General features: G+C 36.6%; 4 protein-coding genes across 14 annotated transcripts in view; 1 reads left to right on the plus strand and 3 right to left on the minus strand.

The window, feature by feature from the left end:
* The window catches only part of Arhgef33 (Rho guanine nucleotide exchange factor 33), a 57,425-nt gene extending 36,880 nt beyond the window's left edge, over positions 1–20,545 (minus strand). For both annotated transcript variants that reach the window (XM_005324542.4, XM_078029325.1), the window contains exons 1-7: positions 20,436–20,545; positions 18,408–18,457; positions 10,838–11,002; positions 10,197–10,318; positions 8,706–8,851; positions 5,479–5,538; positions 3,934–4,158 (exon numbers count right to left, since the gene is read on the minus strand). In XM_005324542.4, the coding sequence (XP_005324599.2) occupies positions 3,934–4,158; positions 5,479–5,538; positions 8,706–8,851; positions 10,197–10,318; positions 10,838–11,002; positions 18,408–18,457; positions 20,436–20,460 (793 nt within the window). In that variant the 5' untranslated portion in view covers positions 20,461–20,545. The remainder of the gene's footprint in view (positions 1–3,933; positions 4,159–5,478; positions 5,539–8,705; positions 8,852–10,196; positions 10,319–10,837; positions 11,003–18,407; positions 18,458–20,435) is intronic.
* Positions 20,546–53,130: 32,585 nt separating this feature from the next.
* On the minus strand, positions 53,131–61,756 carry Morn2 (MORN repeat containing 2). 4 transcript variants are annotated; one of them, XM_078029331.1, is made up of 4 exons: positions 61,619–61,756; positions 57,610–57,663; positions 54,883–55,019; positions 53,131–53,362 (listed from the first exon to the last, which is right to left on the minus strand). In XM_078029331.1, the coding sequence occupies exons 2-4, from the start codon at positions 57,622–57,624 to the stop codon at positions 53,260–53,262; spliced, it is 255 nt and encodes an 84-aa protein (XP_077885457.1). In that variant the 5' UTR covers positions 57,625–57,663; positions 61,619–61,756; the 3' UTR covers positions 53,131–53,259. The 4 variants fall into 4 exon arrangements, with proteins under 4 accessions (XP_077885457.1, XP_013213704.1, XP_077885458.1 ...); XM_013358250.4 differs by lacking the exon at positions 57,610–57,663 and adding an exon at positions 57,030–57,136 and having other exon boundaries at positions 61,619–61,750; XM_078029332.1 differs by lacking the exon at positions 61,619–61,756 and adding an exon at positions 57,030–57,136 and having other exon boundaries at positions 57,610–57,628.
* Positions 61,709–108,241, plus strand: Dhx57 (DExH-box helicase 57). Of its 5 annotated transcripts, none has more exons than XM_040271117.2 (25): positions 61,724–61,841; positions 65,405–65,473; positions 69,142–69,371; positions 69,924–70,082; positions 71,569–71,757; positions 72,030–72,865; positions 74,192–74,370; positions 76,291–76,412; positions 77,760–77,955; positions 78,478–78,602; positions 81,232–81,365; positions 82,463–82,517; positions 87,762–87,967; positions 90,490–90,606; positions 93,374–93,470; positions 94,269–94,442; positions 94,853–95,053; positions 96,427–96,703; positions 98,030–98,125; positions 98,211–98,294; positions 99,678–99,812; positions 100,629–100,703; positions 104,858–104,992; positions 106,160–106,360; positions 107,566–108,241. In XM_040271117.2, the coding sequence occupies exons 3-25, from the start codon at positions 69,148–69,150 to the stop codon at positions 107,707–107,709; spliced, it is 4,161 nt and encodes a 1,386-aa protein (XP_040127051.1). In that variant the 5' UTR covers positions 61,724–61,841; positions 65,405–65,473; positions 69,142–69,147; the 3' UTR covers positions 107,710–108,241. The 5 variants fall into 5 exon arrangements, with proteins under 5 accessions (XP_077885453.1, XP_040127051.1, XP_077885452.1 ...); XM_078029328.1 differs by lacking the exon at positions 61,724–61,841 and adding an exon at positions 61,853–62,121; XM_078029327.1 differs by lacking the exon at positions 65,405–65,473 and having other exon boundaries at positions 61,709–61,841.
* Positions 108,242–114,109: 5,868 nt separating this feature from the next.
* Positions 114,110–119,974, minus strand: Gemin6 (gem nuclear organelle associated protein 6). 3 transcript variants are annotated; one of them, XM_005324545.4, is made up of 4 exons: positions 119,822–119,974; positions 119,347–119,374; positions 118,610–118,755; positions 114,110–117,373 (listed from the first exon to the last, which is right to left on the minus strand). In XM_005324545.4, the coding sequence occupies exons 3-4, from the start codon at positions 118,735–118,737 to the stop codon at positions 116,998–117,000; spliced, it is 504 nt and encodes a 167-aa protein (XP_005324602.1). In that variant the 5' UTR covers positions 118,738–118,755; positions 119,347–119,374; positions 119,822–119,974; the 3' UTR covers positions 114,110–116,997. The 3 variants fall into 3 exon arrangements, with proteins under 3 accessions (XP_005324602.1, XP_040127053.1, XP_077885456.1); XM_040271119.2 differs by having other exon boundaries at positions 119,761–119,970; XM_078029330.1 differs by having other exon boundaries at positions 119,347–119,970.
* Between the last annotated feature and the right edge of the window lie 1,922 nt (positions 119,975–121,896).

Raw genomic sequence — 121,896 nt, forward strand, 5'->3', positions numbered from 1 at the left:
CTGGGCTAACAACTCCAGAGGGCAGGGTTGAGATGCTAATATGAAAACAAGGGCACTCACGGAAGGCCACCTGCATTCTGAACAGTGAGATTCCCCTGGGTCCCTTCCCCTGCAGGACCCAGAATGCCACTAGCCAGGCTTTATCACTCTAGGCAAGGGAAAGAGTCTTCCACTTGATAAGCTGAACTTTCCAAGGAAAAAAGGCCTTCAGAAATTGACATGAAGAGGTCACCTGCCAAAAAAGTTCATTTGCTATCTGATTCACCATCTGTAATGAAGCCCATTTATTAAAAGCTTAGACAACACAAAATTTCCAGGTTTTTTTTTTTTTTTTTAGAATCTCTTGAAGATACTCAGGAATTTGAATAAGTGTATACCATAAAAGAGGGAAAATGTATATGTGCATTTATTTAAGGTGGGGGAGACTGAAGAAGCAGAGACAATGTAAGATATAATGAAAACTTTTAAAAATTATATAGATAATATTATCAAAGAGATATGAGAAAAATATTCCAGCCACTTAACAATTATAAGATACTATTTTTAAAAAGACAGAACGCTTTTAAAAAGAAACTTTTGGGCATTTGTTTTAAAACAGCATAAATAAAAAGGGTAGAAGATAAAGTCAATGAAATCTCCCCCAGATAAAAATAAGAAGAAAGAGGATATTGAAGAAAAATAGGAGAGAAAATATGGCAGTTGAACAATTCGGTCCAAGAGATTCAAATTCAAATTATTAAAAGCTTCAAAGAAAATGAAAAAAAAATGGTGAAAGGATATTACCAAAGTAATAGTAGAAAAAAAAAATCCAGGCCGTGTATTCCCAAAGGAAAGGGACCATTGTATTCTTCATAATTAAACAAAAAGACTCTCAAATCATTGGAAGGCACAGCACATCACCATGGAAACTTAAGCACACCAAGGATAAAGAGAAAGAGACTCAACGAAACCAGGTAGAAAAACAGGGTAACATTCAAGGGACTAGGGTTCACTATGGTATTGAACTTTCCAATAGCAACATTAGAAACTAGAAGACAATAGAACAATTGCTTCAAACTGATGAGGGAAAATGGTTTTATATTAAGCCAAAGTATCAGTCATATATGTGAAAACTACTAGATGATGTGTTTCATCAAAATAAGGAGTAAACCAAGATACCAAGAATATTCAAGATGAAAACCCATAATAAGTGACAATAATTTATGGTTTGGATCTGGGATGTCGCCCAAATCTCATGTTTTGAAGACATGATCCCCAATGCAATAAGGTTCAGAAATGGGGCTTTTAGGCAATGATTAGGGTTCTGATCTCATCAGTGAATTAATCCAGCAAATAGATTAATTCATTGATAGCTGAATAGACTACTGGATGGTATTTGTTGACTGGTCAGTGTGGCTGGAAAAAGTAGATCACTCTGGGAGTGGCCTTGGGGACTCTATATCTGTCCCCAACTCCTTGCGCTTGACCTCTCTCCCCACCCCACCCCTTTTTTTTTCTCTCTCTCTCTCCTGCCTGGCTGCCATGTGCTGAGCAACTTTCATTTTCACCACAATTTCCACCAAGACCTTCTGCCTCCCTTTGGGCCAAAAGCAACAGAGTTGGCTAACCACGGACTGAACCTCTGAAACTTTGAGCAAAATAAACTTTTCTCCACTAAGTTGTTTTTGTCAGGTATTTTGGTCACAGCAACAAAAAGCTGGCTAACACAATAACCAAGCAGGAATCTAGCATGGGAGAAATATGAAGGAAATTCCTAGGAAGACTGAAGTCCCAGGATAATAGCAGTGTAATGGGCAAGAGTAGACTAGGATGACAGAGGTCCCTTGGGCAAATGCTTTAAAGAAAAAAAAATAAATAAAGGGTAGAGTTTCTCTTAATAGTGCTAAGAAAAATTAAAGAAGATCTTTATAAATTGAAAAATATAAGAAGATAGGAAGAACATTAATACCTTGTTATTCAAATAGAAGACTTTATACCACCAACGTATCCATTCTCTGATAATTTGAATAAAAATATAAATTCTAGAATTAAACTCACCCATATAAGATCACTTGACTTTCCCTTGTGTAAATTAATGGGGGTATTTTCAGTAACTAGCACTGCAGTAACTATATAATCATCTGGGGGAAAAAATGAATTTGGACCCCTTTCTCACACCATATGTCAAAATTTATTCTAAATAAGTGATAGGCCTAAATGTGAAAGCTAAAATTATAAATATTTTAGAAGAAACACATGAGAATAACTTTGCAACCTTGGGATAGGCAGAGACTTCTTGGAAGCACAAAAAAGTCACAAGCTATTAAAAGAATTTAAAATTGGCAAATAGGATTTCATCAAAATTTAAAACTTTTATTTATCCAAAAAATGACTAAAAGTGAAAAGGCAGACCATAGACTGGAATAAAGTATTCTCATCACATACATCTGATAAAGACCTCATAGCCAGATATATTTTAAATTCCTAGACAAAAAAAATAATCCATTTAAAAAGGACTTAAACAGGCACTTTGTAAAAGAAGATCTATGGAGAACCAATAAGCATATGAGGAAAAGATGTTCAATATCAATATCATCAGAGACGTACAAATTTAAAGTATAGTATGGTACTACAAGTACCAACTCATGAGAATGGCTAAAATTAAAAAGACTGTTCATGCTGATAATGGCAAGGATGTGAAGCAACTGGAGTTCTCATTAATTGGTGGTGGGAGTATAAAATTATCCAACCACTTCAGAAAACTGTTTGACATTTCTTTTAAATATATTCTTAGCCTCTACAACAAAGATTCCACTTGTATGTGTAAACTCAAGATAAATAGGGTATATACTTAAAACATTTGTACAAGAATATTCATAGCAGTTTAATTAGTAATAGTCCCAAACTGGTAGCAGTATAAATGCTCATCATCGAAGAATGAATTTTTTAAAAATGTAGTATATTCATTTAGTGTGATTAATAAAATGGAATTAATACCTCCATAATATAAGTGAATCTCAAGAAAACATTATATTGAGAGAAAGAAGCCAGACACAAAAAAAGCACATACCATACAATTCCATTCATGTGAAGTTTGAAAATTGACAAACATGATTTATGGTAGTAGAAGACATGTAGAAGTTTTTTGGTTAGATATTGATTGGAAGGTGTATGAGAACTTTCTGGGGTAGTAAAAATATTGTATATGTTAATCTGAGTGATGATCACTGTGGATATACATATGTAAAAAGTCAAGAAGTTAAATATACACTCTGTGAATTTTACTCTCTAGCTAGAAATTAACCTTTAATAAAGTACTGTTTGCAAAATAGTAGCACAGACATTTTATAAAAAGCTGGAAGCAAGTACCAGAAGAAACTGCCAAAAGAGCTCAAAGTGGTTGCTGCTGTTTTTTTTATAACAAACCTTTTAGTACTATTTAATTTTTAATGTATTTGATAATAAAAATAAAATTTAGTTTAAAAAATTACCCTCCATCGTAGGAAATGCCATTGTTTAAACATAGTTAAGTGTTCAGTAATGATTATGGCAGGAAGGAAAGAGGGATGGAGGAGAGAACCTGTTCCAGTGATTGGTATTTCGGTAGAGAACTATTAATAAAAGATTTATATTTTGAAGATTCCACATCACTAAATAGTTCATGAAGTTTTGCCTTCTTCTCCACCAACTTTATGTTGGTTTTTATCTCCAAAGCACTATATTGCTAAATGTCCTGAACATGCAAAATCTAGGTTAATACCCAACAGGCCATGTGACCTCTGGTGAGTCCCTTTATCTCTGTGGCCTTTGATTGCTTCATCTGAAAAAGAATCCAGAGACTAGGTGTCACATTTGTCCACTGGATCTACATTGCCAGGATTCTAGCCCTTTGGTTCCAAGCCCTGGTATACCTTATACTTTAAAATTTTAACCTGCATTCCCCGTGAAACTTACCAGCTAAAGAGGTTTCACATAAAACATTCTCCAGGGAACTGTGTCTACCCTGGCCAGCTTCCTTGAGTTTATCTGGGTGGTCTTTTGTGACATATTCTTCGCCCCATTCTTTGCCATCCTTTGGCTGCCTCCATACACCAGATGAGAGGTGGCCTTTGGGCTGGATATCAGCTGAGAGACAAGACTTGAGGTTTTCATCTGCTTCTGGAGTTGTTGGGTTCACTCCTGAAAAATAACACCTGCTGTCAAGATCTTTCTTTCTTTTTTTTTTTTTAATATTTATTTTTCAGCGGACACAACATCTTTGTTGTTATGTGGTGCTGAGAATCAAACTCGGGCCGCACGCATGCCAGGTGAGCGCGCTACCGCTTGAGCCACATCCCCAGCCCCAAGATCTTTCTTTAAAAAAAAAAAAATAGTATCTGGAGCCTATCATGCTAAGTGAAATAAGCTAATTCCCCAAAACCAAAGATCAAATGTTTTCTCTGATATGTGGAAGCTAACCCACAATAAAGGAGAAAGGAGAATAGAAGCTCAGAGGATTAGACAAAGGGGAATGAAGGGAAGGAAAAGGAAAGACAGAAAAATGAATCTGACATAACTTTCCATGCTTGCATATTTATATTTAAATGAACTCTACTGTCAGGCATAACTAAAAACAACCAATAAAATGTCCTAACAAAAGAAATGAAAAAAAAGTAGTGTTCATTACTAACTCTCAACTAATATGCCCTTGTATGTGTACAACTATCATTCAAGGATTAAATATGTCAATTAAGGATCAAAAGTTTTACCATCTGCAAGGTGTTACCTCTGTCTGCCTCTAGACAAATCCTCTACTCTTTTTACATAGGCTCCACTAAATAGAGTTTTTAAAATAAAGGTATGGGGCTAGGAGTATTGCTCAGTGGTAGAATATGCAAAGTTACAGGTTCAATATCCAGCACCACACACATAATAATAATAATAAATAAACTTGAGGCTAATTTAGAGTAGCATGTACTGACTCCTCATGTTAGCTTCCTCTCAGGTGAGCACACCAGGTGCCAGCAATATTGTGGGGAAGGAAGAACAGAATGAGGAGGAAGAAGGATGCCAAAGACAATGTCTTCTTTTGCTATCCCCTTCACCCTGATGATGTACATTAGAAAAAGGAAGGGAAAGGGAAAATGCAATAATATATGAAATTCTGGTAAATTGTCAGTAAATAACTTGAATTAAACCATACAGATGTGTGGTTCATGGGAAACTTACATCATAAAACACTCACCTGTGAGATTTCAGCAAATGTTAATTCATTAGTAATTGAAAGGAGCCAGGAAAAAAAAAAGAAGATTATTCCCCAGGCCTTCACCCATCCCTGGGATTAAACAAGTCACTGACCCACTCTAGCACACATCCTAGGATCTTAGTAACAGCAATGCTTTACCTTGCCTGAGTTCTTTCATGGCTGTTTTGGGACTGAGGGAGTAGAGGCAGGAAAGATGTAAGAGGGAAAGAGTGGAATGGATGGAAGAAAAAAGAACCAACAGAAGAGCCACTTACCAGGACCCATCATTCCCTTCACATTACTCTCTCCTACATGAACAGATCTGGACTCTTGGGCTGCAGAGGAAGAAAAGTTCTTACTCAGCATTCATTCCGCCAATGCACTAAGAACCTTCTATGAACCAGGCACTGAAAGACTCATAGACTTTATACTTTGTTGGGAAAGACACAGCAGCCAAAAGGAAGAAAATTATAGTATGATGTGGCAAGTGCTGTTTCTCAGCTGCAAAATATATGTGGCAGTGGTACTTACCTCAAATGATTGCCATAAGAATTAAGTAGGTTAATGTATGTAAACTACTTAAAGTAGTACCTGGAATACTGCAAGAGCAAAATTATTGTTTAACCATGATGATAATAAAAATGAGAGGTGAATGGTTCTGTTAAAATGTAAGTCAGACTCCTCTACTTAGCCTTTCAATGGCTTCCCATTTCAGTGTAAGAAGACAAAGTCCTCATAATCATCATACAGCCCTAGAATATTTGCTCTCTGCTGCTTGTCTGATTTCTTTTCTCCCTCCCTCCCTCCTTTCTCCCTCCCTCCCCCTTCCCTTTCTTTTTTTCTTCTTTCTCCCTCCCTCCCTCCCTCCCTTCCTTCCTTCCTTCCTTCCTTTCTTTCTTTCTTTCTTTCTTCCTTCCTTCCTTCTTATCATATTTCCCATTCTCTCCCTCATCCACTCTGCTTTAGCCTCAATACTCTTCTTGCTATTCTTTCAGCACGTCAGTTCTGTTCCCACCAAGACCTTGGCACTAGCTGTGCCCTTTCTTCCCCTCCAGATTCATAGGTTAATTTTCTTCCTTCCTTCAGATCTTTACCAAGCACCCTATCTAAAATTGCAATCCTACTCTACTTATTTTCTCCTTAACTTACCATCATTTAATACAAAACATATTTTACTTTGTATTGCTATTATTATTATTTGGTACTGAGAATTTAACACATGGGCACTCTATCGCTGAGCTGCATTCCCAGCCTTTTAAATTTTTTATTTTGAGATAGGGTCTTGCAAAAAGCAAACAACAACAACAAAAAAATAAGTTCTCTTTCAATTGTCCTGAACAAGAATAGGTGGAAGGTGAGGATATGAGGAGACTAATTGCATATATACACACACACACACACCACACACACACACACATGTGTATATTTGTATATGTACATATTTTTTTTCTTGAAGCCTTCTTGGGCAGGAGAGGGAAAGAAAGAAAAGGTATAATTAGTCCTGTAAAATGACATTTTCAGACTATCAGTTATATATTTATAAAGTATATGAATGAAGCTTTCACATCAGAGGACCCACATAAAAAGAGGCTGCCTTTTCAAACAGAGGGCTAGTCATTGTGGTAAGCAACCTTTAAGATGGCTCCCAATTATCTTCATCCCTGGGCATTCATGTCCTTATGTAATCCTTTAAGTAGAAGCTGAATTTAGTAATTTGCTTCTAAAAAATAGAATATGGCAGAAAGGATGGAATCCTACCTCCAAGATTAGGTTATAAAATGATTGTGGCTTTTGTCCTGAGCATTCTCTCAGATCATTTGCCATGGGGGAAGCTGGTTGCCTTATTGTAAGGCAGCAACTTGGAGAGGCCAATATCACAGAACCAGAGCCTGCCAACAACCATGTGAATAAGTTTGGAAACAGACGCTTCCTGAGTAGAGAAATCACATGAGGTTACAGCTCTGGCCAACATCTTGATTGTAGCCTTGTGACAGACCTGGAGCCAGTGGCACCCAACTAAACTGCACCAACTCCGGACTCGGTGAATTTTAGGACAATAGTTAACAGTCATATCATTTTATCGTTAGGAATGGGTAAACCAACACATTGAGAAAATTTGGTTCTTTAACCCTAAGTTTTAACATAAGCCACCACCAATTGTATCCAGAATATTTTGTTATAGCACATTAGCCCCAAATTTCTGCAGTAACTTGGTAGAATAAACTATGACCCTGTCTACCTAGCAGGGAAGGAAGGAGTTGCCATTAAACAGTTAATTTAAATCTGTGTCAACTCTGAAATCATTTATATCAGCTGTTTTCAATGGATTAAACAAGCCCTATGATTATTTCTTTCCCTGGGGGCTGGTACATATTCTCTAAAGATGTGTTTTGCAAATAAAACCTTTAATATTTTATCTTGAGAACATGTTCAGCTGCCCCAGACCTGGCATTGATCTGACTTCTACTTTCTAAGACAATCCTGAACTGTTTCTCAGTAAGGATCATCCCTTCATGTCTTGCAGTCCACGTCATGGAACAAAGAAAACAGAACGGCTTGTGGACCCTCTCCCAGATGGATCAAGTGAGTTTTCCCAGGCTGTACCTATCAGCCTCTAAAGTAAACACTCACCTGAGTAAGAAAAATAAAAGTAATGAAGTAATTATTTTCTTAGAAGTACATCAGGTAAAAAGCACTTGATTCATATTTTTTAGATTCAGTTATTTAAACCACACATATTGTCTATGAATACATAAACCAAACTGTTCCATAAGCTGTAGGGATAGAAAACCACCAAATCCTACCTTTGAGGAACTTATACTTTTTAGGACTTTCTACATGAGACCAAAAAAAAAGGGGAGGGGTCATCAAATCAATGTTAATTTCTGCACTCATTTTTCTGTATAGATGTTTTGCTAGATTTTGTCAAGGATACAAAAATGTAGCAAATGTTTTTTTGTTTTATGTATTTTTTTTTCCTGAATTGAACACAGGTCAGTAACCACATCCCTTGGAAAGCTGGTATTGCCAGAGTACCATTTTGTAACATCTGTTCTCACATCCCTAAGAGCAGGTATGTAGTTGGTGACCATTTCAGTCTACAGACAGCACTAGCTCTCATTTTCCAGACAAAGATGGATACGGAGTTACACCACCAACAAAATGATTTTTTAGAGTGAATTTTTTAAAAGCATTTCTCTCATATGGTTGGATACGGTATTGATTGTGCAATAAATTATTCTTAATCCAATTGGAATTTAGAAGAATCCAGATTAGTATTTTTTCAAAAAAAATAAGATCTTTAAAGTTGGGCAGACTCTCAGGATCTCTTTGGTTCTCTAGACTCTTCTAAATTCCAGAAAAGAAGAAAAATTCTGAGCAATGCATGATTTCCATCTAATAAAGAAGGAGAACTTGTGAGCCCACTTTTGCTATTATTTAAGACCTAGAAATAAGGAGGGAAATACTTGTTTAGTTCACCGTGGTGGTCTGCAAACTATACCTTTCTCATAGGCCTGAGATGGCAAAATATTTGTGAATTCTTCACTTGGCAGAACAGGTTCAGGGATGTTGATGGAGCGGAAAGGGCTTCCTTGGGCTTGTTGAGCAGGCCCAGCCTGTGTGCCATGTTCTTCTTTTTGAGTTTTTCTAGGAAAGGGAAACAACCCCAAGGTCACTTTGGTTCTTAGTACTTGATAGAGTAGGAGGAAATCCAGTTCAGGACAGCTTAAGAAAATGTCCAGATTATTAAGTTGAATTGTATAAATTGCTATTTTTGAAAATTAAAAAGTCCAACACTAGCAATTTGTACAGTTCAACTTAATTCATCACCTAAAACCAAGAAAGACTTCAGATATCTACAAATCACTTCTAAATGTAATTCCTTCATTCTGATTTTTCTGTTACTGGTTCCCTGTCACCAGGATCTGTAAAGTTAGCAGTAGTGACTATTTGCTTGGGATGATTCACGTTTGCTTAACCAAGCAATTCAAAGGTACCTGAAAGCTGTAGATCTTCAACTGAACACCATAATCTATTCTACCTGGTCACACAAATATTATCCCCATATTTCTGTCTTAAATTCAATAACATCAAAAACTTAACAAATGAAGATTATGTATGCATAATGGTGAAACTTTACTTGATTCCATTTAGTTGAGACAGTGTTGAATGTCAATTTGCTTTCAATCATATGAGTCAAATAATAGCAGCATTAGAGAAACTTTAGAAAATTATTTAAAAAAAAAAGAAAAAAGAAAATCACTGGTGGCCCCACAGTCTTAGCACAACAATTATTATTTTAAAAAAATATCTTTCTGGTTATTTCACATATTTTTACAGTTGTAATCATCATATACATGCCATTTCATATCATTTTCATTTCATATCATATTATATTAAATGAATTTTTATATTTAATAGTTATCATTCATTTTTATATTAACCAACTTTTCTGGCTGTATACCTGCCATCATATGCTGACTGGTGAAGCTCAGTGGCCAGCTAGCTATATTATTAATAAGGGCAAGGTATTCTCAGTGCCTTTCTATAAGCTCTTGCTATGAGTTTGCCTTTAGTAAATATTTTTTTACTATCTTTATTTTATTTTTATGTGGTGCTGAGGATTGAACCCAGTGCCTCATGCATGGTAGGTGAGCGTTTCTACCTCTGAGCCACAACACCAGCTCCTGGTAAATATTTTTTAAGAAGAATTTAATTTCCTTTATTTACAAATATTTATTATAGTAATATTCTTTGTATAGTAAATTTCTTAAAAATTTTATTATCTTTAAATAAATTAAAGAAACCTTCAGAAATTTGGAAATTGTTTTCCAAAAATGATTGTACTACTTCCTACCATCAGTGTGTGAGTTCCAGTTGTTCCACATGCTCACCAGCACATTATATGATCACTTTAAGAAACTGACTATGGTTTTAATAGGCATTTTCTTTCTTAAAGTTCTTTTTAGTAAATAGCTTAAAAAACACTCACTTGGCTTTAACTTTTCGAGATTCTCTTCTCTTCTCCTGTTGAAGCTGTTCAATTTTCTGTTGCATTTCTTCTTGTTTGGAAGTGATAGCCTGGATCATTGACATGGCATTGCTTAGCTCTTCCTAAAAAATAAGCATTGCTATATTTCAAACTGGTACGTAGGGTAAAAGCCTAGAACATAATATGCAGCACTCCATAAGTTTTTAGTACATACTTATTGAATGAATGAATGAATAAATCTATTGTGGCCCCTGATTTTGACACAGAGCTCCAAAAAGAAAAACAGGAAATAAATATATTTTTCATGATAACTAGTGGCTCAGAAAGAAAATCTTTTTTGTTTGTTTGTTTTGGTTTGGATTTTTTTTTTTTGGTACCAAGGATTGAACCCATATGTGCTTAACAATTGAGCCACATCACCAAATCTTTTTATTTTGAAACAGGGTCTTGTCAAGTAGCTTAGGGCCTCATTGAGTTGCTGAGGCTGGCTTTGAATTCATAATCCTCCTGCCTCAGTCTCCTCGGTTGATGGGATCACAGGTGTGCGCCACCATGCATCGGGAGGAAAATTTTTATATCTGGCTGCTATGGGAAAAGCCCCAACATACTCTTTTCAGCAGGAAAACAAAAGATGCACCTACCTTGAAATAGTTTAATGAATTCTTCATCTCAGTAACTTTTTCTTCCATGGAACACCTACAGCTCTTAACCTTTTCTTCCAAAGCATATTCTCCATGTTGGATTCTTGACAGTTCCTGCATTGCTTCTGTGAATCCAGTTTTCAGTTCAGAGGCTAAGGCCTGCAACTAAATAATGCATGAAAAATAAACTCAATTTGCTGTAAATTATTATAAATGGCACCACTGCTCCTTGAATTCTTCCTCTATTTTCTTCTTCTTTTTTTTTTTCTTTTTTCAAGAAACCAGGCTCTTGGGCTAAGGATATAGCTCAGTTGGTAGTGTGCTTGCCTTGGTTCAATCCCAAGCACCACAAAAAAAAAAAAAAAAAAAAAAAAAAGGTAAAAAGACAGAGAAAAACCAGGATCTTGACAATCTACAGACTTCATTTACTAAATTTGGACAACTTAAGGGAAACTTGGCCCCGTTTGTCTTCTTTATACAGAATATGTTGAAGCTTGGCAATAAAACAATCAACTAAGTTTATGCATGCCCCTGCAAACTACTTTCATTTCACAGCTTTTGATTAAAATGCAGTCTACTTAAAAAGCCATGTAAGTATGTGAAAAAGACAATCTTAATACAGCAACTCTGAATTCTGTGAAGGAACGGATAGGTCACATTCCTCTTGGTTATTAAGAGAGGATAAAGAAATTCAGGGGGTTTTTTTCCTTAAAAAATTAAAGAATAAGAACAATAATACCTAGAAATAATGACAATTTCTTTGAAAGAGAAAAGAAGTGTCTTTCTCTCTTTCTCTCTTTCTCTCTTTCTTTCTTTCTTTCTTTTCTTCTTTCTTTCTTTTTCTTTCTTTCTTTCTTTCTTTCTATTCTTGGGCATTTTCCATGACAACAGGCTTTAATCCATAAGGAAGGCACAGAAGTATCTGTAATGGCAGAAGTGTGGCATGTTGATGGTGATGTGAATCATCTTCAGCAGTCCAGTCTGTCGAAGGACTGCCCACATTGGACTTCTATTGTCAAGTTCCCCACCGTGGTGAGGTAATAATTTCAGAATTAAATTGGGTACATATCCTAGCTCTCTCCTAGAGAGCTCTTTTGCAGCAGTTTCCTTATCTTTAAGACAATTATAATAATGTTTATTTCACAGGGATGTTTTGAAAACTAAATGAGTAAATGTGGGTAAGGCACTTACTATGTCATATGCTTAGTACACAGGTATTTTTAAAAATTAACTATTTCCTCTTTATGTGACAAATCAAAAAGTTAAATACAAACAGAAAAGTGGAGAAAATGGAGCACTTCTAAAGGTCCAGTTTTATTTTCTGAACAATAAAAAATGAATTTTCAACAAACAATAAATTAAGATAATATAGGATAGCCAGACAACGACATTACTTTCTTGACACATATGACCTTATACCCAGCTAGGTAGAGAAATTCTTAACTTCCCATCTTTCTTCAAGACATAATGGTCTCGAAGGTTTTTTCTATAATTTAAAATATTCACCAAGAAAGTGTCTTCATATGTGTATTTCTATACATTTTCAGAATCAAGTCATCCAAATGGTTTCAATTTGAAGCAACACGTTCTACTATAAAATGAATCAGTATCCTACCCTGTGTTTTAAAAGCCAGGATTATTTGTTGTTGTTGTTTAAGTGTGTTTCACAAATGGTTTCTTTCTAGGACTGGAAATAGGGAAAAATAAGAGGAAAAGAAATAAATTTTAGGAAAAAAAATCAGAACGTATTAAGTGTTTGGGGCTCAAAGACTTAGAAACAACATGAGCAATTTAGTTAAATTTTTAGTTAAAACTAATCTTTATGATTGATCTTAGCATGTGTACTAAACCATTATGATGGATTAAATCACCAGATCAATTACTTTCTGATATGCTAATTTTTATCATATAAACTCATCTTCTGGGAGTAAAATAAAATTGATTGCTATATAAACGTCAGAGCAAAAAGTATGCAAGTTTTAAAACTGAAAGAAGGAAATCTTAGGTTTCCTTACTTGAATCAAACAAGAGGGAACCACTATCCCAACAGAAACAGGTTTCATTATCACTGCTCCTATAAATGGATATATGGAGTTTTTCTAGAAGCCAAAAGGCAACAGCAGAGTCTTAGGGAAAAATATTTTTCTCACTTGTAGAAACTCAGCTCTAAAGTAATTTAAAACCATTGGAAGGTTCCTAACAACCAGGTCATAAAGGGACTCTGGGCATGCTAAAACTGTCAGTCTACTTCCTCCCTTTATTTCTTCCAGAAAAGTAACACTACTACTTTATAAGCTTCACAGCCAGTGACAAGCCAGGAAGGGGATGCCATTATGGGCATAATCACACACCTGAGACAACACAGAACTCTTACTGTCTTTAGCTCGGAAGATTGGTTGTTCATACCAACCTGACCATTCACAGCCTTGGGAATAAAAAGGAGCCAGAAGATGAGTGTCTTAACATCTTTTCTCTGCTCTCTCTTCAACATTCTCATCTGACAGCCCACTGCCCACCCCAAGGATTAGAAACAGGTGTCTACCTTGTTCTCCAGCGAGTTGAACACGTTCCTCATCCCGTTGATTTTTTCATGAAGCTGCTCTAGAGAGGTTATGATCCCTCCATTCTGCCGCTGGGGGCGGGCTCCCACTGGAGGTAGGTTCAGGGAAGACTTGAACTTCAAAGCCTAGGGTTCCACAGAGGGCAGCTTAGGCTCAAAGAAATGGGGGAGAGCAGTCGGAATTCCTCCTATTTCCTGCTGTTAATTTCTGCTTCTCAATTTTCTTTCCCTTCTTGGCTTCTGAACTCTTCTGAAGATGATTTTTAATCAGTGTCTTCCAATTTGGTTTCCACCAAAGATCTGTCAAGCCTCAAACTAAATTTCTCATGAATTCCAGCTTGTTTTGTTTTGCTTTTACATAAACTTCCCATTCCTTTCTGCCACATGACCAAGGTCAGGAGGCTACCAAGAGGTAAATTCAAGAGACTGGGCCTATACCTTGGGAACTCTGCAAAGTCCTAATGTCAAGGTTTAGGAAGACTCCACAAGGCATGTCAAATTCCTACCACTCTGGACTTCACAAGGGCAAAAGGTCAAGTGTTTTGGAGTAGCACATAATGGCAAGGATGCTGGGGTGGTTGCTTGTTCTCTCTGCCAACTTCCATCTTCCAACTTTATTTAGGCCTCTTTATTGATTCCCCCAGAAATGCAATGATTTAAAGCACTAAGTGGATAGTAAGTAATTTGGACATCAACAGCAATTTCCTAATCTACGGCTCTACTCTCCTGCAGAAATCATCCTTTCAAGACGATGTTGATGCTGAGGCGAAGGCTCCTGTGTTAGAAAGTTGTCTTATTCATCCCTGGATACACTACAGGCCTAGAAGAGTTTAACTTCTCTGGGGTTAGAACATTCCTCAATGGCAAAAAAAAACCACCCTGAAGCTCAGCCAAGACTTACAAATCCTAGAAGAAATTCAATGGCAGTTTGGATGATGAAACTTATTACTGTAGGACTGGTTCCCATAATTTTTCAGTTAGAGGTCCTTTTGGCACCTAAGTTATTTTCTTCAATTATTTTAATTATAGAGAAAAAGAAGAAAAATAAGAATCACCCTAAATCTCATCATTTCAATTTATTCATTTTTTTCCATTTCATTATATGTATAGAAATACAGACATTTATATGGTTGAGATCACACTAGAGATATCTTCCCCTCTTTTTTCGCCCTTTGATTCTTATAAGCCCTCTCCCATAGCCTTCAAAATGTTTTCTATATGTCTAGTTTTTAATGGCTACATACTATTTTATTATATAAAACATGCCAGAGTTTACCTATTCATTTACTCTTGGTGAAAATTTATTTGTTATTTTTTAAGATTATAAATAATGCTGTCATATCCTGCTTTTTATTTAAAGCTTTGCATATATTTTGTTTATATTGTCAATAGAATAAATTCTGAAATATGAAATTACTATGAGTCAAAGATATTAGACAAGATCTGACCCAAAGGGAAAAATCTACTACATTATAGGGAGGCAAATATTCAATTAATTAATAGTTCTATAAAATATATTTGGCCAGTGGGTTTGAAAATTATAATATTATGGTTGCATATTCTTGGAAGCATTCTGTATGGGACATAAGGTCCTAAATTTGTGGATTTAGGAAACTGTGTCTTGTATAATAAGATATATGAAGTGTAAACAATAGAATTGGAGGAAGCCACAATGTTTACATTCCTAAAACTACAAGAGAGCCAAAAAAAAAAAAAAAAACAACTACCCCTGGAGTACCAGTCATTGGTGTAAGGGTTGGCTGGAATTAAGTTTTGCAGTTACCACACCAACCCCCTTTTTGTTTTAATGGACTATAATTTGAAAAAATCCATCTGCAAACTGAAGTCATCAGGGATGAAACACCATCACCTGACTCTGGAAAAGAGATCTCATTCAATGACTTTGAAAGGTATATGTGCCAGGAATTCAGGATGAGAGAAAAAATACACTTGGGATGGAATAAAGAAGAATATCCTGAGCCTAAAAACCCAACGGGTAATTGTATATTCACACTGATTGATGTTCTGGAGGTAATTCTACCTGGAATGCACTGGGAGATAGTACTACTCATTCTCCTTTTGACTTCTGGGACCTGATGTGGATTACTGTATCTTACTGTCACCAAGGAGGTCAAATCTATCCAATAGTTATAGGACAGGGAGCCAGTGATGGATTGAACATTTGAACACATTTCCTGCATTTTAACTAATACTTTTTCTTAAAGTTTCTACCAAAAAAAAGTTTCTACCAATTTATACACGAGAACTAAATATTATTTTATTATTTGCTAATGTAGATAATCAAAAAATAATGCTTCTTATTTTAATCATTACTTTTTTGAGCGTGAACTTTTTCTTGCTTATTAACTAAGCTATCTATAACTTTGAAAAATTGTTTGTTTTCTTCACCCATTTTCTATTTGGGTCTTGGAATAATCCATTTTCATGAGCTATTTCTATATCATTAAGCTTTTGCAATAGTGGTTGAAAGCATTTAGTTATTTGTTTAAGATGTTTTTATGTTGACAAAGTTGTAAATTGAGATGTGAATAAACTCTCAAACCCTTTTCTTTGTGATTTCTGTCAACTTTTTTTTTAACATAAAAAGACACTTTACATACAGAAACAAAATACTTATTTTAAAACTTTTGATTTGGTTTTTATACTTAACCTTTTTGACAAACCTTTTGGAGACTGTTTTGATTAGAGTATGAAGTGAGGATCTCTTCTTTTTTTCCCCAAAGAATCAGTTTTCCCAACACTGACACCAGACAATGACTACATCAGACCTTTTGTCTCAAAGCAATATACACATCTTGCATATATTCATTAATTCATTCATTCAACTAATATTTATCGAATATGCATTATATCCCAAACACTGTGCTTTATGCTGAGAATACAACAAAGAGCAAAATGGACTAAATCCCTGCCCTTAGAGCTTACATTCTAGATGAGGAGACAGACAATTTTTAAAAAGAAAGTTACCACATCTGATAATGTCAAGAAGGGAAGAAATCTATCAAGAAAATAAAATATGGAGATACAGAATTGCTGAAATTTCTACATTTTGCTTCAGATAGTTTCCCTTGTAATAGGTATTCTCTTATAGATAACTCCTTCCTACATCCCTCTTTCCTCTTCTTCTTTACTTCTTCTTCTCTTGGTTAAAAGTTGCTTGTAGTAAACAGACTTAGGAAAAGTTCTTTTAAAACAAGGATGGGATTATAATAGTGTCACAGGGGTCACCTAGACCAACTTCACTTTTACTGCTTTGTATATTCCACTGTGAACAGATGTATTTGGGTTTGTGATATGATAAGCTAATGAGGCCACCCCCATGGCAGCTATATTTAGCCAACACCCAGGGAATGACCTACATAAAATCTATAATAGACTTTAAATCATACCTGAGTTTAAAGAGGTACTCACACTGATTCAAATGCCATACACAGGTCAGATGAGAACAGATGAGAAGTGGACAAGGAAAGCATTTAGAGAGAGGCCTTGGATCAGTGAGGCACCAAATCAACACCAAGTGAAGACCAACTCTGCTTCTTTGGCCTTTGTTTGAGCTGGTCTCACTGCCTACTTAGCCTTCTCGTATCCACTTGTCAAATGACCAACTTGTCCTTAAATGCCTACCTCAAATCATTTAGTCTACACTAATTCATCTCTCCCTGTAGATTTAATCAGTGCCTCCACTGTAATCTTTTCAAAAACTTTCCTTGCAAGAACTATCTAGCATATGTGTTTTCTAGGTTGTAGACACTTAAAAATCAATGAGAATGTTTGTTTTATCTGTTTAACCTCCCATTAAACTAAATAGTAGACTTTGCACATAATAACTACTCAGTAAATATAAATTAAATTAAAGGCTGCTTTCTCTACAATTTCCCAGGACTGATTTAAGTCTAGAAACAATATGTTTAAAAATATTTTCATAATCCTGTTCTGGTTTGCCCTCAGTGGTCCCATACCATTTGAACTCTTGCATGATATTTCTGGGCACTAGTTGCTATTTTCACTCTTGCTGTCACTTAAACTCAACCAATTTAAAAATATTTCTCCTAAACTATCTGTTCCTCTGGACTCCAATTCTTCATCTTGAAAGACAACTCCTTTTCCTGGTTACCAGGGCTTAAAACCAGCTTAAAAAGGACTTTTCTCTCAACCTCTGCTAAGATCTGTCAATACCTCCGTCTTTCTCATGTATTCCAGATAATACTGTCTTAAGCCTAGAGAGGAACATGGATTTCCCTAGCCTTATATATTCCAAATTATGTCAGAATAAATTTCCATGATTTTTAAAGATAAAAATTTTCTTCAATTTTACAATTTGAAAGATAGAAGACAAATTTCGTTGACAGAGCCAAAGCACCTGATGTCACTCTTGCTGCAAAGATGTTTTGCAGACTTTTTTTTCTAGTTGTTAATGGACTTTATTTTATATACAGTGCTGAGAATCAAACCCAGTGCCTCACACCTACTAGGCAAGCACTCTACCACTGAGTTACAACCCCAGTTCTCTTTTGCAGATTTTTTATCTTCTTTGTAAATCAAATTGTTCCCATTGTTTTAAAAAAAAAAGCTTAAAATTTTTCTATCACCATATTTGAACACTTGCAATGATAGCTCCTTTCAATTCTCAGTTCTTTCTGCTAAAATAGGGAACTATTTAGCAGAAAGAAACTTAGGGAACTTGCTTGTTCCTCTTCTCTGATGAAACTGTTATATTGTATGATGTAAGGGCCAATGTGACTGTAGCACCAGGTGAGAAAAGCAGAGCTGAGATGGGATAGTAGTGCTACATTTTATAAACTGAATAATTTGTCCTACAATAATTGCTTCTCTCAGACCTACAATGTGAGAGGCCCTCTGCCCTGTCTCAATCTTGTGAAGAGAACAAATGTACGTGGAAGCACTTGTGAGTGCCAAAAATCTCTGCACACAACTGACAGTCGCCACTGTCACATGTGGGAGCATTTAAAACAATCTATTTGTCTTTACCTGGTAAATCTGCGTGGAAGGACTATTCACCGGCATATGTTCATTCTCTCCTGTAGAAAGAAAGAGCTTTGTTTAATCAAAACAACTTGTTTTGTCCTTATCTTACGTCATAAATATATACAGGGAATAGAGATCCTACAGAATTCTCTATATATAACTGCAAAACATTGATTCGAGAACAAAAAATAAGCTGGATATATAACTGGTTTTTCTGTTTACATCCTAACAAACAGACTAAATCTATCTAATAGAACTCTTGTAGAAGAAAACCATATTCTACCACAGTGAGGAAGTTTTTGGCCAAACTGAGTATTTAGTGATCTTTAAATAGAAAAGAAGGAATGCACAAGAAGTGTCTCCCTCATAGTCTTGAGCGGACTGAAGTTTACTTGAGGGGATGGTTCTAATGCCAAGAAGGCTGTTCTTCCTGTCCAGGAAGGTACCAGTCCAGTTGTCATTTACTAGTTTCAAGAGAACTATATAAATGTCCCTTGCTTCTCCTACCTCTGATCCTTGCCATACTTCTGAATTCTGCCCTCCTATCATTGCCAAAATTAGCAAAGAGAATCTCACTCTCTTGCATGGTAAGAGGGCTAATAGAAGGAAATTGTCAATGAAAAGGTCTGTGAAGAATATAGATGGAAATAGAACAGTATTGTCAATAATGGAGACTGGGAAATACAGGGCAAAAAAAAAAAAGAGGAGGGAAGGCATGAGTTGCAAAAATAATTTTCAACCTACAGAGGATAAACATTGGCCTGCATTGAACCTTCCAGAACCACATGGGTTCTCCCTGAAGACAAGGCAAGACAACCCATGTGACACATTTAGCTCCTTGAATCATCTGTTTGGCTACTGATCTGTTGTGTTAAATATATATATATATGAATTGAGCAGTTGATAGATGAAACCTCTGGTTGCAGACATTTGGTTGCCTGAATATGCATATTGTTCTTCTGAGATATGCAAAACATTAAGTTCATAAATAATATGTAACTCAATACACAGAACAGTTCATGTGAAATCCAGATATTTTAAGATTACTAAAAACTCCCAATATAATCTTGAGTAAGAATTTTTTAGTCCATTTTATACTATGACCCAACAGCCTGGCATAACAGCAAGAATCAAGACTTAGGAACACAGACCAGAATCCCAGACCTAGCCTCGACATTTTGTAGTTGCAGCCTGACTTCTCCATGACTGTTTCCTCATCCCTAAATTGGAGATTGTAACAGAAACTTCTGTGTGGTTGCTCCTAAATGGTAAAGATGAAGAGGGAAAACTCAAGCTGGACACCACGCGTGTCTGTAATCCTAGCGACTCAGGAGGCTGAGGCAAGAAGATCACAAGTTTGAGGCCAGCCTCAGCAATTTAGCTACACCCTGTCTCAAAATAAAAAAATTTGAAAAGGGGCTGGGATGAAGCTCGGTGATAGAGTGCTCTTGGGTTCAATCATCAGTACTGATAAAAAGAAAAAGAAAAGAGAAAGTTCTTGTGCTTCCAGGCTAACTAAGAAGGGGTTGGATTATCTGTATGTTGGCCTCAATGAGCATGTTGTTCTGAGGCAGTCCTAAGGGTACTACTGAAAATAATAATAATAATAAGATAACAAATTAAGCCAAATTTTATATAGATGACATTTCCTATTTGCCAGCAAGTCTACAATATTCATGGTCATTATATGATGACAGGGAAATCATGTTTGTTTTTTAGGGTTTTTTTTTTTTTTTCAGTTCTGGGGATTGAACTCAGGGATGCTTTAAACTCTGAGTCACATCCGCAGACCTTTTGATTATTCTTACATTTTGAGACAGGGTGTTTCTTAGTGGCTAAAAGTCTTGATAAATCACTGAGATTGCTCTTGAACTTGAAATTCTCCTGCCTCAGGCTTCTAAATCCCTGAGATTACAGGTGTGTACCACCATGCCCGACTGGGAAACAAGGTTTTGAGACAGTAGCAAGACAAGACTAAAACCTACATTTATTGAATCCTGAGCTCTAAAGCAAGACATGGGGAAATCTGACCTTGCTTTGTTTTGGTTTTTTCCATGGTGCCTGTTACTTCTCTCCTCCAGCTTATTCTTCAACATTGCATCATCATTGTCCTGATCAGGCCACCTCCCCTTCCCTGCACCTGTGGATCGAAATAAAGAATAGGGATAGCAGGGAGAACGAAGGAAGAAACCGAACTAGCTTTATGTGTTAACATGGGAAAAAAATTGAACACATCTTGAGGTTTACATAATTTTAGAAGAATAAAAATATTAAATTGAATAAATATGTAGTTTAAAACTTAAAGGGAGATAATCATTTTTAAGTATGAAATTCATTGCTCCAAAATTATGGTGGTTTTTAATTTGCTACATTCTTTTTTGGATCAAATAAACTAATGTTTAAACTGATTCTATTAACAAGGTATAGTTCAGAGAAATTATCTTAAGAAGAAAAGCCTTTGGCAAGCGTGAAGACCGGTGCACGTATTTCTATTTCTTTACATAGTTCAGTTTTCTTATCCCTATTTCCAGTATCTGGTAGGTTCCCTTGAATCCAGTGTGAACCTGGGACCTCTTTTTAGCCCTCCAGCATTTTAACCCTTTCCTATGTTTGAAGAATCCTCCCCTACTTATGTACCTATTAAGGCTGAAAGTGCCAGGTTCTCCTATTCTCCTATTCTCCCTTGCAGCTAAGAAATGAGGGACACATGACATAGGACCTGCCACTCAGATGTCCCTACCCCAACGGACACTGACAGATTTCCTAAGGCAGATTGACTGGAAATACTGTTTACTTTCTAAGAAAAAGGAAGAGTTGTAAAGACAGCAATGGCAGCAAGGTACAGAAAGCAATAACCATTCTCTGGTACAGACAGCTTAGGAATCCCGAGCCACCTCTTGTGTTGTTTTCCTCACCAAAATGGCTTTATCATATGATGTGGGGCACTGTTGCTGGCCACTTGATCCCAGACTTGGTTCTCCAGTCTCCCAGAGATTCTATTCTTTCAACAGATTCTTTCACTGTTTAAATCAGTCAGTTCTTTTCTGTTGCTTGCTACTTGGAACACTGATGGAAATAATCAAAATATGTGAATACTACCCAAGATTGAGAAAACACCAATTTAAACTTTGTTCATCACTCAAGAAAGACAACTCCATAGTGACAAGATACAGATCAATAGTCACCTACATCAGGAGGTCAAAAGATGGCTGAGAAGAGATTCAGGAAAATTTTGAGGGTGATGGAAATGTTCTATTGCTGAATCATGGTAGTGGTATAATAGGTTCAGAAATTTGACAAAATTCATGGAATGTTTATTTTAATTAGATGCATTTTATTCTGTATAAATCACACCTCATGAAAGTTGATTTAATTTTTTTTTGTTCACATACTGAGGCCTGTAAAACAAAATAATAAGTTGGCAAGAGGGTACACATAGGTGAAAAAGCACTATTAACACTTACATATAAGAAGTAGCTCCAAATCAAGGCCCTGCTCTTTAGAATCCTGTACATTTTTCTTGTGGGCATGAAAGTTATGTCAAAGTAGAGCATCTTCCCTAGCTCTCCTGAACTTCTTTTCATAGTCAATACAGCATTACTATGAAAAAAAACTTTATTCTCTTTAGCAATTATTCATTTATCATATATTAAATCGTTCCATGATGAATATATTTAAAATTAAAGAATATTAGAGCAACAAAGGCCCTGAGAAAATTATTTCATCCAATTTCTTCATTTATTTATTATGTGTAATATATATGTGTATATATATGCATATATGTATAAACAAATATATATATTAGTTGCTAATGGACCTTTATTTTATTTATTTATATGTGGTGCCGAGAATCGAACCCTGTACCTCCCACATGCTATGCAAGTGCTCTACCACTGAGCTACAACCCCAGTCCCAACCTCTTCATTCATAAGAGAAGCAACTGATGCCAGGAAAGGGAAGAGGAGCTATCTGCCAAAAGCCACGGAGCTTCGAAAATCATTGTTAGAAGTAATTTCTGTTCATATTTGGGAAAAAACTTGAAATATATAAAGTCCTATTCTTGTTAGATATTTCAGAATAATTTATTTCTAGTGATTTAGTTGTCCAATCTATAAGTAACTGAAAACAAGCAAGCCAGAAAATCATATATCCTGGATAGAATGAAAAATGTAAAAAAAAAAAATTAAAGAAAAAACAATGTCCACATTTTCAGAGCTAGACATCATCCAGCTCACATATGGACATATGGCTGCTGGTTTCAAGACATAATAAAAGTTGTGTGACCGATAGCAGTTAAGTTAGAAATCTTATTTTATTTAGTTAATTACAAAAGCAAAAACCTATATTAGAGAAAACTTGGAAAGTGTGGAGGGGGAAAGCTTGTATGATGCCTCTCCTGAAGCAACTACCATGATCATTGTTTGTACTGCCTCACAATCTTCTTTCTCTGAAATGTTTTGCAACATTGTTAATGGAGCAAACCTGTTAATGAAGCCTACCTAATTTTCCATTTATGTTGTAGCATGTACATTTTACTTTTCTTAAAAAAAACTGTTTTATTATTATTCATGCTGTTTTTATTGTGCCCATTTGTTCCTCCCCAATTTCAACTGATGTTAATCTTTGCTATTCTTTTCCATTCTTCATCCTTATATAATTACATACAAAAATAAATGCAGAAGATGTATGTATGGGTGAGACTGTCATTGTAGGTTCATACTATACCCTTTTGCATCTTACCTTTCTCATTTAATACATCATGGCAGTCTCTCCAAATTAATTAACATCTTATCTAAGAAAATATTTTTCCATATTATTATTGGTGGTATTATAATTATGTGTAACTGTGGGATTCAACAATACATACTAAGAAATTATTCTTAATGGCTACATAATACTTCTTGTTTTGAATGAAATGTGTTAATCATTCCTGTACTGATAGGCATTCCCTTTATTTCCATTATTTTGGAAATGTTACAACAAATATCTTGGTACCTATTTACCTTACATCATATCAACCTTATATATTCCATTTTATTTATGTGGGGTTTGAAGAGGCATGGTTAGCATTGAATGAACACCTTTTCTCCTGCACCCCAGACAAGAGTGTAAATTAACATTTTTTAGTTCTTGTTCATCACTCAGGTGACAAGTGACATTTCATATTTACTTTTGCTGATTGCTAGTGCCACTGAGTATCTCTACATATACTTACTAAACATGAAGATTTGTTCTTCTGTAAATTATCTATTCCCCTAACTTATCCATTTTTATATTTGTTGTTCACCTTTTCCTTATCAATTAGTAAGAGATATTAATGCTTTGCCACATATTATATTGTACCCATCTTTTTTTTTCTTTTGACTTTGTGATCACTTTTGCTATTGAACATTTTTAAATATATGAAGTCAAATAAAATATTTTTCCTTAATTGCTGCTAGATTTCTTGGATTGATTTTAAAGCTATCTGCAATACCAAGATTATATATATTTTTCTCCCTAAATTCTCTTCCAAGCTTTTTCTAATTCTTAAAAGTGTTTAATTCATTTAAAATTTTTTTATATGGGAAAAGGTAATGTTCCCCTTCTGTACTATCCAGAGAGATAGCCACTTGGCTCTGCACAGGTTATTAAGTAAATTATGCTTTTCCTTAATGAAACAGCAGTATTTATTTTTGAAACATACTAAATTCTTCGATACACTAAAATATATTATGGGCTCTTTGTTCCATTCTTATCTATCTACCCCTATTCCAAGATTAGAATATATTATATATAGATGGTCTTAAATATATTTGGTAGGGCTGGGGTTGTGGCTCAGTGATAGAGCGCACACCTAGCACATGCAAGGCCCTGGATTCTATCCTCAGCACCACATAAAAATAAATAAATAAAATAAAGATATTGTGTCCAACTACAACTAAAAAATAAATATTAAAAAAATTGGTGATACAAGCCAACTATTATTTGTTTTTATACTTTCCTTTTCCTGACATTTATTTTTCCATATGAACAAATGAACTCCAAAAATATTTTTACCTAATACAAAAAAATTGAAATGCTCATTGTAATTGCATTAGATTTACAATTAATTTGGGAAAAGCAATTTTTTTCATACATTAAATCTTATCTAAGAGCAATATAGTTTTTTCCGTTGTTTGAATCTTTTTAGTGCTTTTCTTCTTTCTTTGTTTCTCTTTTCTTTTCTTCTCTGGGTGTGTGTGCTGCTGGGAATTAAACCCACTCCCTTGTTCATGCTAGGCAATAGACAAGCACTCCACCACTGAGCTACATCCCCAGCCTAGTTTAGGTCTTTTAATCAGATTTTCAGGGAGGATGGAGATCCTGCACTTTTAAATGAAATATATTAAGTATTTATTTTTTTTTTTAGATTTTATTGCTATTGTGAATAGCACTTTTCCCCATTTCCTTTTCTAGCTGGTTTTTGGATTCTCCATTTTGTATTCACCGCCATACTAAATTACTGTATTACGGAAATTTTTAGATGAATATTTTTGTATTTCCTAGGTGATTTTATCTTTATTTTATGTGTGTGTGTGTTGCTGGGGATCAAACCCAGTGTCTCACACATGCTAGGCAAGTGCTCTACCACTGAGCCACACTCTTGCCTCATCCTTATTTTCACACCTTTCACACCTTTATATGAGTTTCAGAATAATTTTTACTTATAATGGGAACGATAGACAACATTATCAATGTTCTTTCTTTCTTTCTTTTTTTTTTTTTTTTTTTTGTGGTTCTGGGGATTGAACCCAGGACCTTGTGCATGCGATACAAGCACTCTACCAACGGAGCTATTTCCCCAGCCCCATTTTCTGATTTTAATGTAAATGGCTTTAGTGTCATTTATACTATTTGCTATTCTTGATTAATAATCTATATCACACTTCAGTAGTTTCCTTCTAGTTCTATCTTACTAACACTTGTTAGAAATGGATATTGGATTTTATCAGAGCTTTCAGTAGCTATGGATAAGAACTGTTTTTCTCTCACTGGGCACAGTGGTACACTCAGGAGGCTGAGGCAGGAGAATCACAAGTTGGAGGCCAGCCTGGACAACTTAGTGAGACCCGTCTCAAAATAAAATTTTTAAAAGGGCTGGGGTGTATCTCAGTGGTAGAACACCTCAGGGTTCAATCCCCAATGCTGGGGGAAAAAAATGCTTTTCTCTCTTTTACTGTTGTAATGAGTTATGCTGACCCTGTGGTGCTGAATCACTCATCCAGGCCTGGAATGGGCGCTTGTTCGTGGATTATAGTTCATTTAATACGCTACTGGATTCTATTTTTTAATATTTAGATATTTTTGCTTCTATATTCATAAGTGATTTTGATCTGTAATTTTTGGTTTTCTATTTTATTTTGTCATTAAGGGTATGCTAGCTTCAATAAATTAGAGTGTTCCATACTTTTCTATAATCTAGAAAAATTTCAATTACATGGGAATTATTTGTTCTTTAAATGATAATATCACATAGCTTTGAAACCATTGGTCCGGATTCCTTTTTTAAAAAGAAGATAGATCTTTAAAGCCATTTCAATTTCTTCAAAAGCAATTGGTCTACTTGACTTTTTCAGTTAATTTTGTCATTTATATTTTCCTAGGAAACCATGTATTTCCTTAAGTTTGTCAAATCTGTTGACACGGCATAAGCATTTTTCCATGTGCTATAAAATAAATGGTGGAGAGACAATTTAACACTCATTGAACTTCTGCCATGTGCCAAATGCTGTGCTTCATGTTTTATTTTATTTTCATTTAACCGAATCACGTTGAGTCCTATTTAGCATCTGTCATTCCCATTTTATAGATTAGAGTATCAAGACTTGGGAAAACCAAGTAATAATATGCCCAGGATCACGGACTCAGAAATGGCAGAGGGAGCCAAAATTGTTACCTCAAGTCAGTGTAATTTCAGAACTGGTACTTTTATTACTCTTGGGTTTTTCCAAATAGTTTCACAATAATTATATTTAATTACTGAAAAATAGTTGCTTGAGGAAGTATGTCATTGTTTTCTTTTCCTCCCCCAGTTAGTCTTAGGATAGTTTCTGGTTTTCATTGTAACAAATGAATATTAAGAGAAATACAGCCCTCTTTTTTTTATATTTAGGACATTTTTCCTTAGGCTTGGTTTCTAAAGGAAATTTCTAGATTGAAGAGTATGACCATCTTAATGAATGACATATATCTAAAAGTACATTTTTAAAGGGGAGAATAATAACAAGGTGATGTAGAAAAGTAATATGACTTTTTCTAGAAAAGCCTTGCTACAATTGTGAAACTTCAACATCTTATTTATAGTCTGCTTTTCATTCTGAACTGGGAATCTCTCATTCTGAGCCCAGGAATTTTTTACTCTGCCCTTGATAGCCCTCAAATCACTGCCTACCTTTGAAAAAATACCATTAAATGCTGCCAGATGCCTCTCCTCAAGTCAGAATGGCTCCAGCTCCTACATAAGCTTCCTGCTTTCTTTCCATCTCTGTAGCTACAAGTGCTGGCCTCTAAGAACATCCACCTGGACCATGGCAGATACTGGGGAAAATGGTTTTTAGAAAGAGCCAGTTGGTCTCTAAATCAAGCCTGATCATTATATAGAGCAATGATTTTCAATTTGTACTCTTTAAAGCCTCCAGGCTTTCTTGAATCTGCCTTGGGGGTTGTTGGGCCCCCTACTCATCCCGTTCAATCAGAATCTCTCTGTGCTTATCTGATTCACATACTGTAGTATTGGAGAAGAATTTTCTTTTGAAACCCATTTCTGCTGTTTAAAAACAAGGGCTCTAAATATATATACATATATACACATATAGTTCACACACATATATACAATGGGGATTGAACTCAGAGGTGCTTTACCACCGAATTATACCCACAGTCCTTTAAAAAGTTATTGTTGTTGTTATTGTTGTTGTTGTTGTTGTTATTTTAAGACAGGATGTCTAGCTAAGTCGCTGAATCTGGCCTCAAACTTGTGATCCTCCTGCCTCAGGCTCCCAAGTTGCTAAAAATAATAATATAGATAAATAGAAATATTGAGACACCTAAATGTTAGATTTTTATGAAACTACATTAAAATTTGAAATAATAAAGTTAATAGAAACCTAAAAAACACTGAAAAAAAAAATCTCCTGGCCTCCCCCAGAATGACCTAGAATGTGTACCCTCCTCCCTGCATGCACACATAAGATCACAAAACTTAGAGTTGTCTATTACTTTCCAATTACTGCTATGTTAAAAAAGGAAAGTTTGGCACTTCAGGGAATTGAAATTAATTGAAAGCAGACTTGAGTTAATTTCCATTCCAGTGGCCTTTATTGAATGGGTCTTTAGTGCCTATTTCTAATTTAACAGAATGAGAACTTTTTATGTTGGGGGAAGGTTGATGAGGAAATATTTTCCCCTGAAACTGAAGTAATTCAGCAAGACAAATTTTGCAAACATTTTCAGAGAGAATATATAATATTTGTAGGAAAAAAATGTTTTAAACAACCACGAAAGGAGCTATATGCTTGTTTTCTTTTTCCTATATAGTCTAAAAGGAACATTATTTTGTGACAGTAATACCTACTTTACACATTCTTCATAGTTTCTAAAGTACTCTTGTAGACATTCTCTTACTTAATAATTGCAGCCATGCTGGGAAGTGGGCAGATTATATGTTCCATTTATTTTATTCAGAAGGAAACCATAGCTCAGAACAATTAAGTATTTGCCTAAAGTTGCACAGGAAGTAGTTCCAAGCAAAACCATTGATCTTTCTGTTAGTCTGCATCTTTAAATAAACTGCTTCATGCCACAATATTTCAAAACAGTGTAATATAAACTGATATATAAAAATATATCAGTTCCTGACAACTATCTAAATAAATACTGTATAGACCAATAAAATGTAAAAAGTTCTGGCAAGTGTGATGAGAGAGATTGAGAGAAAGAGAAAGAATATAGAGTACGATCAAAAAGAGAAACATAACCACCAATTCAGAAGGTATAAAATATTATTTATAAAATTCTATGTGTAACTTAATGCAGTAATTTTAAAAGTTAGATGAGATGAGCAATTATATAGGAAAATAGATTGCTGAAATTTATTTTAAGAACTGTAGAAAAGTCAACTTGAACAGCTAACTATAGAAGATATTGAAAGGAAGCTTCAAATAGCTACCCTCCCCAATAAGTTATGACTCAGGATAATATCCCAGGAAGATTTTACAAATAACAATGACTCCTTTGTTGCAAGAAAATATGTTTCTATGCAAGAAAATAGGATATATGTAAATCACAAAGTTCATTTTATGAGGTTCTGATACAAAATCTACTTCAAGATGGATAAATAAATATACACAAATTCTAAAAAAAAAAATCAGAAAGCAAATCTACAACACTATGTCCAGTAGAGTTTGTTCTAGAATATTAAAATGGTTTCATACCCGGGCATGGTGGTGCACGCCTGTAATCCAGCAGTTTGGGAGGCTGAGATAGGAGGATCACGAGTTCAAAGCCAGCCTCAGCAACAGCAAGGCACTAAGCAACTCAGAGACCCTGTCTCTAAATAAAATACAAAGATTAGGGCTGGGGATGTGGCTCAGTGGTTAAGTGCTCCTGAGTTTAATTCCTGGTACCAGAAAAAAATAAAAAGAATGGCTTCATGCTTATAAATCTATTAACTCATTGATCAACAATGAATACAAAAAGACAGAATATCATGTGACTCACAGAAGCCAAATGATCTGGAGATGAGACAAATTTCACCATACATAGGTGCACAAGTGTTAAAAATGAGGTTATCTTTTTTAAAAAATGATGTAACTTTTTATGCCCATTTCCAAAAAATTATCCTTGAATACTTTGCAATTTAAAGTGGCAGAAGAAAAATGGAAGAATTAAAATAGGACTCTGCCATCAGGCTATGATAAATAGCCTCATTTTTAAAATGGACTTTGGTCTCCAAGTCAGCTTCTTACTTGACCTTTTCTCAAATATGGGTGTTGCTAGAAACTGATGGACTTATGACCTGCCACTGAGCCAGGTCATAAATCCATCAGTACACTCTTAGTTAACTACCTGGTTCCCTCACAATCTGTAAGCAAACCAGGAACAGAGAGGATGTCATCCATCTATCCCAGATTGTTTTCAACAAATGCTCTCAACAAATGTTTGTAGAAGTGACCTGAATTCTCCTCCAATACACTAATATAGAAATATGGTACTTTGACTAGCTTTAAATTAACAACAAAGAATTAGTAGGTAAATATAGAAAAAGTTTGACCTTGAGATGATACTTGTTAGAGGAAAAAAGAACCCTTACTTTATCCTATCAGGCAAAGTTCTTTTGGCAGAAATCCATATGCTATGCCCACCACTGGTCTTGAAGAATTTCCCAATAACTGCTCTCACTCCAAAACTAATCTAATGATGCTCCATCACAGCCAGCAACCAATGGACTCATAGTCAGTGAGAAAAGGGGCCAAACACATAGAACATGCAGTTCAAAAGAACACAGAAGGTTCTTTACAACAGCAGATGAAAAAAACACTGAATCTCTTACCCTCACTCCATTGGCATGTTTATTTTTGTTGTTCCAGTTAATATCAGTCAGGATAATTTGGCTGAGTTAATATGTGTCAACATCAATCAGAAAAAAAAATGTCAGTATACTATCACATGCAAGAGACAACTGGCTTGAAATAATTATTTTGAGTGTAAGAATGCCTTATTTTACATATCAAAACTTATCAAAAGCTGTATGCAGTGGCCCACGCCACTAGTCATCCCAGCTACTCTAAAGGCTGAGACAGGAGGATTGCAAGTTCAAGGGCAGCCTCAGCAACTTAGTGTGACCCTCAATAGCATTAGCAAGACCCTGTCTCAAAAAATTTTTAAAAATTAAAGAAATGACTTGGGATGTAGCTCAGTAAGTGTCCCTGGGTTCAATCTCTTGTACCCTCCACAACAAAAACAGTGTATCATAAATTTCAGACTACATTTCTTCCAGGGGCTCCTCTGCCTCATTTTATTGGTTGGCAGGGATAAATGTATCAGAACCAGATTTTGTGAGCCTGAGTGTTTTATGGACTATGGGTCTGGACAGGAAAAAATGTGTTCATCTTTTTTCCTATCTTGGTTTGACTTTTCTCTAATCCTTATCTTTTAAGCATGTTATCTTCCTAGAGTCATCTGAGAAGAGAGACATTCTGTAAGAGGCAGAGCACCCCAGTACAAGTTTAAGTACCCACTTACAAAGAAAATAAAGTAGATTTCACTATGCTATCACTAGGTAAGTCCCAATTAGAAAAGAGGGACAGTGAAGGACAAGACAGAACCCAGGAGATTTTGTTGGGGGAAGAGTCCTGGGCTCCACAGAAAGTACTCTGTAGCCTGAGGGATGGCCCTAACTTACAGAGGGGGGTTTCAGTGTGGAAACACCTAACTAGTCCTGGGGAAATATTCCTTCTCTGAAGCAGAGGCAGTTGCAAGACTCACAAGATCTGAACCAGGCAGCTGAGTTAGTAGTACTTTGTGAAATAGCTCATCAGTCACTAAAGCCTATTTTAGGTGAGAAGGGAAATCAGGTTACTGATGTCTCTCCTGGGAGAATTTTTTTCACAGTTCAGATAAAATGACATCCAATTTGGATCTGCCTTTGGCGCTTTTAGAACTGCTAGAAAGGAAAATAGAGTAAAATCCAATTTTCAGAATGTCTACAATTTTCCACTACTTCTCAGTGAACAAAGACTCCAGAAGTTAGAAATTACAAACTTTGAGAATCTATGACCTCAGTTGGAAAAGTAGCCCTCAGCCTGTGCACCCTTACAGTGGTCAGTGATTTCTCTTGACACTAGCACTACAGCATTCTCCCTTTGAACCAATAGACCCATGAATCCTGGGCATCCCTCCTGGAGGAGCTCAGTTCTTATAGGTCTCAAGCCTTCTGCTCTCTGGCAGGCCAAGTCCTGCTTAACCTTCAAAGTGCAGTTCATGCCTCATGTCCTTCAGGAAGCCCATCTTGCTGTTCTCTTCAACTGTCATCTATCCTCACTAGGGCAATCATCATGTTCCAACCCATTATTATTATTTTTTAAATTTTTTAATATTTATTTTTTAGTTTTAGGTAGACACAATATCTTTATTTTTTATTTTTATGTGGTGCTGAGACTTGAACCCAGTGCCTCACGCATACTAGGCGAGCGCACTACCACCTGAGCCACATCCCCAGCCCCCCAACCCATTATTACTATAGAGTCCAGCAGCATAAACCTAAATATAGGAGTTACTCAATGTTTTTATGGATCAATTAAAAGTATAAATTCATCATTAGTTGGTGTCTTTTATAATTTCAGCTAATTTCACACATGCCCTCCTTAGAGGTAAGGCATACTGAATTCAACCAATCAGTAAAATTTAACCACATCTGATGAATTTTAACAAGGAGAAAGGGAAGAGACACTCCATTAAGAATCTAGAACACACTGGGACTAGATTTTATTCTATTCAGACAGGAATAAGTTAATTTAAAAATAGAATAGCCAGGCATGGTGCCATATATCTATAGCCCCAGTTACTTGGGAGACTGAGGCAGGGGAATCACTTGGGCCCAGGAGTTTGAGGCCAGTCTGGGCAACACAGCAAGACACCCTTCTCACAAACAACAACAAACAAAATAAAACAACAACAACAATAACAAAAACCTCCATCCTTTTATCTCCAAACTGAATTACACACTTCTCCCATCCCAGATAGTTGGATAAAGATTCTATTCTTTAGAACTCTTAAAGGTCCATATGGAAAGACACTCAACAACTTCACTTGAAATCTATTCTAGGGCTTTTAAAGCATGCTGTAAGAAAATCATTCCCTGTGTAGATTGTGCTCATTTTATCTTGTTCTGATGTCTTGGAAAATGGCTTCTCTATCTGAAGGCAAGTCAATCTAACAGGGCACATAAAGGCTACACTTTCCATTTTGCTTTTTTTTTTTTTCCTGGTACTGAGGACTAAGCCCAGGAGCACTCTACCATTGTGCTATATATACTCAGCCCTTTTTATTTTATTTTTGATACAGGGTTCCATCAAATTGCCAAGGTTGGCCTCTAACTTGGGATCCTCCTGCTTCAGCCTACTGAGTCACCAGGATTGCAGATATTTGCCACCACATCCAATCCATTTTGCTTTTTGATAATGTGATCTATACACATTTTCATGAGAATTCTAAAACTAAATAAAAATGTTCCCTAAAGAGTCAAGAAGGTAGCATACCTGCTGACCCTGGTGTTAAGGAAAGGGAAGTAGACTAGACTGAGATCTGACCTGTACTTTGCGTTCACTGTGGGGCCATGGCAAAGCCAAGCACTCTGTCTGGCCTTTTATTTCCTTATCTACAGAATGAGACTCTCAAAGTCCTTGCAGCTCTAAAATGCTGAGGCTAACATTTAACAAGTATCTTCAAATATTACTCAGCAACATGGTAACAGGTAACATAATAACCACTGCCTCCCTTCCCAGCCCTCCAGTCTCCAGAACCTTCATCAACTGTTCTTTTAATTCTTATAAAAAATAATCCAACACTGGGCCCCAAACTGAAATTAGGCTAAATAGTTTACAATTTCCTTAGTACTTTCCCTATGCACTTTAGCTGTTTCTTAGTATATAAGGCTTTAAGAGTAAGAAACGGAACTGGTTTCTCTAATGACCCTTTTTTCCCTGCTAACTGAACGTCCCTTGTTGCACTTATGTTTCTTTCCAATGAATATTTTCACTTGACTATCCCATGGTCACCTCAAACTCAACCTATTTAAATTACATTGATCATCTTTAGCCTATTTGGTCTTCCCTAGCTCTGTCACTAACGCCACCATCGACAGGTTCAGCATCTCAGAATGATCTTCCATTCACCCCACAATCCATCCGTCATGAAATATCTGTGAACCTTTCTTTATAAGGTTTCTGTAGTTTTTTTCCTTCCCTTTTTATTGTCACCTCTTTGCTGCCCTGTGCCTAAGTGTAGGTTGGAGCATCCTAATTGGTTTATCAACACTTTTTGAAGCTACTAGATGAGTTTTATTTAAATATCACTTTGATAATCTCTTGTCCTGCTCAAAAACTTCAATAGGTCTTTTCTTCCTTATAAACTAAGGTAAAACTTCAAGGTCCTCCACAATACCCCTGATCTTCCTTCCCCACCTTATTTCCAGCACATAATAGATCTTCCAGCCTCCCCATTCACCATGTGCCCTCCTGCTTTGTATTGCCCTTTGCCTGCTGCGGGATCTGCCTGCCTCACTCTTCTACAATTTTCAAATCCTTACTCATTCCCCAAAGTCTATTCCCTCTCTACAATTTTCTGCCTTCAATTCAATAGAAAATCTTTTCTTTCCTGGAATAAAATTCAATTGCGGGCTAGGTTTGTGACTCAGTGGTAGAGCACTTGCCCAGCACATATGAGGCCCTGAGTTTGATCCTTAGCACCATAAATAAAAAAATAAATAATAAAGGTATTGTGTAAATAAATAAATAAAAATAAATAAATAGGGCTGGGGATGTGGCTCAAGCAGTAGCTCGCCTGCCTGGCACGCGTGTGGCCCAGGTTCGATCCTCAGCACCACATACAAAGAAAGATGTTGTGTCCACTGAAAACTAAAAAATAAACATTAAAAAATTCTCTCTCTCTCTCTCAAAATAAATAAATAAATAATAAAGGTATTGTGTTAATCTACAACTAAAAATGTATTTTAAAAACTCAATTTCAACCCAAACCACAACTTTCTACCATTACTTATCTGATATGCATAATCTCATTTTCTAAATTGATCATGAATTTTTTGAGGGGAAAAAAAAGCAATTTTTCCCACCATCTAGTATCTCTGGTACCCATTCTATGTTCTTACATAGAATAGAAGCTCCATGAAAGTTTATTGACAAAGACAATAAACCTGCCCAAACATATAATCCTTCCATTTTAATAAGCTATTAGTAATTAATTGATTAGGTATTCTCACATCATGGACAAGAGACTAAGGGAGGAAGAACTGGCCAAAGGAAATCCAGACTGGGAAAGTAGAACAAAAGGATTTAATATTCTATCAAGGTTTTTGAGGTCATTTTTAGTTACAAAATCATAAAATGGGATGATGTGCAATAGCTTAGCCCTTGCAGATACTAAAATTTTGTACTCAGAGGAAAAGTCAGTCTTCTTCTTCCTTCACCCATGTGGAATGCACCCTAGAAACCTCACTACCTGATGCTTGCTCATTTCTTTCCTCTTAACACCTAGATGACTTGCCTTAGGACCCCCAGTTTTGGCCATTCATCTGTGTGGGGTCCATGCTCCTGGCCTGCTCCTGGTCTTCAAAACAAATTATGTGATAAGCAGTGAAGAAGCCGGTAGATGCAGAATGGATCTAAGAAAATAAAAAATACAAAATTCCCATCCTTTTGAAAGCAGTATTTCCACCCTAGTCCTTGAATTTTTTTAACTACTTTCTATACATGGTACAGATATGTCTTTCCTCTTGCCTGTGGTGTAGAGAGAGAATTACTATAAATGTGGATGTGATGTTCATATAAAAAAAACAGATACCTCTGTTTAGAGAATTTTAAAATCCTCTAAATTAAGTTATCATGGCTTTTGAATTTACTATTAATAGCCATAATTCCAACTAGTGAAAATTAAATAAATATATAGATGCAATACATTTGGAAAGTCACTAAAATGTTAAAACAGAACGTTTAGAATCATAGAAGAAGAGAGAATCTCACTTATGAGAATCCTGTGACATAAAGCATGTGGGGAGGAAGAGTCAGGTTGAAGTTCAAGCTGTTATTCATCTCCACCAGGACCCATTTCTTTCATCTCTCAGCAACTTCAAAATATTCTCAAATTTATGGTTTCCTACTACCACACATTTAGGGTAAAAATATTAAGGGCTCTGCTTAAATATCACTTCATTAGGAAAGTTTTCCCTGACCCCCACATATAAAATAGGGGTTCCAACCTTTACTCCATGTCTCTCTTTCATTGTTTTGTTTTTCTCTATAGCATTTACTATCAAATGATAATGCTATCGTCAAGAGCTTTGTAATGTTTTTAACAACTAATAATAATTTTAAAAATGATAATGCTATCTATTTATTTGCTCATTGGCCATCTTTGCCCACCAGCTTTATCTCTTGATGCCTTGGACATTTTTGTTTATTATGCATTCTGCAAAGTCTAAACCAGAGTCTAGCACATAGTCTGAATAAATAGGTGTGGAACAAATGAATGAACCAATCTTACAGTTTGGAAAGACCAAAGGAAACAAAATGGCACCTACCAGAACTATTTGAAATATAAACTAAGAACTCAGCATAGAGTGGTAAAGAACGTCAAACTGAAAGAGTACACAGAGATCAGACAGCCAAACCCCGTCACTCTACAAATAAAGACAATGAGAGGTTAAGTGACTTGACTAAATCATAAGTTCTTGTTTTGACAGAAAAAAACACAATGGTTCACCAGCGTGCCAAATTCTCCTATAAATATGGTCATTAGAGAACCTGCAAACCCAGTGAGGTGGGCCTCATAAATAAGCAAAATAAAAGGGCTGTGAGGTCAGGCCACTTGCCCAGTTACATCAACCTCACTGCTTGTCATTAACTCTGTAAGTTTATTCCTTTGGATCTTGAAGGTTTTGTTTGTTTGTTTTGTGGTGCTGAACCCAGGGCCTTGTATGGGCTAGACAAGTGCTCTGCAAACTGAGCTACATCCCCAACCCCTTGACTGTGTGAGTATGTGTGTGTGTGTGTGTGTGTGTGTGTGTGTGTGTGTGTGGGTGGGTGGGTGTTTGTGTGTCTTAACACATTACTCTGTTCTCAGCTAACACTTAGCCAGTTATAAGGAACACTGAAGGTCACAGCAGGTGTTAATAGGGGATGCTGTTGGAGAGTCTGAAGGGATGCTTTACAACCAAGCTACATCCTCAGTCCTTTTTATTTTTTATTTTGAGACAGGGTCTCTCTAAGTTGCTGAAATTCCACTAAATTGCTGAGGCTGGCCTCAAACTTGTAATCCTCCTGTCTCAGCATCCCTAATTGTTGGGATTACAGATGTACACTATAATACCCAGTGAGAATCTAAGTTGTGAAATATGGAAAATCTGGATTCAAATCCCAGGTCCATGATTTAAATAACTGTTTAAGGAATGGGAATGTAGCTCAATGGTAGAACACTTGCCTAGTATATACGAGGCCCTGTGTTCCACCCCCAGCACCACAAAAATAAATAAACAAACAAATAAATAACTGGGAAAATTACTTAACCTAAAAATCTTATTAGCTAGGTTTTTACTAAGATTATAAGATTCTAATAGTGATTATCATTTCTGTTTGCAGTTTTTTTCTAGAACAAAGCTGGAAATTCAACCCTAGCCTGAGATCAATAATGATAAAAGAAAAAGCAAACATTGGATTCCCCTGAGGTTCTAGCAGTAAATATCTTCAAGGGTAGGAACTACATGGTAAACTTCTTCTGTGGTTCAAAGCATCTAGCTTAGAAGTGATCCCTGCTCGGGAGACAGCCACCATTGCAGGAGGAAGATTAGGGAGGCTTGGCCTCATCATCCCAGCTGAGCTAGGAAGGGAATCTACCAGTAACCGGGCACTTGGCAATGGTGGACCTAAACATGAGGTTAGAGCTGGATTAAAGAGCTGCCTGGCACCAATCTATCAGAGGTATTAAAACATCCCTGAAGATGTGATAGGGAGGAAACTGTATTATCAGGATTTCTCTCAAAGAACAATGCTGCATGAGATTAAAAAGGATGTTTCAATAAGCTTCTGAGGGTGTGTGTGTGTGTGTGTGTTTGGGGTAGGTTTGGGGTCTCCTAGATACAGATTTGAGCAGCAACATATAGTCACTGAAAAATCTTCTATGAGGACTGAGTCTGATTTTATCGTGGAATTCTTGTGATGCTGAGTGATGGAGCCTGTGCAAGGCCAGAACTGAACTGCTATTGATTCTGGACAGAAACAGTACTGCCCTTGACAGGATGGTTCTTTTCCATCCCTCTTCCATGGAAGGATCAGTCCCTCTTCATTCAAATGTTGAATATTGAAAGAAATTCTGTTTGAATAGGTGTCAGGGGTTTAGCCTTTGTTGGTTATTTTGATCCAGCTCTGTCTTTGGGACCTTAATTTTAAATCTCAGGAGCTCCATTTCACTAACCCCGGTTCATCAGCTCTTCAAATTACTCTCTCACCATGTCATCTGGGGCTGCTCTTCTAGTCAGAACCTTGGAGAGGCTACCTGGACGGGGCTCCCCAAGTGTCCCTGTAGCCAAATAGACCTTAGTTGATTTGTGATTTGCTGCCTGTAACAGCTAGTAAAAGGACTACCTGAACTTAATTGATTTCATTGTTTCATAGCATTTCAAATGAAATTTATAGTAGTTAACGTGTGTGATGCTAACACAGTAGTTAGGCTGTGTGGATGATCACAGTGCCTTTCACCAAACATGCGCATGCCTATGTATCTTTGTTCCTCCATCCTCTATCCCTCAAACGTTTTTCCTTACAGAATAAAAATGTTTCTCATCCTTCAAGACTCAATTTGAACACCCCCTTGTTTATGAAAACTGCCCTGATCCTCCAAGTCAAAATTAGTCAATCTCTCCTGCATTCTCAGACCATATTATTAGTATCTCTTCCTGCTGGGAATTATAGACAATGGTCTCTATGTCTTTTCTCACACCACAGTATAAGGTCTACTGGTGGGGACCATTTCTTATTCATGTCTGTTGTAATTGGCAGGCAACTTGTTCCTTTTTTAAAATTCTTTTTTATTTTTGACAAATTATAATTCGTTATGATGTATGTGTAACAAGTTGGAAAGGTCAAATCAAGTTAAATAATATATCCTTCATTCATATACTTGTCACTTTTGTGGTGAAAACATTTGAAATATATTCCCTTAACAATTAAGGAATATATAATAGATTATTAACTACAGTCATCTGCTTGCAACAGATCTCAAAAAACCTACTCCTTCTATTGGAAGCTTATACCTTCTAACCATGACTCCACTCCACCCAACCTTGGGTAACCAGCACTCTACTCTCTATGTCTATGAGTCTGACTTTTTTAGATTCATACAAGAGAGAGATCTTACGGTATTGTCCTTCTTTCTGGCTTATTTCACTTAGCAGAATGTCTTGCTATTACAGAGTGCTAAGCTTGAAGCCACAGAATAAACATAGCACATCTCTTTATAGTAGCAATTTCATTCAATTTTTTAAAAGTCATTTATCTCAATTGCTCTGATACTTTTTAGAGATAAGTTCAGAATTAGCTTGAATTTTAAACATAATGACATTATATCATTTGTTCTCTCTGATGTGAATAGTTTAAGAGGTTTTTATATTGGCCCTTAACACATATTTTCATTTAGTTCTAGGGATTGTTTGTGGCTAATGATTTCTTTCCCTAAAGAAAACAACAAAGAACTTTATTTGTTCACATTGATAGCAAAGAAATCCATTCTACTATTTAATGAGTTAGAGAAAAGCAAACTGGAAAAATCAATGATATTTCACTTAAATTGTAAATTTTGCATTAACAAAAGTTTACTATCCAAACATGAAGATTGAAAAATCTTTTAGAGCATTACCTTTTGACTAAATAGCAAATGCTTCTTTGTATTAAAAAAAATGTGTGTGTGTGTGTGGAGAGTAGGGTGGGTATGTGTGTCTGGAGATTTAACTCAGGGGTGCTCTACCACTGAGCTACACTCCTAGCCCTTTTTTATTTTTATTTTTTTGAGACAAGGTTTCACTAAGTTGCCCAGGCTGACTTCAAACTTAGGCTCTTCCTGCCTCAGTCTCCCAAGTCACTGGGATTATAGGCATGTACCACTATACCTAGCTCTTTAAAAAAAAAGTTTATTAAGATGCCTCATAAAATAATGCAACAGAGGCAACATATGCATAATTTACTCTTTACAGCCTTTATAACATATAAGTAAAAATATAAATGAGTAATGATTAATGAATACTTACCAAGTGAAATATCCCTGAGACTTCATTAAGCCTTTGTCAAGAACTAAGAAGTGAGACTAATATTGCAGTCTTGGCTAAGTATATGAGGCTAAGTAAAGCCGAATACATATGAAATAGTGAGGCTATTATTTGTAAGTCTTGCTTTGAATCCTTAATTACAAAAATGATTATAAAAATAGCACAAGCTCAGTATAGAAATGTTGAGAACCTGACCCATTGTACTCTCCCTTCTTGCTCATTATAGGTAGAAGTGTCAATGAAAAACCAAATGACCCATTTGGAGCTGCTGGAAGAGGGGTGGGGCAGGGGACAGAATCAGGGGTGAGTGATTCACCCTGAGGCACTGACACTAACTGGAATTGGCACAGGTCTCACCACCGCAAAGGGGCTAATGTGCCACCTGAATTTTGAGTTTTACCTATAGCTCTTTTAACTTGTAAATACTTTCAGAAATTTATTATCCAAAAAACCATTATGGACACTCAGGGTATCCATAAATGCTTTGATTTATAGGTAAAAATTTATGTATATTCATTGTTATCTGGCAAAAGGGCTCAGAGATCACATCAGTCTCTCAAAGGAGTTCATAATTACACTCTCAAAAATAAAGACTCACTGCATTTCTTTGAGACTCTACAATAAGATGCCTAATATTCCCTGAGTGAGCATTTCAGTTACTGGGGAGTTTTTTTGCTCTTGTTTTTGGGACAAGGTTAAACCTTGTTGCCTAGGTCAGGAATTCCTGGGTTTACCCAATCCTCTTACCTCAGCCTCCATAGTAACTGGGACTACAGATACATACCACCATGCCCAGCTTCAGTTGTTATTTAAAGGTAGATAATTATTCTAGTAAAGACATACAATAAATTCAACCTCCTCTATACATTGTTTTTTTTTTTAAAGTAGACAGGAAATGTTACAGTGACAAACACACTGGACAACAGAAAAGATATGGAAGGATTGATACCAAAATACTAATGGGGATCATTTAGAAAGAGAGATGTGGTTAAGGATGGGATGGGTTTTCAAATTTTACTACACTATTCTACCTTAATCAAGTTTGTTTATTTTACAGTGAGCACTTTTTAGTTTTGAAATGTGAAAATGATGTTTTAAATTATGGGATGTTTTTTCTTAAGTATGTCAAACATCTAAGTTCTAATCCCAGCTCAGGAACCTGGTTAGTTGCGAGGTCCTGAGAAAGTGCAACTTTATCATCTTTACGGTTTCCTCAATTGTAAAATGGGCATGAATTACCTACTCCATAAAGTTATGTAATAAAGCCCATCTTAAAGTAGGACCTGTTAATTCAATGCAAAGTAAATGTCGTCTCTCCTAAGACTTTTTTGCAATCCCCAAAGACAGCCAAAATAGAAATCAACTAAAACATAGTTCATTCATGTCCAATGTTGTAAGCACTCATACGTGCAGTAAAAGTCTGACGTAACATGGCTGGTTTGTAAGATGGCTATCAGCCCTTGCTGTTAACTAAGGAAATTCCTAATTTGTTTATTTGATGGTTTTTAAACAAAGAAGTTTGCAAAATTCTTCAAAGCAATTCAATAGTTGTGCTTCAAGAATGATCACTGGTGGAAACTAAGATCTCAGTTCTTCTGTGTTGCTACTAGAAACAAGTTCTCTGAGATTTCCACTCACCTCATGTCCTGCCTCCAGCAAGACATATCACATCATGTTTTTTGAAGTCTTCTTCCAGATTTCTCTAGAGGTTCTGTAAAAAACAAAATGTCATTGGCGTGACAACTACCTTACGTTTTATATCATCCTTTTGCCAAACAAAATTTCTGATTGTTGAAAACTATATAAAGTAAAAAAGCAAAAATCCTTGTTTCTCTTAGCTTTTTAATGTTTATTCGGTATTGAGTAGGCACAACTACCTCAATATTGGTATCTTTGGAGTGACTAGTGAAAATAAATTTATATGCATTTAAAAACAGAATTCATCAACGTGGCTTATGGTGCTTTCCTCAATCAGAAGAGTTCAAAGCAGTTGACCTGATCCTAAAATATTGAAAACCTCAAATCTAGAGGGTTTTTTTCTCTTAAGTACCCCACACTAAATTCAATCACCTACTTCAAGTGTCAAGTGAAATATGTTTATAATAGGTTTTTCTGTAGGGGCTAATTGAGGTGATCTACAATCAAAATTCCCTACAAATCTGTTTGGAAAACATTCTCTAGTGTGTGTGTGTGTGTGTGTGTGTGTGTGTGTGTGTGAGAGAGAGAGAGAGAGAGAGAGAGAGAGAGAGAGAGAGAGAGAGAGAGAGAGAGTGCATTATAGCAAATCCCAAACCAGCTGTAATTTTATTTTGTTGCATTCTTGGAAGCATATGGGGACAATCTTGCCAACTCCCTGAATCTTTCTGGACTTTGCTTTTATAGGCAGTCTGATTGGCATAGTAATAATATACTCACCTCAGTGCAAATGTAAGGGTTAAGGGAGAAGAGGGTGGGAGGACAGGGATAGGAAGAGTAAAGGCTGATTTAGTCACCTTTGTCATTTTGTCAAGTGAATCTATGCTTATTTCCAGCTTGGCTTGTTCTTTTTTGTTTGTTTTGTTTTGTTTTCTTTAACAACTGAAATTTTTTTTCTTAAAAGATTGCTTTTGGGCATAATGCTATGCTTTGTCCTAAAGGAATATAAGAAGCAACGGAAAGCATGATATTTGGGTCTGTCTGAACCCTGCTAGCTGACACCCAGTATTGAATCTCCTTTTTTCTTTAGAACCCCTGTTAAAGGAGTATATTTCCTCTTTGTTCCTCATAGTTAGGTGTAACTGCGAGACTAGATTTTTACCCATGTGATGTTAAGAAGAAATAATGTGGGTGGCCTCTTGAGAAATTTCCTTAAAAGTGAGAACACATCTTTACTTCCCATTCCATCTTCCTGGTGGCTGAACACCAGGGAGGCAGGTGGAACCCTAGAAATGCTATTTGGCTAGAAGTGATGGCCGAAGAGCCAGACACAGGAACCTGAGCCCACACACCAAGGAACTGCAGACCTGGACTGCTTGCCTCTAAACTTTAATTTTTGTTTTGCTTTTCTTTTTAGTGTAAGGAAAAAAAAAGTAAACTTCTAGCTTGTTTAATATTATTTTGTGGGTTTTTTTCCCATCATACAGATGAACTCAGTTCTTACTGATACGCTGACCCTTTAAGAAGTGATCCAGAAACAAGAACCATTCTATATTCTGAAAAGTTTTCTTACATTTCCTTTCAGCCCACATGTGCCCTCTACTTACTAACAAGTGCCCCACTCTTCAAAAGCCTACAATGTGTCACATCAGCCCCTTTTTCCTCCCTTTCCTCCTTTCATTGCCCATATTTTATTATTCACTCATATGAGTTCTTTATCTGGGAACTTGGAAAATGGGGCCACTTTACTTGGGTGGGAGGATAAAAGGAAAGTTTAGCTTAAATTAAGTTTTTAGTTTTTTTGTGGGTTATAGGAAAAACAGTTCATTTGAATTCAATGAGTAGTCAATGAGTATTATGCACACACCAAGTGAAGGGTGTTGTGCTAGGTGCTGAGAGAAATATAAAGATGACATTGTTCCTGCTACAAGAAGCTTCCAGTCCAGCAGGAAAGATGAGTCACCACAAATAATTATAATACACAATTGGTTGTGAGAAAGGAAATAAGAAAAGTATAAAGTGCATAAAACATTCAGAGGAGAAAAAGATGAGTTCCAGCTGTAGAGAGTCGGAAAGGATTGGAGCTGGGCTTCACAGGAAATGGTAAAAACAGAATCGGCAACAGAACATAATACAACGCATAGTGGATTTAGGGACCCTAGGGATCCTGGAGGGTTGGGGAGAAGGTAAGTAGAGACAAGCAGATTGGGGACAGATGGAGAGCCATAAATATCTTCTTTGGAACTTGCTCTGTAAGTGGAAAGGATAAAGAGTCACTGAAAGTTTCTAAGCAGTGGAGTAACAAGAAGATAACTCTTGTGGCGCTGTGGAGAAAAGACAAGCAGTAGAGGCCAGCAAGTAGGCCCCATAATAAACCAAGTACAAGGTAATTAGGGCCTGAATTAGAAAACTACTCATTAGAAAGGAAAGGAGGACACAAGCAGAAGCAACATTTCAAAGGTTACTGTGTGAACTAAATGGATGCTCTGCCTAAGAAAAAGATTTGGATTGTAATTCTCAGATTCAGAAGTGAAAAATATGTCCATAAAAGAATTTTCAGTTGGGTGCTGTGGTGCACACCTCTAATCCCAGAGATGTGAGAGGTTGAATCAGAGGGATTGTGAGTTTCAGGTCAGCTTTGGTAACTTAGTGAGTCCCAGCCTCAATTTTTTAAAAATTTAAAAAGGGACTGGGGAGGTAATTTCATGGTAGAATGTCCCTGAGTTTAATCCACAGTACCATCAAAAAAAAAAAAATCAAAATTCCTCTAAACTTAGGCTGAATATACCCTCATAATAAACTTGTTGGTCTATAATAGTAACAGAACCTTAACTTTATTTCCCCTAGATGTCAACTGGAGATGCACTAACCCCCCTAGGAGATGGGGAAAGAGTATTGAAATGAATTTCAGTAAAGCCGGGCCATGGTGGCACTCCCAATGTCTTGGGAGGCTGAGACAGGAGGAGCCTGTGTTCAAAGCCAGCCTCAGCAAATTAGTGAGGCTCTAAGCAACTCAGTGAGATGCCGTCTCTAAATAAAATACAAAAAAAAGGGGGGGGGCGCTGGGATGTAGCTTAGTGATTGAGTACCCCAGGGTTTCATACCCGGTTCCAAAAAAAGAATTTCAGTAAAGAAATATGTAGGTCGGTGGTAGAGCACTTGCCAAGAATGTTCAATTCTGGGTTATACAAAAAAGAAACATAAAAAGGGGATCCAAATAAATACAACCTTCCCTTCTTTCTCAACCTTTGCCCAGATGTGGGCACCTCACATAATAAGGTTCCTTACGCTTTTTACAAATCATTTCTTTAACCCATTTCTATATACTATCTCTAACCACCCCACCCACCCACATATTTTATAAGAAATCCAATGAAAATGTAAGAAGAAGAGACTTTTTAGAGAACGTAAGATTTTCTAATATTTGCCTCTTCGAGTTACTTACTAAACCCAGGCCAGCATAGCCTGAAGAAAATGAAAAGGTCTGGTGTAGACCCACATATAGGCACTGTATCCTCAAATAGCTCTGAGATAAGTAGGTCCCAAAGACAGATCCCAGTCAGCTATTCCCTCATAGTTGTCTTGAGAATGAATTCCGGAGATTTCCTCAAATGGATAAATTTGACCATCTGACCAGCTGCTGCTTTCTTTATTTTTCTGATTATTTTAAAAATATATAAAAATATAAACAGGTGTTGATACCTACTAACCTCTTTTTATCAATAAGGCAGGAACAAACAAAATCTAAATCATATACCTACTGATCAGAAGAGCATCCTGTGTAATATTTAGCAGTTTATGATTTGTTTAGTTCATCTTATCTGGGGCACTGAAAGTGCCTTACAAATAATCAGCAAGGAATTTTTTTTTTTCCTTTGGTGACATCCAAGGTGGTTCCTGGCACTGTCTTCAGAGGCACAAGTGATTAATCAAGTCCTTGGAGACTAACAGCAGTAATGTGAAGAATGCTGGTTAAACTGTGTTTCTCTCTTATGCAGATTAAAGGGGATCAGCATTTCAACTCTGTTTCTGAGAGATTATTAACTTAAAGATTCTTTCATTTTATAAAAATTCAGAAACTAAGAAAAATTTTGAAGAACTCATACTGCAGTCCTAAAGTCAAAATCAAAATAAAATGTTCTTTACCTGGAGAGAAGGGGGGGTTCATAAATTGAGTTTCAGGTCACCTGTAAATCTCCTGAAAATATATGGAAATCTTTGTAAGATTTTACCTTATTTTTTTTTTTTACCCAAAGGGTTGACTGATTTCTGAAGATTCTCAAAACAAACCTTGACATTCCCAAATGAACTACTGTAATTAAAAGGAAAGAAGGAAAGAAGTGAAGGAGAAGGAGGGAAGTCTCTGACTATGCTTAAAGTTTACTAGTGGCTTTCTTTGGTGAGGTACACTCTTATATATGGAGAGGAGGAAAGGACAGAGAGGAAACAAAGAGAATCCAGGCATCTCATCAATTCTGGCCCAAATTGAATTGATCTATGCATGGCAGTTCACTTCTCCATTAACTTTAGCTTCAAAACATATCATTTATATTTGAATTAAAAGTTCACAATAGTGTGATGTTCCTTTCAAAAGCCTCTGTGTTTTCAAACAGGTTTATATTATGTCTTCAGAGTCCATAGTATTAATAAAAATATAGATTTTTATTAAATTTGTGGAAACTGCTTAGAATAAATAAATATGTGGCAGAACATTTTTCTCTCTTGCATAAATTTCTGATCATTTATGTTGAATCCTTCAGAAATGGCATTTAACGAAATAGGTTTAGTTTATGACTATTTGATTTTGTATTGAAAAAAGCTAATAAAAAGATAAAAGGATGGTACAAAGACATTTCTATTCATTCAGAACACTGCTATTTCAGCATACAAAAACTCATATTAATTTTAACAGAACCCTCTTCTCACTTAAGAATAGAAAGCCCTTAAGTGAAACCCAATTCTTCTCATCATGTCCCCAAAACCCAATGAAGTGTTTCACAAATAAATGCCCCTGTGTAATTAATCTGCACACATTTTCAATCACCATACTTTTTTTTCTGAACATAGAGGAATGAATTCTAACAGAATCCAGTATCCTATTTCTTTGTTACAAAAGTATAAACCAATCTCCCACCATCCTTCATCTTTTTCACTCTTTAATTATTTTTATTCCCAAAGAGGCATGTACATGTTGGAATTATGCTGCCTTGTAAGTCATTCTTTCTTTAAGGTTGCTCTGAAATTGTAACTCAACTTTTACTAAATTTGTAAATATACAGAACAACTTCAATCCCCAAAATATATTATTAGTTGATAACATGCAAAGGTAGATTAAGACATAATATAAAAATTAGGCGAGGAAATGAATGAATGTTTTACAAATAATTATAACTGTTGAATAAAAAGTTTAATTTAGTTTTTCATTTGCTAAAGTGCCTTAAATAAATGTTAGTCTATTTTGAAATTAAATTACAACACCATATGGTAGGGATGGATAGGTTTTTCTTATAAAAATAATTTCCCTTCCAATGCCTCTTAAAGTACATAAAAGCATCCACTTACCCCATGTTGCTTGCTGTGGTTATAGCATCCTCAGATCAAGGCTGATCTGAATTCTGAATTAACTTAAAGGTTATAAAAAGAAGCAGTAGAGAGATTTGACTTCCCCTGAAACGAGACTGTCATAAGCTAACAGGCTTTTAATGAGGAAAACTAGTGTCTCTTCTAATTATATAAGCTCCAGGTCAAGTTCTAGCATCAACTAATCAAATAACTGAACTACCTTTAGTTTCACGGAGTAAAAGGAAAAAAACCATTTAACAGGAATGACTTTGGTATCTTATAAAACAGAAAACTTGTACACTGAAAAATTAGTAATATAGCAATACAAATTAAAGATATTAAGAGTAAAAAATATATCTTGCTCCTTCAAATAATTTGAAGAAAAATATAAGGGAAAATTCAGTTTGTATCAAAGTAGATGCTTTTCTGAAAACTATTTTCCAGAAGTTTTGAATTTGTATTATATGTCCTGAATCTGGAAAACATCCTCTCACGTTATTTTAACTTGTCTAGTATTTATCTCCTTGTAAATTCTTGTACAATAATAATATTTCATCTAAAACCATACTGACTAATGATAAACAGTACATCCAAAAATGTCCAACTTTTAAAAATGTATCTTTGAACACTTATAGTCTTTTGAAATTAAAAACTAAGCTTTTATGAGAAACCAATAAAATGATTTTTATTCCAACATTGTAAAAGACACTTAACCCAAATTTACATTAGTACAGTAAAAAATAAAAATATCATTTTTGTCAATGATATATTAAGAAATGTAAATATTTGCAAGATTTTGAATGAAGAAATATGACACAGAAGCTATCTATTGCATGCAAACACTATTTTTTTATTAAGTTTGGAATAAAGTTTAAATGCCAACAGATCTTCAGTGTAATTTTTCAAATTATAATTTTTTCATTCAAAATTATTTTTCAAAATTGTACATATTTATGGAGTACAGTATAACTTTGTGATACTTTTAAAATTATTTTTAAGTGTTTTTTTTTAGTTGTAGATGGACACAATACCTTTATTTTATTATTATGTGGTGCTGAGGATCCAACCCAGTGCCTCACACATGCTTGGTGAGTGATCTACCTCTGACCCACAACCCCAGGCCTAAAATTATTTTTTATCTAAAAGATAAAGAAGTTTTCTGGTCATAGAATATGTGATGACACACAGTCCTACTTTTTTAAGAAATATAGTTCACATACCATACATAAAATTCACCCCTTGAAGTAAACAATTCAGCAATTTTTAGTATATTTACAAGATTTTCACCACTAATTCTAGAACATTTCCATCATCCCACAAAGGAACCCCATGACTCTTTATGCCTCCGTCCAGTTTTGAGCTATTATGAATGTCTTAGTCTGTTCAGCTGCTACAACAAAATGCCTTACAATAATTTATAAACAACAGAAATTTATTGCTCACAGTTCTGGAAGCTGAGATGTCCCACATCAAGATGCCAGCGTATAAAGTATCTGGTGAGGGACTGCTCTCTTCTTCAAAGATGGCATCTTCTTGCTACATCTTTGAAGAAGGTGCAAGAAGGAGCAGAAGGAGCAAGTAAGTTCCCTTATATCTTGTATGTAAGGTCATTAGTCTGCCCTCATGATCTAATCACCACCTAAAGGCCTCAACTCTTAATACCCTGGGAATTAGGCTATTAGGTTTCAATGTGAATTTTGAAGGAACAAAAACATTCAGACCACAGCAATGAATAATGTTGCTATGAACATTCACATAGAAACCAATTCTCTTAGGTATATACCCAGGAATTGCTGAGTCATACAGTAACTTTTTGAGGAAGTAAAAAAGAACTGTCCACCGTAGCTGCGCCATTTTACATTCTCGAAGATATACTTGAGGGTTCCAATTGCCATAGTCAGTTTTGTTTTGCTTTTAAAATGTAGCCATCTGATTTTATTTGAATTTCTCTAAAGAGTGATGATAATGAGCATTGTTTTGTTTACTTATTGGTCATTTATATATCTTTGAAGAAATGTATATTCAAATCCTTTGCCCATTTTTTAACTGGGTTGACTTGTATGTGTGTGTAGTGAAGGTGGGGATAATGATGGGTGTGAGGATGGTCTTAGGCCTGAGCCTAAGAAACTCCATTTTAAAAACTCCACTTTGAAACCTGCAATCTCACCAGGCACACCCACAGAGCCCTCCAGTATGGCCGCAAACAAGTTACTGCCCCTCACCCTGATAAACAGAGTGAAGCCCCTGGCAGGCTGTCCTCACCTAGTAAGAGGGAAAGACAAGAAGATCAGGGTGGAGACCACCAGACCAGCTGTTTCTGACCCCAGGGTAAATGATGTCACTGAGAAATTCAGTGGGCTGATAAGGATTGAAAGGGGGGGGGTCAAAAAGCCCCCAAATTGAGTATAAATAATAGAGCAAATGAATAAGGATTCAGCCAGCCAAAACAAGGATGCACTTGACCAGGAGAGCCTGATGAGGACCTGACATCCCATCTTTGTTTCCTGAGCCTCTGCGTGATCCTTACCACTCTCAAACTCTACCGCCTCATCTGGACCTTGGTGAGAGCCACAACTCCTCCCTACCACCCTCTCCTCAATCGGTCATCCACTCCACGCCAGGTTCCAGACCTGGTCACCACTGTCTGAGTGAGTGTGCATCTGCTGGACATAAAGCCTAAGGCTTAAGACTTTTGAACTTAGCATGCAGAGGGAATGTCTGTCATTAGCCTGTCATGATTAAGTGTGTTTTGCGGTGCTTAGAATTCATCTGGAATTGTTTGCTATAAATTAATTAATAATCTAGAATTGTTTGCTGTGAATTGATTATGTCTATTGCAGTGCCTAGCATTAAGGATTGTTGTTTTCTTGATTAAGAACCTATAGAGTGGAATTGTATTGAGTAATTTGAGTGAATAAAGCATTGAAAGGGGCAGAAGCATGGGACATTCTTTATTTCTCCCCTCGACTGCATACGTCGTGATTTTGCCCCCTTGTGACAATGGGAAATCAAACTCAAGACTTTAAGTACTCTTCCACTGAGTGACATCCCCAACTCTGGGTTGTCTTTTTATTATGGAGTTTTAAGAGTTCTTATTATATCCTGGAGACTAGAATATTATCAGTGTTATGATTTTATTGTAATGATTTTTTTCTAATTTGGTTCTGACATCTGTTAAGAGGGGCCATAAGCCAAAATGGACAACGTCAAGGAGAACACTGAAAGAGTGAAATTCAGATTTATGTGTGTCAGTCAGGTGAAACACAATGAGGAGGCAAAATGAAAATAAGAAACTTATCTAACAGGTCCCAGAGAGTTTAGGGAAACCCAGGGGTGACAGGGAACCCGGCTAGCAGGTGGGGAGTGGGAGGAAAAAGGACCTGTGGGACTATGCCTTTGTTAAGGTGCATGTTACCACTTAGGCTTTACCTTGGTGGTTGTTGACTGGCTCATTTAAAGAGAACGTGGGAAGTAGGAAAACTTAAGTGATTCATGTTGATGATCAGATTTTATTGGGTCCACCAGCTGTGGGATGTGTTGGATTTGGGGTCAGTAGGATGAGGAGCAAGTAAGCTACAAATAACAAATCACAAAGAGAGAGAAAAGGATGTGATATGGCTGTGTTTCAACCAACCCATGTCAGGACTAAAAATGAATGCTGAGGCAGAAACTGATTTTTTTTTTTTTTTGTATCAGACATTGAACCCAGTGGTGTTTAGCCACTGAGCCACACCCTCAGCCTTTTTTATTTTTTTATTTTGAGACAGGATCTTACTAGGTTGCTTAGTGTCTCATTAAATTGCTGAGTCTGGCTTTGAAGTTGTGATGCTCCTGCCTCAGCCTCCTGAGCCACTGGGATTATGGGTATATGTCACAGCGCCTAGACTATGTCAAATTTATGACAATCATATATATGATTTACAAACATGTTCTACCATTCTGTGGTATTTTCACTTTATTGATAGTGTCCTTTAACAAATAGATACACTTTTTAAAGATAGAAGTGGCAAGATCTTAGAGTAGATGTTTCCAGTTTTTAGTTGTTGAATATCATGTTAGCTGTGGGTTTTTTATATAAAACCTATATTATATTGAGATAGTTTTCCAGTTTGTTGAGAATTTATATCATGAAAGGGTATAGAACTCCATAAAATGCTTTTTCTGCATTTATTGAGATAATCATGTGATTTTTTTATCCAATGTATTGTAATATGGTTTATCATATTGATTGATTTTCACATGTTGAATCATCCTTGGTTACCAGAGAATTGCATTAGCATTCTTGTCTCTTGTGTTCTTGAAAGAGGTTTCAAGCAAGACACAAAACATAATGAAAGTATAGCAACGTTTATTAAGATAAAAGCCATCCCCAAGGAAGACAGTGGGTTGTCTCAAAGAGATCTACAATTCACTTCTTTGTGATTTAGTTTTATTGGAGTAGAGAAGTTGTTAGAAGATTTTGCTTAAGTATCACCTCTTGGCTCTGGATTGACAGATTACATTCCTAAACCTCTACTGCATATGCTTTTATCTGTAGGTATCTAACTGAAACCCAGGGAAGAAAAACTACAGTTACAATGATATCATAAAGCTATGTTAACAATCTAAGGGCAACTCTCAGTCATCCTGGCCCTGCTGGCAAGTGCTAATTGGAACTTGTTTTACAGAATTTATGGTCCATGGGCTCCGGTCTTAATCATCCTGCTTTCCTAGATCTGGGTATCTCTGTGTTGTTTGTGCAGAGTCTTAAGATGATTTTTAGCAGTTAGGCCCTTCTGAGAAAACATATCCTTGTTATCCTCTGGTTCTTAACCCCTGAGTCCATCTATCTTCCTCCTGTTGAAAAGGGATAATTTATAGAGCTGAGATCAGGCAAGGGTCCTGAAGTAGCTATCTTGTCAGAACTTGTGGTGCCACTCAGAGTTATAGATTAACTGATTTACCCTGTACTAAGTATTTTCTTAAACCCCTGACCCACTGTTCATGTGTAACCACTACTTAACATTTGCCTCCCAGTGATAAATCCCATGATCATGGTATATGACCCTTTTAATGTGATGCTCAAACACAATAGAAAATCTTTATGACATTGATCTTAGCAATGATTTCATGCATATAACACCAAAATCATAGGCAACAAAAACAAAAAATGAACAAGTGGTACTACATCAAACAAAAATCTTCTGTATAGCAAAGCAAACAATCAACAGATTGAAAAGGCAACCTATGAATTGAGAAAATATTCACAAACCCAATATCTGATAAGGAACTCTGAACAACTCAAGTAAAAAAATTAACAACTCAATTTTAAAATGGTCTAAGAAAATTTTTTTTAATAACAGTATTGAACCCAGGATGCTTAACAACTAAGCCACATCACCAGCTCTTTTTTATATTTTATTTAGAGACAGGGTCTCACTAAGTTGCTGAGGCTAGTTTTGACTTGTGATCCTCCTGCCTCAGAGCCTGTTAGGATAGCTACTCTCAAAGACAAAAGACAACAAACCAGGAACAGTGAACTATGCCTATAACAGTTACCTATGAGACTGAGACAGGAGAATTGCTTGTTCAAGGCCACTTTGGGCAACTGAATTGAATCACATAATGTATTCAAAACTATATGATAATGAAAATAAAATTCAAAAAGGCATAAGTGAGTGATAGTTTTATTGGCAATTTTGTGGAGGTTATGTATGAAGTCATTTCAGATAACAAATTTAGCTGCATCAAAATTTAGACTGGGGAAATAGCTCAGTGGTAGAGTGCCCCTAGGCTCAGTCCCAGTATGTTAAAAAAGAAAAAAACAACAAAACCAGACAATAAATGTCAGTGAGGATGTGGAAAAATTGGAAACTCTGCACATTGTGGGTAGGAATATAAAAAGTTGCAGCCACTATGGGAAATAATATGGGGATTCCTCAAAATATTAAAATTAGGGCTGGGGTTGTGGCTCAGCAGTAGATCACTTGCCTAGCATGTGTGAGGCCCTGGGTTTGATTCTCAGCACCGTATATAAATAAATAAAGTTAAAGTCCGTTGACAACTAAAAAAATAGTTTAAAAATTTGTTTCATGTGTATTTAAAAAGAAGGTGAATAAGCTATAGAGAATTATACCATATTATACCTGAAGTCAGTAATAATGTGTTGTACACAACATGTTTGTTAAGAGGGTAGACTTCATGTAAGCATTATCACAACAATAAAAAATTTCAATAGGGACCAAATATCTGCATACTTACAAAGGATAATGCAGGGAAATTTTTTTCTCCAAAAATAAACATAAAAGCACAAACTAGGGGAAAAAAAAAGATGACAAAATCCAGGATTGGAAAATTAACTATTTAATTAATAGTTAAATTAATATTTCTGCTGTATGGATTAAAATAAGCAAACTCTGAATTGAATCACATAATGTATTCAATGAAAATAAAATAATGAAAATAAAATTCAATAAGGCATAAGTGAGTGATAGTTTTATTGGCAATTTTGTGGAGGTTGTGTATAAAGTCATTTCAGATAACAAATTTAGCTGCTCTGCTTACAACTAAAAGCTTCAATTGCCACATTTAAACTTCAGAGCAGAACATCTACATTTGGAACTTTAGTCTCAGGCCTGGAGCGGCTGTGAAATGGAAGTTACCACTCCATTCTAGTCCATAGATATCGGTATATTCCCCTTCACCTTCAACCCTGCAATAGTGAAAAAGAAATTTGTGTGTTAATCAAGATGAAGAATCTACAGACTGTCTAGCACATTACACCCTATGTGTGAAGCATATTTTTCCATTTTCAAATTTGGATTTAAAATGCAGAATTCTCCTTTCATATTGTATTTAAAAAAAAAAAACAGTGTCCCAAACAAACACAGTCATTATAAAAATTTTGATGTCCAAGATTTTAGGATCACATAAGCTCACTTCATATAAAACCAAAACAATCAAAACATGAAAAAATTTATATTGGTTATCTGGCTTAATTAGTTCACATATTTATTTAACAAATATTTCTTGATCATCAGCTAGGTTTGACGTGATATGCTCTGTGCTATTTTGTTTTGTTTGTTTTTGGAGTGAGGGGTACTGGAGATTGAACTCAGGGGAACTCAACCACTGAGCCACATGCTTAGCCCTATTTTGTATTTTATTTAGAGACAGGGTCTCACTGAGTTGCTTACAGCCTTGCTTTTGGTGAGGCTAGCTTTGAACCCCGATCCTCTTGCCTTAGCCTTCTGAGTTGCTGGGATTACAGGTGTATGCCACCATACCCTACTGTACTGGTATTTTCTAGGGCACTTTGGAGTAGTAAAAATGCACTCACACAAACAAACAGGCTTTATCCTACAGATTAGATTTTTTTCTCCTTTTATTTTTTTCCCTTTTATCAGTTGGAAAAGGTAATCTGTTGTTGTCACAAAATTAAGTCAAAATAGGTGAACATTTGTCAGCCCACCTCAAAATGTATTCATATCAACCACCTCAAATTTTAGAAATAAGATAGTAGTATTTATAAATGAACTTGAACTTGAACCTCCAGCTAACATGGCATGGTATTCAGTGTGTAGTCAAGCTTGCAAAGCTTCATTCATGTTTTATTTCACTTTTATGTTTCTATAAGCATATGCTCAGAAAGGGCAATAATGAGTATGCTTCTACAAATTGAAAATTAACTAATTTTGCTCAGATTTTAAAAATTAGCCTAATAAGATTAGGGATGTAGCATAGTGGTAGAACACTTGCCTAGCATACACGAGGCCCTCCCTGGGTTCAATAACCAGGATTGCAGGGAAAAACAAAATTAGCCTACTCAAAAGGTATGCATATGTCAGGTCAAAATGGAATAAATAATTATGAAATTACCCCCAAGACTACTTTAAAAATACATCAAGATATTTCAAGTGAAAATTATTATTGGCCTAAATTTTCTTAATAATTGCAATAAGTTTTCTATCTGCAAATTGACTACAAAAAATTCTATACTAATAGAGAAGTAAAGGGGATAAACGAATAGTCTAATGAATTATCACTAAAAATGATATTCTCTTTTTGAAGCTTATGATGGTCCTAGCCTCTCTTAAAACACTCCCAATCCTCTAAAATAACAAATCTTAAAACTAAATACATTATCAAAGTATATTTAGCATTAACTAAATATAATATTTAAGCAAGCAAAGATTATTTTTTAATTATAGTAATTTTTAAATTTAAGCTTACCTATTTTCATTGAAATTTCCAGTGTACTTTGCCCCAGTTGGGAATGTGTAAGTTCCTAATCCATGAAACATATTGTCCTTAAATTGTCCTTCATATACTGCTCCTGAAAAATGCTCAAGTTTTCCAAAACCATTCATCTGTTTGTAACAAAGAAAATTCCCTCAGAAACAAAAACTTCAGTTTCCCCAGAGCCTTTAAAATATATATATACATATAAATCTAACATTAAGTCATGATTTCGTGTCACCCTTTATTTCCACAAAAAGAAACAAATTTGCCAGGTGTGATGGGGCATGCCTATACTCCCAGCAACTTGGGAGGCCAAGGCAGGAGGATCACATGTTCAATACCAACCTAGGCAATCTAGTGAGACTCTGTCTTAAAATAAAAAATAAGAAGGGCTGGTATGTAGCTCAGTGGTAGTGTGTCCTGGGTTCAATCCCTAGTCCTGGGGGAAAAAAAAGGACAAATTTATTTGTCCTTCCTCTGTATCTGTCTGTGAAGCCTACAGAATCAAATGTTCTCATACTGAGTCATTTGAACACATGGGAGTCCATGATGATTTATTAGGATCCTCAAGATATATTAAATACATCAAAAATCTTCAAGTTTAATTAGCTCAGGAATAGTATAGTATCACTAGTTCAGGCAATAGTAGAGAGCCATATAGAATGTGAATTTGGATTCAAGTAAACCTGAGTACACATTCTTGTTTTATCACTTACTAGCTGGGCAAGAAATCTGAGTCTGATTTCCCTCATTCAAAATAAGAGTGTTAATGGCATCTATCTCATGAGATTGTTTTTAGGATTAAGTGAGAAAATTATTAATGGGTTTTACTTTACTTTACAAACAAAGAGATGAGAAAGATACACGATTAGCCCTCTACATGAGTTTAATATTAGGCATATGTTAACGTATGTTAAATATAATTATTTATTATTTTTATTGTTTGGTCTACTCATTATATATATTTTTTATTAATGGTAAAATGTATGGAATCATCTAGCCTATAGGGTTATTCATTTACAATCAGTATTAAAAACAATAATAGATCAATAAGTATATGAAAAAAATGTTCAACTTCTAGTAATTAGAGAAATGCAAATCTCACTCCAGTCAGAATGGCAATTATCAAGAATACAGCAATAACAAGTGTTGGTGAGGATGTGGGGGAAAACATACATTGTTGGTAGCACTGCAAATTGGTGCAACCACTCTAAAAAGCAGTATGGAGATTCCTTAGAAAACTTGGAAGGGAACCACCATTTGACCCTTAAATTTAAGCTTACCTATTTTCATTGAAATTTCCAGTGTACTTTGCCCCAGTGGGAATGTGTAAGTTCCTAATCTTTGGTCTTTACATAAAGGACTTAAAATCAGCATTCTATATTGAAAAGCCACAAAAATGTTCATAGCAGCTCAAATTACAATAGCTAAACTGTGGAACCAACCTAGATATCCTTCAATAGATGAACGGATAAAGCAACTGTTGGTGTATATACACAATGGAATATTACTCAGCATTAAAAGAGAATAAAATTATGGCATTTGCAGGTAAATGGATGGAGTTGAAGAATATCATGTTAAGCAAAGTAAACTAATCCTAAAAAACCAAAGGCTGAATATTCTCTCTGATAAGTGGATGCTGATTCATAATGGGGACAGAGCATGGGAAGAATGGAGGAACTTTGGGCAAGGGGTGAGAGGGGAGGGGAGGGGGTATGGGGGCAGGAAAGATGGTGGAATGAGATGGACATCATTACCCTAGGTACATATATGACTGTATGTATGTGACTCTACATCGTATACTACCAGAGAAATGAAAAGTTGTGCTCCATTTGTGTACAATGAATTGAAATGCATTCTGCTATCATATATACCTAATTAGAATAAATAAATAACAAATAGAAAGAAAAAAACAACAATAAACTGGGCATAGTGGCTAACACTTGTAATCCCAGATACTTGGGAGGCTGAGGCAGGAAGATCCTAAATTGGAGGCCAGCCTGAGCAATTTAGTGATATCCTGTCTCAAAATAAAAAATAAAATGTCTTGGGAATGTAGCTCAGTGCTTTCCTGGCATGTGTGAGGGTCTGGGGTCAATGTCAACAAACAACAAAAAACCTCCAAACAACAATAATACCTTGTCATCTTTCCAGTTTCCTGTGTAGACAATCCCATTAGGAGTGGTATGAATACCTACTCCATTTCTCTCATAAATTCCAGAAGATGTTCTTATACATTCACCATCTAAACAAGGGAGAAATACTAAAGATTTTTAAATAGGACTTGTGTTTGACTAAAAAAAATATAGTATTAATGTCTGGGGAAAAGCCATGAGTTTTTTTGTTTTGTTTTGTTTTGTTTCTTTTCTTTTTTTGCAGAGGGGGTGTTTTGTGTTGTTTGCTTTTTTTTTTTTTTTTTTTGGCTTCCCAGCATTGAAATCAATGACAGCAGAGATAAGACAATATATGAACTCAGAACATCTTGTAACCACTGAGACCCAGGACCAAAAAGACTGGCAGATTCTATAAATTTCCAAGGCATACGATCTAGATATAATGTTGGAATTTTGATTTTAAATCTGTTCATCTATTAGGATTTCTGTTATTTTACTTGAAATAATATCCCAATAGCAGTTTCATAAAATGTGAGTCTCATTTTTTTTATTCTTAGGTTATTTAATATTCTGCAGAGGAAAAATAATTGAAATGTATGCTTACCATACTTGTCTCCATTAGGAAATATAAAATTTATCTTGTACACTTCTGAAGTTGCTTTAAAAGATTTAAAAAGAGTCATATAAGTTTAAATATTTTGTGTCATAAGACCTATAAGTGAGGGTTAAGCACTACCTAAATAGACTCAAATCACAATAACACAACTATATTACTTGGTAGTTTCATGTTTAATGTAGGGTTTTGGGGAAATAAATAATTTTGACTAGATGAGTGATCATTTAATATAACAACTTTATTAATGTGTAATTTACATATCACAAATTAATCCTTTAAAGTATATAATTCAATATTTTAGTATATTGAGTATATAGAGTTGTGCAACTATCACCACAATCTAATTTTAGAATATTTTAATTACCCCCCAAAAAAATCCTGTGCCCATCAGTACTCACTCACCATCCCCCTCAAAACTCCATTCCCCATTACCCACTAATCTACTTTCTATCTCAATAGATTTGCCTATTTATTTCTTAGAAATGGATTCAATAAATGGTCCTTTGTGATTGGCTTCTTTCACTTAACATGTTTTCAAGTTTCATCAGTTTGTACCAAGTATCAAAACTTCATTCTCTGTTCCTTCTTATTACCAAATATATTGTATAGAAATAGTGAATTCATTACTTGATGTACATTTAAGTTGTTTCTAGTTTGAGGCTGTTAAGAATAATGCTGCTATAACATTGATGTACAAATTTATGTTCAACAGAGGTAAGATGGTGAGGAATATTTGATTAGGAAATAGGAGGAAATATAAAATATAATAAGTGGGGAAGGAGGGAAGTCTAAGTAGAGTGAGTCTGGAATGGAGACCAGGTTTAAAAAAGGAAAAAAACAAGACCACAAGACTGAGGGGAATCTCTGTCTCTGAACCCTGGAACACTTAGTACACTAAATGCAAAATGTAAAAAAAAAATATATTTTTTTCCAAAACTGAAGAAAATATATAGAGAATAAGTGAACTCTAACTTCTTGGACAGTAGACTCTATTAAGATGTTAGTCAAAGTGTGGCCTATGCATAAGAATCGGCTTGAATATCACTAAGTTCCTAGGCGCCACCTCACATCTACTGAATCTCTGCATAGGGTAAGGGAATAGATAGTTTTAATTTAAAAGTTAACTTAAGTGCCAACTGAGAAAGGTTGGAGGCTCATCTCAGAGTTAATAGCACAATAGGTTTAAGACTTTAAAATACTGTAACATCCTCAGAGAGAAAGAGGAACAGACAGTTAAGAATCAATTAGCAATCATCTGATTCAAATGTACGATATGTCAAGATTATTGTACTGTCATGTGTAACTAATTAAAACAAATAAAAGTTAAAAAAAATAGAATTAAAAAAAAAGAATCAATTAGCAAGGAACTTAATAATAAAACTGGTGAAATAAAACTTTAAGAAGGATTGGATAATAGAGTGGATTTAATTGAAAAGTAAATTAGGGAACTGGTAGATTAGGTTGAAAATTTTCACAGAAAGTAGCACAAAGAAAAATTCTAAGATAATGGAAAATAGATCCAAAATACTTAATGCCAGTTTAATAAAATTTCTAGGGGGAAAGAATAAGGGGAGGACACAATATTTGAATAGTCAAAAACTTGTTAGACCTGAAGAAAATGAGTGTTTAGACTGTAAATGAATACTAAGTAAACTGCACAGGTAGACAATTTGAAGTAAAATTTAACAACATAGAGACAAATGCCAATTAGGCAAACAAAAAACAGATTACCTATAACAAAGTAAAAAGAATAAGAATCAGACTGACATCAGCAATAGTGGACATTAAAAACAAAAATGAGATGTATTTAAATCTTTGAGGGGGGAAATTATTTGAACCCAATGCTCTACCCTCAGCAAAAATATCAGTGCAAAGTGATGGAAACTAAACTATTTTTTGGACGTGGCAGAATTCAGAACTTAGTACACACACTTTGTCTTTGAGAAATACAAGGAAATAAACTCTAATAAGGAGAAAAATGAATCCAGGAGAAAATAAGAAAACAAAAACAAAATGAGGAACAAAGGAATTAGTAAAAATGCATTTTTATTTTATTTTTGAGAAAAAATACTTTCTGTTAAGTAATATTATTTTATGTCATTAGGAATTTTATTATTATTAACAACCAGGGATTGAACCTAGGGGGCGTTTAACCTCTGACCCACATCCCCAGTCCTTTTTTATTTTATTTATTTATTTGTTTGTTTATTCTAATCAGTTATACATTACAGAATGCTCTTCGATTATCCAACACAATTGGAGCACAATTTTGGACTTCTCTGATTGTACCCAAAGTAGGGTCACACCATTCCTGTGTCCCTACTTTGGGTATTTATTTATTTATTTATTCTAATCAGTTATACATTACAGAATGCTCTTCGATTATTGAACACAACTGGAGCACAATTTTGGACTTCTTTGGTTGTACCCAAAGTAAGGTCACACCATTCCTGCGATCATACAATGTACCTAGGGTAATGATGTCTGTCACATTCCACCGTATTTGTCACCCCCATCCTTTTTTGTATTTAATTTAGAGACACGGTCACAGTGAGTTACATAGGGCCTTGCCAAGTTGATGAGGCTGGCTTTGAACTTGTAATCCTGTCTCAGCCTCCAGAGCTGCTGGGATTACAGGCATTCTGCACCCAGTTTAGGAATTTATTATTAAGAATAACTTTTAAGGGCTGGGGCTGTAGCTCAGTGGCAGAGCGCTTGCCTAGCACGTGTGAGGCACTGGGTTCCACTCTCAGCACAACATAAAAATAAAATAAAGGAATTCTGTCCATCTACAATTACAAAAAAAATTTTTTTAAAGAATAACTTTTAAAATAGAGTATAATTAAAATTCTGATAACAATATGGAAGTGCTGTGAGGAGTAGAACGCAATCTTGCTGAAATTCTGACCTTGTTTGGGGTTAAATATAGACATCAATTACATTAAATCTTAGAAGAATAAAAATTTAACTATATTTGTTCATTTTTTCCCCAGTCATTCTGATTTGGCTGTAGAGGTAAACAGATATGTGTCTTCAAAATTTCCAAGATACAGAATTGCTTTCTGTGTTTAATGATCTAGACTACCAGATGTCCTTGTAAAAGCTCCAGCAGCAATACTGTACTTTTTTCCCTGCAACACACATCTCTTCTTTGGCTGGTTAACTCATCCTGGAGGAGTTGGAAAGTAAGAGTGTAGTATTTAGGGGTTCGGGCATGCCCTGGCATTAGGCCACGTAGGTGAATGGGACTCCCCCTTTATAGTTGGACAAATTAGTTATGTCTCAATTTCCTCATCCTTAGATTAAATGAGCTAAACCACATAAAGCACTAGGCTAGTGTCTAACTCTGTAGGTATTAGCCATTGTTATCCTGTAGCACCAATTCAAGAATTGTCACAAGAATTGTCAGTCTCAAAGTCTTCTCGTTTCTCTTTCCCCCCAGATTCTTTTAAGAAGCCCCCACAGTACTTAGGGCTCTATTAAAACAATGCTTTCGTGTCAGGATTCCCTATCACACCCACCTCCTCGGGACAGGACTCGCGGGTTAATCAAATCTTTTTTGTCCCCCTCCTGAGTTCAGTGTTTAGTATTAATATGAACGGTCTATTTAGCGAATGAATGGCACTTAGGAAGCGGTCATTAAATGTTTACTAAGCAGAACACTAAATGCAATCGTAAAAGACACGGAACTATTTTCAATTGCCCTTAGAAAGTTCCACATTCGAAACTTTGGAATGTTGGAACTGGATGGAACCTCAAAGATCGACACCATCCGGCACCATGAAGGAAACTGAAGCCCAGAGAGGCTGGCTCTTGCCTAAGGAATCACAACGAGGAATTCGGGCTGAATCGATGTAGAATCCCCCCACACACACACACCGCAGTGTACACAGATTTGTCACACCCGGTCGGGAGTTACAGGGCCGAGCTCTGGCTCCCAAAAGTTCTATTTACAGGTGCCCTTCCCCGCCAGGGCCTTGGGAGGAAGGACACTCACTTGCTGGAGAGAGGTCGGAGAAACTTTCTTGACTCCGCGATTCCCCTTGGGCCGCCAGCTCTGCGGTGTGGAGGGAGCAAAGCGCTAGCCGACACAGCTCCCAGAGCGACTCGGTTGCTTGGGCAACCGGGCAACCTCTCACCCGGAAGCGAATACACGATGAGCCAATCAGGAAGCGCCGAAGCTGTGCAGCCGCAGCTGGGCCGCCGTGGAGCCGCTCCAGGTGAGGTCCGTGGGGGTGGCCGAGTCCAGCTGCGACCTCTTACCCCTGGGCGCCGCCTCCCGACAGCCGGGAAGCATAGCTGACCTCCCTTAAGGCGGATCAGTGGTGTGTGTTTGTGTGCGTGGTTTGTGCGTCGCCCCAGTTGTCAGTGTGCGGCCGCCTCCCTGCTCCGAGAGTGGTCAGCATCTGAGGAGCATCCTGTCCCGCTGTGCCCCAGCCTGGTCTGCCTGGCACCAGTGTATCAGGACCAGCGGGATCCCAGGCCCTGGGACCGGACCAGGTGGGCTGCAGCGGAGGTTCTCCACGCTCAGGCTTGAGGCGGGAGAGCGGATTCAGGCTTGGAGCGGGGTTGGATTGGAGGGGCTCAGACTCGGTTTCCTGTCTCTGTCTCCATTTCGAGTCGAGTTTAACTATTTGGGGAAAGGATTAGGAGCGAAGAACGGTACGTGTCTGGGTAGCTGAATGGAGCTGGATGATTCTTTCTGGTCCGAGATTTGCATGAGATAAAAAGGGAGTGTCTTCAGTTTTCTGTGCCCAGTTTGGGGCGATGCTGTACATGGGAGCCAAACTTGGGAGTGAAACAAAGGATATTCTTCGAGCCAAACTTAGGTGAAGAAAGATGGAATCTTCCCAGGCTAGATGGAATAGAATAGTGGAATCTAAGCCTGTGGATTGTACAACATATTTCTTATTCTCCCAAAATGTCTGGGAAGAGAGTGATATTGAATACAAAGACAGCCAGGAAATCTATTCAAAATTTTATGTGCAAAATTTCAGATCAAGTTGTAAAGGTAACATTTTCTGGATTGGTGAGAGACAAGTTGTTTTAAATCAGTTTAGTATCTTGCTTTTTTCCTAATGTTTCTCAGTACACAAATTTACCTGGACTGGGTGATTTTTGAGATAAAGTTCTGATTTATCTGTTTGATTTGTATATCCTTTCCAATTTTTCTAAGTTTTATTAACAATAGGTAATTATTATTTTATAACATTAATAAATTCAGTTTGTCCCATTGTTTTGGTCACCTGTTAATCTTTTAATTTTTTGCATTCTGTTTTAATAGAACTTATAATTTGGCTTCTTATACTATTCTTATCTACAAGGAATCTGGAGTCAGGGATTTGTAATGATTGAGTCTTCAAATTTAGATTGGAAGGATGTGTTAATCATGTTTTTATTCTCTAAGATGTTTTGACATTTTGAGGTCCTACCTGGTGAGGAAGAAACTGCCCTTTCCAAGGTTAGCTAACAAAGGACCAGAGTCCATACTCCCCAACACTTCCTTTTCCAGGCTCACCCATCAAGCCCGTATTGTCCCTTCCCTAAATCAATCTAGGACCAGATACTGGACAATTAGGGACAGCCCTCCCTGATGCCTCCCAGGGCCTACCTAGAATTATTCAAATTAGCTAGTCCTTAACTGTTTGTCCTGCCTGGCTTTTCCTGCAGAAGCTCCAAGAAAGGCTGTGGCCTGATGAAAGAAAAATTGGGGGTTGCCCTAATTTAATTATAAGGGCCAGGGGATGGAGGGGGAAGGAAATAATGGAAAGTAATCAGTTATCAAAAGACTGTTTATTTTAAAACCTTGACTCAAATCCCATCATGGCCAGCCACTGTACCCTGTTTGTGTATGAACTTCCCAGATTGTTAACCCCACACAGTCCAGAAAAGTACTTTTCTTTGCCTTGATAAACTTTTTTTGTTTTTGTAATAGAGATCCCTTCGTCTTGAGAATCTTGGCTTCACAGCCTAGGCCTTCCCTTTGTTCCTTTCCACCAAACTGCTGCCTGGCACAGCATGCTTTCTGGTTCTAGAGGATTTATGAGTCAGATTAAACTTTTGTTTCACTGTCATTGACCTCTCCATGTGGCCAGTGGGTCATCCTTATAAATTAACAACAGGGGGGCTGGGGATGTGGCTCAAGCGGTAGCGCGCTCACCTGGCATGCATGCGGCCCGGGTTCAATCCTCAGCACCACATACCAACAAAGATGTTGTGTCCACCGATAACTAAAAAATAAATATTAAAATTCTCTCTCTCTCTCTCTCTCTCTCTCTCTCTCTCTCTCTCTCTCTCTCTCTCTAAAAATAAATAAATAAATTAACAACAGGGCACAAATCAGAGAGAGAAGCCAAACTACCTTTAAATTTTGGATTAAGATAAAAGGTGTGTGTGTATGTGTGTGTGTGTGTGTGTGTGTGTGTATGTATGTGCGTGTGAATGAGAAGTTATCATGGAAGAATCTCAGCTTCAGAGTCAAATGGATTTATTCAAACCGTGATTCCAGGCTTTGCTCCTATAGTTGGTGCTATTAGGCAAATCACATATGTTCCTTGTTTTGGTTTCCTCCTCTGTAAAAATAGAAAATTATATTTATCTGACAATGTTTTGGAGTATTAAGTACAATAACCCTACCTTTCCCTTCAATACAGACTCATATATCCAACTACCTTTTATACATTTCCATTAAAGTAAAATGTATAAAAGGTAGTTAGGATAATCTGACCGCTCTGTATTGAAGGGAAAGGTAGGGTCTATTGCTACTTAATACTCCAATACATTGTCAGATAAATACATAATTTTCTATTTTTACAGAGGAGGAAACCAAAACAAGGAACATATGTGATTTGCCTCATAGCACTTATGTAATTTATCTACCTTTAAAATGCGTTCAGAACTCGGACCACTTAACTCCACTGCATCTATCCTAGTTCAAACCAGTGTATTTTTTCTCTATCTTGAACAACTGTATCAGTTTCCTAACTGACCTCTTTGGCTTTTCTTCACCCACCCCCAACTTTATTTGTCAGATAGCAGTTAGAATAATTGTTATAAAACATAAGTCAAGCTTTTGTCTCAGCTTTTTAGTAGTGACTTCCTATCATATTTATAATAAAACCCAAAATCCTTCCCTGGATTTATGACCTTTTGTACTCTCTGGCCTCGTCTCCCTTCCTCATTTCATACTTCTTACTATTCATCCAGACCAGCACATACCCTAACTCTTTTTTTTTAATTTTCTAATTTTTTTTTAGTCTTAGATGAACACAATATCTTTATTTTGTTTATTTATGTGTGATGCTGAGGATCGAATCCAGTGTCTCACACGTGCTAGGCAAGCACTGTACCACTGAGCTACAACCCCAGCCCTATCCTGAACTCTTAAATCTATCATTGCTTCTACTTAGAATGTTCCTTTCGCAAGTATTTCATGGCTTATTCTCCCAATTTGTTCAGATATCCATTCCAATGTGATCTCAGAGAGTCCTTAAACAACTACTCTGTAACAAAAACCTCAAGAGGTTTTTTGGTTTTTTTTTTTCCTTGATAACACCTGCTCTGGTTTGAGTATTATTTGACCACTGGGAAACTCAGATTGAAATTTGGTTGCCATTTTGATGATATTGGGAGATGGGACCATTAAGAGAGATTATGCTTTTCTTGAGGAAATGGGATCATTCTCATGATAGTAGGTTATTATAAAGCAAGGCAGCCCCTCGTGTTGTGTCTCTTCCTCACATACACACTTGCCCTTTTGTTTTTCCTCCATGTTATGACACAGCATGAGGCCCTCACCAGAATCAGAGCAGATGTCGACATCATATTCTTCTACTTCCCAACCTCCAAAACTGTGAGCCAAAATAAATCTTTATTCTATAAATCCATCAGCCTCAGGTATTGTGCTATAGCAACAGGAAACAGACTAAGACAGTACTTATTTTATATTATATATCTATTTATTGTCTGTTTTATCCTTTAAAGGATATTTCTTCACGAAGCAGGAATTTTGTCTTTACTGTTATATTTCCAGGATCTGATATACAAGAAATGGCTAGATGAATATTTCATTGTTCATTGTTTATATATGTTCATTCACATAATATTTCTGCCTGATATTAACCTAGCAACTCCACCTTTCTTGTGGTTTCTCTTTGTATAATTTGTTTTTTTCCATCCTTTTACTCTTAATTTATTTATACCTTTGAATTTATAGTGTCTCTCCTATAAATAACATATAGTTAGTTGGGTTTTTCCTTCCAAGACAATAAACAAAAAAGAAGAAGAAGAAGAAGGAACAGTGGCCATGCCAAAAAGGACCAAAGGGCCATGACCATATGTAGCCTATTCACTGTATGAACTGCACCTGGTATGTTCCCAAGGGAAAGGCTATTAAGAGTCCATCATTCAAAACATAGTCAGGGACATTTCCCAAGCAAGTGTCTTCGATATGCTTCCCAAGCTCTATGTGAAGTTGCCTTACTATGTGAGTTGTGCCAATCATAGCAAGGTGGTTTAGAAACTGATCTCATGAACCCTGTAAAGACTGAACTCCCTCACCCCCACACATGTGTTTAGACCTGCTGGTGCTGCCCTATAATTTCCACCAAAACCTATGAAAGGAACTGGGTCCAATGAACTGAAGAAAAACCATTTTCTGGGGGAAAAAATAATAAAATGGAAATCAGACTTTAAAAAATTAGATATAGTAAGAATTTTTAAATCTAGCCCATCTTTTTATTGCATTTTTTAAACCATTTACATTTATTGTTAATAATATAGTGGGGGTTACAGCTATCATTCCATGCTGCTTTTTGTTGATATACATCTCATATCTATTTGTTCCTTTTCTTCCTACTTTACTGCTTTCTTTTATTCATTAAGTGAATGTTTTATAATGTATTTTTAGTGATTGTTCTGGGGTCTAACATATACATCTTAATTTATTGGAATCAGCTTCAGATTTGTACAAGCTTGATTCCAGCAATATACATAAGGATTAATACTGTATATATTCATTTCCCTCCTCATGGTATTATTTATACATATTATACCTATTAATGTTATAAACCCAACAATACACTTTTATAATTATTTCTTTAACATTTGTAGTCATTTTCTTAGCCAATACAATATTGCTCCCACCTGTCTACTCTGTACAAATATATTACACATGTATTTTATTTTTTATTCCTATGGTTATAGTTCCAACATTATATCATATACATATTATTTTATTTATTTACTTTTTAATTTTAGTACTCAGGATTGAATCCAGGGTTGCTTTACCAGTCTTTTTTTTTTTTGCTACTTAAGGATAAATCTTTATTTTTTTAGGTGACATTGGTATTTAGTTCTTTGATGAAATAAATTACTTTCTTCTCCATATGCGTACCAGTTTCAGACATAAATAATACAAATGATTTTTAATAAATGGAGAATGAAAACTAGTAACTTAAAATGGTTATTGTCATGTTTCATTTTTATTTCTTATTTGAGAAAAGGTTTTGCTAAGTTGCTGAGGCTGGCTTCAACCTTGTGAATTTTCTGCCTCAACCGCCTCAGTCCAGTTGCTGACTTGTGCCACCCAGTTGGCTTAATTGCTTTTTAAATTGAGGATAAAAGAGAAAAATATACATTTGTTTTGTTTATTTATAATTACATACTTAACCTTTACCAGTGCTCTTTGTTTTATCATGTGGATTTGAATGTACCATATGGGAACACTTGCTTAGCTTGAAGAACTTCCATTAGTGTTTGTTTTAAGGCAGGTCTACAAGCAACAAATCTGTCAGTTTTATTTTTCTGGGAAATATTTTCTTTCTCCTTTATTTTTGAAAGATAGCTTTTCTAAGGGTTTTTTTTTGTTGTTGTTGTTGTTGAGTACTTTAAATATATATGTCACTACCTTCTGCTCTCCATTGTTTATTCTGAGAAATCAGCTATCTTATAAGTGATGAGTTGTTTTTCTCTTGTGTTTTCAAGATGTTTCTCCTTGTCTTTGACCTTCAGTAATGTGATCTTTACTACAATATGTCTGTGGATTTCTTTGTTTATTCTTTTTGGAGTCTGTTGAGCTTCCGAATATATAGGCTATTGTTTTTCAATAAATTAGAGAAGTTTCCTGCATTGTTTCTTTGTCCATTTGTCCTGCTCCTTCCTTTCTCTCTGTTTTTCTGGTACTCCTGTTATGTGCATTTGGTACACTTGGTGGTATCCCACTTTTCTGTGAGGCTCTATTTATTTTTCTCCATTCTTTGTTTTTCAACTTGAAAAATCACTGTCAATCTTTTTTTCATATTCACCAGTTACTTGTTTTGCCAGTCTGTAGACACTGTAGCTCATCACCTCTAGTGACTTTTTGTATTTAAGTTGTACTTTCCAACTCCAGAATTTCCATTTGTTTTTTTTATCTCTTTATTGATAATCTCAATTTTTAAAAATAGTTATTTTGTAGTTGTAGTTGAACACAATGCCTTTATTTTATTTATGTATTTTTATGTGGTGCTGAGGATCGAACCCAGGGCCTCGCACATACTAGGCTAGTACTCTACCACTGAGCCACAACCCCAGCCCCTGATAGTCTCAATTTTATATGACATGGTCATTTTACCTTCCTTTACTTCTTTAATCATGCTTTCCTTTATTTTTGTGAACATATTTTTAATGACTATTTTAAAGTCTTTTCTGTTAAATTTGACATTTGGTCTCACTCATAGGCAGTTTGTGCCCCATACTACTCCATGTATGAGTCATGCTCAAGTAACATAAGTCTATACATGTTTTTCATGTGTCACATATCATTTTAATGTTCCTTTTTGAAACTAATAATTTTTTATAATATATTCTAGCAACTGTGGGGTACTAGTTCTTCTCTGTCCAGAATTTAATGTCAGTTCTTTGTTTAACTTTTAGACTGGGAGGATTATTTTAGTGAAGTCTATTTCCTACCTACAGTATTAAGCTCTGATACTGTTCCTTGGGGAAATACAGCTTTGGGTATGCCCAGAGTTACACTGTTATGACAGTAGTTTTGATAGGGCTTTCTTTTTCTTCCTCTGACACATAGCTGTTAACTTCCACCAATTGCTGGTTGATTGCTCAGTTTTCAACAATGCTCAGTGGAGTAACTCCCTCTACTAATTAATCCCATCAATTGTGGCTGAATTTGAAGTGATATTTTCTGAGGTTCCTCTTTGATGTATGTTTTGACCCCAAGAGGGCTCCTCCAGGTGGTTTTATTACCTTGGTTTTCCCTTGCAAACTGGTTCACCCGCACTCTGATAATCATTCCTGGTTAAGAAATCTGTATCAGAGAAACTCATTAAATATTAGTTCTGAGAGATATGTACTTGGAAATTTTTTGTTAAGCAATTTAGTACACTGCTTCTAAACTAGTCTTTTAAAAAATCTGCATTTTTCTTTATTTCTAAAAGTAAGCTATACTCATAACTTTGACAAAGAAGAATTATTACACTTGCCTAGTTTTATAATGCCTATATTTTTCTTTTTCTCCTTCAGGTGAAAATGAGTTCTTCAGTAAGAAGAAAAGGCAAGCCAGGCAAAGGAGGTGGAAAAGGATCTTCTAAAGGAGGAAGAGGAAGCAGGAGTCATACTAATAAACCTCATGGAAGTGGTGGCAGTGGCGGTGGTGGTGGCAGTGGTGTTGGTGGCAACAGAAAGGCCTCAAGTAGAATTTGGGATGATGGAGATGACTTTTGTATCTTCAGTGAATCAAAGCATTCATCCAGGTTATTATACTCTTGAATGTTCAAAAATGGAAACATTTTCAATTCCTAATGTAATTGACAACAGGTGGCTGATGGAGAGGAGGGGAAGGCCAAATAATTCTGGTCAAGTTAATTGTTCTTATTTTAAAACCTGGAAGTCTGCCTGTTTGTAACTTTTTCTAAACTTTGTTGGGGGGTTTTGTTGTTGATGTTGAGTATGTGTAGGTTGAACTCTAAAGTTAACATTATACCCGAATGACACTGCGAATTGAGTATAATACTGCTATTGAACTCGATGTTACTAGGAAAGTAAATTTTGGAAAAGAAGTGGTCATCATTAACATTGCTTTCTCCAGGGGATTCTTGAGTTAGTGCCGCCAAATTTTTAAAGATTAATGATCTGATCAATTTTTTTTTTCTGAGCAGTTCCAATATGATGAAGTCTGATTATGATTTTTTTTTTTTTTGTAAAATACTTAATCCAGTTTGTGTTGTGAATATTTGGAAACTCTGAGGAGAGTATAAAAGTTCTTACCACAAGAAAGTGTATAATTTTATCTATGTTGTTTGCAGACCTAGCAACAGTAGCATAAGCAAGGGAGAGGCTCGCCCTAAATGGAAGCCCAAAGCCAAAGTACCCCTTCAGACTCTACATATGACCTCTGAGAATCAAGAGAAAGTAAAAGCTCTTCTGCGAGACCTGCAAGAACAAGATGCGGATGCTGGATCTGAGTAAATTATTTTATTTGAGTAAATATTATATTAAGGAAGACATATTGACATTGTGAACACCTTGTACTTCTTTGGAACATTGTATCAATACTGATCCTATTGTGGCCATATAACTAGTTGAAAATAAGCCAAAAGAAATTATTACTCAGCCACAGTTTTGGAGTGAGTTTGTTTTGCACCATCCATGAACAATAATACAGATCACCTTTTTATCTTTATTTTTCCATAGGACAGTGTTAATATGAGTTCAGTGATTGCTGTATCCATAACCTTTCAAATAAAACATTGTAACAAGCAAGTAGAAGTATTATTCTAGGAGCAAATATTGAGTTGCTTATATGAGTCTTGAGGTTATGCTGCTCATGACCATTTTCTTAAGTGAAACAGCTTTTATTCTCAGTTATTTCCCCTCCAGATCTCCATTGCATTTTGATTCTTTTTTGTCTTATGATTTCAGCTGGAGAATTCTTTCTTTTCATTTACTAAAATTAATAAGTGGTCAGTCATGAACAGATTGATTTCTATCTATCTACAAATGTTTTGTCTGTTTCAGATTTAGGAAAGGAGATTATGCAGTAAAGCAAAAAATGGGGACAGTATGAATGAGAAGAGAGGAGGGCTATGGTTTCTGGTTTCTGTGGTTAAGAACACAGGCTTTGGGGCTGGGGATGTGGCTCAAGCAGTAGCGCGCTGCGGCCCGGGTTCGATCCTCAGCACCACATACAAATAAAGATGTTGTGTCCGCCGAAAACTAAAAAAAAATAAATATTAAAAAAAAAAAAAAAGAACACAGGCTTTGGGCTGGGCTCTGTGGCTTATGCAGCTTTGAAGGCCTAGGCAGCCTCAGCAAAAGCCAGGCACTAAGCAACTCAGTAGGACCCTATCTCTAAATAAAATACAAAATAGGGCTGGGGGTGTGGCTCAGAGGTCAAGTGCCCTTGAGTTCAATCTTGGTGGTAATGGCACCCTCCCACAGGGAGGGGGCAGGTGTGCCAAAACATAGGAGCTGGGGATATAGCTCAGTTAGTAGAGTGCTTGCCTCACATGCACAAGGCCCTGGGTTCAATCCCCAGCATCATAAAAAAATAAAAAGAAAAAGAATACAGGCTTTGGGGTCAAACTGTTATTAGTAAAATCTCTAGTTTTTCCTTACCATAAATAACCTTAGGTAATTACTAATCCTCTCTTAAGTTTTAGTTGATCATCTGAAAAGCAGGGATCAGTATCTGGCAGGGCTATTAGAAAAAGTAAAAGAATGTTTACATATAAAGCACTTAATATAATATCTGGCATTTAATGAATGCCCGCTAAATGTTAATTGCCAAGATATAAATGAACAGTTCGATAAAAGATTAAATCCAGTAACTGAAGAGTAGTCAAGATTCTGTGTCCTTGGCTCCTTGAATTAAATTCTTAAACCCTTGCTAAATTTCTCTTGAAGTAAGTAGAATTAATATCTAATACATGAAAATGTTACCTTTGCCAGAAGAGGAATTTCTGGGGAGGAGGAAGATGATGAGCCTGATTGTCTTGATGATGAGCAGTACTGGTCAGCTGGACAAGAACCTTCCCTTGCTCCGGACTCTGATCCTTGGGAATATGCAGGCTCTGGCCCAGTTGAGCCTCATATTCCAGAATTTACAGTCTCACCATTTGCAGTGCAAAAACTTTCCAGGTGATTGCTTTTTGTTATTTATGGGATTTGGGAGACAATTCAAGGCCAACTGAAATCATTATAAATCCAACTACCTTTCCTTGTGTTCTTTCCGGCAGTGCATGATATGCCTAATATTCTATCTTTTAGGATAGAGGATTAGTATCATCAGGGACACTCTTTCAAAACATGGACCCTACATACGTGTAGTCATGAGTATATTTAAATGAATTTCTCTTTAGTGATGTGATACTACTTTTCATATATCACTTTTGTTGTTTTGCCCTCGGCAGGTATGGCTTCAACATTGAACACTGTCAAGCAGCTCTGAGGATTTGTGATGGAGATTTGGGGGCATCACTAGAGCATCTGCTCATCCAGTGTTTTTCAGAAACATTTGGAGAAAGGATGAAAATCTCTGAGGCAGCTAGGCACGCAAGCTTGGATGAATGTGTGGAGCAGCGACAGGAAGAGGCACTTGCTCTCAGGTCAATTTGTGGAGAAAAATTTATAGAAAGAATTCAGAACAGGGTCTGGACCATTGGATTGGAACTGGAATATTTGACAAGTAAATTCTGCAAATCCAAGCAAAAGGAAAGCAAAAATGTGCGAGAGGCATCACCTGAAACCTGTAAATTTTACCTAAAAGGAAATTGTAAATTTGGATCAAAATGCAAATTCAAACATGAAGTGCCCCCAAATCAAATTGTTGGACGAGTAGAAAGAATTGTAGATGATTCTCATCTTAATGCTAATGAAGATGCATCTTTTTTATACGAGCTTGAAATCCGATTTTCTAAAGACCACAGGTACCCCTACCAAGCTCCCCTTGTGGCATTTTATTCCACCAATGAGAATCTACCTCTGGCTTGTCGTTTACATATTTCTGAATTCCTTTATGGCAAAGCCTTGACACTTTCAGAAACTTCAGAACCTGTTGTATATTCTTTGATAACCCTGTTAGAGGAAGAATCAGAAATTGTCAAGTTACTGACAAATACCCATCACAAGTATAGTGTCCCTCCTGTGAATTTTCTGCCAGTATCCTCTGGGACCAGAATAAATAATCCAGCCTGTCGTAAACCAATGATTCCAAATCATTATTTTGTTTCAAGTCAAATATCAGAAGGTATGTAAGGTGTTGTTCTTGGTGGAGGGGGGACATTCAAAATGATGGATTAGGAATCAAAACTTTTGAGAATGGTATAGGATCTTTCCCAGTGATCATGGGCAAGTTATTTAATCCCATAGCCAAAAAGCATGAGAATCCTCTGAAGTATAATTGTGCCTGACTTTTATTATAAGGCCCAATTGTGTCACTGTGGTTGGGCTCCCTGTACTGAAAGTTGGAAGTGATATCTAAGTTTAGTGTAATGACATAGAATCTGAGGGTTGGAAGGATTTTAAGACACTAGGGACACTAACTGAAAGCAGAAAATCTGTTTCATTTAATTTATTTGATTTCATATATTTGTTTCTTATACTATATACACTATCCTTTCCCTCTGTTTATAATATAGTAGGCTACCAAAATTTACTAGAATAGAGCTATCTTTAATAATCCCTAAATCCTTAAATAAAGAAATATTTATGCAGGCTCTGGCTTTGTCTAGATCCAGGTTTGCCATGCATGTTCTTATACCACAGATAAATCCCCTTTTCAGCTTTCATCAAAGAATTCAATATTAGTTCATCTTTCTTGAGGAAAAAAAAAGTTTTCATTATTTCATGAGTTTCCTGGGTAAACATCAATACATAGAGAGCAAGGATGCTGAGGTATGGATGCTGGATATTTATGTGGGCTTGCTTTCTGGCCACCTGACTCACTGCTCCCTAATATCAGCTTCTAGTAGTACACAGGGTTCAAATGTATTCCTGGAAAATGAAAAATTATGTGTCATGATTTCTTCTTAATTTCAGCTTTATTGAGGTATCATTTATATATACCATAAAATTCACCCTTTTAAAGACTAAAATTTCTCAATTGCTAATTCTTTGTTTTTAATTTGATTTAACAATACCACTTAAACTTGAGTAAAGTTTATTTGAAGATGTATTTTACTTATTTATTTATTATTTTTTTTGATACCAGGGATTGAACCAGGAGCTCTTTACCACTGAGCCACCCAGGCCCTTTTTTATGTTTTATTTAGAGACAGGGTCTCGCTCAGTTGCTTAGGGCCTCAATAAATTGCTGAGGCTGTCTTTGAATTCACAATCCGCCTGCCTCAGCCTCCTGAGCCACTGGCATTATAGGCATGCACCACTGTGCCTGGCTGAAGATGCATTTTACTTCTTTAGCAGTGGAAGTAGTTTTGAAGTAAATAAGCCTGCTTTATTCAAGTTTCAACTTTTTCTCCATTTGATGATTTTATTTGTTACTTAATTAGACAGTAACTTCCCCCTTTACTAAAGAAAGGGCAAATTGAAAATGTTTGCTTCTATTTCCTTCAAGTTGGAAAAGAATCAGAACCTGAGGAGGAGGCAGAAGAGGATGAAGGTTCAGCACCAGTTATAGTGGAGAATGAAAGCTATGTGAACCTTAAGAAAAAGATTTCCAAAAGATATGACTGGCAGGCAAAATCAGTATATACTGAAAATAGTAAAATCTGCAAGCAGTTCCGGATGAAACAGGTACTGTGTGCTGAGAGATGTGCTAGCATTGCCCCCTTGATGTCTGGATAAAGAGATTCAGAGTTAGGAGGCTTTGGTTACCCTCTGTAATATCTCCATTGGTTCTTTCTTTAATCCTTAGTGGTTAAAGTTTCTACATGCTACCACATGTAGAAACTTGGGTGCATATGCTGGAAATATGTTTTGGGAAACCTCACAACTGATAAATAGCAAACACACCTGTATACCAAGTTCTTAAAATCATGTGCCTTTGGTACTTTGATAGACACTGAGGACACTAACTGAAATCCTAAATATGATATGTACAGTGGTTAAATATATAAAAGAATATTATTACTGTCATTTACATTAGAAAATCAGTGTATAAAAGAAGATGGGTAAGACCCCATTTCAAAGGTTCACAGGATGAGTGCCAAAAGAAGATGGATAAGACCCCATTTCAAAGGTTCACAGGATGAGTGCCAAAGGTCATATAGATGTTAAGTAGCTACACAGGGTTCAACCCTGTTCTCTATTTTCCAAAGTCCATGTTATTTTTACCCATTTACATGAAAATTATCAATTTGATTAGTGTGATAAATTTATATGATAAAATTATATTCAGGAAATGATATATTGGTATAAATTCTTTTTTTTTTTTTTTTTTTTTTGAATTCCTGGACTCAAGTGGTCCTCCTGACTCAGCCTCCCAAGTAGCTGGGATTACAGGAGTGTGCTACTGCCCCCTGCTTAGTATAAATTCTTATTGTAAAAAGTATAGCCATAGTTTTTCTTTATTTTAAAATTTTGTTCTTTTGGAACCAGGGCACTCTACCACTGAGCTATATCACCAGCCCTGTTTTTTAATTTTGAAACAGTGTCTTGCTAGGTTGCCCAGGCTGGCCTCAAATTAGTGATCTTGTGATCTTCCTGCCCCATCTTCCCAAGTTGTTGGAATTACAGGCTTGTGTCACTGTACTCAGCTAATTTTTAAATTTTTAACTGACACATAATTGTTGATGTTTATGTTCCATGTGACATTTAAATACATGTATATAATATATGTAATGATAAGCGTAGGCTAATTGGTTTATCTATCTTTATATATTGGTTTATATATCTTTATGTTGGGAACATTCCAAATCCTCTCTATTTTAAAATATATGATTAATTGTTGTCAACCATAGTTACTCTACTATGCTATAGAGCATTAGGAATTATTTCTCCTATGCAACTGTACCTTTGTACCCATTAACCTTTCTCTCTCCACTCCTCTTCTCCCATAATTTAAAAATACAATAAAGTGTTTATAGTGCTGGCCACTACATATGAAATTGATTACCATAATTGTGGCGAAGGGACAAAAAGAATCGTTTGGCATGTGCTCTTACTGACTTTTTTTTTTTTTTTTTTAAATCTCAATTGTGTAGAGCTATGCTTTCCACTATGGTAATTCTTAATCACCTTTGGCTATTTAAATTTAAATTATTTCATTAGAGTAATTTAGTTCCTCAGGAGTATTATCCACATTTCAAGGGCTCTTTATGCACCTGTGGCCAGAAATTGTTTATATTGGACAGTGAAGGTATGGAACATTTCCATGACCACATGTGGTCCTATGGAACAGTGCTAGTATATAGACGCTTGTCAGGAAGAGCTGGATAGATGCTAAGCGAGAGGGGTTTATTATAAGATATTTCAGTTTATTCAAATGTAGGAAAACTATGTATATTCTGTAGATTATTCTGGTTGGTTTTTTGAGTAGCCAATCTTCTGACTAAAGTCATCTGCATTCAATCCTTACAAATCTCTGTAAAGCTATCTTAGAAGAAATTATTTAGAAAGAACAGAAACCGTGAGTCCTACTGGAATTTTGAATTCAGAACCTTGTGAAAGGATTCAAAGGAACGTAACTAATGCCTTATCCTTGATTTTTATTAGGCTTCCAGACAGTTCCAGTCAGTTCTACAAGAAAGGCAGTCACTCCCTGCATGGGAAGAAAGAGAAACCATTCTTAAATTGCTGAGCAAGCACCAAGTGGTTGTTATAAGTGGTATGACTGGGTAAGAAAATAATGTGTTTGTGATACAGCTTTCACTGATAAATATGGTATGCACAGTGGTTGCTATATCTAGTTGTACTTTTAAAAAACCTATACTGGTATAATTGGCACTTTTTCCTGTTGGATATTAAATAATATTTTACAGGGGTTGGTATTGCAGCTTCAGAAGCCTATAGAGCCAAATTACAAAAAAAAAAAAAAAAAAAAACCCTCAGAAATTCATCTAGAAGTTTACAGATGTTGTATACTTCTACCTCAAAACAATTTTAAGGCAAAGGGTTCAGCAGAAAACTTTTAACAAGCCCTATTTTTAAATTTAAAAAATAGTTCTAGACATTTAACTTGAAAGCTCTTCATCTTCTAAATTAATTCTGGTTTCTCTTTTTTGGGGGGGCGAGTACCAGGGATTGAACTCAGGGGGGTACTCAACCACTGAGCCACATTCCCAGCCCTATTTTGTATTTTATTTAGAGACAGGGTCTCACTGAGTTGCTTACTGCCCCACAGTTGCTAAGGCTGGCTTTGAACTCATGATTCTCCTTTCTCAGCCTCCCAAGCCACTGGGATTATAGGCTTGTGCCACCGAGCCCGGCCAGCAATTTGATTTCTTTAAAACTTTAATTTTTGTTCTTTTAAGAACAACTTAAGGGGCCTGGAGTTGTGGCTTAGTGGTAGAGTGCTTGCCTAGCATTTGTGAGGTACTGGGTTCTATCCTCAGCACCACATAAAAACAAATAAACAAAGATATTGTGTTTATCTACAACTAAAAATATTTAAAAAGAAAAAAAAAGGGACAACTTAAGGCACATTATCTTTCCTGTTTACACTCTCCATGTGTTAGATGAACCTATTTATCAGGGTTAAGCTGCAGCCTTAATTTAATTCTTTATTCAAAAGTACCCAATTTGATAATTATATTTGTGCCCAAGTCACAGGTATAGTAGTAATCTTGCATCTTGTAGTTTCTTATCTTTTTAGCCTTAGTCTTTTAGCCAAATCAATATATATCAGAGGGGGAAATATAACACATTTTAATAATCATAACCTAATAGTTCTTATTAGAATTCATATGTAGAGTTCACATCTTTAGAGAAATTTATGGCTGAAATATGATGTATGTTCAATAGCCCCAATTTTATAAATGGTATTAAACTATTATGTGATTGCCTTTTTAATCTCAGGTGCAATTTCCTGGAATTTATTAGCTCTAGGTAATAAATCAGTGGGTGCTCTTTGAAGACAGATGAAGCTGATTAATTAGTTTTATCACTTTCCTCATTACCTGTGATTGTTTTGTTAACTAGCCCTTGAAAACTTCATTTTAGGACTCATTTGTTTTGACATACAGATGTGGGAAAACCACACAGATTCCACAGTTTATTCTGGATGATTCTCTGAGTGGGCCACCTGAAAAAGTGGCTAACATCATCTGTACCCAACCCCGACGAATCTCTGCAATCTCTGTTGCTGAACGAGTTGCTAAAGAAAGAGCAGAAAGGGTGGGTCTGACCGTGGGATATCAGATTCGGTTAGAAAGTGTCAAGGTTTGTATGCTTTGCCTGTTTCCCACTAACAGAAATGCAGTTTACCTTTGAAAAGTCTTTGCGGTTGGGAGATTTATGGGCAATTTGGGATCTATTCTTTCAAGTTATTTTAAATTAATGACAACCTTCAATAGGGCGAAATATTTAGAAATATTTTTATATAAGAGCTCTTATATAATTATACCAAATTTCCTTTATTAAGGTTTCTTATTTTTTAGTAGCAGAGTGATCTAGTATATCCTCTGGAAGCTTGGACAAACTTAGAATTGATTTCATCACTCATTTTTTAATGATAATTTTGAATGCTTTTCAAGAGAATCTTAAATTTAAAAGTTTGATGCAAAGCAAAAAAAAAAAATTATTGTTGTTCCCTGCAAGAAATTGTACATTTTTTTATTGTTTCATATTAAATGGAACCAGTGCTGTAGTTAATATTCTTTGTCCTTATCTATTCAAAATGTCTTGCCAGTAAATATTTTTTCAGTAGTTTGATTCATGCTTGGTATTGCCTTTTTGTGTAAGTCTTCAGCCACCAGACTGTTATACTGCACCACAGGAGTGCTGCTGAGAAGGCTAGAAGGAGATACAACTCTCCAGGGAGTTACCCATATCATTGTTGATGAAGTTCATGAGAGGACAGAAGAAAGGTAAAACGATTTTTTTCTATCAAACATACACATACATAAAATGAAGACATAGTAGAAAAAAATTTGTTCTCTCTCCAGTTGAGTTTCATAGATTTTGTAATAGTAATTTGCCACAGGGAAGGCTATATTAGAGAAAAGGAACTGCTTTTTCTTTCTTTCTTTTATTTAATATTTTTACAATACCTTTATTTATTTATTTAATTTTTTAATGTGGTGCTGAGGATTGAACACAGCACCTCACACAAGCGCTCTACCACTGAGCCACAACCTCAGACCCAAGGAACTTCTTTCTTGAGCTGCAGGGTCTATAGCACTAACAATGCTAGCTAGAAAAGCACATATTCATCACTAGGAGAGTCTTCCTATTAGAAGGACGCAACATTGTTGAGTTAGAAGATACACCTCTCACCCTCTTGGGCATCATACTAAGCTGGACATTCTACTCAGAAGGAGTATAAGAGGTGTGATGCATGTTGTAGCTGATAGATTGGTCAATCTGTGCTTCCTTGTCTTTTTGGTTATTCAATCAGTAATTCATATATATATGAGCATGTCTTCATTATCAAGTGATATATTAGTTGCTGGGAACACTGAGGTAAAAAGTATATTTGGTTACCTCTGACTTTTTATAGTTTGATGGAATGAACAAGTAAACAATTACAAATTGGAGCATACTGTGAAGGAATGAACAGGAGCTGTGTTTGAAGGGAAAAACTCATAAGATGGTCAGAGACCATATTGCCAAAGAAATATTTAAGTTGAAGACTGAACTATGAAAGGGAGTCAAGTGACAGGTGGGGCAATGATAGCATGAGGGAGGATTCTGCAGTGGGAAAGGGCTTGGTGTGTCCAGAAACTAAAGGAAGAATGTGCCTGGTATGTAGTGAATGAGAGGCAAAGAAGCAGGGGCAAATCTTCCAGGGTCTTATAATCCACAGATATTAAGGCATTTAGGCTTTATTTTAGTGAATTAGAAGTCATTAAAGAACTGAGGCCTAAAATTAAAATTCTCCGTATTTTAAATACTGAAGAAGGGCTGCATCGATGGACAGCATTGATCATAGTTTGTCACATAGATCATGCCCTAAGATGTGAAAAACATAGTGGGAAAAATATAGACATTTCCTTAAAAATTACAAAGTTTTTTCATAAAGTATATGTAGCTTGAGAAGAAGAAAGAATCTAAGTAAACTTGGTGGACTAATAGAAAAAGAGAAAATAGCTAATTACAAAACTTCAAAAAATAAAAAACTTGGAGGATCCAACTGATAAAATGTCTGTAACTGAATAGGGAAGATTTTTAACCAGAAAACTATTAGAAGAAATAAAGTGCACTGATAAACTAGTAAATAAGAAATACAAAGGAATTAGAAAGAAAAGAAGATTTCTAGATTTAAAAAAAAAGTAGATCCAAATAGAAGGAAATAATTCTAAGACAGTAAAAAATCTTAAATGATTATATCTGTATGTATCAATGTATGTGTTTACTTTATTAGAGATAATTTTATTTTTAGACCTTTTTTTACACAAGTGATAAATATATTTTGTAAGTTAATGAATGTTCATTAAACACTCAGTATTTCCCAAGCATTGCTCTAGACACTGGAGGAGTGAACGAATAAACCAATATCCTTGTCCTTGAAGAGCTTACATTCTGATAGTTAAGGGAGCAAGGTAAATAAGTAAAATACAAAGTATATTAAGTGCTGAGAAGAAAAATTAAAGCAGGGAGGGCATTTGAAATTTTAAAGAGAGTAGCCAAGGAAGGCCTTGCTGAAAAGATATCTTTTGAGTAAAGACTTGAAGGAAGTGAGGGAGTTACCTACGTGGAAGACAGGAAGAAGCCCATCCAGGCAGATTAATGCCAGGAACAAAGCCCTGAGGTTCATGCCTCAGACAGTTCTGGAGCTAGTGAGTTAAGGGTGAAAGCAGTAGAAATGAGTGGTGGGAGTACAGTCCTTGTCATGTAGGGCCTTGATATTAAGGACTCTAATGAGAAATCACTGAAGGATTTTGAGCAGAACAATAGCATAGTCAGATTGACATTTGAATGGAATTATTGGATGACCACATTGAAAAGAGATTGTAGGGAGTCAAGGGCTAAAGCAGGGAGGCTCCTTAAGGTATTGCTATTCTTCAGTAAATATCATTGCACAGTTTTTTTCCACTAGCAGTATGGCTTAGAGGTGTTTTCATGTCATTATCCAGACTCTTATTCTTTTTATCTGCCTCGTGTTATTTCATAGATTAGATGGTATAGTTAACTATTTCCTGGTTGATGGACATTTAGATAGTGTTTGTTGTTTTACTGTTACAAAAAATACTATGATGAAAATCTTTGTATATGCTTTTTGTATACCCATAGAAATCAAGAAGTAGAATTATCAATTTTGATGATAAATTCTATTGCTATTTTGATTGTCACTATACTGAATTTATTTGGGAAAGAATTGATATCTTTATAATAGTAAGTCTTCACATCCAGGAACATGACACATCTTTCTATGAGTGTTACAATATTTTTTTTTCACACAGTCTTACATATTCCTTGCCCCAAGTATATCACAGTTATTAATTTTCATATATTGAATTTGTTTGATCCTCAGGTGTTTCTTTTATTTTTCTCTAGTGACTTCTTACTGCTAGTTTTGAAGGACATTGTGTTGCAGAGGCCAACTCTTCAAGTTATTCTAATGAGTGCAACTTTAAATGCTGAACTCTTTTCAGAATATTTCAATTCCTGCCCAGTTATTACTATACCAGGTGATTAAAATGAATCTTGCATGTGTATCATTCTAATAAGCAAATATATTTTAAAACTCATTTGAGATATATATTGATTAGTATATATGTCTGTCTAGAGGAGAAGTGATTAATTTATAACAAAATAATAACTATATAATGTGATTGATAAGTAATAATTCCATTTGCCTGAAGATTTTAATTTTGTATATGACTTTTTAAAAAGACTTTATTATTTAGAATTTCTAGCATTCTATTTTGATTTTTTTGTTTTATTTTTATGTTTGTGATGCTGAGGATTGAACCCAGGGCCTTCCACATGCTAGGCAAGCACTCTATCACCCAGCTACATCCCAGCCCCTGATTGTGTTTAATATGAAAATGTGTGTTTCTAGTGGTAATCAGTCAAAGGGAAGATATGTCTGTGTATAGCATATTTGTTCATTTCTGGATATTGTTCACTCTGGAGGGAAATGAAGTTGGATAGCCTGTTTTCTGTGGGTCCTTTCACAGTCTCATTGTGCAGTTGACTTATCACTTTGGGCTTTGGTTTATATCCTTCTACAATTGATTACCAAAGGGACAATTTGGAAACACTGACTGATAAGTTATAGTACTGTTTGTTCTGGTTGTCAGAATGTTGACAATAGATTTTTAAAAGAAACTATATGCTTGATCTAAAATACAAGTGTTGAATGTTTAAAGGTCACACATTAAGGAAGAAGGGGGAGGTTGAGGAAGGTGTAACAGGTTAAAAAGTGCAAATTATTATTTCTTTACCTATCCACTTCTCTTTTCTTTACTAACTGGAATCTACCCTCTCCACTTTGTCATCAGAAACTTTTAAGACCACAGAACAAATAGGACTTAAATGTGCCAAACTTTGTTTTAAGAAAATCTGTGTGTGTGTGTGTGTGTGTGTGTGTGTGTGTGTGTGTGTGTGTGTAAGTATACATATTTCAGTCTCTTTGTGCAGTTGACTTATCACTCTGGGCTTTGGTTTATTCTACAATTGACTACATATAAATATTATTCAATTAACATATATAAACAAACATTTCATTAGAGTTTAATGGGCATTCTGAGATTTTTTCTGTTTTGTTTTCTTGTTTTCCTAGGTCGTACATTTCCTGTTGATCAGTTTTTTCTGGAAGATGCAGTTGCTGTGACAAGGTAAGGAAGATGTTAATTAAGTTACAACAAACATCTTTGAAAACAGAATTATTATTTAACTTCAGAATGCCAGGATACTAATATGCGTGTTAGTCTTTCTTCCAATTTTTTATTTGAACATTGTTTTCTCCTTTGTTTCAGCAAATTGCCACTACTTAAATCCCTTTACTTACTAACTGTAACTCTGGCAAGTAGTCTAATCTTTTAGTATTATTAGTTATTGATGACCTTTATTTATTTATTTTTATATGTGGTGCTGAGAATCAAACCCAGTGCCTCACTCATGCTAGGGAAGCGCTCTACCACTGAGCCACAACCCCAGCCCTAAAATGGGTATATTAATATTAGCTTATTTGCTGGGTTGTTATAAGTATTAACTGACAAATTAATAATTGCAAATTGCTTAGAACTGAGGGCTGCGGTTGTGGCTAAGCATTAGAGTGTTCATCTAGCCACGTGCAAGGCGCTGGGTTCGACCCTCAGCACTACATAAAAATAAATAAATAAAATAAAGGTTAAAAAAAAATGCAGACATTGCCTTAAAAAAAAATGCTTAGAACTGTGCCTGAGACATACATGCTTAGTACGTGCTTTATAAATGTTAGCTATTATTATCATCATCATTCTACTCTCAGGGAATTTGCAGTGTAGTCTGAGTGTTAAGCTGTCTGTATGAGTAATCACAGTACTAGGTCAAAAATGACACTGTCCATTGTACACAAACATATTTCTCTCTTGCTCTTTGTGAATTCCCCAAGACTTTATCCTTGCCCTATTTCTTCTCAATATTAAGCTCCCTAATGGCTATCTTAGACTCATGGGATTGTAGCGGTCACAACTGTGACAAGAACGCCCATGTCACCATCTTCATTTCTAAACTGTACGAGTAAGAATGAAAACACCCAAGATATGGCACCTTAAACACAACTCAAAAGTTTTTTCTTCTTATCACTAAGAAGTCCTATTACCTATGTTTTAAATAGTACAGACTTCTTAAGCAAAAAACCCAAAATGTGTGGCTCTCAAATTTTAGAGTAAAATGAGAATACTTAGGGAACTTATTAAAACTGTTATTTTCTAGGTCCCATGCTACTTCTGTTGAATTTGAGTTTGCCTGTCTTTATTTTCCTTTTTTTTTTTTTTTTTTTTTTGTGTGTGTGTGTGTGTGTGTGTTGCTGGGATTGAACCCAGGACCTTGTGCATTTGAGGCAAGCACTCTACCAACTGAGCTGTATCCCCAGCCCTTGTCTTTATTTTCTTACTTCCTAAACTCACTAAATCTAATTCTTATAAGTGTAGAATTGGTCATGTTCCTGCTCTTCTAGAAACTTGCATTGGCTCTCTATTACCCAGACTCTGGACATTCAAGACCCATATCAGCTGACTTCAACTATATTTAACCTCCCTTCCTACTGTACTCTCCTATCACACACCATCAGACTACTCACTGTTTCTCAAATATGTTATGCTGTTACTATCTTTGCATCTATATTTGTCTTCCTCTTCCTTACCCAGTTATTAACACTCAACTCCAATGCTGCCTCCATGAAATTTCCTTCTACTATAAATTCTTTTTTTTTTTAGTCACCTATATTTTGTATTTGTTCTAGTTAGTTATATATGACAGTAGAATGCATTTTGACACATTATACAAAAATGGAGCACAACTTCTCATTCCTCTGGCTGTACATGGTGCAGAGTCATACTAGTAGTGCAATTATACATGTATATAGAGTAATAGTGTCTGTCTCATTTTACTGTCCTTCCCATCCCCTCAGCCCCACCTCTCTCCTCATTCCTCTCTGCACAATCCTCATTCCCCGCATTCTCCCACTATGGATCAACTTCCACTTATCAGATAAAACATTCTGCCTTTGAATTTTTTTGATTGGCTTATTTCACTTAGCATGACATTCTCCACTTTTATCCATTTACTGGCAGATGTCATAATTTTGTTCTTCTTTAAAGCTGAGTGATATTCCATTTTGTATATGTACCACATATTCTTTATCCATTCATCTGTTAAAGGGCATTTGGGTTGGTTCTGTAGTTTAGTTATTGTGAATTGAGCCGCTCTAAACATCTGTGTGGCTTTGTCACTGTAGTATACTGATTTTAAATCCTTTGGGTATGAACTGAGGAGTGGATGGCTGGGTCAAATAGTGGTTCCATTCCAAGTTTTCTGAGGAATCTCCATACTGCTTTCCATAGTGGTTGCACCAATTTGCAGTCCCATCAGCAATGTATGAGTGTACCCACATCCTCACCAACACTATTGTTTGTATTCTTGATAATTGTCATTCTGACTGGAATGAGATGAAATCTTAGAATGGTTTTGATTTGCATTTCTCTAATTGCTAGAGATTATGAACATTTTTTTCATATGTTTGTTGATCGATTATATTTTTTCTTCTGTAAAGTATCTGTTCAGTTCCTTAGTCCATTTATTGATTGGGTTATTTATTTATTTTTGGTGTTAAGTTTTTTGAGTTCTTTATATATCCTAGAGATTAGTGCTCTATCTGAGGTACGTGTGGTAAAGATTTTCTCCCATTCTCTACACCTTTCTTTACCTTATGATTGTTTCCTTTCCTGGGAAGAAGCTTTTTAGTTTGAATCCATCCCATTTATTGATATTTAATTTTACTTCTTGCACTTTAGGAGTCTTGTTAAGGAAGTCGGGTCCTAAGCCGACGTGATTAAGTCTGGGCCTACTTTTTCTTCTGTTAGGCGTGGGGTCTCTGTACTGGTGCCTAAGTCTTTGATCTACTTTGAGTTGATTTTTGTGCAAGGTAAAAGGTAGAGGTTTAATTTCATTTCGCTACATAATGGATTTCCAGTTTTCCCAGTACCATTTGTTGAATAGGCCATCTTTTTTCCAATATATGTTTTTGGTGTCTCTGTGTCTTCTATTTTATACCATTCATCTACATGTATATTTTGGTGCCAATACCATGCCATTTTTGTTACTGTTGCTCTGTAGTGTAGTTTAAAGTCTGGTATTATGATGCCTCCTGCTTCATTCTTCTTGCTAAGGATTGCTTTGGCTATTCTGGGTCTCATTTTTTAAATGGAATTTCATGATTGCTTTTTCTAGTTCAATGAATAATATCATCGGGATTTTAATAGGAATTGCATTAAATCTATATAACAATTTTGGCAATATGGCCATTTTGACAATATTAATTCTGCCTATCCAAGAGCATGGGAGAACCAGGCATAGTGGCACATGCCTGTAATTCCAGTGGCTCGGGAGGCTGAGACAGGAGGATCACTAGTTCAAAGCTAGCCTCAGCAAAAAGTGAGGTGTTAAACAACTCAGGGTAGACCTTGTCTCTAAATAAAATACAAAAAATAGGGCTGGGGATGTGGCTCAGTGTTCGAGTGTCCCTGAGTTCAATCCCTGGTACCACCCTCTCTCCACCCCCCCCCCAAAAAAAACACAAGAGAATGGGAAGAATGGGAGATCTTTCTATCTTCTAAAGACCTTAGAACCTTCAGGTTCTTTCTTTAGTATTCTGTGGTTTTCATTGTAGAGGTCTTTCACCTCTTTTATTAGATTGATTCCCAACATTTTTTTTTTTACTTTATTGTGGATGGGACAGTTTTCCTAATTTCTCTTGCAATGGATTCATCACTTACATATAGAAATGCATTTGATTTATGAGTATTCATTTCATATCCTGCTACTTTGCTGAATTCATTTATCAGTTCTAGAAATTTTCTGGTGGAATTTTTTGGATCTTCTAGATACAGAATCATGTCATCTGTTAATAGTGATAGTTTGAGTTCTTCTTTTTCTTTCGGATCTCTTTATTTTGTCTGTCCTACTATACATTCTTTATTAGAAATCATGGGTAGAGGCTGGAGTTGTAGCTCAGTGGTGGAGCACTTAACCTAGTACATGTGAGGCACTGGGTTTGATCCTTAGCACCACATAAAAGTGGATGAATAAAGTGGAGGTATTGTGTTCATCTACAACTAAAATAACTTATATGTCATGGGTACTTTTCTTATATACCTAGCAATATTTTTTCACCTGTTTTGTGGTATAGTGAGTTGCTTTGATCTATTCTCACAAGTTTGTAAGTTTCTTGAAGAGTATTCATTTTTACATTCCATACAATCACTGTTACCACAGTTCCCTGCACAAAGTTGGTATTTGATATGTGTTAAAGGAACAAATGAATATTGAATGTAAAAAGAGGATATGACATTTGATGAAGGGAAGGGGTTGGAGAAAATCAAAATTTGTATCATCATAGGTTTTAAACTTTTTTTTTAAAGTTCAAGTACAATGTCTGCAAATGAAATCTTGTAGGAAATCATGAAGAAATGAGAGCTAAAATAGAATGATCTGGCTAAAAGAAGGCAAAAGGAAGGACAGAGTCCCTATTGTTTTTTTAAATACCAGAGATTGAACTCAGGGGTACTTAATCACAGAGCCATATCCCCTACCCTTTTTGTGTATTTTATTTAGAGACAGGATCTCACTGAGTTGCTTAGAACCTCACCAAGTTACTGAGGCTGGCTTTGAACTCATGATCCTCCTGCTTCAGCTTCCTCCTACAGGAGTACAACATTTCACTTGGCCACCTATTTGTTTTCTATCCTCCCATTCCTTAATTTTCCCAGGGGCTCTGAGAAACCTCTGGGGCTCTAGGAAAAATAGTTTCAAACCAGTTATCTAACTCCCTCAAGTGATGAGAAAGCCCTTTGAAATTACTTTACTAAAAAGTTTCCTGGCAAGTTGGTTTAATTGCAAACCTCGGATTTAAATCCAAAGCTTTTGGTTGCAAATCTAGTCATTTTCCACTTTGCCATGAAGTCTAATAGTATTATAATGGACAAATACTAACTAATGAGAAAATTTTGATATATCTTGAAGATGGTTTTATAGAGATGTTGAGCCAAAAACTAGTGTTTTGGGTTCAAATTTTGTTGTAACAATGGGGAGTTAGCTGCCTGGGAATTATAGTTGAAACTATTGGGAATAGATAAGATCACCAAAGAAGAAAATAAAATAAAAAACATTTCTGAATGTCCTTGATATTTTTCTTGGATAGGACTTTTATCCAAATTTTTACCTATTCTAGACAGAACCAAAGGCAGAATCCTAGATTGATTGGAAGGATAGCATGAGTTAGGCAGAAACAGAGCAACATTCTGCTGAATGAGCACATGAAATAAGTGAATACTTTTGTTCTTTACCAGCAAACCCACATATATGTCTTCTTTCTTCAGATATGTGTTACAGGATGGGAGCCCATATATGCGCTCCATGAAACAGATTGCAAAGGAAAAACTTAAAGCAAGACGCAACAGAACTGCATTTGAAGAAGTAGAGGAAGACCTGAGGCTGTCTCTTCACCTCCAGGATCAGGATTCTGTCAAAGATGCAGTGCCAGATCAACAGTTAGATTTTAAGCAGCTCCTGGCCCGCTATAAAGGTAACATGCTTCCTAGTGAATATTATAATCATGCCAAAAATTTCTAGTGTTTTTCCCACCACGATGTAGAAGAAGAAAAATGTGGCTTTTTTATGTCAATTGCCTTTAATTTATCAAAACAACCTTAAACTTAGGAAAAAAAGCAGTTCCAACCAACTGTGATGGTGCACATCTGTAATCCCAGCAGCTCCGGAGGCTGAGGCAGGAGGATCTCAGATTCAAAGCCAGCCTCAGCAACTTAGTGAGGCTGTAAGCAACCTAGGGAGAAGGTTATTCACATGCCTCAACATGAAAAGTAAAAAAGGCTGGGAATGTGGCTCAGTGGGTAATTTCCTTTGGGTTTAGTCCCTGTTACCAAAAGAAAAAAATAGCTGTTCCAAAGTGTATGTAGATTATTTTACTATATTTGCCAAAATAGACAATCCAGAAAAGCTCTGAGACTATGCAGTAAACTCTTGCACCTTTTACCCTCGCTCACCAATTAATGTTTTGCTTTGTTTGCTTTGTCGTTGGTTCTGTGTACCTGTGTTGGTTTTTTTTTTTTTTTTCTGAATCTCTTGAGTTTCAGATGTGATGTCCCTTTATCCTAAGACTTTAATATGTACCTCCTGAGAACAAGAACATTCTCTTACATTACTACAATATAGTGATCAAAATGAAGACGTTTTGATCAATAAATACTTTTATTTAATCCACAATCTATTATTCAGATTTTGAGAGTTCTCTCAATAGTCTCCGTTATTGCCAATTTTTTGCTGAGTTGCTAAGACTGGCTGGGACTTGTGATCCTCCTGCCTTAGTCTCCAGAGTTGCTGGAACCACAGCATGCTGGGATAACAGGTGTGCACTACTACTCTTGGCTTAAGCATTTTGATTTATTTTGTTAGCTGCACCTTCCTCTCAAGTAAGACTCCACCTAGCTATTCTTTATTCCTATGTGGTTTTCTGTACATATAAGCTTGGCTGAACACATAGAGGCCTGAAGGTTACTACCTTTGTTTTTTTTTTTTTTTTTGTGTGTGTGTGTGTGTGTGTGTTTGGTTTTTTTTTTTTTTTTTTTGAGATGGGATCCTGCTATGTGGCCTAGGCTGACCTCACACACCTGGGTTGAAGCTATCCTACCTTAGCCTCCCAAGCATCTGGGACTACAGGAGCATGCCACTGTGCCTGCCTTGCTTAGTTTTTCTGAGAAAATTTTTGTTTCCCTGTTTAAAAAATAAAACAAAAACCTTGACCTAACTGATCTCATTACTCTTTCATTTTTTAGAAGATTAAATAATGTTTTCTAGCTCAATTTCTGGAACTTTTTATAGTTTTATTTAAAAAATGACAGTCTTTTTCAGGACATTTGATTAGTTAAAACTACCAAAAAATATATATTTTTTTAATTAACTATTTTCACTTCACTGCCTTTTTTCAATTCAGTGATACTTTCTCCTTTTTGAAAAATCTGACTATTTGGAATCCTGGCAAAGAAAAGTGATTTTCTGCTCTGCCCTCTGTATCCAAACACACCCTTGTTTGTGTAGTCTGTTTAATCCTTTCTCTCATTTTGCCCAACATGGGGTTCACTCTACTAAAACATTGTTTAGAAACTGTGTTTTTGCCCCTCTTCAAACTTACCATCATCATATAGGAAGTTTCCCTTTCTTGATACTTATTATAGTTATTTTGTTTCAGTTAAACTGTAGTTAGGGTGATGGACCATCAGGAGCACAAAGGAAGAAAGGGTCATAGTGTTTGGAGAATTAATCACCCCAATAGTATGCTACTTGTTTTTAAAAGAGCTTAGGCTCACAGTACAATCCAAAGAACTGTCTTCTACCAAATGGTGTAGAAGGAGATTGTAGACCTAAGGGTCTCTGGATAGGCTTCAAGAATTTTGGGGAAGCCCTTAAAATCACATGTATGTTTACAGGAAAGATCTATAAGTTTTGTCATTTACTTAAGGGAACCCAAAGATTAACAGCCACTGTTATAAAGATGCTAATAAAAGCTGTGGCCTCTATGTGTTGCTTTCCATGGACTGCTGTTACCCTGACTATGAGCTAATCAGATCAGAATTTGATTGAATCATGAGTTCATATACTGTGTAGTGGTAAAAGGAAGGAAAGAGGAGTCTAAAGTAGCCCCTCTAGGTCTCTGTAACAGAGGCAATAGCCTGCTCCTTGAGTCATTGTTCAAGATTGACTCTAGAAAGTACTCTAGAGGAGGCTGGGGTTGTGGCTCAGTGGTAGAGTGCTCACCTAGCACACGTAAGGCCCTGGGTTCAATCCTCAGTACCACATAAAAATAAATCAATGAAATCAAGATATTGTGTCCAACTACAACTAAAAAATAAATATTAAAAAAAAGAAAGTACTCTGGAAATTTATATTTTCCAAGAAACTAAAAGATAAATGTTCACTTCAGTACATTAAATTAGAACATCTGTGTTAAATCAACTGAACATTTACCTAGTTCACAGGCATATTGTCTTCAATAAGGTATAATTATTCTTCTACTTTTTCCCTTTCTTTCAGGGGTCAGCAAATCAGTCATCAAAACAATGTCCATTATGGATTTTGAAAAGGTTAATCTTGAATTAATAGAGGCCTTGTTAGAGTGGATTGTGAATGGAAAGCACTCCTATCCTCCAGGTAACTGCGTCTTCATCCAGGCCGAATGATGCACAAATTAAACACTGTTTGAATCACATTGCAGACCACACAGGGAGGCCACAGAGCAGTGGGGTTAAGAGCTCAGCCTTTGGAGTTTAGTAAATTTTCCAGTTCTGCTCTTTAGGAATCCTGTAATCTTGTAGCCTTTATCATTTCTACTGAACATTTACCTAGTTCACAGTTTCTTATTTGTACAGTAAAAGTAGTAATAAATCCTCTTACATAAAGCTATTTCAAGAATTAAAATAAACCAGCCACATGGGGGCTGAGGATATAGATCAGGGTAGAATACCTGTTTAGCATACAAAGGCCCTGGTTTCAAACCCCTGCACCACATACATGCGAGTGCGCATTTACACACATAGTTAGAAAAATAAATAAAAGAAACCATAGATAAAGCACTTAACATTGAGCCTGGCATAGAGTTTATGCCCAGTAGATACTATCTCTAATAATGGTTTATGAAACACTTAGTATTGATATCAACACTGATAACAGTGCTGTTGCTGTAGCACAGAACAATCACTACTTTTCTCCTCCTCACTGTATTCCTGTCCCAGGGATCTTCTTCACCTCACTTACAATCCTTTATCCCCAGAGCAGACACCCCAGATCTTCTTATAACTCAATCCTTTGCATGATTCAGGTTTCTGCTTACATGTCTTCTCTGCAGAAGATGTCTTGTCTTCCCCTATCCTATCATAATATCCAAAAATGATTTTCATTTCATTATACTTAAAATGGTCTATAATTAGACTTTTGCTTACTCACCATCTTCTTCAGTAGAATGTAGAGTCCTTCAGAACAGGAGTTTCTTGTTCACTATTATATTTCTTAAACCCTAAAACAGTACTTGAACATTTAGACATAGAGGAAATATTTGTTGCATGAATAAAGAAAGGGCAGTCATTATTGGGTGATCATTGAATAAAGTGATTTATGTGCTTGTTAGTACTTCAGAGAAGTGAGAATGACTGCCCTCTTCTGCTTAAACTTAATCATTATGTAGTATTTTCTAAAAAGACTAAGGCATGTAAAATTATTAAAGTGCATTTTTTTTTCTTTTGGCAAATAATCAGTTGTGGCTAATATATTATCAGTAGATTGAATATCTTGTTTCGTGCTAAAAGAAAAGACTTACTAAAAAAAAGCATAGAAGTCAAAAAGAAATATTAGAAAATTACCTAATATCAAAGCGAAGTAAATATAGTGATTAGAGTACATTTGTGAATATTAAACATATTCCTGATACAGATGGCAAAGCCATGAGGGCAGAGCAGATCATAAGGTGCATAAGAAAGCCAGGCACAGTGGCGCATGCCTGTAATCCCAGCACCTCTGGAGGCTGAGACAGGAGGATTGTGAGTTCAAAGCCAACTTCAGCAAAAAAAAAAAAAAAAAAGTAAGGCACTAAGCAATTCAGTGAGACCCTGTCTCTAAATAAAATACAAAACAGGGCTGGAGATATGGCTCAGTGGTCGAGTGCTCCTGAGTTCAATCCCACCCCATCCATCCCACCCCACCTCACCCCACCCCTGCACCAAAATAAATATAAATAAAATAAAGTGCACAAGAATATAGATATGCTTTCCTCCCATCTACATAGATTATTTTATTACTCTAAAATTTTGTGGCATTTTAGCATGATGAACATGGGGCATACAATGGAAAGAGCATGGATCTGGGACCAGAAACCTTAGGATTGTATCCAGGCTTCATGCTTACTAGCCAGTGATGTGGCCAAGTTACTGAATCACAAGGTGACTAATGAGGATCAAATGAGAAAATGTATGTGGACATTCTTTGTATACCATGAAGTATTTCAAAACAGCCGTACAAGATCTCTTTTGACCATTTTATTTTTTTTAGTCATTTAGATTCCTTCTTTATTTAGTGGGAAGAATAATTGACTAAATAATAGGTCATGAGTTATTTGTGGGATTAAGGGAGGGGCTAGTGAAAGGTTATCAACCTGTTCTCTGAATAAAGCAAAAAAGAAAATAAGTGGGCTGGGGTTGTATCTCAGTGGTAGAGCGCTTGCCTAGCACATGCAAGGCACTGGGTTCGATCCTCAGCACCATATTTTTAAAAATAAATAAAAAATAAAAGTATTATGTCCATCTGCAACTAAAAAAAAAAAATTTTAAAGAAGATAAATATTGCTGAGTGACTTCTTGGCATAGGATTATGCTGTGATCCATTATTGGTTTGTATTTTTTTAATGTAAAAATTTAAAGCCCATGAACTATTAATATGATAGGGCTAGTTAATGCGCTGCCTCTTTCAAATGTATCCAAATTTATATTACCAGATTAGCCAGCCAAATGTAGTTTCTTTTTCTCATTCCCAGTAAAATATTTATGGAATTTTATTCATAATAGAAGAATCTTCCAGTCTTAAGGGTTAGAAGGCTAATTTTTCCTATAGAAACAGAATGTCAGTAGCCAGAGCACTGAAGAAGTATGTCTGAAGAACTTCGATTGTGATTCTTATGTAATGTAAGGCATTATGCTTTTCACACCTCACTTCTTGTTATAGAAGGATAATCATACTCAGTTTTATCTTTATTAAGTTGGAGAATGTACAAAAACCATAATTTATTATTTATTTAAATTGTTGGGGACTTTACAAAGAAAATTGTGAAAAATTCTCAGATTATTGCATTTTTGTTTTGTTTAATACAGGTTTTTAATTTATACTAGTTTTTCTTTTTCAGCTATCTTATTGATTCTTTTTCTACACCCAGGTGCTATACTTGTATTTCTACCAGGACTAGCAGAAATCAAAATGCTTTATGAACAGTTACAGTCTAATTCTCTTTTTAACAATCGACGTAGTAATCGGTAAGCTAATGGCTTTCTAGATCCTTAATCATCCATTGCAGTTATCTGCAAATGTGAACAACCAGAAGGGTCATGTTAGAATTCTCGCCCTCTTTAGACTCTGGTGTCACTCTTCAAGCTTACATTTGTTTATGCCAGCTGGAAATGGACAAACCTGTTTGCTCCAGGAAATCAGTTATTCCATCCATCAAAGAAAGATATTTCTCTTCACTTAGCATTATGACTCAGCAAACTTGCATGTAATTCAGTTGCCAAATTCCCCAGAGGAGGAGCAGATGGGGGGACCAGCATTAGTAACAACAAAGAATGCTACCATTTTGAAAGAAAATAATTTTCAACGGGTCCTGTTCTAGCAGCAAGGCACACCAGGCATGCCTCCACATCTAAGGGAAAGCTAGCAAATGAACACACTCCCTAGAAATATAAGAATGAAATTTTTTAACTTCCATCACAGTTTTTCCCTCTCTCTGATTTAAAAAGTAAGGGTAAGATTTTTCTCTGCTGGTCAGTTTGCTCTAGGTTTGTTATGTGTAGAATATCAATTATTTCTTCTCCTTGACTATTAATTACTGAATTATACTCTAGCACTTTTCTCAAGTTGGTACAAGGTTTTTAGCTCCTAGAACTGAGTATTTTGTAAGGGTCAGAAAGCACTTTCCCATTAGAAGAGCTGGGGACATGTGCAGAAAAGTTGCTCATATGTGAAGTCATATTGTTGGTTTTAATGGAAATTCATCCATGTAACTTAATTTCAGTACTTTGTGCCAGATTATTTAATGTGCTTTTATTTCTTTTCAGATGTGTTATTCACCCTCTTCACTCATCTTTATCCAGTGAAGAGCAACAGGCTGTATTTGTAAAACCCCCAGTGGGTATAACCAAGATTATAATTTCCACCAACATTGCTGAGACTTCCATAACCATTGATGATGTTGTCTATGTCATTGATTCTGGGAAAATGAAAGAAAAGAGGTGATGTTACAAGGACTAAAGATTTAGGGTGACAGCTGTTAATGGCTAATGCTAAGATACATAGATTACTATTTTAAAAATACCTTATGAAAACTTTATGTGTGATGTGTGAATAGCCAGGACCTTGAATCTTAAAAGTCAAGCATAAAGTTCTAAGATTTTTACCTTGGAGACAATCAGTTTTCCTCTCATAGTCTTCATAAGATTTTACTGTATTTAAATGAAAAAGAATTGAATAAAGAAAATGTATTGGTACTTGATACCATTTAAATCAGCACTAGCTGGGCCCACGAGGGACTCAACTATTCTAGAACACACAGGGCACTGTGTCCTTCTACAGAGGTAAAGTGTAATTCATCTCTTCTGTCCATGTAAAATAGTTTAAATTTTTATTTCCTTTTTCTTTATAGATATGATGCCAGCAAAGGGATGGAAAGTCTAGAGGATACTTTTGTATCTCAAGCAAATGCCCTGCAAAGAAAGGGTCGAGCCGGCCGGGTTGCATCTGGGGTCTGCTTCCATTTATTTACTAGTCATCACTACAACCACCAGCTTTTAAAGCAGCAGCTACCAGAAATACAAAGAGTGCCATTGGAACAGCTGTGTCTAAGGTTACATGTTGATTTTTTGTTTTCTGCTTCTAAAAGGTTTCTCACCCTATTTAAGTTCCATGGTTTTCTTTTCCTAGTAGAAGATATTTTGCTAAGAATGTACATGGGTGAACTCATTCATTTGCAAAGAAAGAGTTCTTCAGTGTGTTCTTTGACGTTTCTTTCAACTTTCTGCATATAGAGATCTGTTATATTGCAGAACATGGCCCTAAATAGAGCTCAAGAATACATTTGTAAGTTAGGAAAATAACATCAAGGAATTCCTTCTGGGGTAACAACAATATCAAATTATCCCAGGGAAAAATCTATAGCCTCATTATCAGAGAAAAGTGAATGAAACTTGAAAACACCATTATTTACTTAATGAACAAATATCATAAAACAGGATTTAATGAATGAATGATCAAATTTAATGTTATTGAGACTGGGAAGCCTTTGATTCAACTTTTCTGAAAACTTGCTTGATAATATATGAGAACTGTAAAACTATCCATGCTCTTTGAGCCAGTCATTCCCTTGAGAAAGTATACCCATAAAAAATTACTGAAAGGGGGGAAAAAACTACTCATACAAAACTATTATAGTTCTTCTTTTCTGTAGCACGTGCATTTTATTTTAAAGAGAGAGAGAATTTTTTAATATTTATTTTTTAAGTTTTTGGTGGACACAACATCTTTGTTTGTATGTGGTACTGAGGATCCAACCCAGGCCTCACGTATGCCAGGCGAGCACGCTACTGCTTGAGCCACATCCCCAGCCCATAGCACATGCATTTTGAGAGCCTACTGTTTGCCCAGCACAGGGCTCAGCACTAGGGATACTATGAGATTAAAAAACATTGTGTCAGGGCTGGGGTTGTAGCTCAGTAGTGGTGGAGCACCTGCCTTGCATGGGTAGGCACTGGGTTCAATCCTCAGCACCACTTACAAATAAATAAAAAAAGGTATTGTATCCATCTGCAACTAAAAATATATATATATTAAAAGACAAACAAACATTGTGTCCATAGTTAGGCCTTAAGAAATTAGGGGAATAAGGGGCTGGGAGTATAGTTCTGTGGTACAACACTTGCCAAGTATGCATGAGGCCCTGGGTTCAATCCCCAGTACTGCAAGAAAAAAATGCTAAGAAATTGGGGAAGAACTGATGCCATAAACTAAGGTAGTGGCAGTGCAAATGGAGAGGAATGAAGAGATTCAAGAGAACTTTGAAAGTTGATTAACCCATGAGGGAGGGTGAGATAAGGGGCAAATGTAAGTGTATTTCTGTCAGTGCACGTCTTAAAATGAAATACCTCATTTGGGAAAAAGCTAAGTACCAAGTACATATACACTAATAATTATCTAAGTGTATTTTGTTTTTTTTTTTTTCAGAATTAAAATTTTAGAGATGTTTAGCACTCATAATCTACAATCTGTGTTCTCTCGGCTCATTGAACCTCCACATGCTGATTCTCTCCGTGCCTCAAAAATACGATTACGAGACTTGGGAGCATTAACTCCAGATGAAAAATTGACCCCTCTAGGATATCATTTGGCCTCTCTGCCTGTGGATGTGAGAATCGGCAAACTGATGCTATTTGGGTCTATCTTCCGCTGTTTGGATCCTGCTCTCACCATTGCTGCCAGCTTGGCCTTTAAATCACCTTTTGTAAGTAAACAACATTCTTGTAGAGTTTATGCCATAGTCTCTAAGCGGATCCTGAGAGCATCAGGGGTGTGAGCCCCCTAAAATATTACATGTTGGATATGAATTTTTTAAGGACACACAGTCAGTATGAACTTTGTGAATAGGACTTCCCATTGCCTATTTCTCAAATTATCTCAATACAGTCACTCACTGTTTTCTTTCATTAGGAATTTGGAAAGACTCATTAGAAATGCTAATGTCATTCTTAGCCAAAACTGAGTACCCATCCTTTGTTGGACTCTCTAAATATGATATTAATGTAATCATTTACCCACTGAATTACCTAAGAAAGAAGGAATTTTACTTTCAAATAGAAAATAAAATTTTAGCCAGGCATGGTGGCACATACCTGCAATCCCAGACACTTGGGAGGCCAAGGCAGGAAGATCCCAAGTTCAAAGGGCTGGGGATATAACTCTTTGATAAAGCACCCCTTGGTTCAGTACCCAGTACCAAAAAAAAAAAAAAAAGAGAGAGAAAGAAAAAATTTTATTGTTGCTGTTATGTTACCTATAAAGTTATTCAGATGTACGAAAATTTGAGAGACGTACTAGAAATGGTTTCTAATGATTTTCAATGGTGTCACAGCTACAGCCTTGGTTTAGCTTGCCAGGAGGAGCTACTGCAGCTTATGCTGGTGTCTTCAGAGCCTGATAAAGAATTGATAGGAGAGTGGAAAGCAGTGAAAATTTACTTCTCTGCTTATTTTACAAATTTATAGAAAAAAAGGAAGTTCTGTGAACATTATTGAAAATATTACTTATGGGTAGAGAAGCAGGAGAGACTCACAATATAAAAGATAAAAAAAATCTATAAAAAAGAGCTTTCTCAGCATGTGCAAGGCCCTGGGTTCAATCCCCTGTACCCAAAAAGAAAAGGAACAAAAACAACAAAAAGATTGAATTGCTCTTTGATGACTCTTGCTACTTGGAACTAAAAGACCCAGAAGAGCTAATTTTGGGTGGGTGGACAGACTCACAGGAAAGAAAAGACCATTAGCTTGCCAGTTACTGCCATACTTGCTTTTAACCAGCTGACCCACAGAGTATGCTTTGTTCCACACAAAATGCTAGCCCCAGGCACCTGGCTTCATCTATAGGAAAGTGCCATTTGAAACCTCAGATGTGGACTGGGGTTGTAGCTCTGTGGTAGAGTGCTCACCTTGCATGGGTGAGGTCCTGGGTTCCATCCTCAGCACCACATAAAAACAAATAAATAATTAAAGATACAAAAAAAACCCAAAAAACCCTCAGATGAAACGTCCTTCAAATCATTTTTCTCACTTAGGTGTCTCCCTGGGATAAAAAAGAAGAAGCCAACCAGAAAAAGCTGGAATTTGCATTTGCAAACAGTGACTATCTGGCCCTTCTGCAAGCATACAAGGTAAGTACTTAACCAAATAACTTTGGTTAACAGAGTTGGCACTAAAAACAAAGTGAGTTCAGTTTGATTTTTCTCCACAATTTAGGGGTGGCAACTGAGTACAAAAGAAGGTGCGCGTGCAAGTTATAATTACTGCAGACAAAACTTCTTGTCAGGAAGAGTTCTGCAGGTGAGTTGTTTCTGTGACAGTTTATTTTCATTCATCTTCCAAACACTATAGTTGCTCACCAGAGGGCATTGCAACTTTATCTCCCTTGTTCTGTCTTGACATCAAAAATGTTATTTCTGGAATATGCTTAGCTTTCCCAGCTACATAAAATGGACTGCTAAACTATGACATCAGTCTTCTGTGCTTAAACTTTCAACTGACCTGTTTCTCCCTGGAGGTCACCTCTTCTGAATATAGAAGATAGAATAGAATATTGGCACAGTGGAAATAACTGCTTAGTAGGAGTCAGTTTTCCCAACACTTTTTATTTTTTATTTTGACATGAGGTTTCACTAAGTTACTCAGGCTGGTCTCAAACCTGTGATACTCCTGCCTTCAGCCTCCTGAGTAGCTGGGAGAAGAAGGATTTGGAAATGGCCACGGCACATGACTAATTGTAGAATTTTTATAAGATCTCAGTGAAAACCTTGTGGTAAAATGGAGACTAGTATATTTAATTCCTAGTCATATTTTGCCATGTTATTCATGTGTACTTGAGACACTATAAGAAAATACTTAAATTGTCATCAATTGGATTGCTTAGTTTTTACTTTTTTGGATTATCTCCTTTTCTAGTGTCAGATATGTAACTTATAAAAAAATTTTGTTTTAAGCACTGGGGATTGAACCCAGGGTTTATATATGCTAAGTAAGCTATAAAAAGGAGTGTTCAACTCTAAAACATTTAATAATGTCCCATTCCTAAGAACTAATGTGAGCCAGCAAGATCACAGGTAGGAGGAAGAGAAAGTTCTGAAGAATTTCTTTTTTTTTTTTTTTTTTAAAGAGAGAGTGAGAGAGGAGAGAGAAAGAGAGAGAGAATTTTTAATGTTTTATTGTTTAGTTCTCGGCAGACACAACATCTTTGTTGGTATGTGGTGCTGAGGATCGAACCCGGGCCGCACGCATGCCAGGCGAGCGCGCTACCGCTTGAGCCACATCCCCAGCCCCTGAAGAATTTCCTTAAGAGAATCATTAGCCACTCTAGGCACAGTTAAGGAACTGACATGAAGACATGAACAGAAATGCAAGCAAAAGAAAACTAGATAGTAAACAGTGCCACAAGCAAAATAAACTACATTTTTTTATTGTCCTGAGAATTTTCAGAAAAAATAAGACCACCTCCACCTCCAGTGAACATGTTTAAAAATATAGAGTTAAATAAATGATCCATGGGTTTTCTGATATTTTTGAATGTCCATGTAGCTCTCAGCTCTGTCTGCTAGTTTGTATAAGTTTGCTACCCACCAAAGTTATACATTTGTGTGGTCTCATTGTTGTAAGTCTGGACACCCCCTTTGCTATACTGATGCCCTTTCTTAAAGGTGTTTCCACTTCTTTCAGGAAATGGCCAGCCTCAAACGACAATTCACTGAACTATTATCGGATATAGGGTTTGTAAAGGAGGGACTCAGAGCAAGGGAAATTGAGAAAAGGGCCCAAGGAGGAGATGGTGTCCTAGATGCCACAGGAGAAGAGGTAAAGAATGTGTAGTTACTTCATATTTCTAATTAATTAGCTCATGAGTAAAATATTAATTCCAGAATACTTGGTGAACATTCTTCTTCACTTAAGTCCTATAAACAGGAGGTTAGTGGCATTCTTGATTTTCTTCTTTCCCCAAGTGTGGCAGCTAACACTGGTGAGAACAGGATGCTTTTTCTGTTCATTGTTGCTTTTGGGGGGGGGGGGATTGAATCTTGTGTATGAAAGGCAAGCACTCTACCAACTGAGCTATATCCCCAGCCAATACAGTAGTTCTTAATTCATGAAAGTACAGTAGACTTCCAGTAATATTTCTCAAATCAGGGCAGACTTTTTCCAACCAAGGATGATCCTATAATTATAGGAAGAGTACTTCTTCAAGATGAACTTGATGTTCTTCTGTTCTGGAGATTCTAAACATCTCATGAACCAGATGGAATCTCTCCATCTGAAACAGTGGAATCTCTCCACTGATACTTAACAATGGCCTTTTTAAAATAATAATAATAATAATAATAACAACAACAATAACCTCACATCATAATCAGGAACACTGGTTTTATAACTGCTTTGCAGTGATCTAGAGAGTCATTATGGGCTCCTTGAAGTGGCTGCTGTGTGACTGTGAGTCAGAAGGTTTACTTTTTACTTAGACAAAATTTTTCTAGCAAAGAAATAGAAGTTAGATTTTTTGTTTGTTTGTTTGCTTAAGATAGAGATCACATGAAATATAATCATAAATTCCAGGCAGAAGTAGCCATATTACCTGGTAAAATTTCTTGAATGATTAATATTGTATTTCTCTCCTAGGCAAACTCAAATGCTGAGAACCCCAAGCTGATATCAGCAATGCTATGTGCTGCTCTTTATCCAAATGTAGTGCAGGTAACAAAACATTTTTCCTGGATCCTTCCATTTCTTATTTGATTTGTAACAAGGGGATAAACTTAAAATATGCTCATCAGTCATCTTAAAGAGATACAAACACACAGCTCATACATATTTGATATACATTTCCAGTTCTTTAATTCTCCCCAACTGTATAGATATATCAGGGATACATTTATTATGTAAAATGAGGAGCCTTTTTTGTGTGGTACTTGGAATAGAACCTAGGGTCTCCTGCATGCTAGGCAGACACTTTACCACTGAACTATATCCCCAGTTAGTCTTTTTTTTTTTTTTGAATCATGATCTCCCTAAGTTTTTCAGGCTGGCCTTAAACTTGGAATCCTCTTGCCTTGCTTCCCAAGTAGCTAAGATTACAGGGTATACCACTGTGCCCAGATAATAAAGTACCTTTTTAATCCTTCTGACATATTATTACATTCCAGAAATTAGAATGAACATAAAAGTCACTTCTCTAGCCAACCTATATGTAATTAACCTTCTCTGTTAGGTAGAAACTTGATTCTGCTGTAGTTTTCTTTATGCTTTCTACTCTGGACTAAAATTAGAGAACAAATCACACAAAACTGTGCTTTGCCAGAGACTACTCATGGTCAGCCTTCTGGAAACCTTCCTTGGATGTGCTTTTGGAATTTTACCTGAGTTTTGATTTTCTAGCTCTAACAAGGGACAATTTTAAAGTTAGAAAGAATGAAGTAAATGTGGCAGGATACTGAATTAAGACCCTAGCTTTTTGTTAATGTTCAATTTAAATCTGCTGATTAATTTATGGCTTATTTTCTGCTTAGCATTTGCATGCTTTTTGAACTGTTGAAATGTGCTGTAAAAAATCATTTGGGGGCTGGGATTGTAGTTCAGTGGTAGAATACTTGCCTAGCATGTGTGAAGCACTGGGTTTGATTCTTAGCACCGCATATAAATAAACAAATAAAATAAAGATCCATCAACAACCAATAAAAAATTTTTCTTAAAAATCATTTGGATATGCACAAAGTCCTAGCTTAGGTCCCAGCACTGCCCCCCGCTCCTCTCAGTCCGCCCCCAGCCAAAAAAAGAAAATCATTTGGATATATGTCTGCTGCTTTTGATATTATACTATGCTACCCTTGGAGGAAACTGGGTGAGCACAAAGAATACTCTGCACTTTTTTTTTAATTTTATTTATTTATTTATTTATATGTGGTGCTGAAGATCAAACCAGGGCCTCACACATGCTAGGTGAGCGCTCTATTACTAAGCCACAACCCCAGCCCCCAAATACTCTGTACTTAGGCAACTTTCTATGAATCTAAAGTTAATTCAAGATGTAAATAGTTTTTTAAAAGAAAGTGAGAAAAACTCATATGGAGACTTAAAAGTATACAAACAAAATCCCTGGCCAGGCATGGCAGCGCACACCTATAATCCCAGCAGCTAAGGAGGTTGAGGCAGGAAGATCATAAGTTCAAAGCCAGCCTCAACAATTTAGCAAAGCCCTAAGCAACTTAGCAAGACCCTGTCTCAAAATAAAAAATAAAAAGGGCTGGGGAATGTAACTCTGTGGTTAAGTGCCCCTGGATTCAATCCCTGGTGCCAAGAAAATAGAAAAAAATCCTGAATATGCTATAAGAAATTTTAGGTGATGATCATCAATAAGACTGGAAAAAAGATCTAATACAATCTAATAGAAAAGTAGGCAAAGGACAGGAAAGAACATACAGTGCATACACAAAAATAATATTCAGCCTATCGCTGTGGTGCATGCCTGTAATCCTGGTGATTTGAGAGGCTGAGACAAGAGGATCATGAGTTCAAAACCAGCCTCAGCAACGTGGAGGCACTAAGCAATTTAGTGTCTCTAAATAAAATACAAAATAAGGCTGGGGATATGGCTTAGTGGTCAAGTGCCCCTGAGTTCAATCTCTGGTACCCCTCCCCCCCAAAAAAACAACATTCAACATTAGCATGGAGAAATCCAAATTAAAAGTGGCACATGGTGGTACACATCTGTAATCCTAGTTACTCAGAAAGCTGAAACAGGAGGGTCACGAATTCGTGGCTAGCCTGGGCAAGTGGGGATGTAACTCAGTGCACAAGGTCCTGGGTTCTAGCCCCAGTACTGCAAAAAAATAAAAATGCAGATTAAAACAACAAAGAAGCCAGGTGTGTGGCTGGGGATGTGGCTCAAGCGGTAGCGCACTCGCCTGGCATGCGTGCGGCCCGGATTCGATCCTCAGCACCACATACAGACAAAAATGTTGTGGCCGAGAACTAAGAAAAAATAAATAAATATTAAAATTCTCTCTCTCTCTCTGTCCCCCTCTCTCTCTCTCACTCTCTCTTTAAAAAAAAAAAAAGAAGCCAGGTGTGATTGTGTCTACCTATAACTCTACCTACTTGAGAGTGAGGCAGGAGAATGGCAAGTTCAAGGCCAGCCCCGGCAACTTATTGAGACCCTATCTCAAAATAAAAATTAAAAAGGACTGGGGATATATATAGTTCAATGGTCAAGATCCCAGATTCAATCCTTGTACCACAAAAATAAATAAGTAAAAAAAACAAAACAAAGAGATACCTTTTTTGCACTTTTCAAATTGGCAAAATTTATTAAAAAACAAACAAACAAACTTAAACACTGTCCTGTCATAAGTCCCTCAACAACCACTTTCTCTCTGAGTGGGAATAAAATTTTATATACCCTTCTTAGAAGTTTCATTTCTGGAGCTTACTATTAGAAAATAGTTGCAGATGTGCACAAAAATAAAACTAAAGAATGTTCATTCAGCATACAATCTAAATTTCCAATTAAAGGAAATGTATTAGTGATACTATAATTTCTTTTTTAATATTTTATTTTTTAGGTGTAGATAGACACAACACAGTGCCTTTATTTTTATGTGGTATAATCCTTGAGGATTACATCTTAGGAAAATATTTAACAACGTGGAAAAATGGTCTCCATCTATTAAGTAGGAAAAGGTCCTATTTTAGTTTCAATACATGTGTATCTTTTTATTGATATTATTTTGTGCCTATGGTTTTCTATATGTAAACATAAATCTAGCAGAGAAAAATAAAATATTTATCAGTAATGCTAGTTATTTCTTAATCATGTAGTTAAATTTTTTCTTATGTATTTTTACAGTAAACATTATTTTGTAAAAAAAATTATGTGTGTATATAAAATCAGATTTTCAATATTTTATTTTATGTATTTTTTAATATCTTTATTTTATTTTTATGTGGTGCTGAAGATCGAACCCAGGGCCTTGCACATGCTAGGCAAGTGCTCTATCGCTGAGCCACAACTCCAGCCCCCAGATTTTCAATATCTTAGAGAGAGAGAGAGAGAGAGAATTTTAATATTTATTATTATTTTTTTTTTTTTTTTAGTTTTTCGGCGGACACAACATCTTTGTTTGTATGTGGTGCTGAGGATCGAACCTGGGCCGCACGCATGCCAGGCGAGCGCGCTACTGCTTGAGCCACATCCCCAGCCCTTTCAATATTTTAAATGAAATAATCTATAGAATTTTTTTGTTCTGAAAGAAATTTATTTAGAAATGTTATATTGGGATTGAGATTAATACTCCGTTTTCTGCTCCAGTGTCACCAGCTGGATCTCTGTGCCTGGTAGCCAATACAGACTCAAAGTGTCAGGCACAGTGTCATGGTCCTGTAGCCTCAGCTACTAAGGAGGCTGGGGCAGGAATATATCATGAACCCATGAGTTCAAGGCCGGCCTGGGCAACACAATGACACTGCCTCAAAGAAACGAAAAAGAATCCTCTTTTGGGACTGAAGATGTAGCTTGGTGGTAAAACGCTTATGTAGCATTGAGGCCCTGGGTCCCATCCCCAGCACCTAAAATTAAAAGCTGCAGACCCTAAAATATCAACATAGTTTATCCCCATGTGGCTGTTTTGTGATATAAATCCTCAAAGCTACTGTACATACCATGAAGTGGTAGCTATCAATCAATCAATCAATAAATAAGCAAACAAACAAGTAAGCTATACTGTTTTCAAAAGGAAACAAAGAAATGAAAGAATGGCAAAGCTATTCAAACAAGACTGGTTTATGCAGAGGGACATGCCCTACAATAAAAGTATGTATATTACAATCTCTTTTGACAAATATTTGTTGTTCAGGTGAAGACCCCGGAAGGAAAATTTCAGAAGACCAGCAGTGGTGCTGTCAGAATGCAACCAAAATCAGCTGAGTTGAAGTTTGTGACAAAGAATGATGGATATGTACACATCCACCCTTCCTCTGTGAACTATCAGGTCAGAATGGTGGTGCATACTTATATTTATTTATGGCAGGTCCTGAGTGAGAAACAGTCCCTTAAATCAGGCACACCTTGTTTAATCACTGATAGTGTCCCAGCCATACCACTGACTTAAAGAAAGTTGAATAATTATAAACAGACTAGCAATGGGACTATTTCTGGATAAACTTTTTCTATTTCAAGAAAATTTTACTGGCTATAAACGAAACAAAACAAAACCCCTCAAGTCTGCTTTCAAATATAAAATTGTTTCTCTGAATTGGTGATTTAAGAAGTCATGAGTGGGCTGGCGTTGTGGCTCAGTGGTGGAGCACTGCCTAGCATGCATGAGGCACTGGGTTTGATCCTCAGTACCACATAAAAATAAATAAATAAAAATAAAAAAGGTATTGTATCCCTCTACAACAAAAAATAATAATAAAAAAAGTTATGAGCACCAGACATGATGATACACTCCTGTAATCCTAGCTACTTTGGATGCTGAATGAGGAAGATTACATGTCTGAGGCCAGCCTCAGCAATTTAGCAAGACCCTGTCTCAAAAAGTATAAAGGTGGCTGTGGATGTAGCTCAGTGTAGAGCATCCCTGGGTTCAATCCCCAGTACCCTAAAAAAATTAATTTAAAAAAGTCACCTTTGGATTCTGGCACAGGGCTTCATGCTTATAATCCCAGTGGCTCAGGAGGCTGAGGCAGGAGGATTGTGAGTTCAGAGCACTAAGCAACTCAGTGAGACCTTGTCTCTAAATAAAATACAAAATAGGGCTGGGGATATGGCTCAGAGGTCAAGTGCCCCTGAGTTCAATCCCCAGTACCACCACCAAAAAAAAAAAAAAAAAATTCCTTTAAACACAGAAAGTTTGGGTTTGAGTTTTCTGGTTTTGTTTCTTGTGCTGGGGCTCTAACCCAGAGTTTCACATATGCTAGGCAAGGTTCTACTAGTGAGTTCCCCGCAACCCTGAACACAAAAAAGTTTGAGGTCCAAATGAAGTTGGCAAGTAGGTAATTGCACATATAATCCTGGAGCTCAGAGAAAAGGTGCAGGCTAGATATAAATTGGGGTATAATTAATGAACAAGCAGTATTTAAATCCATAGGACTGGAGGGATGCTCCTTATATTGCCAGTGACATCACTGTTGTCATTTGAGATTTTATGTTATAGGTCAGACATTTTGACAGCCCCTATCTGTTGTACCATGAGAAAATCAAAACAAGTCGGATATTCATCCGTGACTGCAGCATGGTATCTGTGTACCCACTGGTCTTGTTTGGAGGAGGCCAAGTGAATGTGCAGCTTCAAAGAGGAGAGTTCGTGGTCTCCTTGGATGATGGCTGGATCCGTTTTGTAGCTGCTTCTCATCAGGTAAAGGGATAATTGGTCTGTTGTTCTTGAGGGTCAGGCTATAAGGGTTTTTGATATTTGAAGTACAGAAGTTCATTTAGGAACCAAGAACAGCAAAGCTAATTAAAAGTAAAGGATGAGTCTGCCATGGGACATGAGGCAGGCAGGAGTGGAGCAGGGTTGGTAGAGAATATACTTAACATGCAGAAGACTCTGGGTTCAATACCCAACTACACACACACACACACACACACACACACACACACACACACACACAAGGAAGGAAATGGTGAAATGAAAACATTTTACATTAATATATTTTATTTAACCTAATACATCCAAAATGTTTTCATTTCAACATGTAATTAATTTAAAGATCTATTGAAATATTGTACATCTTCTTTCCATAGAATGTCTTTGAAATCTGGTTTGTATTTTTACTCTCAATGTATCTCAATTTGGACCAGCCACATTTCATGTAGTCACCTATGGAACAGTGCAGGTCAAGGGGGCCAAGCAAGGTTGGTTTGATTCAGCAGTTCAATCATGACAAAAACCTAGCTATCCTTGTAGTACAGGCCTTGTTATAATATCCTGGCTTCAATAGCTTCTTGCTTCACTCTGTACAGCATACCATCTAGAAAAGGAAACAGAATCTTCTTGTTTCCATCATAGCTTCCTTCCTAAACCAATTGCTGTAACCAAAGGGATGTACCAGCTTTGAAGGCCTGGAGTACCTGAGCTACTCACTCCGGCAGGTTTCACAGCATGAACCCCAGGGTCCAAATGGCAGAGTTGATGCAGTGGGACGGGGCAAAACAGATGTTGAGAAAACATCTAAGTGCCTCTACAACATCAGCATGAGTAGAATGTGATAAAAGCATAGTGTATCCCAATTTTGCTTAATATCTGCTATTTTTAATTTTTCATTTTAATTCTCCATTTTTCTGCTTCTCATGAGACAAAGGGTAAAAGTCAACCATGCTTTAAGAGTGGAGAATACTTTATAAACACCATATTTCCAGAATTAACCTTTCCTTAAAATGAGATATGATATTTTTTATAATGGACCTCATTTTGTACATTACAAAATGAAAATGTGTTTAGATTGTTTTCATCCTCATGGAGTTAAAATTAATATCAGAAGCCTAAGTAATGGTGACCATAATTGAGCTATTTCCTTCTGATAGCCTGTCCACTCATACTGCGGCTTTCATTGTATATAGGTGGCTGAATTAGTAAAGGAACTTCGTTGTGAACTTGACCAGCTCCTCCAGGATAAAATTAAAAACCCAAGCATAGACTTGTGTACCTGTCCTAGAGGCTCCCGGATCATCAGCACAATTGTGAAACTTGTCACCACACAATAAAGTCTAGTCTAAGAGTGCTTGCTCCTCACCTGCCTCTTGCTCGCCTGGAAAGTCACAGCAGTACTTCTACCTCGGACTGAAGACCTGAGCTGGGACTGGCCCTGCGCAGGGGCAAGGGCTTGCAGTGCCGAGCCAGCTATGGTCACTTGCCGAAGGGACATTTCCACACTTTGTACTTCCAACAAAGTGGGGACACTCCCAGCACAATTTGGAGTGTCAATGGTGAGAGAGTCTAAACCCAGCTTGCCAGTGTTTTTCTCTGTGACTGTTTGGGAGTGAGTGAAATTCACCTGATAACACAAAAGTGAATGTTTAATACAATTCTCTTTTAATCTGTGTATTATTTTTCTTCTGCTTTTTAATCATGTATGTCTTATATTCTTTTCTCCTGTTTTTAATTGGGCATGAGGAGAAATAGTCGGGTTTTTTTTTTCCTTGTCATAATAAAGGCTCAATTGAGGAAGTTAGAACAGAGAAGGAAAAACAAACAAATAAAAATCATGTGAGCAAGAAAAATAAAAACTTCATTTTAGGTTGTTGGCTACTGATTTACTCACTTACTTGATTTGCAAGGGGGTTTTATTTTTAATCATTAAAGGTCACCTTAAAAAAACAAATTTTATCTCAGGAGGCTTAAGGCAACCCAGTTAGACCTTGTCTCAAAAAATAAAAATTGTTTAAAAAGGTGTGGGTGATGGTGATTGGGGGTGTAGCTGAGTGGTATAGCACTTGCCTACCATGCACGAGGCCCTGGATTCAATCCCCAGTACCTCAAAAAGGAAAAAAAAAGAAAAAAGAATTTAATGAGTTTTGTGTGGGGACTAAAATGCAAGCTGATGTTATCTATGATGCTCCTATTTAAAGCAGGACAATCTCTAGTGTCTTCACTCTAACTTCTCCATTTAGGAATTTCTGCTATCTTGTAAACTCACTCAGATGCAATGGCCATATTTCACATTCCCAAAATGAGAATTTTTAAAGTTTTTCAGAGTTGAAAAGTAGCTCATTGAAAGGTTGCCACGCTAGTGTCACATTTATAGCTATAAAATTGCCTTCTATGAGATTACTTATTTTCAACCACCCATTAGGTTAATGGGGCACTGGCATTTTGAAAAACTTAAGTACATTTACATTTTCCCTGGACACTTATCCATGTGGCCAGGAAAGATCCCAAAGAACTGAGTGGAAAAATATTGTTTAGACCTCAGGATAGAGTCACTGCAGATTTCCTGCTACAGAGAGAATTCAAACTAATGAACAAAATCACCTCAATAGAAGGTATTTATTTTTCAAGGTATTACTTAAGTTTTCAGGAAATTTCCTAGGCTTCTCAAAATGATCATTATCAAGTATGTTTAAACTTAAGTGCATTTGAAAATCTTAGTCTAAGCAATACTTTTTAAAGGCATCAATTCATGTCATTCCTTTGCATAAAAAGCATACATGTGCACAGCACCCACAGTGTCCAAGTTCTAACTTGCTATTGAAACAAGGTTCATATCACAGAAAGCATTAAGCTGGGACCTTTAGAAGTCATGAAGAAGCAGCATGCATTAACTCTCCAAAGAAGTTTGGTTGTTCTTCTCTTTCCACATTTTTTATTGTTGCATTATAAGTGTGGATAACTATGGGATTTGTTCTTACATATCTGTACATACACACAATATAAAAATGTAATTTAGCCAGTTATCACTTCCTAGCACTTCCAACCTCCTACTCCCTGTTCCCTTTCCTCTACTGATCTCCCTTTGATTTTCATGAGACCCCCACCCTCCCACCTTTCTTTTCCTTTTTATTCTCTAGCTTCCACATGAGAAAAAACATACGACCTTTAACTTTCTGAGTTTGACTTATTTTGCTAAACATAATGATCTCAAGTTCCATCCATTTTACTACAAATGACATCATTTCATTTTCTTTATTACTCCATTGTGATGCTGGGGATATAGCTCAGTTGCTTGCCTCGAAAGCACAAGGCACCACCAAAAAAAAAAAAAAAGACTCTATTGTGTATTTATAACACATTTTCTTTATCTTTTCATCCACTGATGAACACCTAGACTGCTTCTGTAGTTTGGCTATTGTGAATTGTACTGCTATAATTATAATTATGGGCTTTGTATAATCACTATAATATGCTAACTTTAATTCTTTAGGATAAATACCAAGTTGTGTTATAGATGGGTCATATGGTGATTCCATACCTAGTCTTTTGAGGAACCTCTATAACTGATTTCCATAGTGGTTGTACTAATTTACAATCCTATCAACAGTGTAAAAGTGTTCCTTTTTCTCCACATCCTCTTCAGCATTTATTATTATATTCTTGATGACTACCATTCTAAGTGGTATGGGATAAAACCTCAGTGTAGTTTTGATTTGAATTTCCCTATTTGCTAATGAATGTTAAACATTTTTCATATGTTTGTTGGCCATTTTGAGAAGTGTCTGTTTAACTCATTTGCCCATTTATTAATTGGGTTATTTGGCAGTCTTGGTATTTTTTGAGTTCTTTATAAATTCTAGATATTAATCCTCTGTTAGAAGAGTAGCTAGCAAAGATACTCTCCAATTCTGTAGGTTCTCTCTTCACATTCCTAATTGTTTCCTTTGTTGTGCCAAAGCTTTTAAATTTGATGTCATCCCATTTATTAACTGCTGGCAGCAAAGTGTGGTGGTGCATATTTGTAATCCCAGCAACTTGGGAGGCTGAGGCGGAAGGATTGCAGGTTCGAGGCCAGCCTGAGCAATTTAGCAAGACCTTATCTCAATGCAGCTTTTATCACAAGTTTGCAGCAGAGCATATAGCTGGAAGGTAGTTAAAATAAAACTTTCTATCCAAAGTACTAGGAATTGCAGCCCTCAGGGAATCCAGTTACTGGACTGGTCACTTCCAGCCATATAAACGCATATACACTATCATGTTATAGATGTGCCAGAATTTGAAAAGAGTTGGGAGGCCTGGCCTTAGGCACTAAATAAGAAAACTCCACCTCAAAAAAACTTCTAAGCTCCTCAATAAAATTATGAAATAAATTTAAATAAATAAAATTATAGCTGGGTGCAGTGATATACACCTATCATCCCAGCAACTCAAGAGGCTAAGGTGGGAGGATCAAAATTCAAAGTCAGCCTTAGCAACTGGGCAAGAATTGTCTCATAAACAAACTAAAGGGCTAGGACTATAGCTCAGTGGTAAAGCACTTGCCTAGCACATGTGAGGCACTGGGTTTGATCCTCAGCACCACAGAAAAATAAATAAAATAAAGGCACTGAGTCTGTCTACAACTAAAAATGTTAAAAAAAAAAAAAATGCAAAATGGGGGTAAAAGCCAGGTGCTGTGATCCCAGCAGCTCAGGAGGCTGAGGCAGAAGGATCATGAGTTCAAAGTCAGCCTCAGCAATTTAGCAAGGCCCTAAGCAACTCAATGAGACCCTGTCTAAATAAAATACGAAAAATGGCTGGATATGTGGCTCAGTGGTTAAATGCCCCTGAGTTTAATCCCTAGTACCAAAAATAAAAAAACTAATTTTTTTTTTGAAGGGTTGGAGCCAGCCTGTAATCCCAGCAACTAGGAAGGCTGAGGCAGGAGGATAACAAGTTCAAAATCAGCCTCAGCAACTTAGTGAGGCTCTCAGTAATTTAGCAAGACTCTGTCTCAAAACAGGGGATGTATGTAGCTCAGTGGTCAAGCACTCCTGGGTTCAATGCCTAGTACCAAAAAATAAAATAAAATAAAAATAAAAGCCTGCAGAGGTATAGCTCAGTGGCTAATTATAACTTTGGATTCAATCCCAATACCTCAAAATTAATTAAATTACAAAAATGAGATTCTTTGCAATTAAAAGTTAGAATGTATTCATTGTATTTCAAGGAGAAACTGAATTTCTAAGCCACGGGATGGTTAGCATTTAATATAATTCTATGGAGGGCTTAGTAAATGGTTTCTTTAAATATTTGTTTTACTGGAATCTAGCAGAACAATATTCATAAAAATACTTGCTATGAAATTAGTTTGCTCCGCTATTCGGTACTATCTAACGGGAAATTCTTGGGAAATGACACAGTTGATCATCCTGAGAAGTGTCATAGACTGACAAAAACTTCTTTTCCTTGAGTATCTTATCTGTTTATTATAACTTAGATTCCCTGGCAAGTAATGAACTTTGATCTTTACCCTCTCCAATATCTGAGCTAATTTAAAGAATAAATCTAAGCACAGCATATGGATCTGTAGACATATGGTAAATGTCTGCTCCTTTCTAGACGATGGTTTGAATGTGTTCCTTAGAGATTATCATAAAACAAGATCTTTTTTCCCCCTAGTACTGGGGATTCAACCTAGGGGTGCCCTACCACTGAGCTACATCCCCAGCCCTTTTTATTTTTTATTTTGAGAACAAGGTTTGCCAAATTGCCCGAGCTGGCCTCAAACTTGCCATCTTCCTGCCTGTGTCTCTGGGTCTCTGGGATTACAGGTACCTACTTTGGCACCCAGCTAAAATAAGATCTTGTGAAAGTACTTTGTAAAATTAAAACAAAGCAATTGTAAGGAATTAGAACCAAGGGTGTGATTTTCAAATGCACCCAGGCTGGCTCTGTGGAGACCAATACTGTATTGTATTATGAATTGCTAGGCCTGAGCTTGATTCACACTCTGAGCGTGTCTTGCGGGTGTTACCCAGCAACATAAATAACTGATTGCCACATGATTCTTGGAAGCAGCAAATATGCTCAAATTGCCATTATGCTTGAACACTGCAGGCAGAGGCCGGCTGTTTCCTCCTAAATCATGTGGGAATTAAGCTTAATTCCCTGGGCTTATTATCCCCACACTCAGAAGAAAACTGCTTAAATACTTAGCCAATGAATAAATACAAGGTTAGCTGTTTTTTTTCAGAAGTTTGTTTTTTATTTTTGTTTTGTTTTCAATGCTGGGCATGAAACCCAGGGCCTTGCATACTAGCAGACATTCTGCCGTTGAGCTACATTCCTAGCCCCAGAAGTTAGATCTTGATCATAAATCTGTGTCAGTCAATATTTGAGTGCTCAAGTACAGAGTGTCCCAGATGGAAATAGTGTAGGAACAACTAATACAATCTGTTATCCCAACAATGTTCTGACTCTTGCAGGGTGAGCAGCATAGGCTTCTTCCATGTCTTTTGGTCTCTTAAATGTAAAACTACGCAGTGGTTGGATAAACAAGTAACCATGATGAGTCAGTAGCATGGAGAAACCTGCTTTTTCTAAATTATCGCCCCTACTATGTCAGTGGGATTGATTCTACATAGGATTTACTGCTAATCACTATTTTTTAAAAAAAACAGGGACTGAACCCAGGGGTGCTGAACCACTAAGCCCATCCCCAGTCCCCCCAATCACTAATTTTTTTTTTTTTGATGGTGCTGGGGATTGAACCCAGGGCCTTATTCATGCAAGGTAAACATTTTACCACCTGAGCTATATCCCCAGCCCCCCAATCACTAATCTTTAAAGTACCTTAAAAGATTAATAACTTGTTTTATCAAAGAACAGAAAAAGTTCTTGGGACCATAATGCATATTCTACACATGAACCATCAGGAATGACAGGACCCATGTGAGTCAGCCTAGATCCATGGAGAAAGTTCTAATCCAGCTAATTAAGCAACCAGGGCACAGTACCCCATAAGACATTTATGAAAAGGGGACAGCTCTGAATCAATCAACTGTTTTGTTTGTTTTGGGTACTAGGGACTAAACTCAGAGGCACTCAACCACTGAGCCACATCCCCCCCAATTTTGTACTTCATTTAGAGACAGGGTCTCACTGAGTTTCAAAGTGCCTTGCTATGTTGCTGAGGCTGGCTTTGAACTCTCCTGCCTCAGTCTCCAGAGCCACTGAGATTATAGGCATGTGCCACCACGCCCAGCAGTCATTTTGTTTTCATCTCAACACTGCAGGGAAAAACTGGTAACAATAATGATTGTGAAGTTTCTAAGTGAAAAGTAACTTCCAAGGAGTGATGACCTTAGAAATTCAGCCTAGACCCCTATATACCAACAATGAGGATCCATGTTTAAAGTGAAGATCCTGACAGACTACATACATACTGATAAATATGGTATCATAGTATATAACAATAAATGTTTTCAACAATAGCACTTCGAACATGAGGTTTATTATTTCCTAGGCAGAAAATGCTATTACTAACTCCATCCTAGGTTTTACTGAAAGTGACCTGAAGTTCATTTTTCTTATATGTTGAATGAATTTATACTATAGAGATTAAAAATGCTGGTTTTCAGGGCTGGGGTTGTGGCTCAGTGGTAGAGCACTTGCCTAGCATGTGTGAGGCACTGGCTTCAATTCTCACCCCCTTGTATAAATAAGTAAATACAATAAAGGTCCATCAACAACTAATAAAAATATATTTTTTAATGCTGGTTTTCTTCTACAATAATTAAAGACAGGATAGCAGTCCAAGACTCATTTGCATCCTGAAATTCCACTTGGAATGTTTTTCCTCCTTTCCATCCTTAGATTTCAAACATATAACAATGTCATTTAACCTTTCAAAAATACTTGATTTGCCCATAGAGATCAACTCTTAACAAATATAGAACTTTTATTATATAGAAAGACTACAAAGAAGTCCCCTTACTGGAGAAAATGAAGTTGATAAGCCTTTTGTTGTTTTGTTTTTATGGTACTGGGGACTGAAACCAAGACCTTCTGCGGTGCTAAGCATGCACTCCACCAATGAGCTATGCCCCAGCCAAATGCAGTTTTTTTTATGTTTTAAACTAGTGGTTCTTAATTAGAAGTAATTGTGCCCCCTCAGAGAATACCTGGCAATGTCCAAAACATTATAAGTGAAAGGGGAGGGTCTGGGGTTGTGGTTCAGTGGTAGAGTGCTTGCCTAGCATGTGTGAGGCACTAGGTTCGATTCTCAGCACCACAATAAATAAATAAAGGTCCATCAACAACTAATAAAATATTTTTAAAAATAAATAAGTAAAAGGGGATGCCACTAGCATCCAGAAGAGGCCAGGGATGCTGCACAATATCCTACAAGGCACAGGACATCACCAATAAAAAATGATCCAGTTCAAGATATCAATAGTCCTAGGCAAAGAAAACTCTTAAAATAAGCAGCCATTTAGAAAGTCTAACTAATAGCTATTAGATATAAATTACGCCCATAGAACATGTCTGAAGATGGAAATATGTTTTGGACTAATGAGAGTAAAAACCTGCCAAATAACTCTAATAAGCATATACAGTGTGCTACAGAGCTTATGAGTATATTATTATCAAGAATAAAGAATACAGAGTACTTAATACTTAAGACTTTGAGGAAATTATATGTAAAATGGAAAGTCATGCCAGATAGATAGAAATAGATTTACTTCAAAAACATATTCTGCTGTTAAATGTTTTTTATCATTTATATTAAAAATACAAAGATAGGATTTGTATGTGATTGCTAATACTGCTAATACTTGACCCCGCAAAACTTCTCACAAAAGTTCTCAAGTTCTTACACTTAGGTCCATTTTGTTTAAAACACACACACACACACACACCCTTATCTTTGGGCTAAATGAACAAAGTCTGGGCTAGTAACTCTGGGCAATCTGCTAAAATAGTTTTTAGAAAATCCAAAAAGGACATAAATAACATGTAACACATAGGGGTATGATTGTACAGTATTTAAATCTAATGTAAAGCCTAATTAAGAATCTTAATTTCTAGGCTCAGTTCTCACTTCTCCTATAGTTTGACCTAGAAAACTCAGTTTGTTTCAGGACTTGACTAAGTTTCCCACTCTGAACTTGCCCCTTTCTAGTCTACCACCTTCATATGGAGTCATGGCCCCTGACTGGCTTCCAAGAAATAGGTAGGGTCAAATGTATGTAAAGGAATCTCCTGCATTCCTTTCCCTTAGCAAAGCCTGACGAGAGAATAGGGACTGCAGACAGAAAGCATCATAAGTCTGAAGACCGAACTGAATTCACAGTAAAGGAACCGGACTGAATTCAGCAGCAGACTACTTTATCAGTCAACTTTCTCCTCAGAGATATCAGCCAATACTTTCTTTAAAGGCTTTGAAAGTGTTAAACTTTCATGTTAAGATTTTACTAAAGAGCCAAAACTAGTTTCAGCAAAAAAAAAAAAAGATGTCCTCTGTATTAGTCAGCTTTTTACCCTTATAATGAGATATCTATAACAAGCTACTTATGAAGAAAAGTAAAGTTTAGCTCCATTTTGGAGGTTCAAGGGCATGACACTAGCTCAGTTTTGGTGAGAGGTGGTGTACTCTCTCTTGCCTACTCTTTCCTTTTCTCAGCTGCATCATGGTAGTGGAAGAGCTTACATACCAAACAGGAGTTAGACACAAGAGTTCCACAATCTCTTCCGAGGACATGACCGGAATGATCTAAGGACCTTCCATAAGGCCTATCTAGTAAGGCTCCATCACCCCCCAATACCACCACCCTGACAAGTTCCCAACACATGAACCTTTAAGGAGAAACAAACCAGATTCAAAACATAAAACACTGATTCAAAAAACTATCATTACAACACAATAAGAGACAAACACTTTAAAAACACACTGACTTAGTTGGACATGGTTGAGCACACCAGTAATACCAGCCAATTAAGAGGCTGAAGCAAAAGAATGGCAAGTTCAATCAAGGTCAACCTTGGCAACTCAGGGAGTCCCTAACCCAAACCCAAAAACAAAAAGGGCTAGAGTTGTAGCTGAGTGATAGAGTGTCCCTGGGTTCAGTTCCCAGTACAAAAACAAACAAAACATTGATTTAGTTAGTAAAAAGGACTTGCAATTGTGAGTTCACCTTTTATACTGAATCTGCCATATTATATTTTTCCAAATATATATTTTGCCTTAAAAAGGCAGGGTGGGGGGCTGCAATACACTAGGCTGGGGGTATACAGCCCAGTTTGATCACCAGTTCTGGGAAAAAATGGAGGGGGGAGTATATCCCCATCCAAAAAAAAAAAAAAAAAAATTACCCTTACAATTCTGACTTCTTTCTACTAATTTCATTGCATGTGTCGCTATCCTTATACCAATTGGTTCATTTATTTCCCAACAAAATTAGCATCCACAATTCACTCTTTTGATTTTGCCAAAATAACAAAAAATTATATACACAAATGAACACAACACTCATATACTTTTGAAGTCCCACAATATGATGGACTTAAATTCAAAACATACCATGACAGAACAAAAAAATGAAGTCGGTTTCAATTAGTGTATCCACAGTTCTTGATCTTCACTGGGAAGCTACAAGATGTCCTTGAATAAGATCCTGAACCCGGGACAGAATAATCTCATTAGAGCTGCTACAATTTTCTGGACCATATGGTGGATCTATAGTCAAGACCCCAGCCACACAGAGAGTCCTTCGTGAATCTCCCTGTTCAGTGATGGGGATGTGATTCTTCTCAAGCCATTTCTTTAGGCTATTCTTTCTCTCTTCCAGATCTTCAGGGCTGTAAGCTTTGCAGTCTCCAGACATGAACAAATGCATCAGTTTCTCTCTTACTCCATGGTCCCCTTCATTCACAATTTCAACAGTTTGCACAGAATGTCCCATAATTCCAGTCACAGACAAGCTGCCATCTTCAAGGAAGTTCACGAGGACAATACTTTGAAAGAAAAATCAGTTCAGAGCAGATTTGAAAAAAGAAAAATCTAAAGGCCCATGAAACTACAAAAGAAGCAATGCAATGAGAGGCATCCTCAACCCAAATAAGTCACTAGAATGGAGGGAACAACCTTCCCTATTTAATATTAATCTTCTCACCACCAGATGCTTTCACTTGATTGACAAGCATTCACTGAGGATCCTAAACATCTTCCCTGACATATTGGTTAATCATTGTGGGATACAATTAATGTATTTCCTAAGAGTTCATTGGCTTGCGGGGTATAGCTCAGTGGCAAAGTGCACGTTCAGCATGCATGAGGCCCTGGGTTTGATCTCCAATACCAATTTCTTTTAAAAAGTTATGCCAAGCACAGTGGTGCACACCTGTAATCCCAGTGAAGTGGAAGCCTGAGGCAGGAGGATCACAAGTTTAAGGTCAGCCTTGGCAACTTACTGAGACTGTCTCCAAATAAGGGGGGACAGGGGGCTAGGGATGTAACTCAGTGGGTAAGGTGCCCTAGGATGGAAGAAAGGAAGGGAAAAAGGAAGAAAGAGAAAATAAATAAAATAAAAAATGATATGTGATGAAAATTTCATTTCTGTGGTACTCCCAAAAATGCCTATATGCTCAGTCTATGAAGAAAACATCACAAAAACCAAAGTTGAGAGAATTCTATCTCACCAGTACTTATCAAAATTGTCAAGGTCATGATCTACAAGACTGAAAACTCATAGATTAGAGGAAACTAAGGAAACATCCTTATCTTCTAAGATGTATGCCTCTTACATGATGAGGCATTATAAGATGTCTAGAATTGGTTTTAAAAACTTGGAAGAGATGAAAAGTTAGTGTTCATTATATCATCCTTTTTATACCATTGTGATGTTTGAAAACTATCCATTAGAAAGATAATCAAAAAAGAAATTTCTATGTCCTATTCCTATGAATGTGGGCTGCTTTGATAGAGCTATCCATAGTTAGAACAGCACTTGGATTCAAAGACAGTTCAGTTCTTAAATGAAAAGAATTAGCCTTTGGGCTGGGGGTGTAACTTAGGGGTAGAGTGCTTGCCTGACACATTAGAAGACCTTGGGTTCAATTCTCAGCATAGCAAAAAAAAAAAAAAAAAAAAAAGGACCAACCTTTCACTGATCTGCTTTTAATAATTTGGATATACCATACAGGGAGCTCAAAGGTATGTCATGATTTCAGGCAAGCAGGATGCATACTCACTTGGCAGAGACTGGATCTGTAGTTAAAAGCCATCCTTTATACTCCTTCTTCTCACTGGCTATCACTCTGACTTCTTTGTAAACGTAGTCTTGCCATTCTAAGGGGCTTTTCTTCATCCATTCACTCATAGTTCCAGGTGGCTAAATCTAAAATCACCACCAGTTTAGGTTAATATATGTTTCCAACACAGGCCAATGTCTTAATTCTATTCTTTATTCTAAAAGCAGAGAATATCTGTGATTTGTTAAAATTCTTAACAAGTTACTTAATACAATTAAGAGTTAATGTATTGAATGGTTGCAGTGGCCCATGACTGTAATCAGATGGGCTAAGGAGGCTGAGACAGGAGGACTGCGAGTTCAAAGCCAGCTTCAGCAAAAGCGAGGTGCTAAGCAACTCAGTGAGCCCCTATCTAAATAAAATACAAAATAGGGCTGGGGATATGGCTCAGTGGTCGAGTGTCCCTGAGTTCAATCCCTAGTACTGGCCCTCCACACCCCACACCCCCTCCAAAAAATTAATGTATTTACCCAGGCCTGGTAGCCCATGCCAGCCTGTCGCATGCCTGCCTGTTGTTCCTGCTACTAGAGGCTGAGGCAAGAAGATGACTTGAGCCCCAAGACCACCTCCCCATCTCAAAAATAGACAAAAAAAAAAAAAAAGACCAAAGGCAAAACACAAATAAGCATTAATAATACGAACTGTGGGGCTGGGGCTGTCAGTGGTGGAGTGCTTACCTAGCACGGATGAGGCACCGGGTTCGATCTTCAGCACCACATAAAAAGTAATAGGTACACAAAATTTTAAGAATAATAATACGGACGGTGGTTGTGAAAACTGCTTGAGAATTTTTTTCTTTTACTGAACATGAATGTAAAATATTAGCTTGTGTTTATGATTCTGTCTGAAGGCCATGGGGACACCGGGGGCATCTGGCACACTCCATCCCACCCTCCAGTCCCATCCGGATCGCTTCACACTCGGCCCTCCTTCCAGCACAGGAGTTCGCCCCACGGCCCTTTCCGCCCAAACTGACGTCCTCCCACTCTCTCCTAGCTGTGTCTCCGCGGGACCTCGGCACCGAGGCCCCAACTGGTGCCAATTTCCTCCTAAAATCTGGAGGATCCGCAAACACGGGGGAGGCAGCTGACCCTCTGGGGCTGGGGCCCGAGTCCGGTCCCGAAGCCGCAGGACACTCGGAGCTGTACTCACACCACGTGGTACTTAACGCTTAATCCTCGCAAACCAGGCGAAGAGCACCGGGAACGCCGGGTGGCCCCCACACGCGCGCCGCGAGGACCGGGAGCTGAGCGGAGCCGGCGGGAGCCGGGCGGCCCGCGCCTGCGTCACTTCCTTACCCCGCGCCTGCGCTTGGTAGTCTTTGGCGGTGGCCCGCGAGCGGGGGGGGGGGGGGGGGGTGTCGCTGTGCACTGGTGCGAGGCCGTGCTCGCTAGCGCCGCCCTCTCCAGTGCCACGATGAACGTTTCCAATAATTTTTTTAAACCATGCTTTTTTACTCAAACATATAGTTTAATAAAACGTCTATCAAATGAATAACATAAATCAGGTTAGAAAAAAATGCCAGGTGTGGTGGTGCCCGCCCTGTGATCCCAGGGAGGCTGAGGCAAGAGGTTCACAGGTTGAAGGCCAGCCTGGGCAATTTAGCCAGGCCCTAAGCAATTTAGTGAGACCCTGTCTCAAAATTAAAAAAAATAAAAAGGGCTGGCTAAGAGGTTAAGGACCCCTGGGTTCAATCCCTGGTTCCCCTCCACCTCCCTCCCCCCAGTGCTTCTCCCCCCAAAAAAGTAGTTTGGAGCTGGGGCTGGGGCTCAGCAGTAGCGCGCTTGCCTGGCATGTGTGAGGCACTGGGTTTGATTCTCAGCACTGCATATAAATAAAATAAAAGTCTATCAACAATTAAACATTTAAAAAAGAAAAAGAAAAAGTAGTCTGATACACTCACTCATCTAAACCTGACAGTAAGCCTCTAAAATGGGTAGGGAGACTTTGGAAGTTGGGAAAACTGCGGTTCCGAGCAGCTATGCTTAATACTGATACAGGTCTAAGAGGACTTCTCTAGTTGACCTTATTAGAGGAGGCTTTGTGCAGCAACTGACGGCAGTGGAGATCACCTGGGCCAAGTGAAGGGGACTGAGATCAACCGGAGATACAGAAGAGGCATCACCCTGCCCTCTTTTTTTGAGAGGAAAGAGTTAGTTCCAGGTCCTCAGTAATAGTAGGCATAGAAATGTGCTGTTGTGCTATGGGATCAAACACATAAATCCTCTGAGTAAATCCTAAAGGTCTAGAACTGTGAGTTGAACGTGCAGTGGAGAAGAGCTATGGGATCATGTTTTGTTTTTGTAGTAGTGGGAATGGAGCCCTGGGGTGCTCTAACACTAAATCAACATCCCCAGGCCTTCTTATTTTGAGAGAAGGCCTTGCTAAATTGCTCTAGGTTGCCTTTGAATTTGCAGTCCTCCTGCCTCAGGCTTCCAAGTTGCTGGAATTACAAGTGCAAAGTTGCACTTGAGTAGGTATTTCTTTTTTGGCTTTTATAAGACAATTAAAATTCCTGCTGCTTGGAGATAAAGCTCAATGGGAGAGTACTTGCCTAACCTGTAGGAGGCCCTGGTTTCAACCCCCAGCACAGGGGGAAAATAAATCCTACTTCTTAGGATATAGCCTTGGTACATCTTACTGAATGGGCAGAATCTGGAAAGAAACACACTGGATTGGGTTGAATTACACCTAGCAGATCACTCACTGTAAACCTCTGTAGTGTAAAAACTGTAAACTCTTGCATCTGCTACAGATTTCTAGTCACATAATTGGCTGCTAGCTTACACCCTTTCTAGACTATGATGCTGAAAAATGTTACCTGGTATTAAAGGTTGAGTTCTTAGAAATGTTGAAACATTCATAAGAATATTTACAAGAACTGAATTAGAATATCTAACGAAGGTATAGAAAACATCAAAAATTAAGGTGCTCTTCTGTTGCTACTTAGAATCATTCAATTCTTGAAGTACATTGTCTCCTATGTCATCAAATAATCTATCCCAAAACCTTAATTCATTGAATGATTGATTATATTAATCTTTTATAGATTGCTAGATTTTGCCAATTAAAAACCACTTAAATCTACAAAGAGCTAATATAAATTTGTGTAGTTATTATAGTGTAAAGGAAAACATTTGATCTCATAAAAGTTCAGTCCAAAAGAGCTACAACTAATTTTTAACAATTTTTAATTTGCAGTTTTATGTTTCATTCTATACTGCAAA

This window comes from Ictidomys tridecemlineatus, chromosome 12 (genome assembly GCF_052094955.1).
Source record: "Ictidomys tridecemlineatus isolate mIctTri1 chromosome 12, mIctTri1.hap1, whole genome shotgun sequence".
Lineage (NCBI taxonomy): Eukaryota > Metazoa > Chordata > Mammalia > Rodentia > Sciuridae > Ictidomys > Ictidomys tridecemlineatus.

Excerpts from the sequence above, each read along its gene's own strand:
- Morn2 (XM_078029331.1), bottom strand. Across the intron at positions 53,363-54,882 it reads GGAAATTTCAATGAAAATAG|GGTTGAAGGTGAAGGGGAAT; the intron begins GTAAGCTTAAAT and ends TCACTATTGCAG.
- Gemin6 (XM_005324545.4), bottom strand. The coding sequence starts at position 118,737 with ATGAGTGAATGGATGAAGAAAAGCCCCTTAGAATGGCAAGACTACGTT. Across the intron at positions 117,374-118,609 it reads ACAGATCCAGTCTCTGCCAA|TATTGTCCTCGTGAACTTCC; the intron begins GTGAGTATGCAT and ends TTTCTTTCAAAG.
- Dhx57 (XM_078029327.1), top strand. The coding sequence starts at position 69,148 with ATGAGTTCTTCAGTAAGAAGAAAAGGCAAGCCAGGCAAAGGAGGTGGA. Across the intron at positions 77,956-78,477 it reads TTCGGTTAGAAAGTGTCAAG|TCTTCAGCCACCAGACTGTT; the intron begins GTTTGTATGCTT and ends TTTTTGTGTAAG. Across the intron at positions 94,443-94,852 it reads GGGAAAATGAAAGAAAAGAG|ATATGATGCCAGCAAAGGGA; the intron begins GTGATGTTACAA and ends TTTTCTTTATAG.